General features: G+C 38.8%; 5 protein-coding genes across 6 annotated transcripts; 2 read left to right on the forward strand and 3 right to left on the reverse strand.

The window, feature by feature from the left end:
• Nucleotides 1-1,378: 1,378 nt before the first annotated feature.
• On the reverse strand, nucleotides 1,379-18,238 carry ttc17 (tetratricopeptide repeat domain 17). The gene is made up of 25 exons (XM_059348545.1): nucleotides 18,033-18,238; nucleotides 17,327-17,416; nucleotides 16,891-17,060; nucleotides 16,618-16,729; nucleotides 15,384-15,515; nucleotides 14,749-14,858; nucleotides 14,495-14,642; nucleotides 13,579-13,718; nucleotides 12,589-12,749; nucleotides 11,989-12,101; nucleotides 11,637-11,789; nucleotides 10,793-10,908; nucleotides 10,446-10,602; nucleotides 10,175-10,246; nucleotides 9,410-9,634; nucleotides 8,003-8,222; nucleotides 6,400-6,519; nucleotides 5,647-5,942; nucleotides 5,402-5,555; nucleotides 5,154-5,274; nucleotides 4,233-4,392; nucleotides 3,505-3,588; nucleotides 2,827-2,946; nucleotides 2,575-2,718; nucleotides 1,379-2,449 (listed from the first exon to the last, which is right to left on the reverse strand). The coding sequence occupies exons 1-25, from the start codon at nucleotides 18,201-18,203 to the stop codon at nucleotides 2,318-2,320; spliced, it is 3,621 nt and encodes a 1,206-aa protein (XP_059204528.1). The 5' UTR covers nucleotides 18,204-18,238; the 3' UTR covers nucleotides 1,379-2,317.
• Nucleotides 18,239-18,329: 91 nt separating this feature from the next.
• On the forward strand, nucleotides 18,330-23,234 carry traf6 (TNF receptor-associated factor 6). Of its 2 annotated transcripts, none has more exons than XM_059348566.1 (8): nucleotides 18,330-18,361; nucleotides 19,811-20,136; nucleotides 20,314-20,464; nucleotides 21,010-21,168; nucleotides 21,300-21,371; nucleotides 21,664-21,741; nucleotides 21,852-22,178; nucleotides 22,395-23,234. In XM_059348566.1, exons 2-8 carry the CDS (start codon nucleotides 19,811-19,813, stop codon nucleotides 22,998-23,000), a joined length of 1,719 nt encoding a protein of 572 aa, XP_059204549.1. In that variant the 5' UTR covers nucleotides 18,330-18,361; the 3' UTR covers nucleotides 23,001-23,234. The 2 variants fall into 2 exon arrangements, with proteins under 2 accessions (XP_059204549.1, XP_059204541.1); XM_059348558.1 differs by having other exon boundaries at nucleotides 18,340-18,460.
• Nucleotides 23,235-24,051: 817 nt separating this feature from the next.
• Nucleotides 24,052-49,814, reverse strand: trpm5 (transient receptor potential cation channel, subfamily M, member 5). Its single transcript, XM_059348530.1, has 26 exons — nucleotides 49,761-49,814; nucleotides 48,002-48,069; nucleotides 46,176-46,332; nucleotides 45,881-46,061; nucleotides 45,258-45,433; nucleotides 44,956-45,133; nucleotides 43,148-43,212; nucleotides 42,549-42,734; nucleotides 42,116-42,215; nucleotides 41,745-41,863; nucleotides 39,315-39,662; nucleotides 37,050-37,193; nucleotides 34,470-34,593; nucleotides 34,120-34,265; nucleotides 33,231-33,343; nucleotides 33,058-33,159; nucleotides 30,663-30,924; nucleotides 27,529-27,647; nucleotides 27,230-27,362; nucleotides 26,949-27,123; nucleotides 26,588-26,756; nucleotides 26,264-26,442; nucleotides 25,866-25,998; nucleotides 25,586-25,658; nucleotides 25,374-25,464; nucleotides 24,052-25,276 (listed from the first exon to the last, which is right to left on the reverse strand). Exons 1-26 carry the CDS (start codon nucleotides 49,785-49,787, stop codon nucleotides 25,128-25,130), a joined length of 3,717 nt encoding a protein of 1,238 aa, XP_059204513.1. The 5' UTR covers nucleotides 49,788-49,814; the 3' UTR covers nucleotides 24,052-25,127.
• Nucleotides 49,815-53,902: 4,088 nt separating this feature from the next.
• Nucleotides 53,903-55,061, forward strand: cdkn1ca (cyclin dependent kinase inhibitor 1Ca). Its single transcript, XM_059357926.1, has 2 exons — nucleotides 53,903-54,385; nucleotides 54,506-55,061. The coding sequence occupies exons 1-2, from the start codon at nucleotides 53,959-53,961 to the stop codon at nucleotides 54,604-54,606; spliced, it is 528 nt and encodes a 175-aa protein (XP_059213909.1). The 5' UTR covers nucleotides 53,903-53,958; the 3' UTR covers nucleotides 54,607-55,061.
• Nucleotides 55,062-57,917: 2,856 nt separating this feature from the next.
• Nucleotides 57,918-115,888, reverse strand: kcnq1.1 (potassium voltage-gated channel, KQT-like subfamily, member 1.1). The gene is made up of 17 exons (XM_059358419.1): nucleotides 115,307-115,888; nucleotides 104,875-104,965; nucleotides 94,949-95,075; nucleotides 94,362-94,440; nucleotides 92,664-92,760; nucleotides 83,935-84,075; nucleotides 80,583-80,693; nucleotides 79,561-79,656; nucleotides 79,266-79,382; nucleotides 77,577-77,715; nucleotides 70,692-70,748; nucleotides 67,329-67,446; nucleotides 63,963-64,038; nucleotides 61,710-61,804; nucleotides 61,519-61,565; nucleotides 61,357-61,418; nucleotides 57,918-59,826 (listed from the first exon to the last, which is right to left on the reverse strand). The coding sequence occupies exons 1-17, from the start codon at nucleotides 115,633-115,635 to the stop codon at nucleotides 59,560-59,562; spliced, it is 2,049 nt and encodes a 682-aa protein (XP_059214402.1). The 5' UTR covers nucleotides 115,636-115,888; the 3' UTR covers nucleotides 57,918-59,559.
• Between the last annotated feature and the right edge of the window lie 28,291 nt (nucleotides 115,889-144,179).

The raw sequence follows: 144,179 nt of genomic DNA on the forward strand, positions 1-144,179 counted from the left end.
CTATGGGAGTGGATCTTAAATTTAATTTAATCCTTTTTTACAAACCTACGACCACAAGTGCTAGATTGCTTTAGTAATGTGCACTCAGTCTCTGTAAGCTCCTCCACACTACAGTGTAAGCTTAAATTTTTAAAATCTGTTCTACTTTTAATATATTTATTTCAATAAGTTGATATTATTGTGTCTCTAAATAAAACATGCACCACTTCTTGTGCAGTGTAGCATCCAAAACCTTTATCAACTGGCTGCGATTGGTGACTGGTACCTCTTCAATTAAGCAGCTTGATTGAATTTTAAAACCCAAATCTATTTTGCATGAAGAAACATGTGATTTATCACAAACTTTGTGAATATTTAGGTTTTCCCTCTTACAGTGCAGGACAAACGGGATTTAATCAGTGGAATACCCTCTTTTTTTATTACAACACATCATAATCGGTTTACTGTTTTACTGAAGTAGGGGTTTATTTTTATTGCTAAAGTTACTGTATAAACATAATTTTTTGCCTGCATGCGTGCATGGTTTTTATGGTTTATGTGGTATGAAAATGATTTTATAGCTGCCGGGTCAAAAATGACCCAGAAGAGAACAAAACTTCTTGAAGAAATCTTAAAAACTTCTTGATTGATAGATAACCAGAGGTCCTGCAGTTGACATAAGGGGCAAAATTATCTACAGTTGAAGTCTGATGTTTCAAACCTAATTATTTGGGGAGAACCCAGGTCCTACTGGACATGAATTATGATGCCTCACCTGAAACCACATTGAAGTTTCTTACACTTCATGTGTAGTTTTCCTAGAAATATGAACAAAAGCAATGTTTTACATTTTATTATGTAAGGGGAAAAGTCATCGAATTTCAAGTTGAAAAAATATCATTAAGGAGGTTTTTCTATGTTGTCAAACATAGTGGTGGGTCATTTATGATCCCAAAGACAAAAACTTAAAATACAGGTCTATTTCAGGTTATCAAGAAAGTTATTGCAAGGTGTAAGCCGAAAACTCTTCAATGAAAGAATATTAAGCTGAATGTTTTTTGGTGTGATAACTGAGCTACTGAGTTTTGGATAAGATACTGCAACCTATCTGGACTGCATTATTATTTTAATTACAATATTTACTTTTAACCCGATATAGGCTGTTTTATGGGCTACCACAGAGAAAGGGAGAGATTGTGGATAAAAGGAGTATGCCTAAAAAACGGTTGGACAGTGCCACCATATGGCCAGTTTTAAAATGGTAACTAGAAAAAAGCTTGGTGTTGCAGGCATGTTTATGACACTCAAGCATTAATGTAGTGTGGCTGTAAAGTGTTAATGGTGAAATGCTTTGGTTTTATTTCCCAAAGAGACAAAGAACTGACTCGGAGAAATGAACTAAATCCACACACTTCCTTTAATACTGTACATTAAATACAGATTCCACTTTTTTTTTTTTTAATATAGATGGTCAATGGCAAATCCTTTTTCTGCCTTATGATTTTCATAAGTTAAGAAGCAAATGTAATAGCATATTTCAGTTTCTCTCTTTTGTATTTAAATTACCTCGGAGCAAAAATCAAAGTTTGTAGGTCCCATATAAATAGGAATGATATAGAAAAAGTGCAAAAACTGAGAATTCCCATCCATTTTATGAAGCAGAAATAGTGAGGGCATATATTGTTCAATTGGAACTCCTTTAACCTCTGAGTCGAGAGACACATTCCTCACCATCCTAGCAAAAGACTTAAGCAAATACTGTATAACATCCTTTCCCTTTAAAATTCCAATTAAGTTACATTAAAACATGGCGCCATCTCCAGGTGGCAGTATGTTACTGTCCACCTCCTCATACCAAAATGCTAAAATGTCTTCATGAAGGACAATTTGAGCTTTTTGCCCAATTAGCAAAGATTTAAATGAAACAATATTGCAGAAGAATTAAATGGAATTAGCAAACCTTATTTAATTTTATTCCCCCCTTTCCATTTTTGCAAGTCAAGCAAATCTAGAAAAAAAAAAAGAAGTCTGACAATCAAAACTTCTTGATGGTTAGATAACCAGAGGTCCTGCAGTTGACATAAGGGGCAAAATTATCTACAGTTGAAGTCTGATGTTTCAAACCTAATTCTTTGGGGAGAACCCAGGTCCTACTGGACATGAATTATGATGCCTCACCTGAAACCACATTGAAGTTTCTTACACTTTAATTTTGTGCTACTTATCTGCGGTATTCAGATGAGTGCGTGTCTGTTTCAGTGTTCATGTGTCTGTCTGAGTGTTTATCTGCTGTGTCCATGACTGCGGGATAATCCTGTGATCAGACTGGTTCAGTGGTTTAGGGCTGACGGCGTTCCCTCTTGGTGAGCAGGTAACACTGAATGGTTCTGAGTCGATCTTTGGCAGGGGCGAACTCAGGCTGCAGCTTCAGAGTGGACTCGTACCAACGCATGGCTTTCTCAAACTCCTCCTGTCGTCAAAAAATAAAAAACACGTCATCATAAGGACTTGACTTTCATTTGCAGTGGTTAAACTTGAGGAGCTGAGTAGTGGATGATGCAACTTGAATGCAAAAAATTTATCAAAAGAGTTTACCATTGCTATATAGACGTTGGCAAGGGTGAAGTGGTTCACGACAAAGTGTGGGGCGATTTCTACTGCCATGCGAGCGACTGTGAGAGCGTCCTCCCATAGCCGAGCGTTCTGGAAGATGTTGGCCAGGCTAATAAGGGGCACGTCCTGGTTCACATTCAGGAGGGGAAAAAGGATATAAATATAGATTATTTTCAATAGTTTAAAACAATCCTCCGTTGAGTATGAGGTGGGCTGGGTTGATGTCAAACTTGCCTTCATGTGATGGGGGGCGTAGTTGAGGGCCTGTCGCAGGCAGTCGATGGCTCTCTTGCCTTGACCTTTAACCCTCCAGTACAGTGCAGCCATGCTGGATAGTACCCATGATGTCTGATTCTAGAGTAAAGGAGTAGAGAGGGGGATGAATGTAAAATTCAAATCTACAGTAATTAGTTGAGTGTTGTAGTAGGGTGTTACAATGGCTAGGTGTTACTGCTAAATTATGCACAGCAATGACACTCACTTCAAATTACTAATCTTTTTTATCTTACAATTTAAGGTACAATCAATTCAGAAAAAAAACAATTTTTCAACTTCAATTCTTGGTAATTTGACCCTGAGAACCCTGTCTTTTAAGGCTGTAATTATATAATTTTCTGAAAAACCTATATTCAGTAAATATGAAGAGCAAGACAAACTGAGATAACAGAGCTATATGGGTTTCAGGACAAAGGGTTTTGCAATGGAGCAAATGAAGCTTCTGGTAAACAGATTCAGTTTTGTTGCTGAAAAGCTGCAGCAGAGTATAGCCGCTATGTAGCAGGGTACTGAGTATTGTAGAACGTAATGAAAAACACAGAAAATAACTATCTGTGATTTTCTTCGCAGTTGCACAGAAAACATGTTATTTTCAATAAAGGTTTGTCTTTAACTCGGAGATATGAGAGCCCTTACCTTCTCCAGCACTTTAGCGATGCGTGTTCCCACCTGCTCAAAGGACTGAGGAGAGAACTTATCTTTGCCGAGATTCTGCAGGACCTGGGGGTCAGGACAAGAGGAGATACATGTGAAACTATTTACTAAGACGTGGGGCTTTTGTGATTATTTAATAATAGCCTGACCTTATGACTTTTTTTTCCACAGAGTATAACAATGATTTACCACTTTAGACTTCTAGCATACATTATCTACCAGTTGCATGTTCTTTAAATGGAATCAGATCATTATTGTTGTGTTAAACTTTGGTTATTTATGTTTGCAAGTTCTTTGTAATGTACAGTCCTTTCACATATTCATTTTCACGAAGCTTCATATAATCCATTCTCTATGTAATAACACTTGTGGAAATAAAACTTTTGGTTGACAGTATTTCATATTTTAAAATTAAGTTTGACCAATAATCAACTTCTGTCATTCTGTTTGTTTATGTTTAACATTTTTACATATTGATTTTTTGACTTAAGTACTTGCCTTAATCTATATCTATATTTTAGTACTTTCTTATGCACCAATACATCGCAGCAAATTCCTTGTATGTGATAACCTACTTGGCAATAAAAGCAATTCTGATTCTGATTGTTGTGATAGAGGTAACACAACAACAAAGAGACAAGTAAAACCCCATGCTGTTTAGGTATAAAAAAGGTTATTTATATTAATCTAGGTCTTCTGCCTCAGTCTACCTCACGCAGTTGGCTCTCTCCCGTGTAGTGGATGGCGGCACGATTGGCCACTCCTGCCAGGTGGTCGAGGGTGTGCATACTGGCAGCTAGGTTGGCGTTGCATAAAGGTTCAGCAGCTGGCTCCTGGAGTGGAGTGGCAAAGTCTATGTGCTCTGTGATGCTGAAAAAAGGGACAGAAAAGGGAAAATCAAACACAAGACTAAAAACTATATTTACTGAATTTTGGTTGTTGATATACTGTGATGCAAGAACACCAGTGAGGCAGCAATGTTTTCCGTTGCTTTCCCGTCCCTGTTTTCTATTTCTAAACACTTGACAGGTATTTGCTCAAAACACTGCACATTTCGGAGATATTTTAAAAGCTTTGATGATAAAAAATGTAAAAAAGAACATATGAGACGGGCCCCCAGAATTTCACAGTAAAAAATCTCAAATTCTACAGTGGACTTTTTAAAATTCTACAGTGGATTTTTACTTTATTTTGATTTTGATTATTTTGATAGTTTATTTGCAAAAACTTTTCTCAAAGCAAAGCTACAGAAAAAAACATTAGTATGAGATACACATGAGAACTTGATGTAGCTATCCATGCATTTATTGCATTGTTTATATTTATTGAACTTTTCCCATTTAATATTAAGGAAATATCTAAAGATAGCGAGATGTGCGAAGTGCGTATACATTAGAATGTGCAATCCCCACTGACTCCGTTTTCCGTTGAGTTTAGTGAAGCATTTTCTGCATACAACTGTTAAAATCACACAAATATTCTGCTGTATATGTGTTTTGAATGGATATCTGTCAATTTAATTACAGGTATTACTCGGCATGGAGCATGGAAAAATATGCGATCGTGTAAATGTATATTACTTGTTACATGGAGTGCAAATGTGGCTGTGATCAGGAAAGTGGAAGTCTTACTCGATGTTCTTGGCAGAGACAGCCAACCAGGTGCTAGCCACAGTGGTAAGGTCTACCCTTCGTGTCCGCTGGCACTCCTCTGGCCCCGGCCAGCCAAGACTTGTGTAGTCCCTCCAGCGGCCTGCTCGAGAACACACAAAAAAAACCCACAGACATCTTTTAGCTGGGTTTAGTCCAGTACCTCAGTGCTTATTCTGTGTTCACGCTTGTGTAAAAAAAAAAAAAAAAGAAGAAGCTGTATGTGGTACCTGAAGGGCCAGGGGAGGGGATAGTCGGCCCACTTATCTCCAACACAGAGTGTCCTCCAGGCAGCAAGTCCCCGTTCTGGCTGTCATCAGAGCTGGCAAGACTCTCTGTCCCATCCACCTTAGCCTTCCTGACCCGCTTCACCTGGAAGGTAATCTAATGAACAAAAGGCATTTATATTCAGTCACATTAGTGCCCAAGATTTCACAGACTTGATGGATATCAAAGGATGGGCATGTCCACTTACCCACTCCGCTCCCTCGTCATCCTCACAGTTTCCAAAGCAGGGCCCACCACCAGCACGGGCGCCCATGACACGGTCGTTCTTTAGTACCCGGATACCTCGCAGGTCCCCTCGTTTGCCGCCAACATCCAGTGCTCCCTCAAAGGCTCCCATTAGATCCTCTTTCAGCTGCCACTCCTCCTCCCCCCCTTCCACTCCACCACCAAATGGGGTGGCCATTTTAGTTGTTCCTGAGGCAGAGGGAGAAGCCTGCTGCTGTCCAGCTGCTTCACCTGACCCATTGCTGTCCAAAATAACTTCTGTAGAGTGAGTGTGTGTGTGTGTGTGTGTGTGTGTGTGGAGGGGGGGGGTGGGTGTAACAGGTATAAATGCGGGAGAGAAGAGAGAATAAATAAGAGTGATGCTGAGCTACAGGACAGAAACACTATTGAGACTCTTATTACTTATACTTATTTTTCAGGGGCCAGCTGACATGCAAGACTGCTGTGGTCTATTTATCATTGTTATTTTGTCAGTCAACTCAAGATAATTAAACTATAACAGGACATTAAGTGAATAAAGTACATTCAACTCCAGGAATGCCCAAATACCAAACAGTGATCATGTTTGCAATCATTGAAATGTATTGTATCAAATAAGTAGCAATTAAGCTATTACATTAAGTATTTTATGTTCATGTTGGTTGCAGTATACAGTTCTTGACTGTACTATACTGTTAATATTGCCACTAGAGCTGTCAGTAATTCATATTCTTACTCTCAAAGAGCAAAGAGTCATCCATGGCAGAAATGGTTGGTGCATCCAGCTTTTCTTCACTGCCCTCCCATTCCTCCAGCTGTATACCAAGGTCCTTTTCAGCCAAACAGGCAGCTCCCTCTGGATCAAGTAAAGGAACATGTATTAACTAAACATTACCATGATAATAGACTCTTCTCACTCGAAATTATGTCATTATAAAGTTACTGAGACAGTCTGGATATTTACAGTAAATTTAGGTAACAACCTTCAGCTTTTAGTCAATACATTTTTTTTATTGCTACCCTATTACTGACCCATATAGTCAAACCAAAGCCAGACCATGAAGGCTTCTGAACTAGGTCTCTCCTGGACAAAAAGTGATGCATTTTATATTTAGAGACACAGCAACTGTGTTTGTTTTTTTAGAACAAACAAGTCAGTCCCTTTAGCATCTCTTCCTCTACACGCTGCTGACTCCATTCACTATCTCAATTTGCTCTAGCAAAGCTCTGATTATTTTTTTTACTTAGAATCTACAGTGATTGCCAGGAGACATTAGATCTATGTACTCCATTACTGGATGGAGCCTTGGGAGCCCAATGAAAACAGCTGTGTATGTGCAAAAGACAGCATGGATGGCAATCTTGCAACAATAAAGTATTTTTTATTTACTTCTGCAACATCTAACTTACTAGGACTTTGTTTCCTGCTGGACACAATTTGCCATGTAGATAACATGCCATGCATGATACCACCTAACAATGTAGTATTGGAAGAATGCTGTTATTGTTGCAGCCCTGTATGGCTCTCTTTGTTACACTGATGTGTTTTTCTGTTAGCTTGTCTACAGGCTACTTCTCAAGTACAGTAGTTAGCTACTAACCAAGACTTGATGCACAATGTTGTTTTCCACAAGTGGTAAAAAGACAGAAAGCCCAAATTATTCCCATTTGTTTGACTGTAGCAACAGGATCAAACAAGTGGGAGGAACTGCAGCAACAATAAAACGTACCATGAGAAAGGTTTGAGTATTTTTTTTTGTATATTTAAACTTCTGGCCTAACTTTAGGTGGGTGTGTTTTTTATAAGTGCTTGTGTGACCTCATGTACTCAGTGTGCTTTAAGGGAGCAATATTTAGCTTTGTAGAGTAAAATATAGACCCTTCTAATTTTGGCATCAGCTATTTTCTGCAGTGTAAATTATTGAGTGGCAAAATTTCTCCACTTCAAAGCACTTTTCTCTTCACTCCCACTGATATGAATAAAGAAGAAGGTGCAGTCTCTATTCACATCAGAAGCGCATCATACTACTTGTTCCTTGCAGCAACTCTTGCAGCTTCAAGGGACAACATGCGGGGTGGGGGTGTTCTGAATTTAACATTAAAAAACAAGTGCAAAACCTGTCCGCATCCACAGCGCATGAGTGCTAATTTAAGCCCATGGCTCATTTCCAGCTCAACACAGAAATATATATATTTTTCCCTCCTGTAAACCTTAAAGAAATTCAATTCAAAATAAGGTAGTGATCATTGTAATATGCAACTTTTGAAGGACAAAAACATTAACAGAAGGAGTAAAATAAGTGTGTGTGTGTGTGTGTGTGTGTGTTTGATTGACTTACGTGAACAGGGCTGTCGCTGTGAAAGATTGTACAGGAAGGGGTAAAACTGCAGACAGCGCAGCAGAGGTAGGCTGGTGCGACACTGTTCACAGCCAGCAAAGGATGAGAAGGAAGAGGAGGAGGAGAGGGCCGTCACCAGTATGTGGCGGAACAAGGCCAGAGCACCTGTCACATTGCCCTGGGCCAACTGCACGCTCACCAGGCTTAGCAGGGTGTGGGGCTGAGGAAGATAAGCAAAAGCAACATTAGATGTTGGCTAACATATGTGAAAAATAACACTCAGCTTCAACAGCTATGTGTTCCTCTATGTACATTGACTTGCCTCTAAATTTGCATGTACAATAATGCTTTTACAGTTCATCAATTGAGTTATGTGAGTCATATATTATATTATTATAATATAATAATTATATTATAATATATGACCATATTAACATTCCCTACTACACTTTACCAGCTTAAGTTCTTGCATATATTCTACCTGGGGTTCCTGGGTTGATATATTATCAACATGCATTGTACAGAAGCCAATTTTTCATCAATGCAGGTCCCTTTTTTAAAGGCTTGGTTTAACAAGATGTTCCCTATCGATTTCGGTCCATGCTGACTCAATAGCAACTTGCAGATCCTGCACTTTCTTGGCCACACTCTTGTGCTTTAAATCTTCCCAAGGTACTCTTTTGGGTTGAAGTGTGGAGAAATCTGCAGGCCACTGGAAGAGACTAAATTCATATTCATGTTCCTGGGATCACCTTGAGATGATAAGTGCTTTGTAACATGGCATAAAACACTGCCGGATCCCCAAAACGGACAAAGGGCACAGTGAGTGGCCATTAAAAGATGTGCTTAGTCAGCAAAGTTTAAAGCATGATGTGGCATAAGAAATGTTGCTCAACTGGTATTCAGGGCAGGGTGACTTTTTAGGACAACTTGTGTCGCTGATTTTGGAAGTACACTTCAGTACACTTTGTCCGAGACACCTGTCATAATAAAATAAATTTAATTAATCTTGTACATTCCTAAACAAATTATCCAGTAATTCTGTGTTATTACCATTCAAGCCAATAATGCCCTCCTTAGAACTTATGCAATAATAGTAATTTCAGCCTCAAGTCCAACTTTTGATTTGTCCCCCTGACTATGAGATCCAACTTTAATGTTGCTGATATTAAACTTAATCAGCTTTGCATGTTGTGTAAATACAGAACTGAAAAGTATTTCTTTGCACCAATACCAGTTTAAGTGTTATACTACTGAATATGACTGAGTATTTGAAGGTATTGTTTGTTTCATTGACCAAAATGTAACCGAATAAAGAGACCAAAATGTAAAATAAATGTATCACAATGTACATGTGCAGCTCCAGGACGGTAAAACCCAGCAGGTGATGTACCGACGTGCCTTTACCTCTGATGCATTAAGAGCCAGTGCTTGCTCCAGCAGGGTTTGTGCGTGGGTGGTCAAGCCGTGGTGTAGCAGCAGGTTAGCAGCATTGGTGAGGGACAAGTGGCGGTGGGAAGGTGGTGCTGAGCTCAACACTTGGCGCAGGCACTGCAGGGCATGGCTGCCATTGCCTTTGGCCCGCCAGAATAAAGCTGCCTCATTGTGGACCTGCCAGCGGGGTACAGTGGCCTATGTATACAAACAAACCACTGTTAGCTCTGAAAATGAATCACTTCGGATGGGTTCCACCTACTGCGGTTTGGTGTGATTTAAAGTGATTAGTCATTCATATTCAAATTCTCAAATTTAAGATTTAAATTGGAGACTTTTGCCTAACAAGACAAGGCTAGTTGGAATAATGTTAGCAATGCTTCACTAAAGGGTGGAGATGTCATGATGTCTATGATTTAAGCCTGTCACAGTATTGAACCAGGGCCTTCAGTATGTGGATCAAGTGGCCTTTGAAATATAACTTGTCAGAATTAGTAAGTTCAGCTGTTATTTCAACATATAGGTAAATATAAGCAGAGAACCTGACTTGGTGTGGGTCTGGATCAGGAATGTAAAAAAAAAAAGCAAAAAATGAGGTTGAGACATCTCTACTAAAAGGGTAATCATTATTAACAGAAAACATGTCATGTGCCACTTTCTACAGATTTAGACTTTCGAGCTTTTCACATAAGGTTCCTTATTGTGCTACAAGAGCAAAAGAGTGAGGATCCCTCCTACCTGTTTCATAGCTTGGGCTATTCTGGAGCCAATCTGCTCCAGCGTCCATCCTCCACTACGTAACTGCAGTATCTGTGATCACACATAGTAATAATTACAATGATTGGATATTATTCTGTAGTTCCACATATCGTAGACAACAATCATACACAGGCACAGACAGGCAAAGCAAGGGGATAGTATATCTGCAAACACACTGCACATCCATCTCCATCATTTTCAATTCAAATCACACACAAGGACACAAACAAATAATCAGACAGACAGATACCTGGGAGGCAGACGGATCTGGCAGTGTCTTTTCTTCCAGAGGCCAGTCTAATGAGGCAGGCAGGAGGGGTGGATATGGTTGGGGGACGGGACCACAGTTTGGCAGAGCTGCCGTCTGAGGAGGACTGCTGCTCCCATAGAGGAGAGTTGCCACTGGGCTGAATATACACAGTTTGGTAAATTTCTACTCTAGAGGCACAATCTGAATCTTTTCTCACTTGTTAAACCAGTATTCTTGCTTTGGTTTGTGCTACAGCTTTGAAGATCATTCTAATTTTAACTCAAGAGTGGAATGCAGTTACATTGCTTCTAAGTATCCACAAAACACCCTCAACCATGTGTACTAACCTGAGGCCCTGTGTTTCAGGTGGAAGGTAGTAGGTTGGCAGCAGGTGAGCAGGGGGAACACTTGGGTACTCCTGAGCGCAGCCGCTCCTTTGAGGCCACAACATCTTCTGTATGTCCTGCAGCAAAAACACACTTCTTCAATTGGATTGTTGAAAATTCCTTTCACTACACTTACATTTATTTCAGTCTGTAAATAATTACACAAACAATTTTGGGGAAAACAAAACGACAAAAATGAAAATTACTCCCAACGAGACAACACTAGAAAGCAATGCAAGAGCAGAAAGACTGAAAAGCTGTAAGCTTGTTGCACCAACTCTTTTTTACAAAGCTATCCAATTGACAAAGGAGGTAAACAGTATAAACAATACAGTTAAATGATTACACTATCACTCTTATACTAATACCAACATGCCATTCTGATCAAACATTTTTTATTTGTGCACTTAATTACCAAGTGCATATAGGGAAGCCAAATACATTTGTAGGCCAATAATTATTTCCTTCAGGAATTTTTTAATATTTGGTTCACAGTTGGTAATGCAACTTCAATCACTGATGTTTAAGTGCCCTGAAACTTTTTCTTAAATATATCTTGACTGTTCTCACATTGATATGCAAGACAAAATGTTGTCAAGCTCTTTTTTTTTTTTTTTTTAAGTGGCATAACTTTGTTTGGCAGGTCCGATGCCGTCTCTAATTTTGTTGAGTGTGCATTAGCATGCAGAGGTATCATTTGTCCTTTTGGTTTTGATTTGACGTTGTACCCTTCTGCCACTAAGGTGACCTGCAAAGAGTGAAGTCAAAAATAAGCAAAAAACAATCAAATGCATTTCTATCTTGCCTGTGTGTAATCCTGATGGCCGCCCCAGAGGGCAGCAGCAGGGTCCTGGTCTCCGGACACAGAGGGATGGAGTTGGGGGCTGGCTGCTGTCTGGTTAGAGTTGCGCTCTGACACAAGTGCCACGCTGGATGCCACTGACACCTCCTCCCCAAACTGTGAACAAAAAGAGAAACAGAAGGAACTGAGAAACAGAAAGCAAAGGAATATTGTTCACTGGAAATGTTGCCCTATTTGTTTGCTTTCAAAGATAAATATCCACTGACAGTTTATTTTGTGGCTTCCCTTTAAATTCTTTATGCAGAGAAAAAAAAGCTAATGATCACCAATGAATTGTAATATTTTAAAGACTCACTTGGACATAATGGACATGCTCAAACAGATCGCCACGGTGATAACGCACAGGCAGGTCAAAGGGACAATAGAGGCTGCGCTGCTGCTGACCCAGCCGACACATCTGATGGTTTCCTTAAACACATAAAACACACAATAATCAGGTGCTGCTCTACACTGCCAAATCAAGGCGTGTGTATGTAGTCATTTTTGCATAGCAATTACAGCTAGATTAATGTGACAACACATTAAACAACTCTCAAAATAAGACTGCTCATTCTTGCCTCTCATGAGTTCCATACAATCACATTAATCTCAGCTGTAAAGCATTGCTTCTTCTGTTCTGCCAACACAAGGTATTAAACTTTCTCCAAATTGATATGCATCCCATTACTGCAGTGTAGAACACTCCTTTTTATATAATTACCAATTTCTGCATTTATCGAGCATACAACATGCTAAAACACATGCAGCACAAGTCGACACAATCTTCCTCCACCACCTAGAGCAACTACCTTTCCTTCATTTAGGAATATGTGATAGTTTACCATAAATGCCTTGAACATCTTATGATAAAAGTTTTCTCAGTATAGTTCTCAGACCAGATTTCATGTCGTCTTACCAAGTTGGGCTTCCTTGGCCATCTGAGTTTCGTGGATAATATTGCGCAGGATCTGCTCTTCCTGCAGCAGCTTGTGTTTGTCCAGTGCCTCCTGCTGGCGAAGGTAGTGGTCATGCTGCTTCTGGTACTCCTTCAGTTCATTCAGTGTCCGCTGGAGGGATCTAAAAATATAGCAAAATGAGGAAGGAAAATACAGAACAAGCTGAAATGCATAGCAGGGAAACAAAACATATCACATGATCAATCTACATGTCTGATTTAAAAAAAATATATATAAAAACAAAAGGGTATCAGTTTGAACATCATAGACCGTCTCTGTACAGTTTCAATTAAATACATGTGACAAAGGATTAGCAAATCATCGATTTTGGTCTGGTTTGAATAATAAATAACATACCAGCTTTTTAGGAAGAAGGGTTAGCACACCACAAGGCCTATGTAAAAGCCTGAGTATCTGCACAAAGTCTACTATGCATTCATGCTACTGACTGTCTCAGCCCCTGTGACTTTATTTTAACTTACAAACTCTGACTTCCCCATAGAGTGCTCTAAGCTAAAAGAAAACTTTCCTACAGGGAAAATGTTTTGGTTTTACTGTAATCATAAAAATCCCCTGACGATACTCATTCTCACGAAATCCTAGGTCAACCAATGCTTGTTAAAAAGAATTATGGTGGGCAGTCCCAAGTACTCTAAACTGCTCAGCTGAAAGGCCCATTTACAAAGAAAAGTTGTGATCATAAATATACGTTCAGTTCTACCAGTCTCATTTTTCCCATGAATTTTAAACCGAACTTCAAAAAGAAAGAAAAGGATAATACTTTTCAGTTAATCTCAAATATGTGCTATACTGGTAAAGTGAAAGTTTGTTATTGTTGATACGTCAGAGTTGCGTGTATTGGGAAATGTTTGACAACGTCTAGATATCATAGTGAATATTTTACTCAACTGAACTACTTAAAGAATGTCTATGAACGAATGCTTGTCTACCTGTGCTGGGCTTCAAGGCGCTGCTCCAGCTTCTGCTGACAAAGCACAGCATGTTTCCTCCTCAAGGCTTGCTCGAAGCCAGGCTGGGCCTGCAGTGCCTGCTCGTAACAAAGCACTGAGTGGTTGTATTCCCCCAGCATCTGGGTAGACCGCAGAAGAAGAGAAACAGACCATGGATATAGCAGAGGTCAAACAGTGATTTGCTTCATAGAGAAATCATGTAGAAACATGTAGAAACATAATGTCTGTACAGAGTAGAGATACTGGTTTAAAACTCTGGGGACTCATAAGTGTTATGTAATTATGAGTTTAGAAAAATGCAGAAAATAGTAATATGTAGGTCCCTATACAGCAATACAAAACCTTGTTATTTATGAATTGCAATATGCCCTACCGTTAAATTTAGAGTATAGTATCTTCTGGATATATTACTTGTAAGAAAAGAAATAGCTGACTGCTGATTTCTGTCTCACCTATGTTACAGGAAACCTGAAACTTAACTACAGATGATAGCATAGCAAACATCCTTATGCAAACATTATTCTCATGTGAGCTACTGTAGCCATGGTAAGAAAGAAAGAACAGGGATGAAAGCTGTGTATTTCATCCTAAACACCTAATAATTTGCAGTGGTAGTTAAGGAGAGGTGGGAATCATAAAAAAGTTGGGGGAAAAAAGACATTGAAAGCAATTCTCGAAATACTACAAATGTCTGTAAACTATCTTGTTTTGTAAGGTTTTACTTTAAGACATGCACACATAACATAGAGCTTATGCAAGACAGTGTAAAACCAAATTAAGGAAGCAATAGCTGTGAACCTGCTAACCAAACAATTTGGTTAACCACATAGTAGATCTATAGTTTAAATAAACAAATGTCTCACTGCAGCGGAAGGTTGTTGTTTTTTTTACTTACAGCATAAATGTTGCCTAAGGTGTAGTGGCTGGTGAAGAGATCTGACGTAAGGTCGAGGGCAGCGTGGGCAAGAATAGCTGCATCTGCTGAGAAGTGGGCGCGGTGCAGGATGTTGGCCATGTTGACCAGAGCTACATCCTTGTGCTGCCTACAAGTACAATGCAAACACAGTATGAGAATGTGGGCACCTGTGAGCAGTCACATGCAATAAACAGTACACTATTGCAGCGGCTTGCTGACCAGCCTGACAGTACCTTGGGGAGAAATGCAGAGCACGCACCACACAGTCCACTGCCCTCTGAGGTTCGTTCTTCATACGCCAGTAAAATGACGCCATGTTGTACAGTACCCAGGATGATGAGTTCTGGGACATACAACCAGAAAGATTTGCACACAAAGACTTTTTTTAACTTATCAGAAGGACTAACTGCCACCTGTTATACTTCTATGGAATCTTTGTTTTTACCAACATAGTTTCGCTGCATTGAACAATGGACCTTAATCTCTTGCCTAATTGGACTGACTTGCTAGTACTCATGAATGTGTCTGGGCTTGTCCTGACAGTGAGGATTGCTTTAATATCTTGGTGTTATTAACATATATTTTAAACCACAGAGACTTTCAGATGCTTACTCAGAGGAAGGCAGACAAATACATGTGTATCCAAACACACACATGTACACACAATTCTAAAAATAGACGTCTGCCCTTCATTAACAAATATTATTCATTATCCTTGCTTAACCATTTCTAGACAAAAGGCTTTGTCTGAATATAAAGCAATTTTCCCATGCACATTCCATGCCTTTGTCCAATATCTGCAAAGGGGAGAACAACATTCTTTAATATTTGTAGTTTAGAGAAGTTAAGTTGTGCAGGCAGACCTTACCCTCTGTAAGCCTTGATGGATGCGATGGCCCACGTCATCAACACTGCGGCCCAGTTTATGAGACAATGAACTAAAAATGGGATCCTCCTTAGAAAGGAGTGGGGAGGTGAAGTTTGCCCTCTCCTGCACACCCTGGAATAGACAGAAGAGAAGAGTCAGTTTTTCTGGAGATTTAGGATGTTATCAGTCACACAAAGGTTATATCTCCATTGTGATTAAAGCAGAGGACATACTATCTCACCTGACTGCAGGGCTAACTAAAATTATCAGCTATTTTACAACTAGATAAACAGCTAACCTACTTCCAAAGCACATGAACTGGTGACCGCCCACTGGACTTAACTGAAAGTTAAGACAATAAATGGGTGACTGAATGTGATGTGGCAAAGTGACCTGGGTTTCCGACTTTGATCGTAACACAATATAAACTATATTTATTGTTACTCCACTATCCTTTAATCTTTGTTCAAGGGCCTCATTTATGAAATTATTGTTGGATTTGAATGCAACCTCAATATACAATCAAGCTGTTCTCAAAATCCAGAGACATGGATTACAGTGATTTGAATATCTCCACAGGGATCATTTTTATTGCTCACAGAATATAAATTCCACAATGGAAGATTTACAATAAATGTCATACAAACAACATTGTTGATGAAGTGCAACAAAACATTTGCATTTTGTGCAGAAAAAAAAAAGCTTCCCTCTGAACTCTTCTTCTCTTTAGTTCTGGATTATTAGGAAGTAATTTATCGACACTGCTTCCACTCTGGGCCTTTAGATTGCATTTCCCATTAAGCTCTTAGGGTCATTACTAGAGATAATTACAATTCTCACTACTGCATTTTATTTGATAAGGCTGGCTGGGCTCCCCTTTCTGAGAAACTTAATAAACTTCAGTCTACGTAAACCTGCAGTCTTTGTCAGAAAATGGCCAGTTTGTATCTTGTCTTTTGTGCTCTTGAACTCTGTCCATGTTTGCCTTGCTCTATTGACTGCTGTTGCTTCAGTTACCCAGTACATAGTTTGATAGCAAACTGATAAATAGGAAAAACCTGAAAAGCCACCGAATCAAAACACTTATATATATGCTTCAATGCCATATTTTATAAGCATCCTTATTTAACTGTGAGACAATTTTCTGGTTGTACATTATGGTGCTCATTATCATGAGTCAGTACCATTTCATTCCATTCTGAGCAAGCCATTGACAAGTTTGACCTCTACTTACCCTGAGATGTTGGAAAGCATGGATACTATAAGGTAGTTCAAACACTTTCGCACAGTCAGGCTTTTCTAGATCTGGGGGCAGAGCTGACCGGGAATCAACAAAGTCTTCAGGGCTATACGAGGAGAGAAGGAAAATCTCTTTAAGATGGCAATTTCACCGTAATCTTAGAGAGACACTAAATACAATTTAAATGATGCCTTAACCACTTCACATAAACACTGTAGAGATAAAAAAGAATATTGTTAATGACATGTTTTATTGAGTAGAGCTTACCTGATGTCTTTGCTTTCCAGGGAAATATAAGTGCCATCATACAGGTCCAGGTCTCCCAGGGGGACCTTAGCCATGACACAGTCTGCATCCTCTTTGTAGTGTCTCTGCTCCAACCCTGTGTCTCTGTCCTCATTCTCCTCAATATGAATCTTTTGGGCCACAAGCTGCTTCTGCTCAACAATAACCACGGGCAATCAGTCAGTGAGGACTAGTTTGCACAAGAAGAAGACTGTTGACTGAATGAGTAATGGTAAACACTGAATAAAGTACTGATACAGGTTACCTATGTTGCAAATGAAAGATAATGATACTTTCCCCCCACAAAATTGAAATACTGTCATATTTTCCTGGACAGGATAATCTGAAAGCAATAAACTGAGAAACACACTATGACAACATCTTTGCACATGACTCTGACAAAGTTAAACCCACACACCTCCAGCTTCTTGAGGTAGTTAACACGAGTCTCTTGCCTCATGAAGATCACAACGTCATGTGGATGCTTCAGATTCAAAGGTGAGTCAACCTGAAACAAAACCACCAAACAGAACAAGGTAAGAACTGGCATTTGTAAAATTATCCATGTCAGTCCCAATGAGGGTGAGACAGACTCGTCAGTGGGTTCATCTACAGATATGACAGTAGATTAATGTGTTTTTGAGTCATGTTGGAATATCCAGCTGTAATTTTTGATGCAGACAATGCAAAACCAGCATAATGAGCCCAACCGTCTGACACATAACAGTTAAACATTAACACGGTCTAAATGGAGGCAACGTTAGCAGTGTGCTAGATGTGAACGTTATCTACAAACTGTGTCCAACGCGGACGTTGACACGGGCCTGTGATATATTGGTCATCTTGCCCTCAAACACCTAACGTGAACGATAACGTCAGGTTTGAGGTAGGGTTAGCTAGTGAAAGCTAACCGACTTAGCCAAACAAAATAATTTTAACGCTACTTTCTCGGTGTATGTGGCCTTACCGGAGGTGGCAGACACGTAATGTTGATCTCACATTAACGACTAAAATTACATTGCCGAACATCATAACAATACGTTGCCATTAATCCTAACGAATTTAGCTCCACCAGCTAGCCACCTAACGTTAGCAGGTCAATGAGCTAGCGTTAACTGTCATACTTGTTGTTGAATCTTCCCATCCTCTGTGACAACCCAGTGGGTCGTAGCTCCTCCGGAGTCCACAAGAAGAATGCAAAGGAGGATGAAAAGCTTCCCCTGAAATGGTGTTTTTCGCGGATAGTTGACACGACAAGGCAAAGACTCAGGACAGATTTTCCTGAGGTCCGCCATTTTTCTGTCTCATTTTGCTCTGTGGTGGCAGCAGTGAGAGCCTCCGGCCAGACGGGGGCGCTACACGGCGAAAAATAAAGGTTACTCTTGATGACGTATGAAAAAGAAAACAGGAAATTCAGTGGAAACGAAAAGTTCGAGACGTTTACAAGTCAAAGGTGGGTCTTATATAAGAATATTAGCCGCTTTTTACACACACATGGTCAGTACTTTAACTGAGCTGAAGTTGACTGGTGTTTGCTGTCCCTGCTCTTTAGGTCAGTATCTTTTCTCTTTAATCGCTTTTTACTTCAATACTTTAGGTTTTAGGTTCAAAGTTGCAGTTCCGCATCCAGAGGCATGACTAACGTTACACCAACTGACAGCAGTATTTTATTGTGTGATATAATTATTTATGTGCGGAGTAATTTGATAATTTGCGGCTGCTTCTCAGTGTTAGTTACCCTATTAGTTTGGACCATGTTGAGTCACGCTAATTATGAAATGTAATGACTCTAATGACAAACGTTACTTCCCATGAGTTTATAGCGCCACTGACTAACGGGTAAAATACACGTACAGTGGACGTGTCGAGACATTAGCACTACAGTTTCGACACCACAGTATATTTTACACACTCGTAAGCCACTGGATAATACTATTAATTGTAATAATAATAATAATGGTTTCTACGTACACATGCAGCCATTCAGTTACTCTTTGTGTGTGTGTGTGTGTGTGTGTGTGTGTGTGTGTGTCTCAAGTCAAGTCAATTTTATTTATATAGCCCAAAATCACAAATCACAGATTTGCCTCAAAGGGCTTTACAGACTGTACATGGTACGACACCCTCTGTCCTTAGACCATCACATCGGCCAGGGAAAAACTCCTCAAAAAACCCTTTTAACAGGGGAAAAAGAAGAAGAAACCTCAGGGAGAACACCAGAGGAGGACCAGGACGCACAGACCTGCAATAGATGTTGTTGTACAGGGCAGATCAACAGAGTAGAAAAGAGTAGATAGAGGTTGAGGGGGGAGAGGGAGGGAGGACAGAGAGAGATGGTTGAGAGGGAGACAGAGAGAGAGGAGCAGGAGTTCTGGGAGGGCACAGCAGCAGGTGATGCGGTGAGTGTAGAGTCGACCGCAGGAGAGGAGCATTCCCATCTGGGGCCGAACAAGATCCACAGCAGTGAGACCAGCAGGAGTGATGCCGAGCAGGACCACAGCTCGACACCCTGTGAAAGAGAGAGCAAAACAAACTGCGAGTACTCTTGGAAAATAAAAGCTTGTGTCGTGTGTGTGTGTGTGTGTGTGTGTGTGTGTGTGTGTGTGTGTGTGTGTGTGTGTTAATGTAGAAAGCCTCAGTACATTTAGTTTGTAGAAATTAGCTTTGGTGAGCTCATGTAAAACAAAAACAAAACAGAAACCTCCCAAGGGCTCATATCCTCACCTCACTGAAACAGAACATGTTAGAAACAGAAAGCATGTTCTGTCTCTTGCAGAGCTTCCTTTAGTGCCGTTGAAGTATTGGCCTCCCTCTAATAGTAATGATATTTACATGCAGTAAAATTCTTAATCTCTTTTGCTACTTTAACCCTTTGATGCCCATTTTGTCTCCCTCTCTACAGATGGCTTGTTTTGACAGCAGTAAGGGGAGTTTGGAGGAGGACAGCTATGAAGGAGCTGTCGGGGGAGAGCTGTCTGGCTGTGCGCTGGCAATGCTGGAAAAGGAAAGGGAATCCCTTCTTAGCCCTTCAGAGAGCCCTGGCACCTTCATCAGCAGCACCTCCTCCAGTCTTCAGGCCGCTGTCCCTCTTCAGGGCTATGATGTGGAGTTTGACCCACCACTAGAGAGTAAATATGAGTGCCCTATCTGCCTTATGGCTTTGAGGAATGCCATTCAAACACCATGTGGTCATCGTTTCTGCAAGAACTGCATTGAGAAGTCTATTCGGTATGTTATTGTACACTTCTCTAAAAAAAAAAAAAAAGTGCTCTAGGCACATTGTGTGTCGAAATGATGCAATATTTTCACCGACACTAACTTTCCTGCTCAAATATAAAACACCATACAGAACCTGGTATTCTCATTGCACTGCCTAAATTATTACTTCTCTTCATCTTGCAACAGTGATACAGGACAGAGGTGCCCTGTGGATAATGAAAGGCTGTCAGCAGACCAGCTGTTTCCTGATAACTTTGCCAAACGGGAGATTCTGTCACTAACTGTTCGCTGTCCAAACTCTGGCTGTGTTGAGAAACTGGAGCTCCGACATTTAGAGGTGAGCGTTAAAGCATGACTGGCATCGTAAAATCTGAATGCAGCTCAACCAAGAACATGGAAACAGAAAGTAAAAAAATCCAGGATGTAAAATGACATTGGGTTGCATAGTAGATTTAAATGATTTTTAGATTTTTGTGATTAGTTATGTGTTCATTATACTGTATAAAACATAAATGAGAACAGAATATAATGTTGTGGTCATTTATGGTCATTCCCTCACTCCCTCACTACTTGTACTTTAACAAAAAAAAAAGAACAGCCTAAAAAGAGTAGTAAAAACAAACAACATGTCACATACTGGCAGCTCAGCTTGCCTCTTCCCCTGTCAACACAACCCTATTCAGCACAGACTCTTCCTTCTGACTGTTCCAATTTCCTCATTTCCTCATACTGTGCATCCCTTTTTCTGGCATATAAAGACATGCGTTAGGTTAAGTAAAGAATAGCGTCTTTCTCTGGTGAGGACGATTAAATTGTTGTACTTGCTGTCTTACTACAGAATACAATTAACTGCATTGTTTCATTGTCTTATTTTCCTCACAGAATCATTTGGCACAGTGTCAGTTTGCCACTGAGCCTTGCCCACAGTGCCAACAGGCTGTGAGAAAGAGCCACCTAGAGGAGCACACAACTGTTGAGTGCCAAAGGAGACCTGTGGCATGTTCAGATTGTGCGGCATACTTTGTTTATGAGGAGGGAGAGGTAATGTGGACTCACTTAAGTTATTGCTCCTCTGGCCTTTTCCAGAATAGCTCTGATAGGAAAATCACACAGCTGCATTGTGTTTCAGTGAGGATTAGTCTTCTTACAATCTGGTTTGATTGCTTCTTCAGCTTCATGAGCAGCAGTGTCCCTTTGCCAGTGTGAAGTGCCAGTACTGTGAGATGGATCTCGTCAGAGACCAGGTGAGTAATACACTACCTGCCATGAAAGAGACCTCTGAATTGTTAATATTTTAAGATAACGTCTGTCAACGAGAGAACTTCTCTTTCAGTTAAGCAATGGGGAACCATTCACACCCTGTGTAAATGTTTTTCTGTATGAGACAAGAAAATATTTTTTTTTATTGAGGAAATTAGGATTTCCTCTTTCATTTTGTTCAGAATTATACAGAAATAAATTACTTGTTGAAATGCTTTTTGAAATCCTGATTTGAATATATTAATATAAATTAAACTAAAGATGTTTTTGTTTCAGATGGAATCTCACTGTGATACAGACTGCCCCAAAGCACCCATTGCCTGTAACTTTAGCATATTTGGATGTAAGGAAAGGGTAAGTGATCAAATTTAAATCCTCTACATGCTATTAAAACAAAAATCCTTTATTTGCTACACAACTATTGGTCCTATCGGCGCTGAAGAAAAATTTGTTTGCCTCGCCAGATGCAGCGCCACAACCTCGCTCAGCACATGCAGGAGTTCACACAGATGCATATGCGCTACATGGCTGAGTTCCTGCGTGGCCTTAGCCTCAACGGCACCACACCCAAACCCCTGTGGAATCTGGGACCGTCTGTTTCCTCTGAGGATCAAGGAGCTGCAGCGTCAGTATCAGCCTGTAGTGGGCCCAGAGGAGCTGCAAGCTGCAGCACCAACTGCACCCCATCATGTCAGCCTAGTGAGGAGATGCAAAGGCTTAGGGAGATGGATAAGCGATTAGTACAGCAGGATCACCAGCTGCGTGAGGTCATCATCTTAAAAGATGCACAGGTAAAGGATGTCCTATGTCCTTGGTCACATTTCACTCACCACACTGGTAAAGGCGACCCAGAATGCATCCCGTATAGACACAGATGAAGCACTCATGCTCATATCACTGCTCTGCTAACCTACTTACTAACTATTAAAAGCTAACTTGCTTTTAATACGCCTCCTGTGTAAACACATGTAAGCTTTTGTCTTACTATTGTCCCCTCTCTTCCACAGGCTGGCCAACTTGCAGAGCTTAGGCGTAGAGTCTCAATGCTGGAGGAGACAGTGAAGGAGCTAGAGTCCCAGCAGTGTCACGGCATCTTCATCTGGCGTCTCAAAGGTTTCTCTGCCCACCTGAGGAACCAAGAAGCAGGCCTGCCAGTGGTTGAACACAGCCCTGGCTTCTACACAGGCCGTCCAGGCTACAAGCTGTGCCTGCGTCTACACCTTCAGACCCCCAATGCCCCGCGTTGCTCCAACTACATCTCCCTCTTTGTCCACACCATGCAAGGAGCTTTTGATGGGCAGCTGACCTGGCCGTTCCAGGGCACCATCCGACTTGCCATCCTAGATCAGGGCCCCGAGGGTCAGAACCACACGGAGGTGATGGAGACTAAACCAGACCTGCAAGCATTCCAGAAGCCCACCATCCAGCGCAATCCCAAAGGATTTGGCTACGTCACCTTTATGCACCTGCAGCAGCTGAGTCAAAGAGCCTTTGTTAAAGATGACACTCTGCTCATCCGTTGTGAGGTGACCCCACGTTTTGACAATATGCTTCACCGTGAGGGACCGTCTGTGCAGCCTAGAGGACCAGAAGCTTCAGTTTCAAGGGACTAATGTCAAACTCTATCTAATCTATTGAATCATCATCATGCTGAGATGTCGGCACAGTACATCTCCCAGTTTTTAAAGTCTCACCAACTAATTTTAATCAATGGACATCAGGAGGAGGAAAATGAATGTTCATACACATTTAAAATTTGGTCACTGCAAGTATGTTAGTATTTATTTGGTTACCAACTTGTTACCAAAATGTTAGTGTGTTTTTTAATAAATATATATTAAAACGTATTATATGTGAAATGGTTGTACTCACCCACAATGTACCAACATACAGCACGCCTCATAAGTTCAAAGTTGTAAATGCTCAATAATATTTAATCGGCTCAACGTCAATAGTTTATAGATGTGCACTTGCTGCCTGCATACTGAATATTCCTACAAGACTTTGCACCCTTGTTTGTTGCTGCTATGCAGTGTTTTTACAGATCTCCATTGGATTTTTTTTACTTCCAGCAGATACAAGGACCCTCATGTATGCACAGGGGCATGTGGGTGATGGGGCACGCATCTCAACGACTGCAAAGGGTGGCAACAAAATGAGTAGTGCATACAAGCCATAAACAATGAAGAAAATGGCAAATAGGTGAAACTAATCACCCAGGAAGTGCTCATCCAAATGAAAATAAAACATCTGGATTAGCAGTAACAGCATAGACAAGCAACAATATTTTTTCTGTGTATGCTTTAGGTGAACAACTTTCATTGGAATGGATGGGGTTGTTTCTTGGATTATGGTACTTTTTTATTTTAATACATCCATGGGGGAAACAATATGCTGATTAGTATCATGTCAACTGGAGAAGATGAAGCAGCACTCCAAGCAAAGAAACAAGTCCGGACATGTCCATCAAACAGAAGGAGGGGATTATATGACATGCCTTGTGTCATGGTATTACACTGGATATTTGGCGGCGGTAACATGGCGAGCAGCTTAGTAATGTTCAAGCAAAGGACAAAGAAGAAGACTACGAATGAATGTATGGATGGATATCTGCAAACAATGCTATATATTCGAAAGTCAGTTTTGATAAATGTTTGATGTTGCAGAAAATACATTTAACAGATTAGTTGAACCTCATTGATACTTACAGTGCATTTTGATGAAAAACACTGACTGTAAAACTCCACAGGGTACCTCTTAATTAAGGTAATTTTAAGCGATAGGAATAGCATTCATATGGATTCAAGATTCATTCTTCACTACTTAAGACTGTACTGTTCTTAGGGCATCACTGTGGTAAAAATCGGTAATAATTAACAGCAACTTTTTCAACATGAAGTGTCTTTTTAGTCGGCTCATCACCATTGCAGAATTTTTTGCATAATACATTCAAGCCACTGAGTTGCTCCTATTGCTTCTAGAGTTCATGGTGCCTTTTACTCACGTTCCTACCTAATGTGACCTCAAAAGATATTTCAAGAGTAGACATAAATCCAAAACCATGGGTCAATGTCTTTAAACCAATATGCTGCCTGTTAAGCCTTTACATAATGTTATTAATATATTGTATTTGTTTGTCTGTTTTATGTCTTCTCTGTAACATTGTGTAGTTGTGATGCCATTCAAAGTAATTTGATTGTGTAATAAATGAGTACTATAAATGTTAATTATTTAAAATACTTTTTTAAAATGAATTTCTGCATATGATACAATACTGATGAAAATAGCCCTAATTTAAAGCTAAGCTTACTTAAAGTTACAGCCATTGCAGCATTGAACATCTAAATTCTGTATATTGTTTTTATTTAAAAAACCAAGGAACCAAAATTGTGTACTGTTTGCATCACTAAAAGAAATAAAATATTTTCAATAAGATAACGAAAGAAAAGAAAAGCTAACAGAGTAGTCTTGTCCTATCCTGAAATTAATAAAATTAATCTTAATTTGAAAAAATTAATAGAAAGGAGTGAATATGTGTTTTAAGCTTTAGAACAAATTTCCCTGCAAACATACCCAGAAAAGCAGAAAAACATATTTCAATAACTTCAATTTATTAATTCAAGTTTAACCAAATAAGTTTTCCCTTTACCTGAATTACACTGTTAACATACCTCAAAATATTCTAAAAATCTGACATATGTTATCATAAATAGCTGTCTGTGTGAGTCCAGTTATCATTATCAGTTTTCTTCATCAATGTAAGGGAATTTTTTGTTAGCTCCATATCCTGAGGGACCTGGTCTGGCTTCAGCCCCTTCTGGTTTCACTTCTTTCTCTGGTTGACCTTGAGGTGCATCCGTGCAGCTCTCCTTGTCGCCTGTCAGAGACACTGAAATTTCATGTCATAACGATATTAAATCAGATCTAAATACATGCAGTATTGCAAGAGTACAATCACTTGTTCCTGTTTCTGATTTTTGACTCACTTGGAGCTTTTGGAGCTTCTTTCCCGCACTTCAGTGTGCTTTGAGCAAAACACTCTGCCATCCAGGACAACACCTCTCCACAATACCTGACCTAGAAAAAGCCAGAACAGCCTTTCAGATACCTCACAGCCGAGTGTTACACGAACAAGGAAAATGCAACTTGATTATTGGTCATACGGTGCTGTTGAGGTTGGGGTTTTTTTTTGATTTACCTGAGACTCCATGGATGCCAGTCGTTTCTCTTGGTCCTTGAACCCACCAACAATCCTCAGCAAGCTCTGAACCCTTGTTCACAAGCAAGAAACAGTTAGAATCATATTTAATGTTGCAATCATCCATTTTTACCACTAGGGGGCAGAAGAGCTTTAAAAGACCTACAGGCTTGTAGTGTGCAGTTATAAAAGCTCATTTGCTCAAAAGAAAAATATCTATTGCTCCTGCTCCTACTGTATTACGGTTTGCAGATTTTTTACAGAATTGCAAAATGATTACTTTGAGGAGGTGCTCTTGAGTCTCTCCTCACTGCTCTCCCAATGCTGGCGCTCCAGTTTGGCCAGATAGTTCTCTTTCTGCACCGACTCCCATGTTATGAGCCTCTGGTCTAGCCCCACCGGCAGCTCCCTCTCTGGTAACAAACACACACACACACACACACACACACACACACACACACACAAGGAGGCAGTCAGATAACCAATTAAGCAACAGGCAATTTCCATGGTTAGAACAGGTGAAGGGCAGAGATAAGCCCAGTTTGTTTTCAGTGTTTTATTTAGTTTTAATTTGGCCAGATAAGCCACCATGAACTGTTCCAGTATCTATTTAAAATAAATATTCCCCAAAGGGAATATGATCTAATATATATGTACATACAGAAATAACCTTCATACCGAGATGCTCCTGCTTGGATGCAGGCTGTTTCACCAGGCTGAGGAGGAGCTGAGAGAGGTGGCTGATGATGATAAATGGCGGGGCCAGTGCTGGACGGCTGTGGTATTCCACAATCAGGTTGTATCTCTGGAATTTCCAGAAGATGTCTGTGTTGCCCTGCACGACCTGGAATGTGTAGCTGCAAATGTTTTTTTTAAAAAAGCAAATAAAATCAGCATGTGTTCTTTGATTTTATCATGTAGAAAGAAGCCACTGGCGTCTGCCAACTCATGTCATCAGACAGACAAACATAAGGAGGGTTTTCTGGATTCCAAGCCTCTGACCTGAACATGGCAATGAGCAGATTTAGCAGCAGGACATTGGTGACAAGAAGGAAGATAACCAGCAACAGGATGACCAGCCAGTTGGCATAGATGTTGGGACATGGCGGCCGTAGGCCCATAATAATCTCCTCTGAGTCATTGGTGCAGTTGATTTCAGGCATGCGAGCAGCTGTGCGCCGTTTAATGAAAGAACAAGAAAATTAGATTAAAAAAACACAGAATTCAGGCCAACAAAAAGTATCACTAATATCATTCAGGCAACAGTCCCACTGCATGTTTTTTTTATGAATAAACACACATTTCAAAGTTGTAACCTTCCTAAACTGACTAAATCCAGAAATGAGCATGTAGTGTCATTTACCATCTATTTCCTCTAAAGGAATCTGGCCAAAAATGTGCAGGTAGGGGCGGTACAAGGCTCTACGAAACACCCAGTCAATCCTGGGGTCATTGGGGTGGAGAAGAGCCTGGGTGGCAACACCGTACGCAATCATCCACACACTCAGGAAGAAAAGGAAGAAGAACACGTCCTTCATCTGTAAAGGAGAAACATCTTTTTTTATTAGTTTTAGGAGAAACATCTATGACGATTAAAGTTTGAATGATCAGTCTATTTATAAAGCCATGTTTTATTTTGGTCACCATTCTTTCTACAATGATGATCTTGGGGCCGAGCTGCTTATGAATGGCGAAGATGTGGATCAAACGTAGAGTGAACACCATGAAGTCTATTGCCAGAACTGTCCGTCCTGCCTCATACGTGTTATCCGCCATCCTGCAAAATCAAAAGAAAAAAGTGTTTGTTTTTTTAGTCCTACCCCTTTCTTCACATTCAGTTATTAATTATCTCCCTGCTTTATTCCAGCTCTAGCCTAGACAATCATTAAATGAAATCTAGAGTGCTCTGTTATATTTCTTCAGTGTCATTTAATATCAATTACCTGCATGAAACCCCAACGACAAAGAGGGATATGGCAACCATGTCGCACTTGTTCCAGTTGTCCTCTACATAGAGCTTGAACTTCTTTAAGATGTTCATCTCTTCATCCGTGAAGAAGCTCTGTGTCACAAAAGAAGACGTAATTATTTGTAATCTTAAAATGGGAGTTAATGAAAAAATCATAGCCATTTTCCAGCAACATTATCTTTGATATGTGATGGGGCATTTATTTTGGTTGCAAGACGGACTTTTCTAATTCAAACATTATGTTTTTAAATGATATGTTTGATGAAAATACTGGGATAAATTACATAAATTAAATAATTATAATAATAAATACAAATAATTACAAATACTAATTATTTATTATTGATTTATTTTATTTTATCATTTATTATTATTGATTTACGTTATGTATTTATTGTTATTATTTATGTATTAATATTACAAATTACAACTATTATGTATGTATTATTTATTTTTATTTTTATGTTGATTATTAATTATTATTATTTATTTACTTATGTTTTTATTTATTAAATAAATTACATTTAGTTAAAAAATCAGTTTTTTAAATTTCGGTTCTAACTGTTTATAGGAAATGGGGCTTTAATAAAAAATGGCAATCTTTTTAAGCCACAAATATTTTCCTCATTTTCCTCAAGGGACAGTTCATCCCAGGATTTGTAGTGCTGTTCATCAATCTAGATTATTTTGGTGTGGGTTGTGAGTGTTTGTCGAGATGTCTGCCTTCTCTCAAAAACAATATGAACTATATGGCACCATCTGGTACCAAAACAATGTAGAATGATAAATTGCAGTCAGTAAGAGAAAGAATATGTAATTTGGGGTGAACTGTCCCTTTAACATGCCCTATGCCGGGTCAAATACTGGAATCTTATTCAGAAACACCTGCAGGGCTGAAAGGGAGCCCGCAGGTACACAGCCCTGCTGCTTGAGAAGCACCTGCAGTGTCCCAAATTCTCAATCCTGTAAAATGTCTCTTGCACTTAAGAGCGTACATTTGAGGTGTCTCATGTGGTTCAAACAGAGCACCTGTAAATGCATCAAGAAGCAGCACTTGGTCCCTGGATGGCACAGTTGGTTTGAGAACAAGCTCAGGGAAGTATGCTGTTTTCATAAAGTGATAGACTGCTGTGTAAGCCCTGACTGTCCTACCACAGGGCCAAACATGACGACCAAGTGTCCTTGTATTAAAGCACATTATATGCTTTTGTGTATTTTTTTCAGCAGTGGGGGTAAAGGGTTATTTGTCCCCTGGATGGTGTGTGCACGTAAATATCAACTTAGAAAGCATTAAAAAAATGACACTCGACTGCAAAACAAGCTTTAGAACCAGAGATTTCCACAGGATTTTATGAGACTATGGGATTCCCTATACTAACTAGGGAGGTCTGCGGGCATACTCCTCTGGAGAAATTTTTCACCCTAAAAGCCTAAATTAGGTGTCATCTCGTACATTCTAACCCCACTATTCCATCTTAATCATTGCATATTTTTTATGAAATATTGTAAAGGAGAATACAGGTTCTTCTATGTTTTATTTAAGACATCATATTTTGACAGTCTTCTTGGAAATTCTGAGATGGACTCTGTTAACACATCCATGTGCTCTTATTTTGAAAGCTACATGTGTTTGCTTTTATTTTGAAGGTGGGTCTAATACGTTCTTACCCTAACACTTAGTAAATACATGCACCGTGAAAACAAGTGGAGGCTGACTAGCAGGCCGCAGCTACTAAATGAATATAGCTGTGTACAATATTGCCGTTTCGGTTCAATGTAATTTTTGTGTCTTTTATAGCTTTCATTGCAACTTCCTAGGGACTACAGTTGAAAATTGGCCAAGATAGCTAAACTGGCACATTTACAGAAATGCCTATTGATGCCCACTGTCCCAGTAACTTTAAACTGTATCAATAAATAAATACCCAAAGCTAAATGCAAGACATAGCTATCTTAACCAGCTCTAAATCTACTTCTAGTAGATATTTTTAGTTCAGACCTTGTTAGTGTGTTTCCAATTCCCCAGCAAAATGTTATACTAAAGAGGGGAGTCAGGGAGTCTGGTCTTCCTTGGCAATTTATCTGCAGCACTGCTGATGGTGTCTGACCTTTTCAGGGCATAAGTGATTTGCAAATAGAGCGGGAAGTTTCTGTAAACTAGACATAAGGAGTAGAGGTAGAGACTCAGGGTAAACTAATTAAATGCCATATCAGATGTACTGGTGTTGCAGTTGCAGTGAAACATTTTGTATGACTAGCGATAAAACAGCTCTGGTCATCTAAAATGTCTCCTAGACTGACATTATACAAATTGTTTGGAATAATGCACTGCTAGCAACGAAAGAAAATCCTCCCCTGGCATGTGAACACCAATGAGGTCTGTTGATGTAATGAGACACTTTATATTGCTACCACAAACAACATATTGGCTTTCACAACTTTGTGAGAGTAAGCAGCCTCACATCAGCACATCTATCACATTTAAAAACCCCGTAAACCTACAGTCTTTGACCTTGTTCTATGACAAGTATTGTGAGAAAAGAGGCCCCCGTGGCATTGCCTTCCTTCAGGGAGAGGCGTGCACCCATGGACTTGGTAGCATGCCAGGGTCGCCTGTAGCAGTGTGGTTCTTTATTTGGAAATCTGTGCCTTAGTTCTGTTCAGCTCAGGGACTTTCTGAGATGCATGTTGAAAAAGCGAGCAGAGGGAACACGGTGAAGGCCTGTCTCATCTGGGGCTTTTGTGCCCAAGGGAGGCCGGCTCAGCGGGATCAGTGCAATAAGGGATCATGCTTGTCTGACCTGGCTCACCGTAGGAGGGAGTCATGCAGAAAGGTGAAAGGCTCATGAATCCTTAAGACCCCAGAGACACTGAAATTATTGTAGCGATTCACATCACCTCCTACTCAGATACGGCTGACTTTTCAGTCCTAAATGCTCTCATGCAAACACATCTAATAACAGCGTAAAATGGGTGTCACACTGCGTAGACAGATGTAGATCCCTACCAAAAAAATACAAAAAAGCAATCTGAGAAATTAAAATGTGCTTGAAAATGCGAAATAGGATTATAAAAAGCACCAATGAGATGGATGAGTTGACAAGTCACCTGTCGGATTTCCTCCAGCACCAAGGTGAAGACCCAGAAGTAGAGCATTATCTCTGGGGGTCCGGGGCCTAGGGGGGGCGGCGGGCGGAAGTCGAGCAGGAGCACGTAGGTGAAGAGGAAGAGGAAGGCGAAGTACATGATGACATTACCGAGAAACACGGTGACGGGAGCGCTCCAGAAGCGACGCCAGCGACGGAGCAGGTAACGCCACCAGACAGAGGCACAGCTCTGAGCAGCTGGATCTCCTCCAGGTGAAGAGTCCCTGGAAAACAAGGAGTGGGGAAGACACTCAGGTGGAAGTTTTACACACAGAACAAAACTAAAAAATAACAAAATATATACATCAGAACATGGAAATGTTTTTGATGTTTTAATTGATGCTTGATTACTAGTTGTTGCAGGATGTGACGCCATCACTAGGCGTGTTTCCATTAGGTACTTTTCCCAGTGAGCTGCTATGGGTGTGGCTAGCAAGGTTATTATAGTTAACGAAAACTAACGAAATAACAAAAACTAGAATTGAAAAAACATTTTTGTTAACTGAAATAAAAATAAAAACAAGAGTTTTTAAAAAACGATAACTAACTGAAGCTGTAATGTGAGGTTACAAAACTAACTAAAACTAACTAATATTATAGTGAAAATGGCCTTCGTTTTCGTCTTTGTCAACTTTTTTCATACATAATCCTGTGTTTCTATTAGAAAGAGGATTCTGTTAGTGAAATTGCAGGAACACATGGTAAATATGTTTATTGAGACTGGAATGTCTACACTTGAACCAAAATTCAAAACACCTGAAACTGTAAAAGTTAACAACCTCATTGGGGCTAAGATGCATAAGCCAAAGGAAATAAAGGCAAAATTTATTATGACCTCTGAATCTCACACCAAACACATAGCCCATTACAAAAGAACTAAAACTAATAAAAACTAAACTAAAACTAAGCATTTTCAAAAAATAAAAACTAAACTAAAACTAGCAAACTCACTCTAAAAACGAACTAAAACTGAATTTGAAAACAAAAATTCACAACGAAATTAAAACTAAAACTAATAAAAAATCCAAAACTATTCTAACCTTGGTGGCTAGGGAGAGAGGATCCGCCCAACTTCACTGGTTAGCGGCTCAGGTAGCTGCTCAGAAAGTACCTGCCTCGGGTAGGTACTCTCTGAGCTGATTGGATACTGTTGAGGCGGGATATGACTAGGCCTGTTACGATAACAAATTTTTTAGGACGATATATTTTCCCAGAAACTATCACGATAAACAAAAGTATCTTTGTATTGATGTTGTTTTACTTTTATAACAAAATTAGAGCATAATAAATACATCCTTTTCTACAACAATTAATTTTTAAATCTTGAGAATATTAAACATTGGAATTGAAATGTGGAAAATAAATATTAAAATATCCTACAAAAAAATATCCTAAACATAAATAAATAAACTACAACCAAAACAAATAAAATAGACTTTCAGGCTCTGTTAACAAATCATTGCAATGAGATAATCATTAAGTATCTATTTAATTATTAAAATAACATATAAACAGCTGGACTGGCTGCTTGAGAAATTTTTTTCCGGCAATTCGTACTGCCTGTCAAACATTTGCAGCATTACTGTAAACACAACACAAAAAGCACAAAAAGTCACGCATGTAAACGACAACATATTGAGTCCAGAAAACAACTATCGTGTCCATTTTTATGTATCGAACGATAAGTGGATATAGTAATTATCTTGACAGGCCTAGGTATGACGAGAGTAGAACTCGACACAACCACAACATAAAAGCGGCATATTAAAAAGAATTAAGCAGAGCAGACTGAGACGAGTATCGCAAACAAGAAACCATCTCCTCTCCTTTCATGTTGATGTCTCGACTGTTTGGACTTGCCGCGTCGGTCTGTTGTTAGCATTGTGTCACTGACGTCACGGTCAAAATTGTTGCTGAATAATCACAAAAGAGCCGTAGAACTATTTACGTCACATTGGAAGTCTGTTGGTTCGCCGCTACAAAAGTACCTGTATGGGAACAGAGGCCGAGGGGAACTAACTGGGTGTAGCCAAAACACTCAATGGCTTTCCAAAAAGTACTCAGTGGAAACACGGCTACTGTTAACATCATCTAATGCAAACATGTCTGGTGGGTTCTAGCAAGTGTTTTACTCATATTTATTATATATTCCAAGTAGAAATGAAGATTTGAATAAGTGAGGTGCATCTCTGACTTTTATACTTTAGTTGAATTCAAGCTGAGGTCAAGTGCAGCTCTATTGTCAGTCTACTAATGCAGAAAGAAATTATGAGAATAAGAATGAGAATAAGCAGACAAACCTCTACATTTTCATAATATTTATCAGCAATCTGAGTATTATTTTCTTGCAAACTCACAAGGGGTCATCGTCGTCAGTTAGCAGTAAAGCCTTTTCTGTATCCAGACTGTCCAGCTCCACAAACTGCTCACGGTTGTTGCGATTATCGAGTTCCTCGTCACTGAAAAACACATTTGAGTGTCAGTAAACACAACAAAAATGTTGGACATGGATAAGCATAAGATTGATCACCTGAACTTGATGAGGTTGGTCCAGATAAGTGGTGGACAGAAGAAAGACACCACAAGTTTGGAGATGGCTGTGTCTGTGGTCATCGCCCCCCACCAAATCTTGGTGAGCAGAGCCTACAGGACATTTTTCATCATTTAGGTTTTAATCAGACAGGGTTACACAGGGACAAACTTAAAATTCATACAAAGTTCACCACCAGAGGGCCTCATAGGCTGTTGAATATTTCTGCCTTGCAGTCTTGTGACAGAACCCATGGAATAATCATACAGGGAGTAATGCCAGCTGGTTAAAGGAAGAAAATGCTAATGTTCCCTTCTTATCAAACCATGATGTGTGAAACGTTTTCTCTCAACAGCGATGACTCACTTACATGAAAGGACAGCTGATGCTTAATCACGGGTTTGCCCAGCTTTTGTATGAAACCAGTAAAGCCCACATTCTCTTGAAACATTACGCAGCTTCCCATTTCAGAAGGATATATTTTTTTTCTAACTGTGTGCCTTAAATAAAATATGACTTTGCAGACTGGAGTTTTCTGCGTACTTACTTTCCCTGCTGACATTGAACACCAATTAACTCTCAATGATGACTTTGTACTGGCAAGGATGTCTTTTAAGGTCATACAGTATATTGAATGAAGTCCATTGACCAGGAAAATGATATGAAATAAGAATCTAATGGCAGGCAATGACCTGGAAAGTTTTTTTTAATAATAACTACAGGGCAACATTATGTTTCAGTAGAGAAGGCAGCAAAATGAACTCCATAACTCTCTTAATCAAATGCACAATACTTGGAAACTGCTGGGTGAAAGTAAAATGTTTCACAATAGCTGGAGGAATCAGTTACATTGCAGCCAAATGAGCATATGGATGTGTCTCCTTGTTACCTGAACTCCATCGTGGGCAAAGAAGGATTTGGCATCTGCCTCAGTGGCCAAGTTAAGGACTGTAGATTTGCTCCAGCAGTGTGTTCTTCTCACTAACAAAGCATAAGCCCTGTCTTCACTGTTGGAGTAACACTCTCCAAAGACATCTGCCACAAGAACAACAGTGGGTACAGTGTCAGCCATTCGGCTATATTTGAAGAATTTGCACATTCAGATTCAGATTTATTTTCCTTCCAGTAGGATGTGTTTTTGTTGTCTGGGGTCAGCGAGTGTACCTCTCGCCATGCTTTGACCTTCACTTTTTCTGATTACGCTGTCAGCTGTTGTCATCAAACTCTTTATGTACTCACCAAGGGCAAACTGCTCATACTTCGCCTCCTTCATACTACGTGCAGACTCAGCCTCAGATTCCAGTCGTGCCATCTCTTTCAGAATCTTACAACCCGCCAGCGCTGCCGCAACTGCCTCAGGGCCCTGAAGGATTAGAGAGAAAGCTGGATCCAAGAAATGGGTCTGAGCGAGGGATCTGAAAAATCTAGTTTAAAATTTTAAAAAGCTGCATGTACTGTGTGTGTGCATCAGGGTGCAAAATATATATTTCTACCTGCAAGTCCACCTACTGTTTCTAAAGGTTTCTGTCGCTTTAACACTAACAATCACATATGATGCTTAATTGAAGACTTAAATAAAATGTAAGCACTCCTGTGTTGCTCAACTGATTGCATTTTATGTTATAGAGCTCTTGCACCTGCATTTATCTGACGTGAACAAACCTTTAACGGCATCAGAAAACATTAAAATCTTAGGTATAGTTATCGATTCAGTCTGTCTGCACCTATGAACTGGTTTGGGTATGAAAGCAGCGTCTAACCCAATGTTTTAAATTGTGGTTATAGACTCGCCTCACCTTGGACATCACTAAAGTGGTGTTTTCATAGAACTGAGATGGAGAAAAACTAACCTCTTGCAATAACCATACTGGTGTATTTAGCCATTTACAATACGCCACACATATTTACTCACTATTTTTCAAAGCACAACATTGGTTTTCAAGATTTTTGAGGTGCTGGTAAACCGATTTTATCAGGTCCAGCTTCATGTTAAATGACCTGATATGTAATCATTTAAAGTAGTATCTACTGTCTCTCATTTGAGACAGCAAATAAACATATTTCCTGAAAACAATGAACTATCTAGAAAATGTGTTTGTTTGTTTTTTTTCAAAGAAAATCTTCTGAGATTGGATTGTCTATTGTGGTATTACAGTAGATTATGTTGATTGTATTATATTGTCGTTTTCCATGATCAACAGTAGAGGTGGGGGTAAATAAAATTGATACATCATAGTATCGCAATATTTTCCGTGGTAATATTATATCGATTCATGGCTGAAAAGCATCGATATTTAGCGTTACGATGGCCAGCGGCCCTTTTTTTTCGGAGGCCGTAGCTGGCTCACTTTTAGGAATATACTGGAGATACTGGTATTATATGGAACTAGAAGATCTATGTGCGTCAGGATATTGTGCCGGGAAGTTGTCCAAATAACACATAGTTAGGCTTTTTTATGTTTCTTTCAAAAAACTTCAGAGCAGTGAAGCTTAAAGTCGAGGAAAGTTTGATAAAATGCTGCAGTTGTTGTCGTCCATAAATGTTTGATTTCAGTTCAGTTCAGTTTGACTGAATACTATGTTGGTCAGTCTGTAAGTATGTCTCATTGTGAAGAAATAAAAAGACTGAAGTGAGATGAATAGACTGAGAATTATCTCTTATTTGACAAAACAATTCTTGATTGAACAGTTAAACAGTTAAATCGCAATATATTGTATCACCATATCGCAAAATGCTTAAGATCACGATAATATCGTACCATGACTCAAGTATCGGGATAAAATCGTACCGTGGGGCCTTTGGGGATTCACACCTCTAATCAACAGGTAATAGCAACATTTTTTGTAGCAGAATTCTTCATAGAACTAACGTGCAGATGAAGAGCAACATAATAAAAAAAACAGAGGGCCCCCCATTTGTAGCTACATTCAGTGGTGTGGACTGTAACCCTCTTTATTCAAATGATCAATATTTTTATACATCACGCTGTATAATGTTGCTCTTGGGTTCATTTATATGTACATATTAAATATGATATATTTTGCAGGCATAAGCTAGCCTGCAAGGATAATTGTGATGAGGCCTTCAACACGAGAGATACTTCAAACAATCAAATTATGAATGCAGATATCCCAGGCAGAGTGTGAGTGGTGGAAAGACTTGCAGTGGGGGTTGTACACACACTGAATGCAATTACCATAATTTCAGATAATGTTTGAAATAAGACGCAGGAAAAGGAGCACATGAGGGTGACCGCTTGTGAGATTACAATAATTGGTTCCCTTAGTTCGGGAAGGGCAATAAAGAAATGAAAGGTGCATTGAAAAGATGTTGAAAACAAAGAGCAATTATCATTGATTGGTGTCTTTTAAACTATTCATAAAGCATCAATCCCATGTGGGGATATATTTCTCATTAACTTCATCAGGACTTCAGAAACGCTGCACTAACTCACAGCTCGTTGAATGTACTGCCCCATGAAGCAGCATGACCTTCATTTGAATAATGTTCTTGCAGATAAGATAGCTTTTTAGTTCACCTGAGTTCATGATAAATATGCCGTTTGCTGGGCTCTTTTATCTGGAATGACATTTTCATATGGCAGGACTGACCTGCACCTGTGCTTTGCTGGCCCACATCACTCTTTTTCACTCTGAATCCAGAATACAAACTAGCAAAGTATAATTCAACTCACCTCAGTTTGGTTTGAATAGCTTTTGCCAATGCCAGGCACATTTAGACTTTTATTGATTGAGCCACACAGAGCTCAGACAGTACGAGCCGGAGCTGAGCTGACCAAAGAAGCTGACAAGACTGACCATAGCCCAGAAGTAGTTAGCCATCTGCTGTCGGTTCTGAAGGACAGCCCAGAGAAAGAGATCCCTCCAAGGATGTTCGCAGCGCTCCTCTAACTCGGCCAGATTCTTCTGGCTGTGGAACAATCGACCCTTCGCAGGCCTCTCCTGGAATACACACACAGAATTAATATGTATAGTAAACAGAGTAGCTTAACACAGTTTATAGAGACATGCAATTACTACATGAGTCATGCAATCTAATGCATAGTCTGTGGTTATTATTGCAAAATTAATTACTTCCTCTTCAAAGATTTTATTTGCTCTCTGGTTGCTTTGTCAACAACATACAGGTGTATCTCAATAAATCAGAATATCATGGAAAAGACCATTTCCAGTAGTTCAAGTCAAATAACCCCAACCAAGTACTGAGTCATATAGATGAAAATACTTTTCAGGGGCCAACATTTGCATATTAAACATACTATTTAAATTTGGTCTTTTGTAATATAAATTTTTTTTGAGACATTGAATTTTAGGTCTTCATTAAATGTAAGCCATAATCATAATAATAAAATATTTCATTCTGTGTCTAATGGATCTATATTATGTGTTATTTTCACTTTTCGAATTAAATTACTGACAAAAATAAACTTTTCTATGATATTCTGATTCATTGAGATGCACCTGTATTATAGGTAATATAGGTATTTCATTGTACAAACAGACAGACCTTCAGCAAAGACACAATTACATGTTGATCATGATCTGAGCTATAATTTTTTTCCGTATAGCATGATACAAACACCACGCATTCCACAACATCGAGATTGGTAAATCTCGGGTGTAACAGGACAATTGGTGTGCAATGATCCACATTTTCCTTTTGTAATTGTGGTGAAATTGAGGGCCACTGACCCAGGGGTCCCAAATGGGGGTCAGGGTATTTCCAGTGAGTCACAAGAAAAAATGGAGGGGTCGCATGTTGACTAACAGGATAGGGAGCAGGAAAACTATATAGCTCTGCCACATAAATCATTTTCAATTTTCCCTGGGGGTGGCCGAAAAATTGCAAAAGCCTAACTGTTTGGACATTAGGTTTTTCTCCTACTAGTGTAGAGGAGATTCACAGTTTTCAGAGGAACCTACCTTTATAGTTTGCTTGCTGTTTTCTAAGAGGTCAGTTTATCATTAAGTCTATACTGCCCTACAAAGCTTAACTGCAGTAACTACTCAAGGGGTAAAACTGAGAAAAACTGCTTTAAAGTTTTCTAACTGGCCAGCCAAATGGGTTATAGGTAGGTAAGTGATATGACACGTATTTCTACATGTTATGATGATGTAATTTTTATGCTAAAAAAAATGACGATTTATATGACCATTAACCCCAAAAATGTAGTTACTGCACTCTAGTTTTGCATTACTATTACAACCTTTTACAGCAATGCAAAACCAGAGTGCAGTTACTACAATGTTGTTGTCGTCTTTCAGCTTTTATATTTTGTTTTCAGTTAATAAGCATTTCCAAATTGATTTTGTGATAAGTGTATTTAAAAGTGTTTAACAACTCTATTCAAAGAGTTGTGTATTTTAGACTTAATGTAATAAAGTAATGTTTTATTTTAGTCTTAATATAATTTTATCTCCTTTTTTACTTGATCACCATCTAGATAATAATTTCCCTATCAAATAAACTTATGATTTCTAATATTCTTGTCTTCACTATTCAACACAGTGAAGAAATACAAGGCCACACTGCTTTTTTTTTTGTTTAAATTCGTATAATTATCCAAAGCAGACCGTGGTAAGTGCAATTACTGCGGACTGCTTTGGTTTTAAGTTGGATTTTTCATTATTTCTCTGAAAAAAGCAAAATTGAAATCTGAATTGAAAATTTAAAACTTTGTGACAAGATAAAACAGACAGCAAGGAGTTCACTTTTAGTTATAACTCAATTTTGACCAAAAATGTAGCTACTGCAGTTAGGCTTTGAAGGGCAGTATTGTCTATGTCATCGCATTTTTCAGATGTTTACCAGTATCAAATGAAACTACCTGAGAGAGTAAGAAGGGAAAACCACTTTCCACTCACAACTCATAGACAAATGCAAACTGTGACAAGGGGGCACAAATAGACATTGCTTCATTTCAAGGTGTCACAAGTCTAAAAAAGATGAGAACCACTGCAAGAAGCAATACAAGATGAAAGCTAATGCATCAACTGAAAGGATTTCTTTTTCATCGCAGTATATGTGATTTACTGGAACGTTGGAGACAGTATATCACTCACTGTGGGGATCTTTTGGTAAAAGCCTTTGCAGGAGTCATGGAGAAAGTCTTTAAGCACTTTGGCAACCTCGTAGAGCGTGAAGCGTGGTTTCCGCTCCCCTTGCTCAGGCGGATGGTGCCCAGGTGGACCAGGAGTCCTGGCTGCTCCAAGCAGAACCTGCTTCTCCTCGTACTTCTTGAGGAGCAGGTTGTGAAAGAGGCTCTTCTCTGACACGGACCAGTAAAGCTCCTGGAGACGACCGTAGGTGAGGAACTCGCCCAGGTTCACGCCAATGTCCACAAAGAGGCGCACAAAGTCAGGTTTGTCATTGATGAGTGCATCCATCATCACCTCTTCAAGATCGCATGCCTGTGAAGATCATGTGTCTTGGTTACAGTGACTCATACAGCAGCTGTTCTTCCTGTGAAAGGTTTTTGTCAGGTTCTTTTTTCCTTCACTTTAATTGAACCTGGCTTGCCACTCACTTTTGTGTGCAATCATTAGTCACTAGGTCCCTTTCATATTGAATGAATACAAATACTCATGAAAAAATATTTTAGCTGCTTGGTTCAAAGGATAGAAACTTGTCAGTTGGTTGATGAGTAATCTCTATTTAACAGATATCTGCATATAGATGGAGGATGTTGTGTCCTTTTTTTTTTTTACATTTGTGGTCCGATTGTCGAGTAGTTTTGACCAATCACATTTGAGCTGGTTTTGGTTGAATGCAGATGAATTGTGAACTGTTAATATGGAGAGCAAAAGAAACACTGATGATGATTTTGGTTTTTATCATCTTTTCTTTTTTTTTCACTGATATTGTAATATAATTTTTACCGATAATATAATACCTTATTACATTATTGGGAATTTATTACATTCTCAGGAAGTTGTTTTGTTGGTTTGTGGTTGTTTTCAAGAGGTAGTGATTTGTTGGAAATCTGTGAAGAGGTATGTTTAGGGAAGAGTTACCTATCCAGTGCTGCTCAGAAGCTTATCTGAGCTGGAATTCAATCAGTCAGGATATTTTATTACATAATAAGTGAAGTTATTACATTATTGTGTTTTATTACATTTTCGATCGAGTTAAGTACAAATTTGATTCAATTTTCAGGCGTTATTACATTATCACCTACAAGAAATATTGATGATTTTGGTCACAAGAAAACATAAAAAAACAATGACCAATGGAACAGGATGTTTAGGCCTGAAAACCCGTATCTATTATGTGGATATCTGCTAGCTGCACAGAAACCCCAGAAATATGGACGGCTGTTCCCAGAAGCTAAATCATCATCGGACTGATAGTGGATTAGGGTTACGAGATTTTTTGGTTGTTTGATTGCTTGATCTGTACAGTTATTTGAAGACAAATACATGCATTTGGCTCAGACTTAAATATCTCATAAACCTTTGCCAGCTCTTTACAGACATTTACTGTCCCCAGAGGATGAATCCTACAAACACTGATGATCTCCTGATTGTTCCTCTAGCGCCACCATCAGATTAACATAGTGGTTTTCAGTAGAGGTGGGGGAAAAAATCAATACAGCATAGTATTGCGGTATTTTGCATGGCAATACTATATTGATTCATGGCCGCGAAGTATCAATATTAAGTGTTCCGACAGCCCGCTGTTTATGCCGTTCCGAAGGCCGTAGCGGGCTAACTTTTGGGAATAAATGGAAATACTGGTATCACATGAAACTAGAAGATCTAAGGAATCTCTATGCACCATGTCAGGATATCGTGTCATGAAGTTGTCGAAATAACGCTGCAAAGTTAAGCTATTTTTTGATGTTTCATGGTGATTTTCAAAGCGCTCATGTGACCTCTGATGTCATGCTATCTCAATGACAATAGGCTCTCTGGGTTCCCTCTTTACAAGTTTCCTCTTTATATACATGGCTGCCTCCTAATTCAGAACTGTGAATTTTCTCTTATTTGACAAAACAATTCTCAATTAAATTGAAATTTGTGGACACAAAATGCAGTTAAACAGTTAAATTGCAAGATATTATATTGCAATACTCACCATATCGCAAAATGCTTAAATCGCAATATTGTGACACAAGTGTCGGGATAAAATCGTATTGTGGGGTGATTCCCACCTCTAGTTTTCAGTAAAATGTCCTATAGCTATTGCATGGATTTGTGTTATTTAGCAAATTAGTGGGCTAATACAATAAACTAATTCATTTTTATTGCGAGCATATTAGCATACTGTTAGCATTAGCTTACAGCACCACCGTGCCAAAGAAATAGCGTCACAGAACCACTGGTGGTAGACTCTTGTTTTCTTTTCATTTTTAAACTATGCTAAGTGTATTTGACTTATATTAATTTGACTTGACTGCTGATTGAACTGTAATGTTTTAACCACACTGAATTGAGACAAGTCTTATTACCTGAGTCTGACAAACCTCTTTTGAAAATTTCTATTGATCTCACCTTCCACTCCACATCTCCATTGAAGATGTCACTCTTGGCAATGTCCACCCTGTTCCAGGCCACAGCCAGCTTCAGTTCATCCAGGAAGTCTTGAGCTTGCTGACTTTGGCTCTTACAGGCTGATATACACACACACACGCACGCGCGCACACACACACACAAACACACACAAACACACACAAACACACACACACACACACACACACACACACACACAACTTACAAGATGTCAACAGGTTCACAACCTAAGTGCTTTAAGTGTCAAGAAATGTCTCTCTATGCAACTGTCATGTCACAAAACATGTCCAGTAATTGTACAGCCAGGAAAATTGCAAGTTTCTTGACAGCCTTTTTATCAGAAGATATTTTACCTTTGACCAGAGCTTTGAGAATGACGGTATCCAACTCAGAGCTCTCCTGTTCAGGGTCATGAACAGTGAGAAGATGTCCATGATCAAGTATCTTCTGAATCTGATTGGAAGATCGACAGTCAGTTATCAATAACACCTCATTTGAGTGAAGCAATGCACATTTTTTTCAACTGCTAATGCATTGTTTTCTAAAATAACAACCCTTTCACTGAGTATGTCAGCTTGAAAAAAAAGCACCATTAATATGTTTCCCTCCTCCTTCACATCCTTAATTAGGTCATCACGTACAAATTTTGACGGTATGGATGAAAATCCCACATTAGCTTTCCTCACAATCTTCCCCAGTGTGCCCCATTTTTCTGGCAACGTTTAAGTCTTGTGATGTGCATATCCGTGTATGTGCCTGCCTTCATGCTGTGCACATCGCTCTCACCAGCTTGACCCAGTTACTGATGTCTGTGCTGTGGTGGGCATTTGGAAAGGTGTCCAGCAGCAGCTCATGAACACTGTCCATATCCCAGCAGCCCCTATTCATCAGCGTGACGAGGATGTCAGCCACGCCTCCTGAGCCTGCCAGGATCAGCCATGGTGTCGAATTGCCAATGCCTTTGTACATCCTCTGCAGACAGGGACACAGTGTTCTGACTTGCAGGCAAACTCACAAACATCCTCGTTTTCACTCTATAACTCAGCAACTAAACATAAACAAAGAATTATATCGATCTGTGTTAGCTGTATTCCGTAATCTCGGTTGTGGCTCTATTTATGCAAATGCGGTGCCTTCCACAGGCTTTCTGGCCAAAGAGATTAGTTTTTGTGAAAACAGAAAGAATTTGTTTTGTCAGTCTGGCTTTGGCCCACGACTTCAAGAGGTGGCATAACCAAAATTTGATTTGGAGCCTAATTCTCAAGCCTAAGCTACTGTTCAAAGTCAAGTTGTGCACATTTGTATCTAGCTCTCAAAAGGGCTCTTTGTGGTCACGTCCCTGAAGTTCTCGAGTAACTAACACAGCATATTGAAATGAAACTTACCTTAAGGATCCTGGGCTCCCCATGGACCAAGAGACTGAGAACAGGGATCTCAAAACTGCCTGCGCCTGCAAGAACCAAAATGTGAATTTTTTTTATATTTTACGCATCTCAGAGTGTCTTAAATCTTTACCACTCTCATATCGTGACACACTGTTGTATGTGTGCATAAGCTTCTGTTATCAACTGCAAAACAAGTGATGTCTGACCAAAGAATATAGATATAAACACATTCTTTTTGTCTATTTTTCTAATTTAATTTATATATGCAATATTCTTTGAGCAATGCTCCATATCCAACTGCTGACTCTGTCTACATTATATATAATGTTCCTATTTTTTTATTTGTTTTGTTTGTTATTGTTAATACTTTTTTAAAATTTCTACTTGTTTTATTGTAAATTGTTAATACTTTATTATATGTTTTACTTCTTTTTGCTTGTTAATACCTCTCTTATATCTCTAGTTTATACTGCTGTTTTCTATTTATTGTTGTTTTGCTATCCACTTTGCTGCTGTAACTCTTGAAATTTTCCCGTTGTGGGACTAATAAAGGAAATCTTATACTTAATCTTATTCTTATGAGTTGTGAGAAGTTAAACCAGCAGAGATGTTCCCATTTTTAACAGTTTGGAGGCCTCAGGGGGGGAAAAAATCCATAGTTCACCAATTAAAAAAAATATGTAGAGAAAAGTTAAAAATAAATATAAATTGCATCCTTTAGCACCTCTCCTTATTTTCTGATAATTATTTCACATCTCATTATAACTCAGATGTTTCTCCCTAAATTGGGAACCAATATATTAATTGGTCCATACTATGAGCCAGGGATTTCCCAGAAAAAAATAAAAACATTATACAAAGTGACACAACAGGGGCAATAAGTAATAACTGTAACACAAGTTTTTGACCAATGCTGAAGTAATCATTTTGAAAATGGGTTCCTGTTTTGTTTGCATGTGATATACATTCCTGATTCCTTTCAGGCTACTCCTCTGATGCACAAAGAAACATAGCAGTGCCCCTGCAAAGGCGGATAAGGCTCCAAGCAAGCACATATGGCACCATTTATATGAAATGTATAATTTATATTATTAAAAATGGCTCGACAAATGTTTTATGAGAAGGGAAATGCACTAAACAAATCTTAATACCTCAATACACACAATTCATTTTGGTGAGTGTAAACACAACTTCTGTTTGTTTGTAGGAAAACTTCACAGATTGCCTTTGATTACACAGAAATCCTATAAAGTGGCAGCAGTTATCTAGCTCATTTATGGCTTCAAAGAAAAGCCCCTAATACTGGTGAGTCTGCAGTTTGTACTTAAATATTATATATACATATACTTCCCTTCGGCAGTACTCAAAAAAACAGAATATCAGTCGGAGATGTGCTGCCAAACACAGCTCTGAGCAGATGTATACAAACTTCACTACAGCACTTGTTTAATTTTGAGGCATATGATTGTACAGCAAGCCATATGAAGAGGTCATAAAATATGAAGCAGGGCTTTCTTTTAAGCTATCAATATATGAAGCAGCCACCTGTCCTACTAACATCCCGACGGTGAAATGATGCTTAATGCATTTATAATTTAACGCCATGAAAGGGACCATTTGTTGGAATGAGCACTCCTGCTTTTAACTATTTAAGTGCATTTTACTGTTTAAATTTTTTTATTTATATAAGTAAATGCAGGACTTTAAAATTAAATTAAGTCATTTCACATTATGGTATTGTTATTGCTGCTTAAGTAAAGGATTCCCATGCCATTTCTGGTTGCAAGCCGTGACCTAAAGGGCTTTACCTCCATAACCAGTGCGCTGAAGAGAGATGTGCTTGAGCAGCTTCACCCTCATTTCACTGGTGGCTCCTGGTCTGTTGGGATCCTCCTCCACCAGCACAAAGTGGGAGTGCTGGCTGTCCAGGGAATACACAGACCCGTGAGGCATGTCCTGTGGCTTGTATACTATCGGCTCATCCACCTTGAGAACATGAATAAAGGTATCCAGAAAGACAGAGAGCAGCATGGTGTGAAAGGTGTAAATATTTGCTCAGATGTTGCTCCTGTTTTTATTAGCTCTATATTGTCTGTGTATGAGCAGAAACCTTGGCATAGCGGCTGGCGAGGAGTGCCTCTCGGTTGTGGATCATGTTCCAGGGTGCGATGCCAATGGCCACTACACGAACTTTAGAGGAGGTGCTGGCCAACGAATGATCCCTCACCGCCTGGCCCAAGTGCTTGGTGATGCCAAAGCGAAGGCCATTAGTCAAAATCCATGCCCCTAGAGAACAGAGAAGCAGTCACATCTGTGTGTGTATGTGGAATAGAGAGTATTTTGTGCATTTGGTAGCAGGAAGTAGGGAAAATAAAAGCCTGTCTGTACTTTGTGAATACATCAATCCAATAAGTTGTGTCCTGGATTCCATATAAACAGCTGGCCTATAAATTATGCTAATTATGCCATTGCCTTATACAGTTAAAAAGCAATCTGTTAGTCCTCCTTTTAAGCATTAAAGGTCATGAAAATATTTTACTCATGTGATTAAAAAAGAAATTAAAAAAAAGACACAGTTTAATAAATATTCACACATCTACATAAAAGAGTTTTTTAGTGATGTGTTAATAGTAATTCTGCTACCAGCCAATAGAGGGCAACAAATAACCTATTCTCTGTCATTGGTTGTTGATTTCAAAAAGCCAGGGCCAGTGTTAGCCCCTTGATTATAACCTGTACTCTGTGCAGCCTTCACAAGTCCTTTTCTCAGAGTGTCCCTGAGCCAGGGCTTCATCTGAGCCACCTCATCTCCTCCCACCAGTGCCACCACCAGGTGTGGAGGAGCAAGGCCCCACTCCTCTGTCAGCATCTGGTAAATCTGCACTGGGTCTGTGTTGCTGGGCACCCTCACAAACTGTATATAAAGAGACAAGTTGATGCATCATAATTCTGCTTCAAAGATTTATTCTGCAAGCTCTCCCTGTGCTGTTACATAACTTTCAGTATTTGTTGTGTTATTTGGTTTCACCTTTCCTCTTGTCTTCGTAGGGCCAACAAAGTCAATGTCGCCCACTCTTCCGGCTGCCCAGTGACTCTTCTCCTTCTTCAGTCTTCCGGCGAGGCCTCTGGCTACATTCTCCAGAGTCTCATCCACTGTCGAGCAGCAGGAACAGCCCAGCAAGACACTGAGAGAAACACACATTAAATGTTATGTGTACTGTAATATACAGTCTCTTCTTCCAACACACAGCAGCAAAATCATTGCTGCTGTGGCAACATCTTTGATCTACTGCTCACCTGGAACATCCCTCTCACTATGTTCCTCATAAACATGCACCAAGACTGTTCCCACCTTCCTGCTCTCCCACAGTGAAGCAAGCATTTAAATAAGCCTGTGGGATTCCTGGATATCTTTAAGATTCACCTCTTTTCACTACAGCTCCTTAGTCTTAAAAGGTATAATCTCTCCTGAAACCATTAGCTCACTGCTTAATTTAACCAACTGCAATAAGTTGTAGTTTTGTCACACAGGAAAGTTATTGTGGTTTTTTTTTCGTTTGCTGTTTTGGGGTGTTATTTAGCAAGGGCTTTCAAAAGCAACTTGTCAGTGTTTGCAGAAGCCATGTGCTAAGGAAAAACCTATTAATGCCACCATGTTATCCTCTTCTGATCGTAATTCCTGAACAATAACGCATAGAATGATTGCATCAGCCACCCCCATTTCTATCTAAAATACTCTCTCTATATATATATAGAAATATATAATAATATATACAAATATAATCCAATTTCCATAACAGTTGGAAATTAATACATTTAAATGATGACAAAGACACTTTTTGATATGCTATATTTGATACATAATTGAACTTGAATTGAATAACTTGCTACTCAACACTATACTATAACCCTCACTTTCATCCTTGATTGAGTAAAGCCCTAATACACAGTTGCTCATGAAGTTGGAATAAAAATATTTTTATCTTTTTCCATGAAATGATTGTGACAATGTGATTTATTCTTGACAGATAAAGTGAATATCTTCTCAAAATTGTATTAATCAATCTCTTCCAAAGTAATTACTGGTTTATTTAAATAGGAATCAACAGAGGATTGTGTCTGAAAAGAAAATTATTCCAACTTAATGGGTAACTGTGTATTTTCAGACAAAGTCAAAGATTTCTACAATATCATTCTGCATATTATGTGAACTAGTGATGGCCAAATGAAGCTTCGTGAGCCATATCCTTAGCCTCTCTTTGTTCAACAAAAGGTTGGAAGCACACTAAATTGACAATCCTTGAGCCTTTTCTTTAAACCAAAAGTGCCATCGAGTGGGGTAAACAAATAAAACTAATGGTTCATGAAGCTTCATTTGGACATCACTACTGTTACTTCAGATCCAAATGCCTTTGCCTTATTGGCTGTATCCTGAGTGCTTTATGGTTTAGCTGCTTTGTCCATAATCTGCTGTATCCCAAATGCAGCACTTTTGCTTTTGCTCTTTAGTATTTCACAGAGAGCATTCAATTCTACAGCGAGGAAATGATGACCCGCTCTCATGAATAATTTAAATAGAAAACTATACATGGACTTAGTTAAGACTCCTTAGTCCAGTACTAATGTTTGCCTCCTGTAGCACCTCATCCATTTATGGCCTGCTAACCACAAGGCTGATCTGATTGCTTGCAAATTATCTGATAGTGATTTCTTTATTTTGAATACTGAACAGCGCTGTAATTTGTTTCAGATAAGAGCTTCTGCCAGTTGGCATGAATGCACTGTATACATCACTTTATGTGGAGGGAAAAGGCCTCTGTTGGTATTGTCTTCCACACACACACACACACACACCTATGCTCCTCTGACCACTCCAGTACATCCCCACATCGCAGACATCGTGTCTGTGGCTGCAGTGTCCCCTGTAAACAAATGAAAACACAGATATTATATCAATTTTCTTCTAAATCCATTATGACTCACTCGCCACTCCTTTCACAGACGGGAAGGCTCTTAGAAGTACTTGTGGTCAATGCAAAGTTGGCAGAATTTTCATCCTCGCCTCATATGCAAAGTGCTTCCTGCATGATGTCTGAACTAGAAATTCACAAAACACTGTCACTCAGGCACATGAATCCAAGAAAACTGGGCCACAATATTGTGGGCTTCCACCAGAATCTGAAAAACATAAAACCCCTCTGATATTATGTCAAATGACAATAATGTATTTAGGTTGTATTAAGCAGTCTGGAATGACATTATGACTCACTTTGTAAGTAGTTATTGTTTTACAATGAAAACAGCCACAGTCTGTTTATTTCTAAATTGTTATTTTCATAGATATAAATGACACTGAGTTCAGAAAGGAAACTCATTCATTATTGATAAGATTATCCGTTTGCCTGAGTAAACACAGACTTTTAACAGCCAGCCTTATATGCGTGGGCTGTTTGTGAAAGATGATTTGAACAAAAATGCAGCACAAGCACACATTTCTTTGACAAAAAGCAGTAGCCTCCATGGGTACCTCGAATTAAGGTAAGTGTCTTAATAGAATTGTGGTGCAATGGTTAACAAACAGACTGAGAAGCAATTTGCGTTTACCCATCTGTTTTAATGCAAGCAAGCACCTTGTTTTGGAGGCCTTTATTTGACTTCAGGTCTGTCTCTGGGAGGGAGAAGACTATTGGGTATGCAAACAGGATGATTTGCATGCAAAGGTACGGGCACAGACACCCTAACACACACACACACACACACACACACACACACACACACACACGCATGCACATTTCACATCTTGCTTGAAGTCTGGCATAATAAACATGCCTATTCTCCAGCAGCAGAGACGATGATCTAGGAAGACCTAATCTACATTTGTGCACATTAGCAGATGGCAAACACACAGCTATAGTATATATATATATATATATATATATATATATATATATATATATATATATATATATATATATATATAAACTGCAGACCCCAGCAATCTTCTTCAGACACATGAGGAATTCTCCTTTACATTTAACAGATGTATTCATGAGAAAAAAAAGCCACATACCGTTTTAAAATCAATATCTGTTTTTGAATCTCAACATTTTATGGCACTCAAAATTATTATCATGGGGGAAAAAATCAATCTTTTACTTTAGCACGAACCAAGAGAGGAAAGCTATTGCATATAAATAGTGTACTTTACGGTATAAGTATGCAGTTGGGTAACATAAGGATTTCTTGATTGAGTTAGGGGAGAAATGGATAAAATGTGTGTCGACATTTGTAATACTGAGATCAAACCTACAATTTGTACTTTGTATTCTAGTCAAACTCTTCAACTGTGTAATTACATCTTACAGTTATGGAATCATTTTAAAATGTTCCATTATACAACACATACATCTTGCATCGATTTTTCCATATTGCTTTATCACCCTTGACATACAATGTAGACATGACCCAAACATACTGTTTTATATGAAAACATTGGTCATCATGTTCGCTACATATTGTAATTTAAGAGAAATAATCTTTTCACTTGATCAAATATTGACTTACCTACAGTGTTAAATAGAAAGAAAACAGCAGCTCCAATGTAAATACTCACCAGAGGTGTTCCTTGTTTCTCCTGCATGGCTCAAATGATTGCACCTGCTCTCCTCCTGCTGCACCACACCTGTAAGGACTGAGGGCTTATCCTTTCAGGTGAGCTACCTCAGTCATCAGGAAGTGGTACAAAGGTGGGGCTCTCCCTCCGGCCTGTCCGACACACTGATGTGCACCATTGCTTTGCATGCTGGTTAACCAACTGAAAATTGCTCTCATCAGGACCACATGCTGTTGCTGCTGCTGCCTAATGAAAAGCTCTACACTCTAACACTTTACTTTAAAGTGGACAACTTTGTGTTAATTTCCTGCATAGTTTTGGCACGTTCACAGCTAAATAACTATACAAAGTTTTCTAAATAGCACAATTTAAACTCACATAAAAAAGTGTAATTCTTCCTATGAGATTTGAGCCTCACTCTGTCAATGTGACAGCTTTGCAATATTTAATATGAGCGCAATGGAGACAAATATGTAATATATATCAAAATAATTGTCAGAGAATTTCAGATTAGTATTGCACTCCATCATAATGTGTTGGTTTAAGTAGCACTGTGTAAGTGTTATGCTTGCAGTCTTTTCTAAGCCATCACAATAGTGCAGAAAATACATAGAGAAGCAGTAGCTTATCAGGGTTGTGGCTCATGTTGCAGAGCATGTAGTCACCACTATTTGCATTTCTAGCATAAAAGGGCCCTGTGAAGGTGTTGCCTATTTTAGAGAAGAGGGCTGGAAGGTCAACAGATTATTCAGCTCAATGTAGGTGGAGAATGCTAAGCACTTCTCCCTTATTCAAATGACAATGGTTAACTTATATGCTTTAATAATTCATTATTCAGTAAATGTTGTTCGAACAATTAATGGCTGTAGAAAAAGAACACCATCTGCGTTTAGATTGCTCCCCTATTAAGCCTGTAGTTTAGTATATGATTCTGAAGGTGCAGAAAATGCCACTGCCCCCTATGTTTTCCCAGGTAGCTATCATATAGACTCTATGTAGCTATTAAACTGAAAAGCTGCCTTGTTGATGTGGGAGTCAAGGAAGGCAGAAAAGGTAGAGTGATAGAAACCGAGCTAAGACTAGAGTAAACCTTGGCCGAGCATTCAGCTGATGGAGAGAGCTGCGTGCTTTGAGAAGAGTCCAAATGACGTTCAGTTGTTGGTATTGTTCCTATGAAGTCAGTAAGATGCATTTGTATAGCACTTTTCACATATATAAAATCACAAAGTGGTAAAAATTACACAATAAAAGCAATAAAAAGACGGATCCACAGCACAGGGCCTGAGAAGATTAAAAACAGAGGCAGCAGCAAATAGGGACAAACAAGTTATTAGCTATATTGATAAGTTCTCTAAATGCCTGTTTGAATAATAATTTTTAAAAAGTAACACAATCTGCTACTCATTAATACTATATTAATACTTTTATAGTAGCTTTTCATTCAGGTTCTACCTGTAAATATTACTGCTTAGACCTCACTTCCTGGTGGTCTAGTGGCTAGGATTCGGCACTCTCACCGCCGCAGCACTGCTTCGATTTCCGGTCAGGGAATAATGAATTATTTCCCGATTTACCCTCGATAAAGATAAGTTAAGTATCTAATTTTGTGCTTTGGGTGGTGTTACGGTTTTAACGAGTCACTCTGTTAACTGGCAACTTTTATCCGAATGAGTCACTGCGATCAAGCCAGCCTCCACTTACTTCTTTTTGCAGTACGTGTATTTACTTAGCCTGGCTAACACCAGACTAATCACAAATGAGATTAGTCTGGAAACCAGCCGTTCATTTCTCCGTAGAGGAGGTGTGGTTTACGATCCCCGGAGCCGTTTATTGGGCGCTTAGAATGTCTATCAAAAGCGTCTGTAGGTAGCTCTTAGCCAATCGTATCAGTTACACCAGATGACGTAGTAGAGCGACAGAAATTGATGTTTGTTGTGTGTGTGTCTGTGAGAGAGTGTTGCTTGCTGCTTTGCTTCTCCAGTTCTCACTTTCTGCAAGATTATTTATTTTCACGCTTTATTCCCCCCCATGTCATTCAGCCACACACATCCACTGATTTTATGGTCAACAAACAAGCTGCTGCGGGTCTCTCGGCGGCTCCGCTGTCCTCCGGCTCATAGCGAGATCACCGGCGTTATGGTAGCGGGGCTAATAGCACCGCTAATAGCCCTGCTACCGTAATGCCGGTGATCTCGCTATGAGCCGGGGGACAGCGGAGCCGCCGAGAGACCTTTCGCCTTTCAACTTTTGCTCTAAACTATTTAAAACACCATCTACAGCTAAAGAGAGTTTCGCGTCTGCTGCAGCCATGTTGGATCCGTAAGAAAACTACAAGCTTCCAAGTGCCGAGTAGTACGCGTCATCGTTTTGCTGTCCCTCCCCGCTCTGTGATTGGATCCCTAAAACAGGACTAAGAAACCTCTCTGGTTGCCAGACTGGATGGAGGTTCGAAATGAAATTCGAGCGCGCAAGGCAGTATGGGTATACCCAGGCTAGTATTTACTAGGCGTTGGGGTATGAACGTGTAAGAACGGCCTTCAAAATAAAAGCAATGTTCTGGTAAACTTCGACTGTATTTTTCCCAATCCCCCTCTAAAAATGGTGAGTCACTTATGAATACACGAATGGAAGCACATAAAAAATGCATAAACACGTAAACTAACTAACTAAATAAATTATCAAGGACAAAAAGCTCACGGTTCTTGACGATTGGTACTCTAGCATTTCAAGTGTAAGTAGCCTATTTAGGTGTTTGAGTAAAATCACGTTGATGAGCTATTCAAGCATTTTAAATGTATGAGGGTAAATTGCTGTTTCCCTAACTAAGACGATCACAGAAAGTCGCCAGATAGAGATAAACAGACAGGTTCCCTTTTTAATCCGTAACAACAGTAACCAAGGAGTGTAGAAGAAGGAGAAGACATGGGGTCAAATGACGTCATATTCTTGGGGTACAACACCTGCGCAGTAATCTGTGGCCTACACCTGCCGATCAAAACACGTCATTTAGCCACTCCTCCCTCTGCACTCCTTGGGCAATGCCCCTTGTTGAATACAAATAAATAAATGTATAGTAAACAGGTTCGTGTCTCCCTAAAGACTAAATTAAATAATAAACTCACGCTTATCTCCTGTTGTTTTCGTCTAACGCTAACTTTATCTCCAAAGTACAGTAAATATATTCTTAAATATTTTCGAGGGGGACTGAAATATAGTTGTTTATTTATGACAGCTAACGACAATAAAACTTGGAGTCCTTAGGGGGAACTACAGGGGCAAAAGGTAAAATGTTGTCTGTTGCCACTTTAACACAATTAAATTGCCCTGTATGGTGTATAACCTCCAACTTTTCCACTTGAGCTGCTCAGTGGCCAGCGAATAAGTATGTTAAACTGAGTGAGTAAAATCCTTCCTCAAGTTTCACAGCAAAAGTTTTTAAAAAATCAGTTTCATCAAGTACAAATTATAAAATAATTAACATAAAGTTTCTTAATTGTTTTAGGTTTCTAAAGCGATTGCAAAAATGAGAACCACTCTAATCTGCTGGGGAAACTCTTCATTCAATGAGTAAAAAAAAGCAATTAAAGCAGTGACGGTTTAATTACTGCAGTTTTGACCCATATGTAACTTAAACTAAATCTCCTCCTTACTTGAACTCCTTCTTGTTTTAGACCATAACTCATTTTGGCAAGAAGACATTGCAGGCAGGAAATAACGTCTGTAGTGGCCACTAATCACTGTTCCCTGGAGGCTAAACTGCACTGCTGCATTTCGTTGGCTTTTCATTCAGAAAAACATAATGACCACAAACAGAAATTTGATTAAAACAAATACTGATATGTTTTCGGTTGTTTTGCTCTTGGCTGCAGTCATGCAAATTCGAAGTAGGGCATACAGACGTTATCACAACATTAGGCTACACAAAGTATCCCAAATGGAAAGGGGATACTTTTATTGATGGTCTCAGTGGTCTTCAGCACACAATGAACGGATTACGCCTCCTCCCTTTATCCGCCAATTCAGGGGGATGCAGCCAATCAGCAGCCTCTGCTCATTGTGTACAAACAGAGCATCGTGCGCCCTGCAGCCTTTAAAATCGCCCTGCAGCAATAGATGACCAGAGCAGACCAGAGAGATACAGCAACAGCAGCTTCCTCTGAACTACAAGGAAACTTTTCCCACCAAAACCATCTGAAGGATGAATCCCATCAGGCGCAGAGAGTCGGTGTGCAGGAGTCTGTTTGGCCCGGTGGACCGCGAGCAGCTGCGCCGGGACTTGACGCAGAGGATGAAGGAGATCGCAGAGCAGGACAGCCGCCGCTGGAACTTTAACTTCCAGACAGAAACGCCACTTCCCGGCAGGTTTCAGTGGGAGGAGATCCCCGCAGACTGCGCCGCTGCTGCCTATCAGGAGTCCGCACAGGTGAAGGACGACATCTGTTCTCCACACACTGGTGAGGGAGAGGACAGGCTGAGCGACCGTGAGGAGAGCACAGGGGCCGACCAGGAGAACTGCTCCAGCATCTCCAACACGCACAAGCGTCCCGCAGAAGTGACGCCCGTCCGGAGAAAGAGGTCCCTCTCAAAACCTGCAGCCAAGCCCAGGAGCAACGCACGAATTACAGGTGAGGCAAACATCCATACATAACTTTGTTTGTTCATGCTGCAGGTGCACGCTTATTCTATTATAATGAGTAATATATTAAGTCATTAAACATGTTTTTCTTATTATTTTTTTCTGGCAGATTTCTTCGCAAAGAGAAGGAGGACAACAGAAACCAAGAGCATCCTGAATCCGTTCCACACAAGTTCCAGTGAAGCAGCTTTTTGCAAAACAATAAGGTGAACATGCTGCTGAAAATGGACTACTTATATTTTTGTGGACTGGACCACTGCACCAAAGGAGCTTATTTTATGTTATTTTAATTTTATTCCTCTTTATTTTATTTTATTGCCATTTTTATTAATTTGTGAACCCAGGTTAAATTATGCCATTTTCTGTTATTTATTTTATTTATGGCCTATATTTAATTTCTTTGCATTTTTCCATTCCACAAATATGTTTGTTTATTGATGTTTATTTCTCATTTTCGTCTGGGTTGTTGTTATGTGAGTAAGAACATTTAAACAGCTCAATGAAATTTTTGTTTCTGTATCTGTTTTTGTATCTTGTTGGTGTATTTCTGTAATATTTGCTGCTGGTGTAAAGCACTGTTATGTCCTTTGATATGTTCGCCTAAATTAACTGAGATTGTAAATGCCTACAAGTATTGTAAGTTTAATAAACTGTTTTATCAGTGAAACTAATTATGCTTCTGATTGAGTGATGATTATGTTTTCCTGCTGTCGCCTCGGAGAACCTTTCCTTTTTGAGATATAGCACATTAAAACATTTCATATACAGACAAAAACACAATAATCCGTTGTCTAAATTAATTTGGGGCTAAATGCAATTGTAATGACTTTGCATGCGCTACATCTAACTGTTTATTTAGTGGTGTAGCACATTCATAGCATTCTAATTTTGTGTCTTGAGTAAAATGTGACAAAACAGCTCAGAAATCTTAATCAGTTCTCCAAACAATGCCTTAAAATGCTTTAGTTCAGGACAATATTTCATTCCAAAGAACTGGAGCCTGCAGCACATACTGTAGATAGTTTAGGATGCAAAAACACTCATTTGTTATATACAAGATATTGTATGTTTACGGACAACAACATGTCTCTTTTGTGACGTTTCATTGTGACAGTTTGCCTGAAGCGAACATCTTTGGAAGAAATCCTACACTTTACAGAGTTTTCTAACCTCACTCTGTCAAACATCCTGTCAGCCTCTCCTTTATACGCTGAACACTGCAACTGTTTTTTTTTTCTTCGAGGAATGTTCATAGTTCCAGGTCTTAAAAGCACAAACAAACTGTCCCCATGATGTGAGTAACTTTATCTAAGAGCTGCTGAGGAAACTTCCTGGTATAAAAAAACCTGGAGCTCCGTGGGTCCCAGTGATTTGTGAACAGAAAGTCAGATTATTAGATTTCCAATATGAGTACAGAAAGTACATCTTTGGTTTTTATGCTGACTTTGAGGCAGCCACAGATGAGTAAGCTAATAAGGAGTGTGCCTCTAAAGTCGTAGAAAAATCAATTCGAGTTGCAAGTTTAGAAATTGAAAGAAGAAAAACGTTTTCGAGTAATTGCATTTTCTGGGTTGTATTATGAGATGTTTCATAATCACAATCATGAGGACTGTGCTGTCAAGCTTGAAATTATATCCGTTAATATGAGCTGTAACTGCCAAATTAGCCCATTAGAGAGGCCAAATCCCACAGAGGCGTATTCACTCCCACAGTGTTGAGATTTCAGCTCGAAAGCATTTCAAGAGGCCATCTGGCCTCGGAGCAGGACAATGGCCACAAAGCAGAGTGTGCCGTGTTTTTCACCTGCAAATCAGCCTTTAGAGCTCCGCGACCCCCCAGGTCCTTCCTTAACTTTTCTCTTTTCACCCGGTCCCTTTTCATAGTCAAAGCGGCCATTATCACCGACATGTGCCCAAACCAATCCCACTAATGTTTATTCTCACTATGGCTCATGTTAACTTAAAAGAAACTTCACATTTACAATTTTAAATGCCTAAATACCAAGGACAGACAATGTTAAGTGTGCCATTTCTGCATTAGGAACAGATGATGTTACATTCTGCTCCAATGGATTCATGTCCTGATTAACAGACAACAAATCAATAATCAAACTATCCCGTGGGTCCAATGGGGATCTCATGGGATCCCATTTACTCCACCCAATACCTTAATGAAATTCTCCTAAATATGCAAACCACAAGCTGCTCAGTACATTATCGGTGAATGAAGCTTTCATTAATGCTGTTATTGTGTAAATTAATACAGCGATGTTGCTGTCTTTGGGCTTAGCTTGTTCATACTTGGATACTTGATCAATACATGTTGAAAATGATACACTATGCACATTTTATAGCATTGAAAGTCCTAAAAACATTCAGATTTTCAACCCAAGTCTGGATACAAAAGGGAAGAAAATAAAGTGTGTGTTGGTAGGCTTTCAAGGACTTCTTCCTCTACCAGCACGGTGTAAATTAGTAATATGAAAAATAAAATATGCTATTTTGTGTGCCAAGGACTGTTTTTCTTTTCACTGTGATATCAAAAAGAGGTATCACTTTTATACATTGTGCTGAAGATGTACTGCGTCTCTTCACACACTGGAATAACACCTACGCTGTAAGTTTTGCTACTCAGGAAGGTAAAATATATTAATGTGCATGATTGTGGCAAATTGAGAGAAAATTAGACAAAGATAAATAAGAAGAACTGCAAGGAAGGCTTACATTAGGATCTGGAAGTCCTGGGCTTAATTAAGTTTCCTTAAGTTGATAAATTGGCCACCTCGAGTGCATGCATATTCAGAATGCACAGGTTTATAAACCTTGAAGTGAAATAAAACACTGAAAATCATTAAGCGTTGATTTGCATTTGTGTTTATGACTGTTGTAGTTCTTACACATTTCCTGGGGGGAGTCTTTTTAAAACCTCCACCCTCTCCCTGCAGTGAAACTCTGCCCTCCCCCACCACCTGGTCAGCACAATGGCCAACCACCCTCAGCACACTTTAGGAGGGTGGAGCCCATTGTTGTGGACACCAGAGGCAGATGGTCATTTGGGCCTTTTCTCCACATGGCCACTTGTGTGAAGGAATGCCTGGACACCCCATGGATGGCCAGCAAGGAAAAGGTCACCATCTGCTGCCCAAAGGTCACCTGTGTAAAGAGCATGGTTTTAGCCATGCTTTTGGCTATTTCCATAAGTCAGCGAGGACATGACATAGCACCCCACCTCACAACAACAAAGGAGATTGTGCTGCCGGCACAAAGAATTCACGGTTATCAAGGAAACAGTAGCTTGGATCTTTTAAACTCAAAAGTGAAGCATCTATTTGATTGATTTCTGAGGAGAAAAGAAGAGAAATTGCAAAACAATTTACTTTTTATAATGTGAAAAAAAACATAACTTTTGCATTCTGTAAAACCACCTCTGGCAAGAGGAAAAAATCTCAATGTAAACGGAAATATTTAGTTTATTTGTTTTCGCCAGAGATTCCCCTTCAGGTGCCAAACACAACACACAGACAGTTGGTAGTAATTATCACAATCTTTTATTCCTACAGAAGGATATTTCTAAACATTACAAACAAAAAAAACACCATTTGATTAAACTGGACCCTTTCAAGTGAAGTCTTGAAATGTAAGGCCTCTTCCCGTAAAGAGTTCAATAAATTTCATATTTTACAAGAATAGAGCATATTGGATCACAGTACATGGAGCCGTGGCTGTGGCAATGTCTTTGGCATTAACCTGAATAGATTTCAAGTAATAAAAAAGGCGACTAAGAATCCTACAGGGAGATCATTTCTGAAAGACTTTGCACTTCAAGGGTTATGCAACTAACGGGGATACGATATGCAGAGGTGTAGAAATGTCAATAATGATGCTGGTTCTCTTTCACATCAGCTTCTGATGAGACGGTTCATAGTGTCAACATTCAGCAGAAGCAGCAGCTGCCAGATAGCAGGAAAAAGGCCACGAGTAATAATAATGGAGGCAGTGAAGTCAGGAAGAAAAGGATTTACATTTTCCTATTATTTGGCGAACTGTGTAACAGATAAAAAGTTATAATGCGTTCTTTAAAGCTGATTATTTAACCCCCCACAAAAAAAAAAAATCATGCCATCTGCCTTTGCATATTCACATTATACTCCAACAGGCTAAGATTTTTCAGCTTTCTTTTCCATTTTAGTTGTTTAAAAATACTTTATTCTGATTTATTTACTTATGTAGTATAGCAAATGTATGTGACGATATGGAAGCCCTTTAAAATCTATATTCTTCAACAACAGAAACAAGAAAAAATCCAGGGAAAAAACAAATAAAGCAAATTTGACGAGGAGTGTCCATCTCACAAGCTTTACAGCTGTCTGTATCTCTGTGGCAGAGGGTCAAAGTGCAGGAATTAGTTACTGTAGTTAAACTTGTTTTTAGCTCTAATGTATAGTTACTGTAAGTTTAAAGTCTAAATAAAGGAATTTATGTGATATTTTACATTTTCAAAGGCATAATGTTATTTTGTTAAAACAGTTAAAAATGTAGTAAAACATGTTGAAAAGTCAGAATTAGCTCATAAAGCTTCAGTGTGTAGGATTTAGTGGCATCTATGGTTGCAGACTGCAATTATTTATTCTTAGGGATAGTACAGTGCACATTAATAACCAGTTAGGCTGTAAATCAGCCAGAGTTAGCCTGAAGGCACATTTTCATCAGTTGTCCCTGGCCAGATGTATGTAAGGCTACCTAAAAAATGACACAAAAATGACCAAAAACCAACAGAACATGTGGAAAACCTACATTGGCCTTCAGGTAAGGTAAAACAGTGAAATATATCTGTCTTTAGAGCCAGTGGAACTGTAGGAAAATGGTGGCACAATAGGCTCCATGGAAGAGAACCTGCTTCCCCTGTAGATATGAAGACCAACCATTCTTAGTTTCAGGTGATTATACAGTAATTAAAACATGACTTTGAGAATCATATTCCATTTCTGCCAATAAATTCCCCTAAGTCCTACACACTGGTCATTTAATGTTTGTCCTTTAACTGAGTTTTGACCAGTGAGTGGGTGGGTCAGTGGATGGGCAGTAAAAACTGCATTTGATCTGAATACATTCAATGAATTTGACTAAAAAGGAGAAAACCTTTGAGGCTGTTTGGTTCCTGATTTCAGCAGCTCTCCTCCTGACTGGCGGTGCTGCTGAGGGGGCGGCTGGGGCTGGCTGCGGTGTTGGCGGCAGTAGAAGAGAAGGATGAAGGTGATGAAGACAGCTGGTCGTAGCTTGGCAGGCTGTCCTGGCTGGGGAGGACATTAAAGGTCCTTCCAAGCTGCGGCCTCGGCTTGCGGCCACCTTCGCCCTCACCAACGTTCCTCTGGTCCAGCAGAAAGGTGAGGGACTCTGCGATGCGGTTTAGCGTCTGATCCATGTGCGATATCTATGACAGGTGAATCAAATATTGAAAAATGAAGGTAAAACAACATGCTGGCTCGAATCTGGATTCACTCATTATCATGATTAAATTAAACTAGAGAGTTCAGAGGAGAATGTTAAAATTCCTTCAGGGATATAGTGTTAACCTCCAATGAGTGCAGAATGATTATTTATTAATATTGCTGTACTGTGCATGCTCTATGATACAACGGCATATTAGGGCCAAGTATGAAAAAAAATATTTTGAGAAAATACTCACAAATTTACGAAATTAAAAGTGACAAATCTGCAAGAAAAAAGTCACAGATTTATTAGAAAATAGTGGCAAATCTACAAGAAAAAAGTAGCAGATTTATGTGGGGAAAAAAGTTGGAAAAATAGAGTTTTAGAGTCAAGGAACCCTGAACACACCACATACCCAGCCACCATAGCACGCGTTAAGACGCATCACATGAGAATGCCTGTGAGGAATGAAGGCTGGGAACAGTAAACCTGCTGCTGTGAAAAAAAGCTTAGAAGAACGTTCCCCTTCTTTCCGGGCAGCGTCTGTGGTGTGTTCCTTGACAAAGACAAAACACTATTTTTCCGTTTTTTTCCCCTCATAAATCTGCTTCTTTTTTCTTGCAAATTTGCCACTTTTAATCTCGTAAATCTGCAACTTTTTTTTGTAGATTTGCCACTTTAACTCTCTTAAATCTGCAACTTTTTCTCTCGTAGATTTGCCACTTTAATCTTGTAATTTTGTTATTTTTGTCTCGAAATATTACCCCCCTCCCCGGATCCTTTTTTTTTTCATACTTGGCCCTAATACGTCGTCGTACTATAATGCCCAATCAAACAACTAACATTTCAAGAGTTATTAAAAATTAGTATATAAGTATTCATTTCAAGTTAAATGTAGAATAGAACTTTAAATGTGAAAAGTATGAGCCTTGTAAGCCACATCAAGAATTTAAGTCATAATTTGCAAAGTAATACTAAAAAATATTGTTCTTAGTAGCAAATTTCCTTTTTGGACCAAAAGGAAAATATTTTTGTTTGGTTATTTTATGCATGAATGAAAAAGCAGGAATGCTTGCCATATTTGGGAAAAGTTGTGATTCAACATTTTTGTTTTTCTTTGTTTTGACACATCTTAAAAAAGAAATGAAAGAAAAGCAACATCAAGGTTTCTCTTTATGCACTGCAGAACTGGCACAAGCTGTTAATGTTTTATATTTGAATCAACAATAACAGGGCCACATGTCTATGCACAGATATTTTGATATAACAAAGCCGGTAAAACTTTTGTTGCATTCTCCAAAACTATTCCCAATTTGAGCTTCTTTTGATAAGTAAAAAATGCCGCTATATGGTCAACAGGGAAGCTTATTTCTTACATTTTCATTAAAGCTCAAATTATGAATACAATACAAACATGGCCGTGTAAATGTTTGACTTTGCTGTTTCCCAAACAAAGAGAAAAAATATCTGAAACGGGAAAAGGCGAGGGAATACTGCTCCAGTTTTTCCACTGAAGTTGCACAAATCCCACCTTGTCCTCCATCCTGTTGAGTCTGGATCCGATAGAGTTGGTGCCTTTGTCTTTGGCTCGGTCTTCAGAGGGAAGTAAATAATAAGACAGGGGGATTAGGAGTGTGGTTTGTTCCATAGTTACTGTAATATATTTTCAGAGAGCAGCGGAGTGATTCATTACCAGAGCCCATCTGGAACAAACTTATCTTCCCTAAAGACTGGTCCAGTCTGAGAGAAAAAATGGGAGGCTCAAGTCAGTCACACACCCTCTGTTCTTTCCCTCTTATTTCCCCACCCTCCTGTTTTTTTGCATGCCTACAAGAAAAAACGGAATCTAATCCAAATGACGCTCTCCTTAGTTAAGCTGTTTACCTTCTCTGCAGCTCCTTGATTCGCACCATGAGGTTGAGGTGACCCTGCGAGTACTGCTCGATCACGTCTCGCACATCATATGGCTTACGGGCTTGCTACAATAAGAAGCAATGTTTGACACCGTTGAATGAATAATGCATTTTCATCAGACATAAAACCTTTACAAGAAAAAGGGTTAGAACGCACACCCAAAGAGGTGCAAGTCCTTGGTTGATTAAACTAGAAAAAATATAACGAGAAGACAGGCCCCTAAATTGTAATTTATTAGATCATCTAAAAATCAGCAACATGTTTCAGCCTCTGGCTTCATCAGAGTGAAACATTTACCAGTCTAAACGTACACCCTGATAAAGCCAGAGGCCACAACATGATCCGATAAATTACACTCTCTGCAAGAGAGAAGTGTGGGGTCTTCTCATTATATTTTTTCAGGCATAAAAGTTTTTTTTTTCCCTTTAACAAATGCATTTTTAAAGGTGTTGCAGAGGTTTCATGTTGGTGGTGTTTGTCACGTCCCGATCTCTGCTGCTGAGCTCGGTGTATGTTTGCAGGGGTGGTGAGGTTAGGAGCTCAGACACCCACTATTGATTCTGTAAAAACAGTATTCTGTAATATATATACTAACATTTCAGTTGCATCTCACTTGACTGAAAAGGAAAGACACCTGTAAGCAGGTTCAAGTCAGCCTGGTCTCCTTAAAATTACATTTCTATGCAGCTAATCAGCATTGCCAATTACATTTCAAACATATTTTCTCCTTGAATATTTTTCTGTGGATGTCTGCAAGGTTTTGGAAGAGATTGGGGCAGATGGATGATCACACAAACACAACAATTTGTGTTGAATTTGTGATGTTCCTTCCAGAGCACCTTTAAAAAACTCCTGAAGACCCAGCTCTTCAGAGAGTATCTTCATAGCACCACACGACAATTCTACTCCTTAAAGAATTGTCACTAGCACTTATTGCTGCACTAATGGCTCTTATCACACTCCCTTTTCTGTAAGTTGCTTTGGATAAAAGCATCTGCTAAATTACAAAATGTAAAGGTAAATGTGAATGTAAGAATTTCAACTACAAGAGAGCTGCTCATGCTATTTATGTAACAAACAAACTATTTGGAAGTAGAACTTTATCAAGTTATAATTATTTTTTTGAACAATCAATTATTTCATTGAACAACACAAACACGAATTAAATATTACCAACCCCACCCATTCAAAAAATAAAATGACCCCCCCACCCCCAAAAAAATGAAAAGAGGCCCTCTCCCTCCAAAAAAGTCCCATTCAACATGTAAATGAATTGAACATGTGATGGAGGAATGCACAGTGCATGTCTGGGGCGTGGCCTCAGTGAGGGCATGGTCACAATAAGGGGCGTGGCCTCAGTAGCCCTGCAGTAAGCAGTGTGCTGTGTACATTGGATTGAGGAATAGCAGATATTCAAGTGTACATGCATGAAATCTGGTTGTTTTAGCCAATATTATGCTGAAATATATTTTCCCAACTTTATTTAAGTTGCCTGTTAAGGGCCAACCTTCAATTTTTTAAATTCTTGGTTTATTCCCCTTTATTCCCATAAATTGCTGTTAATTCCCATTGAATCCAATGGAAAGTTTCCAACTTAATGGAATTTTGGAACCCTAATTTTAACCCATATTAACAATGTTAGTGCCACGCTTTAAACTGTTGTTTTGTTTCAAATCACGTCAACCATGTATCTAAATCTGCGACTACCATCCAGGAGAAAATATATTTCCTTGGAAACATAATTGAGAATGCAGTTTTGTTGTATGTAAATGTAATTTTTAGGAGACAGGGTTGTTCAATTAGACCACTTACTGTTTGCAATAAGGCAATCAATTTCAGCTGTCAAAGCTCTGTTTTTCTGCTCTGTTATGCTGCTGCTGAATTGCTCATTTGCAAACTCTACTGTAACACGACTCCAAACACTCACTGTTAACACTGCTGCTGCTGCTATCATGATAATCCCCTCGATCCACCTGTGGGTCTGAATCTACATTCCCCCTGAGGACAAAGTTTATTATCGTCACTCCCCAGTCTCTGCTGCTGCTGAGCTCGCTATTTACTTGTAGGCAGAGTGAACTCAGAGCTCAGATGTTAAATAATAACTGTACATACAGTAGTGTGTCCTTGATAATGAATCCATTTCAGCTTAGTTGTTGTATTAAAGTGTTAACACTGAAAAACAGCCAGTGAGAAAAAGCTATTTGCTATAAGATAGTGTCTTACCTGGAAATTTCTCTTTGCCACGAAATAACGCATTCTCTGGATCACCCTGATGGCTTTCCGGTGCGGCTCTGTCATTCTGCGTGAAACAGTTTCATACGTAATGAAGGTTAGAGTATGGAGCAAATGACTACTGAAATTGCTTTTAAAAAAATAGAAGTAACAGAGAAAGCATGAGAAAACAGTGACCTTCTGAAACTCTAACCTCCAGGTAAGTCTTCTTAAAACATGAATTAGACTCGCTTCAGACCTCGCCTTTATATTTCCTGCATGAAATAGGTTGCACTGTGAAAAGATAGTTGTCGTGGCCTTTACAAATTTAGGGGAAATATTCAGTGCATGTCATGATGACTGTTCAGTCTACATGAAAAGCCTCTCCCTTTTGACTTCTTGTCTTCCTTTGAATGTGATCAAGGTGAGCTTCAGTACGAACAAAGGACGTCTGATTTTTACAGTCCGTGTGTTTCTCTGAAAACCATTAATAAAAAAAGCCCAGAATAATCGTCCTGCATTTAGCCTCCATTAGTATTTTGTTGGAATTATTAAGGAGCTATTACTCATCTGGGTTCATTACCATGGAAAAGCAGTAAATGAATATGTGAGGGTGAAAGCAGCTCTTTGTTAAGTCCAGAAAGACCAGAGGAACAAGGTCTGCGAGTCTCATAATGGGCTTTTCACTCGCAACACAATGGGCTGATTTTCAAAAGCAGCTTTCATAACATTTTGTCAAATTAGAACTATATCATGAAATGTAAATACTTTGCTCTGTGACCTATTATAGGAATCCATTTTCCTCAGCAAATGGTGGTTACATAAGTAAATCAGACAGTGAGGCAAACAGGTGGACACAGTTCCTTTCAGGACATTGTTTCTCTAATGACTCTATTGGAAGCATGCTTCTTATCTTCCCCAACATTAAAGAGATAGTTTGTATTTTTTCCAAAGTGGTTGTATGTGGTATTTATCCACAGTCAGTGTATAAGCTGCAGTAGATGGTGGTGGACAGGTTCCAGTTTGGAGATTGGAACATTGTCAATGACATCAGTATTACTGTGTCTTTGGGTGGATGGGTCAAACAAATCCTGGAGAACGGGATTCATGTCCCATGTGAAAACAAAAGTAAATGATTCAAACATCACTGAGCTTCATGCATCACGTTTTAACATATTGTAACTGTGTCCCACATCGGACACCGTTCGGCTCTCATATCCCCGATCGGACAAATCTGCAATGCCGCACTCCCATGTTTCACGGTCATTTCGAATAACATCGCCACCACTAGTGTAGGTATAATTGATTTATACATATTTAACAATCTACGTGTGAAATTGAGTTTATGTACATGGAGATTAACATGTCTAATTACAATACGAAAGAAATTCTGATGAGAGAAAGCAGTAAGAATGCTTGGGTGATTCTCAGGCGACAACCTTAAAAGTACATCTGGATTTTTACTGCACTGTATTTTATTGTGAAGGACAGAAGTATGGTCTGGGTGTGTTGATGTATCGGGCATTTCTCTGGATTATACCTTTAGAGTGATCAGAAGCCATGTGATTATGTTGAAAGATGTAGACTTGTTCCTATGAGTTGCTGTGTCCTTATTTTTTATTTTATTTTTTTATTTACTTCTACCCATTTATTTGCATTTTTGTGTTTGTGTGTCCGGATTTATTTATTTGTTTGTTTAATTTTAATTTTTAATTCTTTCTTTTCTGATAAATATTGCTGCCTTCTGCTCTTGCTTGGCTTTGTCTGTCCGAGCGCTTTCCTCAGATCATCCGATGCCAACCTTCTGACCCCCGTCATCAGGACCAAGCACTGCACTGTGGGGGACACAGCATTTGCCACTGCTGCTCCGACCCTCTGGGACTCCCTCCCCTCAAACATCCAAAATTCAGACCCCACTCAACTCAAAACCCACATTTTCAAGACAGCCAAAACCTGACTCCCACTGCCTAACCTGACCGGGCTATATAAATCCAATTAATTACTATCATTAAGACGTGTTATGTGATACCTGTAGCTGATTAATACAAATACACAAGATTCACTTCTGAGATTGCACATATCTTTTCTGTCAGGATCTCAATTTTGGTGAAGTTTCCTATTTGTAAAGCTTAGAGACCATTTTATTACCACCAGTGTAGAATATTAATCCTTTTTTTCCCTGCCGTTCTTTGACAGCTTCGAAAGTTCAGTTTCGAGTGCAACAGCTCCAACTTTTGCAGCAATTACTGAACGCTTGCTGGCCAGATGAAAATTGCATTATTCATATTTTCAACAAAATTGTGCTTCAGTGTATTCAATTAAAACCCCTGTAACAATCAAGGGGAGAGTATTTTTGCCTTGGCACGATGTGCCATCAGCGCATGAATGGAACAGCTTTTTGCACCTTTTGTTTCTCTCTTGCGGTCTGTCCAACTGCTTCATGAGATAGAAACAAACAATGCAACATGAAAAATGTTTCTGGGAGGCTGTAAGCTTTTACCTCCTACCTAACTAACTGCTACAATCCCAACTTTTTTAGTTTCACTTTAGAGATCATGTCTGCTGTGTTACTAGAGGTGTAATTTGTGGTTGTTTGGGACAAATGTGAGGTAGTTTTGTTTAAACTCTCAATACCTCTATCATCTTCAATTTACCAAAACATACTGCACGTTGTTGTCAATACCAAGGCGGACTATCGCACTTCAAGAATCAATGATGCATGTTAGATTCATAACAATGACTTAAGTGAGCTTTCTCTTCTGCTGTAACAATATGAACAATTTGGAATTCAATCTGCAATTCAGCTTAAAATCGAAGTCTTTTCACAAAGATTTGACAAACCTCGAAGCACGTTTTTAAGCTTTTGTTGACAAGGTGTTCTCTCGTCATGGATAAAACAAGCCCGTAGTATCTCATAATGGTTCAATTTAGCATGGGATTTGATGTGGCATTGCTCTATGTGAACAGCTGGTTATGTATTTTGGAGTCAGCAGAGCACGGAGTGATCTTTGCCAACAACGCTGCTGCATGCAGTTCCCACTCTGCATCATTACCCCACCGTTTAGAAAAGGAAGTCCCACGGGTCAAAAGTGTCCCACCATTTGTTTCACTTACTGTGCACATGCATTACTTTACAGTTACTTAACACTCATTTCCTCCGATCACTCTCCGTCTCTCACTGTGCAAGTGCCTCAGCAAGCACAAGTGCTTTTCCCTAATAGAGAATCATTTCATAGCAGAGACAGGAGCGCTCTGGGCTTTGACACGTTGCAAAGGTTAATTACAAAGAGCAAAGAATACATGCAAACGTTCTCTCACACGCTTATTGATATGCACTCACAGATAAACACAGCATCAATGCAAAAGTGGTGTACTCACTGTGACATGGAGGAGATAGGAGCCAGCTCACTGTATCGCTCTGCCTCCAGCTCCAGGTCATCTGCAAAGCTGCAGTTCCTCTGGAGGGGGACGTCCAGAAGGCCAGGGCTTCTTTTCACTGCGTGTTAACACGTATTAGACTTCAGTTATATATCTGTGCATCTGAATCAACATTCAGCAATGCTACTGATTAAGTTTTGTTGCTTTATAGCGTTGTACTCAGGTCAGGTTGAGGTTTGGTGATTCACAATGTAATTTATTTAATTGCTCTCTTTTGATCTCTTGCTGCACCAGTGGTGTGTATCATACAACGCCCATCAGGAAGAGAGAAAGAAATGAGCCTTTAGCTGCCGGGCTAAAGAAAAAAACATGTTAAATCAGCTTCTCTGGGGAAGACTTCGTCACTGTGGGAACATTATGACCCTGTGTGACTAATGACCCTGCCTGTACATTGCTCTGTTTAAGATTATAACAGAGCTATCATTTTCAGATAGGGGGAAAAAATCTTTACAGCCACCACATTCATCTGCTTAATACTAGGAAAAGGTGAAGTCGAGTGTTAATCGTTTTCTGTAGTTTTGTTTTATCTCCACCAAACCAATGTGGCCTAAGAGGAAAGGTACAGTATATTGTCTTTTTTGATGCTGGGCTGCCTCGTCTTATTCTTGGTTCAATGTGGCAATTTTAAAATTATTCTTGTTCTCTCTGTGTGCAGCACTTTCATTTGCAAAAACAAATAAAGGCCATTCTTAAAATGAATAAATCATCAACAGTTTGACTGATATTCCCTTGAGTGCATACTAAAAAAAGCCGTTTGAAAATTAACAAAACAACCCACACCTTCAGTTTGATTGATATTCCCTGGAGTGCAAGAAAAACTTAAAAAATAATCAAAAAACAGATGTCTGTTTTTTAACAAACAAACATATATATATATTTATTTTTTATATTTTTTAAATTTTTTTTAATTAGTACTATATTTGGTAATACCGTGTTTAGCTCAGTAGGGTGTTCCCAAGACTATATCAAAACCTAGTATGTGATATTTGGTCAATGCAATTATGGGCAATGTATTACAGGCATAGTTAAGATAGGTAGAGTCTATGATGTGAAATTGGTAGTTAGTATGCTTTGTCCCTTGAATACAAACAGGTAATAATGTGCTTAATAATGTAATAAACCCCTCGTCCGTCACTCACGCGTCTCACAGATCAATTAGGATCGGTGTGTAAAATGTTTAGCTACTCCTCGGCCTCCTTTACAGATAATGGTACATTAAGTGTTGTGTTGTGTTGTGTTGTGTTGTGTTGTGTTGTGTTGGAGGCGAGGCTTAGGGAATTGTAAGTGTCTCCGCACCATGGAGTCCTCATCGGTTATGGTAATCCATAACCAACATAGCCAGTGCGGGCCACTCACATGTTGCCCGCACTTGAACAATATCGCTTTTTTCGAATAAGAATGCCTTTTATTGTCATCAAACATTTGGGTGCGTGACAATAATAAGTCAGCTGCCTGAAAGATGCCTATATCGCATAAAACAACATACAACAATATCAATCACACTACAGACAGAGGGAACTAAGCACTATAACACATTAGTCATAAATAAAAAATATAGGGAAAAGAAGTTGGACTTGAATGATAATAAATTAAATGATAAATAAGGTATGAGTGTCATGTGTATATTGAGATTACGTTGCCACTCGGTGCTTGGGCTCCAATAATTACCTTTGAAATGAAATGAGTGAAGTAAAAGCACTGTCCTCATGAGCCAAATGACAATATGTTTGAAGATAGATGTGCACTGCCGACGTAGCTGAAAACAGTAGGTCACTCACTCACTCACTCACTCACTCACTCACTCACTCACTCACTCACTCACAGTCCCATGTGGATGACTCCTCTGGCGACCAGCCAGAAACACAAGAACTAGTCAGGCGTGGGAGTCAATTTTAGTTAAAATAAAAATGAAAAATAAATAAATAAATAAGCAAAAATATGTACAGAAAAAGTGTTATACTAAGTCTCAAAACAGATTTAACTAAAACCTGAAATCCATAACTTTGTGCATGCTGTCGCTATCTCCTGCAATGATGGAGTGGACTTGTTGTCAAAAGATTGTGTGGAAACTTGTTAATTATTTGAATCTGCATATGCAGTGTTTTGAAACTGCACCACAGGGGCATAAATATACACTGTGTAGTTGCATCGGGGCCACAGAGAGAGTGGGCCTTCCAAAAATGTGTCAGGCGGAGAACGGCTCCTCACAAATGATTCAGATTACCACCTCGGAAATAGATCTGTTTTCAAATAACTCATGTAAAATGGTGCCATTCGAAAGCCAACCCATCTCCATCATGATTTTCATATTTTTTGGGAAAATAGTGGCAATATATGACAAAATGATTATGTAAAAAAAACGATACAAATAGTCTATTACATTGAAAGTTTTTTTCTTTGCTGTTTTTCCATATACACATATGCAATGATGGTTGTTAGGTAATATGCATGTTGATGTTTTCTGATTTCAAGTCTTGATTTGATCATTTGACGAGAAGATAAAATATATATACGGTAGCTAGTTTGGGCACACAATCTGGACAAACTGACAAACTCAGCACATCTGCAAGCCCAGTAAGCATTCACGCCTTTCAAACATAAAAGCAGCAGTGATTTTATAAACAGTCGCCAGCCCACGGGCGAAACCCCTCTGAGCAGCAATGCAGCAGTTCAGCTGGCATCAGCATCGACGCTAAATGGTGTGTGTATGTGTGTGTGTGTGTGTGTGTATTTCATAACTAGTAACTAGTGTGTGCTTGGCTTCCGTTAAAATAGCGCGCACTGGGGTCTGTTATAGCTGCCTTACATCACTGCTGCAGCAGCTCGAGAAGTGTGATCCAGCTGGTCTGACAATAAATACATGATGTGAAATGCATCAGTTTTAAATGGACTTTGAAGAGAAGGGACATAATTGGTGCTGTCAACTGGGACAGAGGGATGTGACACGACAAGTCATGACAAGCAGATTGCTATTTCTCAATAACAGACTACAGGGAAGTGCTTTTAACACTCTGTGGGTTTGCGTGATAGCCAACAGACATAAGGAGCTTTAATTGATTTGTTGTTTGAAAAGAACAGCTTGAAATTCAAGTGACGAATGCTATTTGACTTCACATGATTGTATGTTCCCGTAAAATGTCTATTTGACTTTTTTAACACATGCAAACTTCAACATTACATGGCACATGAGTTCTCAAAATTTTTAAACTGTATCTGACTTTATACATGACCCATGTGATGCAACCATTTACTTCTGGAGAAACAAAGCAACCTAAAAACACTCATATCAAGACATGTTGTTACCTGGAGGCGGTGAGCTGAACTGAAGCGAAGACAGAGACGTCCAGGACTGCTGGCAATCTGAAGCACACATGAAACATGAGAAACACAAACATGATCAATGTTTTTCACCACAGGGCAAAAAAACAAACATGCAACAACAAAAATGTTCGGCACAAACTACGGCGATAAGGATGCAATTCTGTATTCATCACACAGCAAACAGCTGAATATATCGCAACAGGATCATGCACTAGTTAAAAAAAGATGCAGTGAGAGGAACTGAGAAGATACAAAGGAAAGAGCTGTAAAATGGACAGTAAGAGAGGACAGGAAGTGTGCTCAGGACATGTGCAGGATGTGGACACTAACAGCAGCTCACCACATGCTCCCAAAGTCTGGGACCTGGCTAAACCACATACATGGACAAAACATCGAGAGAGAGAAAAAAACAGACGAGCCAGAAAATAGGCAGTTAAATTGGATTAAAGTCTCAGAATTAGAGACTATACAGAACCATGAAAAAGTATAAGAAAGAGACTGAAAATGGCATCAACAGCAGAGTTGCATGGCGAAAATCAGTACTAACAAAGAACAACTGAGAGTGGTGACCCCCAGGCCTTTTGGGACACTGCTCTGTGGACTGACAAGTCAAAAGTGAAGCTTTTTGGAAGACATGGATCATGTTACATCTGTTGTAGAGATAATACGGCATTCCACAATGAGAGCATCACAGACATTGTGGTGGTGGTGGTGTGATGCTTTGGTGCTTCAGGAACTGGCAGTTTGCCATAATTAAAGGGAACATGATGTATTCTGCTCCCTACCAAAAAACTCTGAGGAAGAGTTTCCAGTCATAAGTCGGTGATCTGAAGCCAAAGTGCAACAGTGTGACGCTGCAAGACAGAGATTCACAAGAGCAAGTCCACAAAAATAAATGTAAGTGTTGGAGTAGCAAAGTCCTGACTTCAATCCAACTGAGATGCTGTGGCAAGATTTAAAGGGGCAGTTCATGCTTGAACCCTCCATTAGGGCTTAATTAAAGCAATTCTGCAGAAAATAGTGGGCCACAACTTGCTCGCTGTGATCTTAAAGAGTTTGGAAGCGTTTGGTTGCAGTTGCTGCTGCTTAAGATGGTCCAACTTGTTTTTAAGTTAAAAGGCACAATTGCGTTTTCACACGAATGATTCAGGTGCTGGATTCATTTTTTACTACAGAAAATCCTTTAAAAGGTGTATTTTGTGTTTACTCAGGTTGCCTTATATTCAATTTTGTTTGAAGATCTGAAACTATCAGCTGTGACAAAAAAATGCAAAAGTAGAAGAAATCAGAAAGGGAGAAAATACGTTTTCATGGCACTGTACACACACCGTGCTGAGAGGGGCTTCTGTCATCTGCCCTTGACTCATTGATATAAATGGGGTGGACGAAAAAATAGAAACACCTGTCAGTATAACATACTGCAAGTCAACATCAACACAAACTGCAGCCTCTGAAATGATCACAAAGTAGAATTACCACCTCAACATTGATCATTTCACCCCTAATAACGGTAGGATTTACTGCAGAACTTCTGTATTAGACTGAATTAGTTTTAGATACAGTATGTAAATGACCTTTAGCAAGGTTCCTTTTGGTTTATTTGTATAATATAGCTTGTTTGTCATGTTTGAACCATCGACTGTATAAAATGGTTTGTACAATGTTGTGATGCTTTTATTTTGAAAATGTGCCATCCAGTGTGAAACGGGTGCTTTTATTTTGAATGGTAGTGGCAGGAAATAAAAGGTAGAACGATAAAATGAGAAACGAATGGTTATTAATAACGAGTGCTTCGTAATTCATAAAAAGTTGACATAAAGTATCAAAAAGGCTTCTATAGTGCCTGGCTGACAGGTTTTTCCATTTCATAGCTCTTACGGTGAATTCACAAGGTGGTTTTTAATTCATGAAGCTACGGTTGTGAATAAACCTTGAACCATCAGTTAAAGAGTTGTCCGTCATTTAGCCAGGGATACTACACAGTAGGTGGAATAACAGTTTTAAAGAGGATTTATTGCATAACTTTTGAATTAGTATTAGGAACAGTAGGTGTAACTTAAAAATTGGCAACTGACTGTAAGTAGTACTTAGTGAATTATCATCAGTGCTTAAAATCAGCATGTGATTTTGACTATATCCAGTCTAATAACCATGTTAACTAAGTACAGGTAAAACATTTCAATATTATCTATCTTATTATGAAATTGAAAGACACAGTTAATATTTTCTAAAAAATCAATTCAGGACAATAATGTTCTCTGACTCTGTGAGCAGCTGAACACTTTGTATCCAGTCAATATAACCACACACCAGATGGCAATGTGACAATTTAGTTAAATGATTCATAGATAAAAGCAGCATGCTGTAGATGTTAGATGTGCAGTGCGACCTGTAGAATCCATTTTGCTTCAAATCAAAGATACTGATTTTCATTGAACATGAAGCAAACAGACATGCATACATCTTTACAACTGGGCAAATTAAATTCTGCTGTTGCACCGAGAACTGAGAGAAAGTAAAAGCGTTCCCACAGCTAAATGCAGAAATGCATCCAGGCAGCTTTCCAGGTTACCAGCTGGTGAAAAATAAAGCGGTTATATAACTAGATATATAACAAGTATGATCAAATAAGTGTACATATAATTGGCATGCTGCAAATTCCAATGTTCTGCTAAACAGAATAGTGTCCTTTCCTGTATGTAATTTTTCCATCTCTATTGAAAGAATGTCCTTTAATGCCCTCCACGTAGCACTGGTTATAATAATGATGATTCATTTTATTCATAGGAATCTTTTCAAATGGTACGGTTTGCAAAATTCATGTAAAATACTAAATGAGGAGAAAACATTAGGGGACACAATCAAGGATAAATTGAATAAACATGCAAAATGGAATTAGTGAAAAGAAATGAATAGAAAGATGATATTTAATTAGCGAGAGTTTGTTGCTCTGGGGAGGTAGGTGCAATGGAAACAGCCCAGTTGCTTTTATTCTATGTGAGAAGGACTGTCGGAAGGTTGCAGGCTGAGGATCTTTTATGCTCTTACTCACATCTGCAATGTCCTGTCTGTCTTTCTGTCTGTCCATCTGTCACTCTGTCTATTAAATCACATCCTATTTGATACTTCAAAAACGTGTTTGTGCTCTCTGAACAAACGAGGGATGTGACTAGATGCAGACAGGAATAAAGAATGAATTTACAAGATGAAACGAAAAGCATGTTGTTGTTATAGAATGACTAGAATGAGACGCGAGGGACAAACAATTTTCCATTTTCTGTCATTAGGTAAAGGATTGGAGACATCTGTATGGTAAATGAAAATCCTCCATCAATTTTATTTTGCTGTGTACACAAATCTTGTTGCCTTCTCATTCAATGTTTTTTTCTTTATTTTTCTTATATTGTCTACATTGTAGATTAATACAATACATTACATTAATACATGAATCTGACTGAGAGAGTAACAGAAGTGTGCAAAGCTGTGATCAAAGCGAGAGGATCTAAAATATAAAACATATTTTTGGTTTGGTTAACACTTTTTTTTAAAACTACATACTTCCATATGTGTTCTTTCTTAGTTTTGATGTCTTCAGTATGAATCTACAAAATAAAATAAATGAAGAAAACATTGAATGAGAAGGCGGATAACAAGATTTGTGTACACAGCAAAATAAAATTGATTGAAGCTTTTCATTTGCCATACAGATGTCTCCAAGCTTTTACCTAATGACAGAAAATGGGAAATTGTTTGTCCCTTGCGTCTCATTCTAGTCATTTTATAACAACAACATGCTTTTTGTTTCATCTTGTAATTTCATTCTTTATTCCTGCCTGCAACGAGTCACATCCCTCATTTGTTCAGAGAGCAGAAACAAGTTAAACTATCAAAAAAAACTATCAAATAGGATGTGATTTAATAGACAGAGGGACAGACTGACAGACAGAAAGACAGACAGAACATTGCAGATGTGAGTTAGAGCATAAAATATGTCCAATCTTTTGACTGGTACTGTATATTTTTGTAGGAGTGTCAAAATGCTCATATAGTAACAGGACTGAGTCTACAGCCAGACTGGCAGCTCTGTGAGGCTGAATTTTAGGCCGAGCTGTGCTTTAAGCTAAAAGTTAACACAAGTGACACTACTATAGCATCATGGAATGGTTAAAAGGAAATAAGGATTAGTGTAGGAGCCATGTCAGCTCCGGTGATGGGACACCTAACTTACCTGTTCAGTTGTATGGCGGGAGGTGAACAAAGAGGGTGAGTGAGGCTCTGATATTTTCTGTTGAACGTCTCTTTTGACCAAGTATTGCCTCAAGTTTTTCTGTTACATTTGTTTTAATTTTCCAATATAACAACTGCTTGTCAGTTCATTTTTTTTGTTCGTATAATAAAACAGTTCAAAGACGCATCACTGGACTTCGGTATGGATTTGCTGCAACGTGTCACAGTAAAGAGCCCACTTAGCATCTTAGCGGCTTTTTTAATGGACAGTAGTTGCTATATTTACTGTTTTCTGTGCACGTTCTGACACAGCTATGCCCCACTTAACTCGCTCATTTTTGGCTTTCTGTTAGTAAAATAGTGTGAGCAGTTTTGGTACAGCCTTGACTAAAGTTTCAAGCTTGCTGAGTCAGCATTATTGGATGTAATTTAAACACTGTGGATACCTGATTGGTCAGAGAGAACCATCACTAACATGACACGGGATATTCCAAACCTTTTTTATTCACTCGCCTCAGATTTAAAGAAATGGCAGCCTGTAGACAACACGCAGTGTGCTGTATAATTGCCAAAGTGCAGACATAGTTGCTGATAAAAAGATCCAGCAAGTATTTCATTAAAGGTGATTTCACCGCAGTTTCAACTGGCAGCGATCAGCTGATAATCCTACACGCCTACACTGAAACAGAGAAAAGCACCTGGCACCAGAAGTAAGTTGAGTCGAGTTAAGTCAAGCTGAACCATGCAATGAAATGGAGCATAAGTCCTCCATCTTGGTGCTTGCTAATGAGCACTTAATGCAGCTGAAGCTGAATAGAAAGTTATTAGATTTTAAGGTATTGGTCATACACCAAAGTATCGGACAATTTAAGATTTCTGCCTGATGACGGGCCCCAGAGGGAAAGTCAGAGGATCACCAAAGGCATTACACTCCCCATTACACCTGCTCTCCATTCCCTCATTATTTCCCCTGCATATATTCAAGCCCTCTCTCCTCAGTCATTTACCAGATAGTCTAATGTACTACACAGTCTGAGTGGTCTGGCCTTCATTTCTGTTTCTTGCCAGCCCATTCCCGGTTCCACCTGCCTGCCTCCCACCCTCGCTGACTGATCGCCGGTTGCCGATCTCTGCCTTAAACTTCTATTCAAGTAAACGATTGATTGCTTTGAGCCGCTCTGCCTGTGAGTCCTGCTTTTGAGTCCGCAGCTCAGTGTGCAGACGTGTTAACACACTGAAGGCGCAGACATTTGTAAAATGAACGTCAGCTGAGATTCTGTTAATTTTATTTTCATTCAACCAATATTCCACAATCGATTCTGCTTTTTTTTTTTTTTTTTTAAATAGAGCAACCAATTTAAAATGTATTGATAGAGACCTATGGAGTGCACGACACACGGCCTAACTCAAATGACTTTGGAAAGATGGGGTATGAAATTTGAATTGCTTCTTTTCACCACTCTCGGCTCCTCTCTATTGATCCAGTGGTGCGGTGTGTTGTGTGGAGTTTTGTAAGTTCAACAGTGAAGTGCTGGAGTTCATACTCATCAATGCAACCTCACGTTTTATTGCTGCAATGTGCTCATCCATCTTTAATGTCTGGACTTTGTCCTCTTTCCTCTCCTGTGGTTACAACCACACATCTGAAGCTAAAATCCAAATGTCCTTTGTACTGTATCATCATAGAGTGTGTGGTTTGCAGCCAGTGCAAGCTCTCTTTTCAGACGTGTGTGCATCGTGAGTGCCATCGTGAGAGTTTAGTCTGACTCATTAACTGGTTTGACATCTACCTCACATGCAAAATGTTTGCTATTTACCATAACATCCAATGTAGGTGTATTCTTACATATGTTCTGCTGCAAAGAATGTTTTTTTTGCAATGATTCAAGTGAACTGCAACACAACACAACACAAAGGGTAGACTGAATGAAATAATAAATAAAATAAAAATAAAATAATAAATAATGTTTTTCCATCCCTTCTTCCCTAACACAAGCACATGTTGCAAGACTTAACTCATGTCTGTGCAGGAGACAAGTGAAATATGTTTTTTAAAAGTCTCCCTGTGCTGATCTCTCAGGACTTGTGTACCTTCTTCCTGATTTTTTGTGGTTTGAAGACTCTCTGTATGTATTATTTTAGAATTTTCATGTTCCCTTTCAGCTTTGTAAGAGTTATGATAAGTTATGGCTGATGAAAATTCAGCAATCCCTGATTTTGGCATTTAAAAATAAAAGCTTTTAAGAAGAGTTTATGAGAAATGAAATGCGTTTTTCACAGTATTAGCGTAGAGTTTCTTCGCGGCTATTCTTCAGTACAAACGTCCACTAATACTGCAGGGATGACGAGTGCAAGCAGCACAGTGAGATGCTAGATGAAGAGCTGCAGGCTACTGTTAAAAATTCATGGGAAATGAAACGTTTTTTATCCACTCTTTTTTACAGCAGTTCCTCTGAAAACGAGTAAGTTAAAGACACACCTTTAAATAGGTAGCCCTAGTGCAACGGAGATGCAAATCCCTGCCGTGCCGGGCTGGTGTGCCAAGTCAAACCGAGTTAAGTCAAGAAAGCATGTGTACAGAAAAGGGGCTCGAGTGCATCAGAGATAAGCATATTGTACTGTTTGTCCCGTCTTTAGTACCTGTGCCCACAGTGCTGTAAATATCTGAGCTCAGCTCCTTCCCACTGTCAAACACAGAGTCGTAGGTGATGCTGGGAATTGTGGGAGAAGTTGGACCGTTGTCCTTGTCAGTGCTCTTCAACTTCCTTTTTATCTTCACCTGCCCAAGAAACGCAAACATCTCAGCTTAACAATAGTGTTCCCGTGCATTGCAAAACCATGTTCACCTTCTGTAAAGAGATAATGCAGAAGTATATACTTGTCAAGTTCAGCCTGTTGTATTCGTGCTCTGCAGTGATGTTAAGAATCTGACTTTTTATATAAATAGAGCCAATAACACAATAAAGGAGTCTTCAGTGAGATGCTGTGAAAAATGGAATAAAAAACCTCAGAAAGCAATAATTTGCAAATCCTTTTCAACCTACATTCAATCGAATACAGTAGAAAGACAAAAAATATCTATTGCTCAAACAGAAAAAATTAATATGACCAATTTTACTCATTTATTGTATATAATGTATAATGTAATTAAATATAGTCTTATTGTTATAATGTTATTGTATATAATGTGCCTACATTTTATTTTCCTTTTTTGTCTAAATTGTTAATATATTTAAAAGAAAACTACTTGTTTAAATTGTAAATTGTTAATATTTTTTTTATATATCTACTTGTTCAAATTGTAAATATTTAACACTTTAAAAAAAAATTCTACTTCTTTAAATTGTAAATTGTTAATACTTTTGTTATATTTCTACTTGTTTAAATTGTAAATTGTTAATACTTAAAAAAATTTGTTTTACTTTAATACCTTTCTTATATTTCTAGTTTATACTGCTTATTTACTTTTTTTACTCTATCTTGCAATCCACTTTGCTGCTGTAATACTGGAAATTTCCCCCATTGTGGCACTAATAATGGAAAATCTTATTTCATCTTATGTTTCACACAGCGTCCAAACATCTTGGGGTTGTATAAACATGGATTTGTTTCAGGGTCTCCATGCAGCAGCACAGAAATGACTGTTACAGCATCAGGTCAGTACAAGGACTTATTTTACATTTAACATATTTTATAAATTCTGTTGTGACATTTCACCATTAGAAGGTAAGACCCTGCAAAGTCTGGAGGGACCAGTTTTGACACATATACAACCTTTTAAAATGTATGCATTAGTGTGGGCATGGTGTGATACCCAAGTAGCAGTAACACTGAATAATCAATACCAATATTAACAGACTGCTGGCTGTCTTGGTTGCATATTTATATTTTTTTTTACTACTTCTCTTCTTTACTTTCTTGTAGTTTTCCCCACATAGATTTCAAACCAACTTAGACCCCTATCACAGTAATGATGATGTTGAGTCTATCAACCAGTTTGGTTTTTTAATCCTTCAAATCCTCACAACAATAAATTGTGCCGCACTTATAGTAACACCAGCTCCTTCAGTCTGCCTCACACTGGACAGTTAGGGATGGAGTTGCTGTCTTTTTGACTCTGATTTATTTCATTTCAAGAATTACAGCTGAACCATAAAATTAAATCAAACACCTCTCAAAAACACTTTCCCAAAACCTTAACATTATAAGGATTTACAGCATTGCAGTGCTGTTGCTTCATATTGCATTCGTTTTGCCCTGGTGTACCTACTAAACGGAAAACTGCGTATAAAAAGCAGTTAAAGTGAAATCTATGAAATGGTTACTAACCGATTTCTTGGGCTTGGGGGTGGACAGAGAGGAGGCGGGGATGTTGGATCTCTTTCTCAAAAACATCTTGAATGTGGCAGAATCAAAGTTCTCCACCGCAAAACATCTCCATGATGTCTGAAGGGGGCATGAAAAAAAGCAATATAGTGGTTGGACAGGACTAATTTCATGCCATGCAAGAAGGAAAATAAGGGTTACATGAAAGGATGGTCATAAGAATAAGACTGGGGCTCAGAGACAGTTCACTCCCCCCGGCTGTGTTGTGGTTATGTTTCAGTATTTTTTGGTCAAATACCTGAATGAGACAGGCAGCTGCAGGGATCTGTCTGTTGAAGTGTTTTTGTCTTTGCTTCTGCTGCACCTTCAGGGCGAAGCCTGAGCCCAAGATTCCCTGTGAACAACAGCACAGCAGAGTTACTGCTCATTAATTCAGTTTTAACGACGCACTAACAGGCAGCAGCATGACTCAAAAGACAGAAATAAACACATAGTTAAACAAAAATTAAGGAATAACGGGCTGTTTAATGCAGAAACATTTAAGCCCATTATTCACTTTGCTCATTATGAAAATGTAATAGATTAATTGTTAATCACTAAATTCTTTTCTCAACTAAAGATAAACTGAATTATTTATTGGTTACATATTCTTATATGTGATTCTTCCTTTTCTAAATTTCACATCATTGCAAGTTGAAAATCCTTTCAGCGCCAGCTATTTTAGACATTTTATACACTACACTATGAATATTGAAGACTAAGACTAATCCAATAATTGATGATTGAAACAAACTTTACATTCCTAATATCCTAATTATTTCATGCACATAACATTCAATCAAAAGTTACTGTTATTGTAAATCTGCATATCTCAACTTTGAGGTCCCGGGACCTGAGATTTAAACCAATTTAAACTAACAAAAACAAAAATGATTAAAATCTAATGTAATCCTGTGAGCTGCAGCAGGATAATTAAAGTTAAATGTAAAGCCATTATCAGGCTTGTCAAGGTCCTTACAGTGCTAAAGTCAAAACATAATGAGAGTTTGTACAAAGTTCTCAACACTTTTAGCTGTAATCCTTTCAAATCTTTGTAGTGGCTGGTGAAACATGTAACAGCCAGCTTTTAATTAAGGTTTTGTGGTTTACACATAATTCATAGCTCAACTAAAGCCTAAATTAGGCACTTTGTGTTTTCTTAATACATACTTAAAAGACCAAACTAATTACAAATTTAGTTTGAGTATGAGTTCATCCAACAGAGACAGTGCAGTTACGCTTGACAGATGCCCTGGTGCAGCATTTTCTCTTTCCACTTACTGCAGGCAGAGCAAAGAAGGAAATAGCAAAGACTGAGAAGCAGGATGCAATGGTCTTTCCAATCCAGGTTTGAGGCACTTTGTCTCCATATCCAATAGTAGTCACTGTAACCTGAAAAAAAACATGGGATTTAATACAAGAAGCTTTGTTCTGGAAGATTAATTCTGCAGAAACTGACACTGCTGTTAGGAACACTTGGTTAATTGGTAAACAGCTGTTGCAACTACAAACAACAAAACTGCCCATGCAATACAATTTTGGAGCAGACAAAAGATCAGTAGACTCGAGACTTTCTTCAGTTAAACTTAAGTCACAAAAAATGATTATATGTAGATAAATTGGTGTGAGACTTGACTTCCTAAAGGCTTTATTTTATTTGACAGGAGGCTAAAGGCTAGCTGCAGTATGTTGACATAGTTACAATGAAAATGCTAAAACGTTAATGTTTAGCAGGCATAATGTCGAACATGTTCACCTCCTTAATTTAGCATCTTTGCATGCTAATATTGGCTAATTGGCACTGAATACAAAGTGCAGGTGAAGATGATGGGAATGCTATTCATTTGGAAGGTATTCAAGCAAACGTATGACACAAATACAATTTTCGATCTGTTGATGGCAATAGAAGAAATATCAAGACAAAGTTACAAGTTACAATTAAGCCTGAGTGAAGCATGAATGTTTATGCAAACTTTCATGACAATCCATTTAATTGAACCTTCCTAAGTCCCACCCCTTTTTGTTCTGTGCTCCAATAACATTTGAGCCCAGTTGGCACCTGGCAGAATTTTGGTCAATTTTCCTAATACATTCTTATATTTACACTTCAAAATACTATGTGCTACATATTTTTTCAGTTGAAATTACATAAAAAAAAAGATGCATCTACATCACATTACATTTTATAAAGTCACATCTTAGCTAATGCTATCAAAACACTAACAAGCTAACTAACTAGCTAAGGTAAAGCTAGAGTCGAGAGGAGTAAGCCTAATGTCATGTTTGCTGGTTTAATGCTGACATATTTTTAAGATGAAATTAAATATTGCCAAAAAACATGAAGGCTTACCTTCCTTCTCTCTATTATTACCTTTGTAAGGTTGCATGCTGCTCCAAAGTAACTTGGTGTAAGTTAGTTATTTTTTAGGATATACACAACATCTAAGATCCTAAAGGCTAATACATACTCCACAAGAACAGAGAGATGTGTTTGTTTTTCTCAAGGTGACATTTTATACTTCACGAGAAACTCTGCAGAACTCCTGGGACGCTTCAAACTTTTGACCAATCACGCAATAGTTGTCGGACACCACACGAAAGAAAAGTTCTACCCAGATGATGTGTTGAGAACAAGCTGTGAGAACTCCCAAACCAGGGCTGCGAGAGAGAACAAATGCCTCTGTTCTTGGGGAGTATGTATTAGTCTTAATGGAAAAGGCTTTGCTGTCGGCTTCTTTAAACTACGTACCCTGATGCGCAGAAACTACCTACACTGTGGCACCACGCTAATTAGTACCTGTGCTACCATCCTAGCAACAGTAAGTTGTGGTGGTGGGAATTTGAATCAGTCAATTGTCGTTGAGATATTTCACTCCAAACCAAAGAAAATCATTAGGTTTCATCCTTAAGGGACCGTGGATGTCTGTGAATGTTTCTGTGAATTTTATGGCATTCAATCAAACAGATACTTCAGTTTAGACGGGGCCTTGTCCCTAGTATGGCTAATAAAATGCATTTAACTAAGTAAAAACACCTCTAACACAGCCTCATAAGGTACATTTAGGGGTCAGCAAGCCATATAAATGATTTGTGGCTTGAGCCCTGACTTGTTATGATCAGTCTACTTTAAGTATTTGCTGCAGAGCATGAGTCCGATGTTTTCCCTGACCCTCCAACTACCACTCTGACCTTTTCACCCCTCTGACTCATCTTCATGCGCCGACAGTACCCCATGAGTGTGTGAGAGTAAAAATCATAGTATATAATGTGTAAATATGGCAAACAAACCTTCATTTATATGAGAGAGCTGGTTATGACTGTGTGTGCGTACGTTTTTTAATATCAGAGTCCCTGAAGTTTCAAGAAGCAGAGTGGGTGGTGACTTATTGTCTGAAAATAAATTTTCATCCTGTATTCTCTGCACTACTTGTTTTGCTGCTTGTATTAGCGGCCCACTGGATGTGCCCCAGGGTTTTCACACAACTCCTACTGTATCAACAGTAGTACAGATAAAACAGTTCATGTTTGACCTTTCGCTTGCCAAATACTGGTTAAAAGAAGACAGTGTTTTTTTTTGCGGAATCTTACATTTGGCAAGATGGGAAAGTGATTACAATACAACAATATTTCAAGGATGAGTCAATTAAAGTTTATTTAAAACATAATATAACCAGTGTCAGTGTTAGTGTAAGTAATATAATAGTTCTCTAGAATCTGATCAAAATGTAATGATGTGTGATGATGGATGTAAAATTAATTACAGTGCTTAAACAATAAACTGAGATAAGAAAAACATATTTAATCACCAAAATTAACATTTTTAGCTGGTAATAAAAAATAGTTTGACATTTTGGAAAAGAATGCTTATTTGTCAGCTTGCTAAGCGTTAAATGAGACGATTGATACCACTCTCATGTCTGTCTGTTAATCATGAAGCTACAACTAGCACGATGTTAGCCTAGCCTAGCCTAGCCTAGCTTAGTCAAAATCACTGAAAGCAGGGGGAAACAGCAAGCCATACTCTTTCCTCAGCTCCCAGCTGAGAAATATCAGACACAATAAAAGTTGTTGTTTTCACATTATGATTTTTGTATGACTGAATGTTTAGCGGTGCTAAAATTCCCCTAGCTAAAACTTGATATTTGTCATGTGATTGGATTCAGAAGTCTTTTGTCAAGGGAACATATTACGCTCATATTTTTAAGGTTCCTACTGCATTTTCAGTTCCTGCCAGAACAAGTTTACATACTTTAATGTTCAAAAACACATTAATTTACCCATACAGTCTGTTTCAATACACCTTTATTACTCTTAATGTTCTGTTTTGTCCTCGTCTGCTCTGATTGGCAATATGGCAAAACTTTGCAGAGGAAGTTATAAAGCCGTGGGTGGGCACACTCAAATGTGAGGTGTTATATTCTATACACAGCCACATCTGTTTGCTGATTGCAGCCCACAAAAGATGTGACTGGGTTGTCTTATTTTACAGTTTGTGCATTGGTTTATAATAGACTATGCCTCTTTTAATAAATGCATTAAAATTTCTGGAATAAAAACACAGTTACTGAAACCTATCGTACCATTTATCACGCATGTATAATAGTCATTAGACCAGACACACACAGATTCTTACCACTCCCCACCACAGAGCATCCGCATAGTTTCCAAACTCAGAAGAGCCACTGCCATCGACTGCATCTTTCTCTGCCAGGTAGACAAAGTACGAGGAGAAGATCAGGCTCAGAAAGCCAATGTATAAGGTAGTGATCAGCTCCTGAAATACACATGCACAGATGCATGACACATTTCACACTCAATAGACAACAAATTAATCATTTCAAAGGAATGCAATACGATTATATGACATAATATTTGTGAATCTATATATAGCTTCTTACACAATCCCTCTTGATTGCTGCAATCTATCCATTATATCAAATTACCAGTTAACTGCCTGGATTCTAGCATGGCTGTGTTCGCTATTACTGTAGTATGACATATGGATGTGAATATTCATGTGAATGTGCTGTGAATATGATGATTAAAATCGTTTTTTCTGAGTATTCTGCCGTCTTCGTTGGCTTGATGATTAACTGAAAGCAGACTCACACTTTAAAATGCAGGAGCTACTTATCAGTGTGGTGGAAGAATGTTATACTTAAAGGTTAAGGCTGGCATTATTCTATATTTTTCCTATAGTCAACAAATCCCATAAAAAAATACCCGAACCAACAATATACGAGTCTATTTCTCAATCCTGTGGCTCTCAGCCCAGATTCTCCTACTGAAGGCATAAATCTTTAAAAATGGGTCAAAAAACATAATTTCATTGTTTTCGATGGCTCAGAAATCCCCCCAAACAGCTGAGCATTGTAGTTTTAGACAAATGCTACTCAAACAGGAGAAAAATAGCAGTAAACAGATTAATTAGCCTTTTCTTTTTAAACTATTTCCGGCCACAGATTAATACACATTGTGCTAAGTATCTATGTCAGCAGGACGGTGCATGTGGGATTAACTCAAAATAAACTACAGTGGCCTGTGTTCAATGTAAAGAACAAACATGTCACCCAGAGGCTCAATTATGTGTTTTTAAGTTTCGGACAACAATGGAGCTTGTTGGCACAAAGTTATATTAGGCTCCCTAGATAACCCAGTTGTTAGTAGAATCAATTCAGTATTGATTTTCTGCATTTCATGGGATTTGTTTACATAGTATTCATGGAAAAGCCTGGATAAAATAATTGTGACACACATCTAACACCCAGATCTTATCCATGTTTAATGTCTCCATGCATGTTGAATAATCTATTTGGTAAATATGGGGGGTTTACACACGATTGTAAATTAATAATAATAATATTAATAACACAGTCTATACCTAGTACAATAGTTCCACCAAGGCCTAAATTAGAGTATTAATTCAGCACCTCTGACACAGTATGAAGAGTGTCTGTTGTTGTTGTTGTTGTTGCTGCTGCTGCCTTTATAACTGGTGTCCATTGTAAGGACCATATGTTCCTTTTACCCGAGGGCCTCATTTGTTGAATTGTGTTTGTTTAAAATTAATATGCAAATTGAAAACACGTTTCATGCCTAGATGTGTTCCTTAAATTAACAACAACATCAGAGCAGACACACTCTCTGCAAAGCTGCATTCTTAATCGTACAACCTGTCATTTCGTGACTATTTCTCAGTGCCAGTTCTTTCAGCCTGAAATCATTTGGAAGACATTTTATTTGAAAGCAGTTTGGAGAAGTTTGAAATAAAATGATTTTTCTTGGTCGTGACAAAAAAACATTTTCATCAACAGATGTTTTGATGGCTGAAATGTCACGGCAACTGAATAAACGTCTAGAAAAAATGTCCGGAGTTTTAACACATGTCATTTACATGTCATTTAGCAGACGCTTTTGTCCAAAGCGATTTACAATAAGTGCATTCAACCTGAAGGTACTAGACTTAGACCACAGGAATCAAGTAAGTACATAACTTTAAGAGCCAACTGTCATCGCTAAAGGAGTGCTATATGTTAAAGACGACAAAAAGGATGAAATTGACTAAAAATGAGCAAAACTAACACAGACTTCTGATCTCAAGACTAAAACTAAACCTAAGAATTAAACACTACTTCATTTGTTATATTTTTATTCCTTATCTTACAACTGATGTGAGAGTAAAACGTTAATAGCGAAAAAATATCTGGTTATTTCGCTTGCAGGAACCATAACTGCAACCGAGTTTCAGTAATAGTCACTAATCACTAGAGTGTTGTTGATTGAATTCAGATGGGTACCAAATCATTATAATTTAGTTTGAAACCCAGACAGCTGATCTCTCCTGGTGCATTTAAAATAACTATGAAGCATCTTATTGCGGATTCAATAAGGAGCTGTCTGTGATTTGCTCAGGAGGTCTAATTGGGCTTGGCTCTTATCCTGTCTGACTGTAATTGGACCACTGCTTTGTGAAAGAGCTCTTTAAGTGAATGTTCTCTCTGCACTCACCTACTACGTAATTTAAACTGTGTTTAACCACTCGGAGTGCCAGAGCACTCACTGCACTAAATCGGACTGAATTCCTGATGAGTGAAATTCTTATTTGTGTCTCGGCCCAAAACTGTCACTCCCAGATTTTTTGGAGCGCCACGGAGGAGCAGCAGCAGCAAATTATTGCAAAAGCAATCTGGAAAATGGCTGTGTTAGCCCACCTTGAAATAACATAAATCTATCCATACACTACCCTACACAAACAGTACGCGTGGTCCATTGCTGCTCTGCGTCTGAGTCTGTGTTTTGTATGTTTTCTGAATGTGTGGGATGTTTCTGGGCATCAAACCTTCGCCATTGAATATGAGAGCCTGTAACACCTTCAACTAACATCACCGCTTGCAACTTTGAAATGCGCGATTCTTCGGAATAAAAGCTTTTTAACGCATTCAGGTACATCTTCCTTGGATCACTACTGGAGGTTTAGTAGATATGTTGCTGCTGCTGTGACCTGGGAAACACATTTGGGAAACATGTGCTTCCAATCTGCCAGCAAGCAAACGAGGAGCAACTGTGCAAATTGTGTTTACAAGCCACAAGCCCTAGAATGCTACTCAGCCTGGATTTAAATGCTGCGATAACACCAAGACTGGATACTGATTGAAGTGACTGAAACTCCATTGACTTTAAAAACTCCAGCTGTTAACACAGAAGGGCTGCAGTTTCATGTGTTTAGGTAAGAGAATGGCTGAGCTAAATATTCAGGTCTTGTGTTGACTTATTCACAACAGGCAGAATATCACCAAAGAACAAATATTGGAGGCACTGCACAGTGGTGTCCAGCTGGTTGATGGCCACTTCAGCTCTACTGTACTGCCTGTTTTATGATAGCACACTATATTTCCTTGTACTGGGCTGTGGAGGGCATTTGGGGGCCTAGCCATATAATTTATTTAGAGGCAAAAAAGTAATCCAAAGTACAACAACGAAACAAAGACAAAAAAAGAACATGAAAGCATCTCCTGTAGAGAAGCCTTGTCCTTTACATAAAAATCTCAGTTTACGAGGCCTTTAAAGCCCAATCAGGACTAATTATAACCTGTCCTTTCTCAAGGTCAATCTCATTCTGGCCTCTATCTCCCACAGCCTCCACCTCATTTTGAGTTTGTTTCACATGTAGGGGTGTCCTGATTCTTGCTGGGATAAAAGGGTTTTACAGAGGCCCTTCTTTAATGAGAAATTGTTGTAAAACATCAGCAATACAGTGCAAAAGTAAAAAAAGAGTAAGATTCCCTTATTAGTCCCACAATGGTGAAATTCAAACTCTGCATTTAAACCATCCTCTTTTTACACACTAGTGACACACCATGCTTAGGAGCAGGGGGAAGCACACATCAGTGCCCAGGGAGCTGTGTGAGGGGATTATGTGCCTTGCTTAAGGGTACTTCAGTCCTTAACCTGTCAGTCCTGGGATTCGAACCGGTGATCCCTCCGGTTACAAGCACGGTTCCTAACCTCTAGGCCACAGACTGCACATAGAATAGCAGAAATCTAAGTATTTTCTTCCAAAAATTAACACTCACAATAACTTTTGTATCATGTTGTTTCAATTAGGCCACGATAACAGATATTTTAGGACGATATATTGTCCCAGAAAATGTCACGATAAACAATATTATTGTTGATGTTGTTTTAAGACCATTTAATGCCACTGATATAATTATAATAATAGCATAATAATCCAAGTAAATAATATAAATAAAATAAAAACAGCTGTATGAGCCCCGCTTCCCACAGAGAGCAGCTAACTGACACAAGAGGGAAAGAAGCAGCGCGACTTGCTAAAATGTTTATGGCTGATGTAAACAAACACGCATGTAAGCGACAATATGTCAAGTCCACAAAAAACTATCGTGTCCATTTTATACACACGTGGACAAAATTGTTGGTACCCCTCGGTTAATAAAAGAAAAACTCACGATGGTCACAGAAATAACTTGATTCTGACAAAAGTAATAATAAATAAAAATTCTATGAAAATTCAGACATTTCTTTTGAACCGTGCTTCAACAGAATTATTTAAAAAAATAAAAAAACAGGCTTGGACAAAAATGATCTTAAATAAGATGCTTAAAATATTAAGTTAATGGTACCCTTAACTTAATATTTTGTTGCACAATCTTTTGATCCCTGTAACTGCCAATGAGACTTCTGCACCTCTCGGCAGGTATTTTGGCCCACTCCTCATGAGCAAACTGCTCCAGTTGTCTCAGGTTTGAAGGGTGCCTTTTCCAGACGGCATGTTTCAGCTCCTTCCAAAAATGCTTAATAGGATTTAGGTCGGGGCTCATAGAAGGCCACTTTAGAATGGTCCAATGTTTTCCTCTTAGCCATTCTTGGGTGTGCTGTGTTTTGGGTCATTATGCTGTTGCAAGACCCATGACCTGTGACTGAGACCAAGCTTTCTGACACTGGCCAGCACATTTCTCTCTAGAATCCCTTGATTGTCTTGAGATTTCCTTGTACCCTGTGCAGATTCAAGACATCCTATGCCAGATGCCGCAAAGCAGCCCCAGGCCAGAACATAACAGAGCCTCCACTATGTTTCACAGTAGGGACAGTGTTCCCTTCTTAACATGCTCATTTTTTCGTCTGTGAACATAGAGCTGATGTGCCTTGGCAAAAATTGCCATTTTTGTCTCATCTATCCATAGAACATTCTCCCAGAAGCTTTGTGGCTTGTCAACAAATTCCAGTCTGGCTTTTTTATGATTTGTTTTCAACAGTGGTGTCCTCCATGGTCGTCTCCCATCAAGTCCACTTCGGCTCAAACAACGACGGATGGTGCGATCTGACACTGATGTTCCTTGAGCTTGAAGTTCACCTTTAATCCCTTTATAAGTTTTTCTGGGCTCTTTTGTTACCATTCATATTATCCGTCTCTTTGATTTGTCATCAATTTTCCTCCTGCGGCCACGTCCAGGAAGGTTGGCTACAGTCCCATGGATCTTAAATTTCTGAATATTATGTGCAACTGTAGTCACATGAACATCAAGCTGCTTGGAGATGGTCTTATAGCCTTTACCTTTAACATGCTTGTATATATATATTTTTTAATCTCCTGAGACAACTCTTTCCTTCACTTCCTCTGGTCTATGTTGAGTGTGGTACACACCATGTCACCAAACAGCACAGTGACTACCTGTACCCCTATATATAGGCCCACTGACTGATTACAATATTGTAGAGACGTCTGATGCTAATAAGTGGACACACCTTGATTTAACATGTCCCTTTGGTCACATTATTTTCAGTCTTTTCTAGGGGTGCCATCATTTTTGTCCAAGCCTGTTTCATGAGTTTATTTTTAAAAATAATTCTGTTGAACCGCGGTTCAAAATCAATGTCGGATTTTCATTGGTTAATTTTCATAGAATTTTTATTTATTATTACTATTGTCAGATTCAAGTTATTTCTGTGACCATTGTGGGTTTTTCTTTCATTAACCAAGGGGTACCAACAATTTTGTCCACGTGTGTATATTGAGCGATAAGTTGATATAGTAATTATCGTGATAGGCCTATTTTCAATATCTTATACACATTCCTGGAGAAGTGAGACAGGCAGCTGTCAATAATGTGACACACCAGGAGTTTGAGCCAGGCTAAAAGCTGTTAATATGTCACTTTTATTAATTTTGTAATATTATTTTCCAGGAGACAAAATTACCAACTAGATCCACAATATGAATTCACTGTATCCTGTTGCAAACTGTTGCAAATGCTGAAAAAATTTATATTGAGCGCTGCTGACTGCTGTCAGTCATGTGATTCTGCTGCTGAGAATCCAGCAAGAAACTTGTTACATTTGAGTACTAAGGATATATCATTTGAAGGGTTGTCCCATCTCATCAAGGAAGATTTCAACCACTAGCAGAGTAACTCCACTTGCAGGGAGGAGGACTCAGTATGGGGTTAAAATAAATATCTCCCCTCTGCTTCCATAATTGGTAGTTGTGTGTGAAGGGTGCACCTTATTAAGGTCCATCCCAAACCAGGTAGTCTGGAGTGGAACTGGCAACTCAAACACTTAAATAGTCTACACCAGTGCTGCCTTGTTATCCTCCACTACCCTGAGTGCATGGGCAATGCAGGTGTTGGGTAATGGAGGAAACATTTTATGAATTTCAATTCTATCTTGCTACTAAAGTAATATTTTGGTCATGTACATAGCCTAAACTGCAGGATCTCAACCTGAGTTTCAATACATCTGAGGGGTTCACAAGATAATTCAGGCAATATTGAAGAAAAATGAATTTCTGCTTCATAAATTATATTAATTTCTCTGACTTTTGCCTCAGTTGCCTCTGAAATACTGGAGGTCACCTCTTGATGTTTTGAAAAAAGTAATTCAAATGAAGCAATCTGTAATGGAACAAAGGAAGGAAGAAACTTCTCACAAGTCACTCGCACAACCAAGGCCAAAAAGTTACAAAGAAAGAATAACAAAGACCTTAGCCCCTTTCATAGTGTCGTTTCATGCCGGTACATTTACAGCTCTGTAACGTCTTGCCTGCACTATGAACGTGCCTGAAGCGGGATGCTGGGATCAAGTGATCCGACCAATTTTACGCCTCCGGAGGTAGTCACAGAGGAGGAAAAATTGGTGGGACTGTTGAAAGCTGGACCACTATAAAGTAAGGTAAGGCGGAATATTTGAATTCATGCTTGACGTCTAATACACACCTCCCACTTGGTCCGACAGTCATCAAATCACTATTCAGCAGCTGCACAACTGTGGCCTCCACCGCTAACTGTGCACAGTGTCTGCCGCTTATTGTAATCAAACCAGCATGCTAACTGTACACAAAGTGTCCGATGCTTGTTGTAAACAAATGGAGGTCGCTAACTGAACACATGCTGCTGCAGCACATACACACTGAACTGCTACAGAGCTAACTGTGCAGCCTATTAGCACTGTGCTATGTGCAATGTTACTTTTGTCTCCTCCCACCTCGTTCTGTGACACTGGACTGCACTATGAATGGGCAGGAATATGAACGCTGGCACAGATCTTTCTGGCAATATAGCGGGAAATTTGCACGACCGCACTATGAAAGGGCCTTTTGTCTTTATCAAAATTACTCCCGTAAAGTTGACCTACATGCACCTTTAAATCAGTTAATTAAGTATGCACAGTTTATTTTATTTTACATGGTGATTGCGAGCAGGATTTTATGAGTTAGCAGGAAAACAATGGAGGCATACAGTGAAATTTATTAGACAACCTGTCATAAAAACGAGAAAACATAAATATTTTAGAAATCTTTCAAAAGCTTGTTTAAAACTAAAAATGTAATTGTTATTTATTTATTATTTAACAAACTGAATTCACCTTTTAATAGCCAGTTTTGAGCCAAAGTCAGAAATGAACCAAGCAGAACATTCAACCACTAAAACTAATTTTTCTGTTCGGAAATGCAAGTAAATAATTATAATTTGACATCTTAATCCAGAAATAATAATGAGCTTTACTATTTTTACATTTTTTTTGTAAAACAGTAATTTTGAAAATTCATGCATAATAATCATCATTATATTAGCATTAAAAATATAATTTAGGTTAAAGGGATTCTACATACTGGTGTATTAACCATTACAGAAACATAAAAAAATATTTTGTTAACTACTAATGCTGTTAATTTAGGCCAGCTGTGGCGCAAACCGCTGGTCTAATATATTTGTTAAGCACTGTATATTTCCTGGTTGCGACAAAAACATTGCAATGTTTCCCTTTTAAGTGTTGTTTCTTGCAAAGTGATTTCTTTTAGGAAACAGTAGAGGAAAGGACCTATTTCCCTGCACTCTTTCTTTACAGCTGAGGTCAATGTCTGCTGATGACCAGTCTTGGCCTGGAGCAACATGATCATGAGCCGCGGCCAATACACAGAGGCACAGCAGGCAGTGCTGGATGAACAACATCCCTGTCGCTCCGCTCACCTTCATCACTCTCTGTTTTTTACACAGACACTGAAGAGAACTGCAGGGGCCACTGGGGATAATCACAGCCACCTCTGTCTCTCAGCTGAATGATACTCTGGAGGGGCCACAGTCATCTCTAGCAAAAGAGCTATTGGCCATAACCTACTGCACAGAGTGGCTCTTTTCTTTTGGCTCTGCTGGATATTAATTTTTGCTGTAATATGAATTCCCATGTGGAGATTCTGCACTGTGTAGCAGTGAGAAATAATACATAACAAGGAGAGACTATAAATCCCCTGACAGAGAGCCTCCAGCCTATTAATAACAATCAGAAGCCCGGATCACTTTAGACCTGAAAATGTGATGTGATTTCAAAGCTGTGATTGTGTACCTGCCGGTGGATGAAGACGACGGAGCCGAGGAGACGCCAGGTTCCTCCCTGCCGATCCACGTGGAGCATTCGCAGGATCTGCAGGAAGCGAATCCCTCTGGAAAATAAGAAGAGTGTTTAAATGCTGATATTGTATTCAGAACAAACGCATGTAGGTATGTATGTGCACACATAATGAGGCCAAAAGTATGTGGACAGCAAGTAAAAATAATATGCTATATTTAATTATCCTAACATGGTTTTACCCCATAAAAGGTTAAAAAAAAAAAAAAACTTAAAAGCTGGGAATACATCAACGCTTTCTCCCTCATTAATGAATTATGGATCTAGCCTCCGTCTTGCCCACCAACGCTGCTTGTGATATGTTGACCGGTCTATTTTAATTGTCTGAAACATCAACAATATATAGCCAAACATGCCCAAGCCTCCAGACTTGAGTAATCTTTTGTGGTCTAAAATCAGCGACTAGGAGACGTGTCAGAACACAGAAAGTTCAATAAGCATATTTGTTGTCTGTTGGCTTGTAAGTAACAAATCTGCTCTGCACTATAGATTTCAGGGTTTTTTTAGTTTATTATTATTTTTTTTACAGTTTTTGATTGGCTTTCAAAGTGTTGATGTACCTAATCTAGCTTGCTTCATACATTTCAATTTCAGATTTTAAAGAAATGCACAGACATCTCCCCGTTCAGTAGAGGAATGTGAAAATACCTATCCTCTGATGTCAAACTTTAGCACAGATACAAGTCAGAATAGTCATGGTCAAACATCAGAAAAACACATTTTTTTAAGTGGAGGGAGACTTTAACATCTTATTCCAAAACCATGAAAATTAATCTGCTCCTCTAACAAGCTTCACTCTTCTGTGAGAGTTTACCACATGGAGCCTGACTGCAAGATTTCCTCCATTAGTGAGGTCACAGTTGGATAAGCCAAGGACAAGACAAGCTCTACAAAACCAGACTAGGAAAACCATTTCTGTGTGGGACCTGGCTTTGCACAGTGGGGCATTGTCATGTTGAAATAGGAATGGGTCCTTCCCGAACTGTTGCCACACAGTTAGAACAACACTATTGGCCTAAATATCATTATATTTTCTAGGGTTCCATCAATCAGAACTTAGTGGTTTAACCTAAACCATGACAGACACACCTTATCCACATTAGACCACATTAGGCCTATATTAGGCCTTCTGTATTTTTTCTTTATTATTATATATGTCATATACCACTTATACTATAATGTGTATATCTCTGCATATATCTAAATACATGTTTTAATTGATGTCCATAACATTACATGCAATAACCTATTTAACCTATTTAACATGCTAAAATATTTTCGTCTCCGATGTTCAATATCTGTAAAATGCAAAGTACTTTCAGGAAACAAACAAACATAAAAAATAATATATTAATAATGAATGCCAAATAGCAGAAATGTATGTATTTAATGTGTATAGAATGTATGTATGTATATCTTATTGTTTATATTCTTTATTCTGTTTTCCATATCTATTTGTCTGTATTTTGAGCTGCTTTGACAACTAAATTACCCTACTGTGGGATAAATAAAGTCATATCTTAACTCTTATCTTATCTAGTCCAAAACAGTGTCCACATATTTTGGCCAAATTGTTTCCTCCTGCACGCACACACACACACACACACACACACACACACACACACTGGCTCTTACCTTACAGCGGAGGTGGCAAAGACCTGGCCTTTGGAGCCCACTGACAGCACAATTATTGAGGCAACAACTACAATCAGATCTGTATTGATAGAGAATAAGGGGCTTTAATTATAAACATTGCATAATCATGCAAATCCTCAATATATAGAGGTTCAGTGTAACAACAGCAAGCTCTGTCCTCCACACAATGTTTGAAAAAAGTAAAAAAAGAAAGTGGACGGAAAGTATGCCATTAGGAAATTAGCACTGGTTTTCATTACAAAAATGATTCCATAAAATCAGTTGAGGTGAGAAGGGTTGCAAATAATATTAATGCTAATATTCATTGCTGCATATTTAAAAAAAATCACCTGGAGGTTCCAATTTTAAGAATAAAAAGCTGAAGGTAGAGAAAATGATTGCAGTGACAGTTTTAATTTCATGCCGGATTTGTCTGAGATATCTCATTTTGGGATGAAGCTCAGGATATATTACAGATATTGTTTAAATACTGTGTGTGGGTGAGGAGCAGTATGTCGGTTTGTGTGCGTGTGTATAGATGTGTGTGTGTGTGTGTGTGTGTGTATGTATGGGGGTTGTGTTCCCACCTATAATAGATATTGGCTTCCTGGCAAAGCGCAGTCGGCCGCAGATGCCAACATATTTACTGCGGCAGCCTGCTGACCAGAGGCGGACAAAATATTCCACACCGAAGAACACCACAAGGACGATCTCCTGTCAGAGAAATGAGGGAAACAGAGCAGACAAATGAGGGAGAAAGACAGGTGGAAAAAAAAACCATAACATCAGATGTTGTTGCAGGTTATTCAGTGCAACAACACCTGAACAGCTGCTCAGACTCGGAAAAGTGTGTTTTAAAACAGATATTGTTGAATTATAGATGTCATGGCTGCACAACTGTTCTCTCAATTTCCTCTTTTTTTTCTTAAGTGCAGCTTCTCACACAAACCCGTCACAACAATTCATTAAGGTTTATTGATTCTCTATTAGCTACTGCACCATTTGTCACTGTTTCATTTGTAGCACACCATTGATTCATTCTTTATTTCAGCTGCTGCATGTACTTGGAACTAATAGACGGAAAAAGTGATTTTGTAACCTTGACAAATAGTTCAACATATCCCCATGTTTGTACACTAACTTACAAAATATGTCTGTTCTGTATCAGGTTGTAACAGCTGCTGTTTTGAATACAAAACTGTTTGCAAATGCAAAGTTAATATTGTGAAACAGAACAATTTAATTAGGTTTTAACACTATAACTGCTTGGTTAAGTTTAGAAAAAATGGCATGGTTTGGGTTAAAATTGCTACTTCTGTTAGTAAATATATGACAGTTAAGTAGGTGAAATAGAGCATGGTGAAATGTAAAGAAGTTAATTTGCAAGTTAACTTACACAACTAACTTAAAATAATGTTGACTTTTGGTTTAAAATGAACAGCAGTCTGAGCCTGGGTCAAAATCCTGTTTTTTTGGGTTTTTTTACCACCCATCCACTTGTACTCCCTACGCGGACTTTATCGCTCTTTATACAATGGCGCCTAATATCCTTTCCACAGCGTAATTACTGTGACCACTAGAGGTCACCACCTAACGAACACAAATTTAGCTCTATAAGCTGTGTCTCCTGGCTCACGGTTATGGGGGTTATGTACAAATTACAGTGCATAACTTTTTGTAACTGTTCGAATGCTTTTTTTCATGATCCTCAACAGCATGCATCTGTTGGACTTGGCACAAACGTTATACTTCAGTAAACAGACTTAACGTCTGCACCATCAGAACTTGAGTGAGACGTTCCGTCTGTGTTGACAGGCTGGTCATGAAAGGACACGTTCTTGTTGTGCTTTAGGAACCTTCAATGTACAAAAATCACTGGCACTGAGCCACGACTATATAAGATCCTTCTGTCCTGTATTCATTCCTTTATTCTCCGTCCAAACATAGCAGAAGCCACCTACAGGACCTCTCAGTATTTCAGTCATATGTCATTTGTTTAATCCATACAAAAACTGTAACGTGGTTTAACAATGCACTTTGTGCCAGGCTATTTCTTGGCCCGGTGCAATTACTTCCTGGAGCCTCTGCTAATCTCCTGGCAACCTCATAGAAAAGACTCCAGGGAATAATCACACACCATAAAATCATGACATTTTTACACTTCAGTTTATATACTAATTGTTAAGCAGTGAATTTTAGAGGTGCTGTTAGGCTGATTTTTAACACCTTTAGACAGAGCCATGCTTGCAATTTTCCCATGTGTGCGTTGAACTAAGCTAACCAGCTGCTTGCAGAAATGATATTTACCACTTCACATCTGGATTACTTCCTTCTCTTTCTTCTTCTCATTATACTTAACTTGTAAGACAATAACTGAAACAAGCCACAACAGCATGTGTCCAATGCTAAACATGAAGCCCATACAATTAAAGCTTCTCAATTAAAGCTGCTCCATTTCAATTCCATGCAAGTTCCCTGCAGCGCTCCTCGAGGACAAATGGATTAAAAAAATCAATTACAGCACACAATTACACCAACACGTGGAAATTAATGAACTGGGGTGAATGTGAATGCAATAACCTCCACACGTCTCTTAATCACTGACAAGCATTTGGAAATGAAGCTGTCTGAAAGTGACTCAATGCCCTTTCATAGATTTTTAATGGTGACACGATCATTTTGCAGTGAATGATGGGAGGAACACACGGGCAGATTCAGGCAGAAGATGTGTCCCATTTTGTACAGCGAGAGACATTTTCAGCTCTAAATTATTGGAGGTGTTTTTCTTCATCAGAGCCAAAGATTAAAACGTCAGTGAATATAAAATAGCGCGACTTGTAAAGGAGAAATTGGATTAATAATATGTTAAATTGTGTTCTTGGAAGCGAATATGTAAAATGTTGTATTACTTAATTTATTCACAGAGGATTTCTACTTCAAGGTTGAAAAACAAATGGTCTATCCAAAAAACGCAATACATTAATAAACAGAAAGGAAACGGAAACAGGGAAAGAGGAGAATCAAAACAGTTTTTTCAGTTGAGCTGGACACTTCGATCTGACCTTAGAAACAGCAGCTCACAGACTGTACAACACAAATTTCCCCGGTTGTCATCAAACTCTATGTGGCTTAAAATTTCAGCTCGACGGTTCATTCTTTACCTCGAAAACAGAAAACAATATGATGTGATCGTAAAAAAAAGTCCAAGAACAATCAACAAAGTGAACCTTGAGTTTAGATTGTGTTGTCAACTGCTGTTTCCAAGATCGAGAATGATCAATCAAGCTCCACTTTTGAGCCAAAATGGAAGAGAAATCGAACAAGCGCTCAGAGTAATGAAATGTTAAAACACTGACAGTGTGACAAGTGCCATTTGGTTCTAAGGAAATGGGACATAAGCCGGGACATGAGTGGAACCGGTTGGTCTTTGGGCTCATAACGGAATAAATCCACATAAATGGATCGGAGCATATTTGTATCATGTCTAACAGATGGTACATAATTGCAGAAGGACAAAATATTAGGAAAAAGGAATAGGGAATCATGTAAAAAGATGATTTTTTTATTTATTTATTTGGATTCACAGACATTAAATTGGTAATTATCCTCTGTGTGTTCAGAGTGAAATTGGCTACAGAATATCTGTGCAGGAGGTGAGAATATATAATTTTTTTTAAAAGTGCACTATACTAAATACACAACATGAAGTCTTCAGTAAATAGATACATGCACAATAGAATAGAAATATAAATATGGAATGAAATGAGGAGGTCGTTGATATATTTCCTATCCTGTAAGGGGTCCTTGCTAAGGGGCTTTGATTCACAGATATTAAATTGGTAATTATCCTCTGTGTGTTCATAGTGAAATTGGTGAGGTGAAAATATAAAAAAAAAATATATATAAAACACAAATGCAACAATTCTTCACTAAATACAGATATGTACAATAGACATATAATAAAAATATGGAATGGAATATGGAAATAACTGAGGGGGGTCTCTGATATATTACCTATCTTGTAAGGGGTCCTTGCCAAAAAAAAAGGGACCCCTTGGTCTTTGGGCTCATACCTGAATAATCTAAATGGATCGGAGCATATTTGTATCATGTCTGAACATATGGTACGTAGTTGCAGAAGGACAAAATATTAGGAAAAAGGAACAGGGAATCATGTGAAAGATGATTATTTTTTTGGTTTTGATTCACAGATATTAAATTGGTAATTATCCTCTGTGTGTTCATAGTGAAACTGGCTACAGAATATCTGTGCAGGAGGTGAGAATATAAAAAAAGTGCACTATACTAAAATTACAACAATAATATAAAATACAAATGCAACCAGTCTTCAGTAAATAGAGATATGTACAATAGAATAGGAATAAAAATATGGAATGAAATATGGAAAGAATTAAGGGGGTCCCAGATATAATACCTATCTTGTAAGGGGTCCTTGCTAAAAAAAAAAAGGACCCCTAGGTCTTTGGGCTCATAACGGAATAATATTTGGATCATGTCTAAACACATGGTATGTAATTGCAGAAGGATAAAATATTATGAAAAATGAATAGGGAATCATATGAAAGATGATTTTTTTATTTGTTTTGATTCACAGATATTAAATTGGTAATTATCCTCTGTATGTTCAGAGTGAAATTGGCTACAGAATATCTGTGCAGGAGGTGAAAATAGATTTTTTTTTTCAATTATTAAGGCTTTGAAGTGTTAAAAAAAAACAAATTATTTATGGAAGTAGTTATGATTTTGTATTTGTTCTTTGAAAATCATTATTATTATGCTGCTGTGTTCTATCACTGCTTGTTAATTGATAGGGCGTCACGCTGCTGCAGGTGCTCTCTATCTATTAGGGTCTGTTTGGGTCCACTGCATTTTGGATCAAGACTAATTACCCTCGGGCCTCTTCGGATCAGAGCGCTATTTTTTTTTTCAAAATTAATTTGTGAAGTTTATTTTTCATGGGTCCATTATTTTTGGACCTTTATTGTGTTATAAAGTCAAAAAGTCAAAACCAAGTAGATTTTGGTTAATCGTGTTTTGTTGGTTAGAAATAAATCAGCACCAGTTGAGGAACAAAAGCCGATCTCATCGTCATCTATCTACCGTTTTCTCTTATCCTATCTCACAGTTCTAACATCCCTCACACCTCACATCCCCCTCTACTCTGCCTCCTCACCTCCCTCTCTCTCATTACAGAAACCACAAGGGAGACAATAAAACTAGGATACCTCATCTAGTCGTTGCCTCCACACTGAGTCACACTCCCTGAGTTCCTCTCCACAACATCTTTCGACCTAAACCCATCATCAATCCCCATTCAACCCTTTTTCTTCCCACTCTTCAATCTCCACAGCTGTCATCTCTCGCCCACAGTAGGGGTAGGCAACTGGACGAATACATTGTCTACTGGTAATTGACTGAGTACTTTACCGGTTGTTTTGGGGGCAATTTTGACCCTTTCAGTTTGCTAATTTAATGGTCTGGCTCTAAAAGAATGGTAACAACAGCTCCGGAGAGAGGTCTATGGGACCGGGAGACTACTCAATGAAGCTTGCAGTGGAGAAAAACCCCGTACTCTGTGCCAGAATACTTCCACATCTCACTTGCATGTTACAGATTTATTTTGAGCAAACCAGAGTTGGTAATTGTTGGAAGCACTAATCGTAGCAATAATATTTTGTTGCTGTCGAGCTTGCATGAGGTGTGCCTTATGATGATTTAACAAGGCGACTAAGCTTATTTAAGTTCAGTGAAACAGAGAAACTTGACTTCAGATGGTGTACATCAGTGGGTCTGTAGAGCTCTATTAGGGGGTCCTCATTATCCTGATTTTTTCATAGTCCTACAAATATTTTTTTTTTTAATGGAGAGATCATAGATTATAATTTTTAAAAATTCTAAAACTCGTAATCTCTTCACCAATGTCTTATATCTTTCTCTGTGCACAAAAACGTGATTATTCAAACTAAGAGACATACACGACTACATGAAGCTGGAAAAATCTCGTTTTCAGACACAATCCTCTGTTAATTGTGGTTTCATTTTCATTGTGATATGTTTGAAAGAGATTGATTAATACAGTTTTGTACACTTAGAATAAATCACATTGTCACAATCATTTCATGGAATGTAAAAAAAATGTTTTATTCCACAAGTGGCCGTATATATCAGAATCAGAAATTAGAAATACTTTATTGATCCCAGTGGGGAAATTGATTTTGTTACAGTTGCTCTCGTAAAACGAAAAATATATATAAAATAAGTATGTAAATAAAATAAAGCGGGCTATACTAAATATACAACAAATATAAAATACAAATGCAACAAGTCTTAAGTCTTCAGTAAATAGAGATATGTACAATAGAATAGAAACAAAAATATATAAATGCATTTGAAGTAAAGAGAGAAATGAGGGGGTCCCCTATATATTATATCTCTTGTAAGGGGTCCTTGCTAAAAAAATAAAATAAAAAAAAGACTGAATATCTCTGGTGTGCATGGTATAAATTTCTGTTTAATAGGGAAACAGGTGGTAGAATATTTCCATGTTGGACATTTTATAGTTTATTTATTAGCCTACAAAAGCTAAAAAAGCTGGTTTAATGTATCAAACTCGATACTTGAGCACATCTCAAAAGCTGCTGGGCTGATGATGGAACCCTGGTCCCCAACCATCCTTCATCCTCTCTTTCCAATAAAGCAATTTGCATTCATAACCTAAAAAAAAGGGGGGAAAAAAGGTTGTGTTGCCAGGATTTATTTCCAGAAGTGGCAATACTTTTTGAAAGTTTACACTCATTTTTGGATCCGTGAAGCAAACAAGGCCTTTTGGGAATGTGGATCCTTTGGGCAAACTGCCAAGCATCTGGCCCAACACACTATAGTACAAACACTGTCAGCAGGCTCTGCATCTCCAAGTACAGAACAGAGTGGTCTCTGTTAACCTTGAGTGTGCAGGAAGAAAGCAACAAGACAAAGAAGATGCTTCTGGGGTGGGGGAGGAGAGAATGAAAGGGTCAGAGCAAATCTCTAAACTAGAAAGCGCAAAGTACAAAACAGTCCCTTTGGGATGGAGGACGGAACAGATGAATGCTTGAGATTTGGGGAGGTTTAGTAGCAGGGCAAATATTAATTATTCATTATCTGCATTGAAGAGAAGAATAAGAAGATTAAATATCTCCTGGGTGAAGTTCGGGCGAAAAAACATTTGGCCATAAACTGTATACATTTCATGATTTTGTGGTATTTATTAACAAATTTCACCCCTTTTCTCATCCTGTCTAACTCACACACAGGGACCTGGATCTCTGTGAATCCAACAATGAACCTGTAGGATTTGAGATCGTGATGTGGCGGCTCATGAAACACCGTGACCATTTCATCCCATTATCCTCAGGCCAAGGTGAACTTGTCACATGTGGCACGCTCCAGGCCTCCAAAGAAAATCCTCAAGTCTTTTTTATCCTTTCTTGGGCTTTTCTTTTGTCTGAGCTTGAGTGAGTCACCCATCACCCAAACAGTTCCTGAGCTCAGCAGCTGGTGTCTCAGGGTTAAGTTTATCCCATTTAGTATTGACTTCAGAGGAGGAGCCTTCGCCCTCTTACGCCAGCAGGACGCCCTGAAATTGTTTGCAGGGAAAAAAATGCCCATGTAGTTTCAACAAAAGTGTCCCTAAATTGTTTTTGTGAGGCAGCGGTTGGGTCAATCAACCCATGAAATTGCTTTTCAAACAACAGAAACTGAGCTATGATAGTTGTTGTTTTCACCTTCACGATCATCATGTTGATTGTTGCATTACTACCTAAAAATATACACTCAAACATACACAAAGTAATTTAACTGTTTACTTTAAAATGTAACCTCAAGTTTATGCAACATTAGTGTTATTCAACATAACTTTATTATGGCTCAGTGTCTATCAACAGCATTGTTTTATGAGCATCGTTATCATTTATTTAAATGAGTTCTTCGACATGGAATGGGAACAAAACCATGAAAAGATCAGAATCGGGCCTGTTTGCAGATGCCAGCCAACAGAAACAGACAAAACAGAAGTGCTGAGCAGATGGTGAAAGTCAAAGGAAGGTTCAGATCAGGAGGCCGCAGAGGGAGAAAAGGCTACAGGCTGTATGTAAACAGCACAGTTATAAGGAAGCATTTAGATTAGATCAAGATTTTTTCCTTACATCTCAATCACTCTCGTGGTATCTGTCAGACACACGTGGTTCACGGATCACTGAGTGGGATCATTAAAGATACACTGTGGTGTTTCTTGCAAACAAACAGTGTTTGTTTACGTTCAATGCTTCTCGCCTGAACATATTCTGTGCATCCTTTAGGGCCTAACAAATACGTGGGATGCATGCTACCTCATAAAATATATATAGATGTGATTGTTTGATTCTTTTAATGTTTTGAAACCTGCATTATTTACGGGCTGGCTGTCTTTTTTATTTTCCTACACTGCAACCTTCAGTAGAGCATTGCTACCATCCACTGTAGAAACAGATAGTCTGTGTGGAATTGTATGAAAGCGAGGGATAAATCTGTTACCTGACTTTCATTTGGTAGGTATGAGCAGATTTTGCTATGCACCACAACATGAGGTAGGAACACAAGTTGTTTTGTCTGTATAAGTGCTACACTAATCCATATAATCTTTATGGGAGTCTTGGAGCTTGGTGGTAAAACAATTCTTCTCTTTTTTCAACTGTCCTTAGCTGTTGCGAGGATTACTTTCAGATTTCTCATGCAATCTTTGATTGCTTCACACTACATGAACACTATCCTGGTAGTGTCAATCTTTTAGGGAAAAGAGACCTGGAGAGTGAAAAAGGGAGAAAGCTATCATTTTAGTTGTGTGAGTCCATCCACCTTAACATAACCCTGGTCTGCTGGAGTATAAACTGCCACTCAACAGATCTGCAGCACAGATCTGCAGACTGCAGATTGAAAGAGCAGCATACAAATATGCCTCCTAAATGAACTAAGTTAACTTATTTTCCTGTTTGTGACGGAGCCAGCTAGGCCCATAAATAATCACATCCCCAAGCTTTCAGCACCAGCTATTAATTTCACTTAGCCACTCTCTGGTCTGACAGGTTTTAAAGTTTCCAGTTGTGAGCCCTCATTTTCGACAGCTTCTTATTGACCCCTCTCACCCCAAACCCTGCTCTTAGCTCTGACTTCTCCAGACTATCCATTGCAAAGAAAAGGTCATATCCGTGCAAGCAGCTTAAAATGACCAATATTGACTTTTGTTATTAGGCGGTAACTTTAAGTGGCCGTAGTATTTATGACAGAAGCAAAGAAGTCAACAATGTACTATTAAGAGTGACAAAGTCTGCATAGCAAGGAGGTCAGGGTGGATGAATGGGTCAAACAAACACAGGATTTTCACTCAGGAGACTGCTTTACCCTGTGAAGCCAAAACCGGGACGCCCCCCAAAAGTTGCCCCCCTGAGGTCCCTTTGCCGCATGTCCTCCCCTCTGTCTCCCCCTTTCTATCTGTCACTTTCAATAAAAGCAAAAATGCCCAAAAAATAATCTTTAAAAAAAATTGCTTTGGGGCCCAACCTAACCATGTCGTATAATTACACAACGACATGAGACAGTTTCCGTTTAGAAAATCATTGTCAAAAAGAACTATTTAGTCATTTGGTTATGAGAAATTGTTGGAGAGTGAGGAATGTCCCATTGGGATTACATCTCTAAGAAGGTAGAACTGATGAGAGATGTAGTACCAGACTCCAGTCTTGGACTTGAAAGCACCTTTGAAGTCTTGCGTTTGGCTTGGTCCCCTGTCTTGTTGGACTTGTAATTGTATTGGTCTTGGGTTATTAAGAACAAGACAAGTTGTTCCTGGCGGCTGATTTGAGATTAGTTGTACAGAACATTGCCTGATTGTCTGATTCTACCAACATAAATCAACTTGATTCTGCCATTAAAGGTTTTTCTGGGTGTGTGTTGGGGCTCCTTAAGAGATTAAGATTCCCTTATTAGTCCCACAATGAGGAAATTCAACCTCTGCATTTAACCCATCCTTTTTTACACACCAGTGAACGCTTATGAGTAGGCAGCACATTTCTGCATGCCCAGAGGCTGTGTCATCCTCTCTACAGATTGTAAAGTCCTGTGAGGCAAATTTGTGATTTGTGGTATCGGGCTTTATAAATAAAATTGAATGATCAGTTACATTATTTTAATGTTAGAAGATGGGTCAATCTTGTTCTGTCCATTTTAATGGCTACATGAGCATGGAGAGACACTATTGCCTAAATAGGTGTTGAACTGGTCTCAATATGGTCTGGGCTTGGCCTTGACTAGGCCTCGACCGCCTTTGGACTTGGTCTTGACTCTGACTAGACTGAACCAGGTCTTGGACTTGACTTGGATTCAAGCCCTGAATCTGACATTAAGAAAAATGAATGAAAAAGCAATGTTTTTATGCTAAATCCCACACGTTGCTTTTTAATTAAATGAAATCAACACTCACCACCCAGAAGAGCGTTGTGTGAGCCAGGGCCTGGTACTGCTCGATGGTAGATAAAACGCTGAGGATCAGACAGGCCAGAACGATGAGGAACCTGCAGGGAAATAAACCATATTAGAATATTGGTCTTGATTAAAGTGTCATGTTTGTTTCTATACTCTTATATAATCCAGTTAGATAATGATGTCCAACCGACTCTTGTTTACATAAAAACTCAATTTTCCTCAAACCAGAGCCTTACATAACTCGTCATCAGTCGAGTCGAGCAACACGAATCTCCTCGATCCACTTTCCACCTCGTATTCATGTCAACATTTCACACTTTGATTTAAACAGCAAAACTTCAGTCAACTTTGGTGTCTGGTTAGAGTCTCAGCTTTTTGAACAACTTTTTTTTTTTAAGTTTTAAGACAGCATAACATTACTTTATATTTTTGTCATGAAAAGTATCTGACTGAATTTAAGCAAACATTCAAGGACAGCTCTCTGGAGGAAATACTGTGAACCTTTTGAACTCCACCATATGAATGCAAAGCGCATGATAAACTTGTCAAATAATGAGCACACAGGTTTGCACAGACTAACACATACACACACGGTATCAGCAAACACTAAATTGCTCCTTAACATTCTCCTTATTCCCCCTCAAGGTCACAAGTGTTTCAACTGCAGCAACAATAAGACGTCTGTAACTCCTCAACCTACTTAATAGAAAGATATTTTATTTCTTTGAGATCAGGCTTCCAGCTGCTATGACACTACACCGAAAATATAATGAACACTCTATTATATGGCCTTGAGTTTCTGACTCTTCAGCAGAAACATTTCACGAACCGCTTTCGTTATTTGGCAAACGAGCAGCTTATATAACAAAGGCCTTCATATAGTACCTTGTAAAAATAAATCGTGGTGGTCATTTCTCACAGCTTTCCATAAAAGTCAAAGGGAGGGTTCCTCTTTAATGTGATGGTTGTGGAAGAAGATGGGAAAGAGGGCAGACTGCAATATAGCTGATGAGCCATTCTCAAACTCATAATCTTTTTCATACGTGTTTGAGCCCGCAGACCCCTGAACGGCATCACTTTTTTTTTCTGTTACTGCAGTATTGCCTCCACTATCAGAGTTGGAGTAATGTTTCACCCCATTTCATTATGTTTGTCTGTTAGCAGGATATCTGAGAAAATTAATAATGAATAATGAATGTGCATTAGACATTGTGAAACAGTTGGCATTGTGGCAAGGGCAAACTGATTAACTTTTCATTTCCGTTGGCAAGAGATGTGCTGGTGAATGGATTCACATGACACCAGCTGAACTCATTTACCAATCAGCTGACGGAACAAAAGTCTGCGATTGGCCCCGATCACAAAACATGGAGCCACTGGAAAGTTGGCTTTCTGTTTGCATGTAATTGTGCTGCCGGTATTTATTTCAAAACTTGGTACAGAAGCGGAAGAGAACAAAAGTCAAGCAGATGGAATAAAAATGAATTACTATAATATCTGACCTGGGAAGGGTTGATTGACAACTCTAAAACTTTGCCAAAAAATCTTTAAAGATCTCAAAAAACATACAATGACAGACTGTTTGCTCCTTATTTAAGCAAAATATCAATGAGAAGAAAATGTGGACATGATTGCCTAATGTGGGGGCTTGAAAACTGGCTCTAAAGTTCGAAATTAGAGCCAAACTGATTTATTGGTCTGCTGATTTAATTGACCAATATTTGCCTATTACAGACATATTGGTATCTTCTGGTATGGGCAAATGTGTTTTCTGATTTGCATTGACATGTAAACCTCAATAGACAAATATAATGCAGAAAACTAGTGGTGTCAACAATAATCGATTCGGCGATGCATCGCAATGCGGGGCATGCACGATTCAGCATCGATGCGGCAAAGTGCCATAATCGATTATGTTTATTTCCTGTCCTCCAGTGGAAAGTTGTGGGGGACAGGGTGGGAATTTCACACTCTGGCCTTGATGCCCTGTGAAAAAATGTTCAATTTACGGCCAAGGTGGCCTTTGCACCCCTGTCAAAGTTCCAGTAAACACAATGCTAACCCGACCCACTCCCTGTCCTTCGAGACCCGTGCGCATCAACACATGGCTCATTTGAATATTCAAATGAGCCATGTGTTGATGCACAGCACAGGTAAGCTAGCGGGACAAGCTGTTTTGATATGTTGTGACTGAAGTATGTGGTAGTATTTGACAGAACTTAACATTTACGTTTTTATAGAAAGTACTATTGATAGGTAATTACCAATGTATTTGCCTATTTAAAGTCGACTCCTTAACGTTACATTTTTGCGTCATGAAAACTAGCTATAGCTAGCTAGTTGAGATATCGCTAACGTCTTCCCTACCTCAGGGACAAGGGGTCGACATTTAGCTGATGTAAATTTCACCTCAGCAGGTTTCTTTTTTATGGCACGGAGGAGGCATTTCTCTTTCCTTACTCTTAGATGAACTCAGGCAGGAGATTCATTTTGCCATCTTTTCAAAATATATGCATTTGCCGTCTTTTCAAAACAGGTTAATTTGTCATTTTCTAAAAAGGTCCTTTCTAATACATTTAATATATTGTGCATTAATGTTTCTTGGTGAATGAGAATGTTAAGGTATTAATCTGAAAGGTAAACGGCCTTTATGCCCTGTCATGTGGCCTTTGTGCCCTTAAAATAAGTGTGAACAGGAAGGCCAAATGGCCTTGCCCCTAAAATGACGAAATTCCAAGCCTGGTGGGGGCAATTAGTCTGTCGCTAGTTTGGAGTTTAACATGGTTTTAAACTCCAACTCCCAACTACAACTCCAGTTTAAAACTGTGTTAAACTCCAAACTAGTGACAGAGCAGAGTGGATGATACACACATAGCAGCCAATAAAATCTATCGTTATTAGGCCTATCTGACTGCTTGTATTGCCTCATGACTGACGAAAAATGTCCCTTGTTGTGTGCAGTATAATTGTGATGCATCGCAATGCATCGTAGAATCGAATTGAATCGAATCGTTACCTGGTGAATCGTAAACGAATCGAATTGTGAGGGCAGTGCCAATGCACACCCCTACAGAAAACAATGCTCAGGGTCATTTGGAAAGAGTGTCATACACCTTGTATTTTATTTTAATTTATTTTAAATTCATAGGTCAGAAATTGACTGATACAAAACATACAATAATGTACAATAATGTTTATTTAGATTTTTAAAATTATTTTTATTCTTTATTTTCTCAGTGTCAATTTCAAATTGGTTGCCAATATAATAATAATTGATTATAATATAATTTATTATTATTATTATTATTATTATTTATGATCATGTATAGGTATGTAAAATGCTATTCTTTAATGAATTTAAATGTTTAAGAAAGCAGACTTATGAGTGCCTTTTCATAGACATATTCCTGTAAAATTGGTGCACAATCCACATAGAACAGGAATATTTTAGCTAAAAAAAATCACAAAATCGGCCACCATATTGGTAATCTGTGATATTATTCCCTCTATAATCAGTATTTTAGTATTGGTCAGAGTGAACTTTTTTCTTTTGTCATTTTTTTGTTAAAAAGAAAACAGAATAGAGGTGACAGGCAATGAGGACAAAGACAGCCCAAGGACATTGCAGTTACAAAGCCAAGTGTTACTGTGTAATTGGTTCTGGAGCACAGAAGAAGCCCAATATGGAACTGGCATATTTCACAATTCTGCAGAGTGCTGCTGGAAGTATTTGCTCTGCTGTCTTGTCATATGGTTGATACTGCAAACTATTGTTCAGAAAACAGCCCTAAAGACTCGCTGTCTTGTTCCTATATGAGCGCACTTGATGGAAACTATGTGTAGAGGGAGTTATAGTTTCCAGGCAGTGTTTGCACCACGGAGGCTCTTATCACCACACACTACAGCCTGAGTTTATTGAAGACTGGCCAGGAATCCAAATACCCCCCTTTTAACTAACACATACACACACAGACACACACGGGCTTGAACGTGCACGCCACACGTCAACACAGATAAAAGAGCGAGGAGAGACCTGCTCGGGGAAGATGGACTGGTGTGTAACACCTCTAACAAAGCAGCTGGTTTTGTCTGAAAGAGCAGAGGAAAGAAGAAGCAAAATTCTTCTGTAATTTGGTACCTGCGTCTTTTCGGTAATGACATCCACAGCCTGCTGCTTGAGCAAATGCAAACCAATTTGTCTATTAAGAAGAGCGGGGCACATCGGGCATAAACAACAAAAAAGTTAAGACGCAGAGTAATTTATAAAATCTTATGTTCAAATGTGACAGTGGCAGTTGAAAAGAGGATCAAAAGAAATACAAATGAACATCAAACTTTCGAAGCCAAACACTCGGGTATGCTAATGGCTGTAATTTGTCAGCGGAGCTCTGCTTAAATTATTTCAGTGCGTTTGAAATGCCAGTAAACATACACACTCAGTATGCTGAGCATACACTTCTTCTTCACTTTGAATTCATCCGAGACGATTTGACTCGTCAGTCCTCCTCTACTAACTGCACCATCATATTTCACTTCCTTTACCTCCAGTGGGCTTGATGTAGCAACAGACAAAATAAAAACATTGGCTCAGCTACATAGGCACCACTGAACTCTAAACAAAAGCTCAAAGCATTGCTCCTATCTATTATTGATGGACAGATTCACTTGCAGTGTGCTGTGCAGCGAGTGCAGAGACAAAGCAGGGGACAGGATCAGAGTTAGTCGTGACGCTGCTGACCATGTCACCGGCTGTTACCATCAAATACCCTGCTGGGAACAACAATCATACTTTATTTGTATCATCGTGCTTTACTGTGATAAAAGACAAAACATAAATCAAACAAAAGCAACACAAAACAAAACAGGGGTTTAGATGAATACACTGTGATAAAAGATAAAGTAAAATTTAAAGTCACCTTTAAAGTCTGTAATTTGGACAGCAAATAAAAAGCTTGTGTTTGGGAATTTGGCTAGTATGGGGTTAACCGCTCAGAGATATAAGGCAGTCACAAACAAGTGACCTTGTCTGTGTGCTCCATTAAGAACCTGAGCTCCGGTGTTTGGTAAAAAGAGAGGAAAAGATAAAAGCATAGAAGCCTTTTCTCAAGTTATAAAAAATACAGGAGGGGATTTAGCACTAATTTAAAGGAAATAACAACACACACACTTTTAGCTGGTTTGTTAAATGATTAAATTGTCAGAATTGAGTTCCTCTAGTTTGATACTGTTTGACAGAATATCTGGTTCAATTTAATGGAGCAGTCTGAACACTTTCTGATTTGTGTTTTCTCTTAACTCTCCTGATCGTCTCATCTACAAGCAGCATGTGGGATGGATACATGCTGCTCCATACCGAAAAACGGCATTAACTATGAGACTGTAACACGCTGCAGACAGACACCCAGGGAAGGCAGGAGATACACTTTAATTGCAGAAAGCTAAAAATATACCATGCTCCTTTCCAGAGATATGAACTATTAGTTTCCTTTTAACATAACAAAACAGCGTGAGTCCCTGCAAGCTTAGTGTATCACCACACACACAAACACACACACACACACACACTGACAAACATATGCATGTGCAAACACGCACAAACACAAGGGTACCTCTGATAAGGACTCGGGTCATTCTGACGTTCGAGTTCTGGGTCAGTGATAAGGCCGTGCTTGTTCTTAACTTCCTTTCTCACACTCAAACATTTGCAAAACAAGGTACTGAATTGACCCCAAAAACCTGCTGGACTGTGAGACATCCCAGCAACATGCTCTTACAACAAACACCTGCTTGTTTTAATGATCTGAGGGAGTTTTTGTCTTTCCCATCAAACTGAATAATGAGATGTAACTAAAAACTTAAACTTTGAGTACACTGCTTACACTTTCGAGACATTTTTTTATTTATCATACTGTAGGTAGGCCTCTGCGATTATATGATCGCGATAAATTTCAGGTCGATCAGCTGTGAGCATATTTCCTCGATCAAACATGTCGGAAATGTGCGTGCCAACAGCCAATCAGAGTCTACCTTTTTCTGCTCCACACAATTTGTAAATTGTCGGAGAGGTAAACAGAAAGACCGTCAGGAGCTAAATGTGGAGCTGAGGGCAGCGAAATAGATGTCAGCCATGACTTGGAGCAATAAACCAGAGAGGTACAGGCAAATGTTGGGAAAGAGAAATCATAATCTATCCGCCGCTGTATCGAGAGAAAACTAACATTCACAGCATAGTGATTCACACACAGGTATGGTGCATTCAATGGTGCGTTCAAGAGCGTGGGACATATGAAAACTTACAGAGAAACATGTTATTCCTGAACAAGTTAACGAAACATTAACAGCGTGGGCTCTCTAACAACAACAAATCTGTTTAATCATTTGAAGAAGTACCACCCAAGTGATTATGCGGAAATCATGAAAATGCGAGCAGAGTCTGCATAGCCTGCCACTGCTGCCAGCACACGTAGCATTAGCAGTTCAGCCACTACAGGCGGAACTTATCTGTAGTTTCTTTAGCTTTCAGTACAGATGCTTTAAAACTGGCACTTTAAAAACAATATAAAAAATTGTGATAGCAATCAAGTGGTAAATCGTAAATGAGGTGCACTTATATAGCGCTTTTATCCAAAGCGCTTTACACTACACACTACACTCATTCACCCTTTCACACACACATTCATACTGGTGGCCGAGGCTACCAGGGCACACTGGTGCCACCTGCCACCATTGGGGATTCATTCACACACCGATGAACGCAGCATCGGGAGCAATTTATGGTTCAGTATCTTGCTCAAGGATATGGACGAATGACTCTACCAACTGAGCCACAGCCCAAGATCGGATAATATGAAAAAATATATTGTGATCATTTTTTTTGCCATATCGCCCAGCCCTAACTGTAGGTTTCTAAAGGTTTGATTTTCATGCCTGGATCTGGTTGTTCGGCTTCTTGCCATCTTTGTCAGCACAGACGCGATCACATTACACTTCTGTCCTGCAAACATTGTCTCTAGGGATGCACGATATATACAGTATCAGGTTGATGAATTATTGGCAAATAATGGGACATTTATATTATGCATTATTCTGATAACAATATACAAAGCCAAATTGCTTTCATTGACTTAACAAGTGCAGCATCTACACACTGAGATACAGCGAGGTGGTGTGCATCTTTGAAGTTGGTTTGCGGCTGGACAACAAACGCATATGTAAATTGACACGTCTGATTTGACAGATTATGTCGGTGAAAATTTGAAGAGTCAGAACTGTTCTTTGTTGTGTTAACAATATTGATGGATGGAATATTAAATCATTCATCTCTGCTCGGTATATCTCAGCCTTTCTTTCCCTCAGGCGTGCAAAATCTACAGGTTATTTATACAGGAAATGTGAAAAATGTAGGTTATCTGAGCTTGTCAGAGGCAGGTAATTATCGGTTGAGAAAAATCAATATCATGCATTTCTGATGATCTCTCAGCATGCCAATCAAATTCAAGGATGCATTTCTTCGTTTTCTGCAATGTCGTTGCTTCAATTTTACCATGTGCATAGTCAGCAAAGAAAAAAAAGTCATGATTGCACCATCAACATGTTTTCATAAAGTCTGCAACATCAGACCACAAAGTGCAGCAACTTCGCTCAATCTTTATTACAAAAACAGGAAATATCCCATCATATGATCCTATCAGGAAACCAGAAGGCATGACCCATCCTCCTCTTAGGCTACGTTTACACGAGGACGGTCTGAACAGAAGACGCAAAAGTGGCGTCACGTCTTCACTTTTTATTCCTCGTTTAGACGAGCATTTTCGGGAGGAAATCTGCGTGCACACGGTGACGCAAAAGTGTGTGAAATTCGATTGTATGCATGCCAGGCGGCATCACTTAAAGCGATAAGAGCATCTTTGGGCATGCAGAAGTTTTCACGCCACACATTTTCATCAGCTACTCCTTCCACAAAGTTATCCACCATCATTAGATCTCCCAGGTCTCGTTCACAGCCGTCTGGCTCACCTCCGACGAATTGCTGCATCCAAAATGTGATAGAGGTTATTACAGATCCTTCTCTGTTCACTAATGCTATCTCTACATATCCTGTACATTTGGTGGAAAGACTCCTGTAAGTTTATTAGAGCTGCCAGAGCAGCTTGAAGGTCTGACGCATGGAAATAATCCCACGTTTGTTTATTTCCCTGTACTGGAGCATGTATGTGATGTAAACACATACGTGACGTGAGCAGATCTGAGCAGAGTTTTGCGTCTTGGCAGTGTAGACGGACACGATACGGCGGAGCGTATTTAACTTTTCCACTTTGGAGGGTGGTTTCAGATTTTTGCGTCTTTAAGCCCCCAAAACGCCGTCACCGTCTAAACGAAAAGCACTTCCGATAAAATATTTTGTCGTTTTTACCCGCAAGCGTCCTCGTGTAAACGGGGCCTCAGGAACAGCAGTTTTACCCGGGGCATGTTTTATTATCCAAAAGTGTTGGAAAACAAGAAAAATCCCAATAAAAATTGTTTATATTTCATGATTAACTCCACTACTAACCATCTCAATCAATGCAATGGTGTTCTTTACCTCTCACAGATCATGGCTCAATTAAGATAGTTCACTCATTTTTCATAAAAATGCATGTTAAAACTTTTTTATGTACACTGGAAAGACCTATAGTTTTCACATGATATTGAGTTATTGAAATTTTTATTTTATATTTTTTTCTTCTATGGAGTGAGTCGATAAATGAACACAAGTCACCTCTTCTGCTCAGGGTCAGATTGACCATTGAACAATATCTATGTAATATAAACATGCAAATATGGGAAATGAACCATTTTCATTTTGTATGTTGATTGCACTTCTTATCCAAGCAGAAGAAGTTTCATCCCAAAAAAATACTTTAAGTAAGTGTGAGTAGTAAGTCTGATGTGAAACCAGAAGTTTCAAATCTGAACAAATTGCCATCTGAATGGAGCAAACAAACAAATATGAGGTCTGTCAGCCTCAAAACACACTTGTTTCATCTTTAACATCTTATTCAAACAGTTGTCCACATTATCACCAGCCAGAAGAAGTGAAATTTGCCACCAACTCTGTGGCTTCTGCAAAAAATATTGATTTTGTATTTTAAGCAGCACTTTGTGGTGTTTACTGTCATTTCATGCAGTGCGAGATTTCTTGGAATCAGCATGTGGTCATTGCAGGAAGGTTACGGCACCTCATCTTGCAATAACAGTCTGATAAAATAAAATGTGACGTTTAAAAGAGGATTTTCCAGTGATCGTATCAGCCACCAGCTTCCTTTTTATTGTTACATTGTGCAGTTATTCTTGTAAATGTGTTTGAGTTGCACTGTGTTGGCTCATGCTCCCTTTGAGTCACTGAGACTCTAACCTGCTCCGACAGGCTGCGTTCCCCCTGCGTCCCCTCCGACACTGCAGGGTCACAGGGTGGCAGCGCCAGACAGGCCTGCTACCTCCTCCTCAGCGCGCACACACACACACTGCCAAGTTTAGCTGCCTGCTATCAGTGCCAGCAAGTGGGGACAGACAGCACACATGGGGGTGAGCTGGAAGATCATATCCCACATTCCTAAACCTCGGAGCACTCCAGTCTGGATCTACTGGACTGTCAGTTTCCCGGATGTGGGTGATACCAGGAACAGCGAAATGTATCTCCTGGCATTACATTAGTGGTGTATAGTGAGCTGTTCAGCATGAGTAACACCTCACTTCACCAAAAAAGACACATCTTCAAGCTACCTGACAAAAAACGTCACATCGATTCTGAGTGGTTAACCATAATGTGACACCTTCATGATATTGGAGCTTTAGCAGATAAAATCCATCCCACACTGGATTACTCTAAGATTCATGTTCATTACTAGCTGTATTATTTAGGTTTCATTTTAATTAAACCAGGTAGTCTCGCATACCTATCACACTGTCAGGAAGGAGAAAAAAGAGCTAAAATATCTCCTGACAGGTTGAAAAGTTCTGTTATTATAGACTCACTGAATGCAAAGCAGGGACCCATTTATGTTGTTGTACTCTGACGGTTCAGGTAAATTAAATGTTCAGTGGTGCTGAGGAAAGTAGTCTCCCAAATGAAAGATCTCTATAATATTCCTTTTTAGCACTCCTGTGAGAACACATTTTCTCTTATATGTGATGAATTATATGGTCTTTTTTTTAATCTACTATGGCTAAATTTAAATATCCGTATAATATTCCTAGAGGGACATGTGGTTGTGCTGTGATATCTGTGCAGCATCTTTTCTAAAATTCACTGGATTAACAGTTCTTTGTAGTGAGGGCTTCCAAGGCTCTACATGCGCAATTAACTCCCTGTTTAATTAGGATCTTAGAGTTGCAATTATACCCTTGAATACCCCATGGATCCGGATGGTTATGAAAATAAAAACACTCACACTGTGAAGTGATACACGAAGCATTTCCAGCCAGACGGCCTTTCCAGAAAGTTATACACGCGTCCTTGGATGTAGGCGCGGGTGAGCACCGGACGGACCCCGGTGCTGTACACCGACATCCGCACAGACATCCGGGGGTGAGATAAGTACGGGTGGAGGTGAACAGTTGGCACGTTGATGCCATCCTCGGGCATTTTGTCTCTTTCTGAAAACGTGTCGTTGCTTACAGGTGTCCCCGGTTCAGGCGCGCTAAACGTGGTTTCCGACAGCTCCAAATCCGGTGGTCTCTTTCCACGTGCCACACCAGAGGACCTCCGCGAATTGGACATTGTCGCTTCCCGTTATTCTTCTGTCGCAACTTTTTTCTGTTGTTTTTCGGTCACTGCCTCAAACGGATAAATGTTCGCCCATGTGCGCTCACCTTCTGTTGTGCGCCTGATGTCACCAGGGCGCAAAAAGCTGAAGCATAAACTGAGTTATTAACGCTCTAGATCACCCGGACGGTGTTTCTTTAATTGTACTTTACAGCTCTCTGGGTTGTTGAGGTTATGGGCGAGTCTCAGCCCTGAATGAATATCCCCTACCTCTCTCAGAGCACTTATCAGCCTGGAGAGCTGTGGGCGCCAGGCGGTGCGCTATGAGTCGCCAGCTGTTCAGACATTTGACTGTTTTGCAAAACTGCCGAAAAGCAATCTGCGGCTGATGAACTTCATTCTGAGATCTGTGGGAGATATGCACCACACAATAAACTGTTTCCCTCCCTCGGTAATTACTTTTCACACAAAATGCAGGAAAAACTAATCTGTAAACCTGTAAACACCAGAGTCACGTGGTTGATGTTCTGCATATATTTACCAAAAGTCTAACAAGTCAAATAGATTTGATGATGTATTGATGTGAAATTGCATCCCCCTTACAGGCGTTTATGCACCTGTGATTTTTTAGATGCAAAATACTAAATGAGCATTAAAAGCACTTCTATACCTCAAGGTTATAGAAGACAAGTAACAGGATTACACAAAATATGACTAAATGTATCTCATTAAAGTAAGTTAAAGCTAGTGGTATTCTGAATATAGTTACTGTCTTTAAAAATACATTACTTGAAGGGATTAGTACTTTATTACTTTCGGGTAAAGGTTATGTTTTTGATTTGGTTTGTTTGATTGTTTGTTTGTCAGCAGGATTATGGAAAAATGACTGAACCGATTTTCATGAATCTTGGCGGAAGCATGTAGCATGAGCCAAGGAAACCCCATTTAAATTTTGGAACAGATCAAAATCAGATTAACAAAGCAAATCATTGTTTACCTTTGTTAACACTGCAATATAGGGCATGACCTTGGGAGCGGTCTGCGGTTTGTTTTTGTTTTATTTGCAAATCCATGAGGCACATAGTTCCCATTTATAAATATTAATTCAACAGTATGACAACTTGTCTGCATGCAGTTCACCTTAAGGGCATGAGTTCTGTAATCTGCAGGGGAATGTGTTTGAAAAGTAACCCTGCCAAGAGTGGTTCAATACTGTAAAAATCTTGTGCGTCACACTTGTGTAATCTTACACTTAAAGTAACTAAAGGCACTGCCCCAAACCCACTTGTAAACACAGACCCCATCACCAAGAGGAAAACAGAAATTGGGGCCAGCTCTCATTTGATTACCAGATCTGTTAAAATCAGTCCTACAGAATATATCAATTATGATGAGTTACAAGCACAATATGTTGTTATTTGTGTTGCTCTATGCATGTACGTGTCAAAATGACAGATTTAGGCTTTAATGTTCTCTAATAATCTAAATATCTTCAACTTATCTTCATAAACTGGTTTGTATTGTATCTCGTGAAAGTGTGTATGCACAACCGTTTACATGGCATCTTGTGAAATATGAACATTGAATTTGTAAACACATGGTTAACATTGTGAAATCAAGCCGACTGATAAAGTTTAGGCAACAAAACAACTTGGTTATGGTTAAGAAAAAGATCATGGTTTCGGTTAAAATAACGAATTTCCTGCGTAACTAGACACAGACATAGAACATGATAACTCTACTTCTGGAAGTTAATTTACAAGTAAATTTAAAATGACAACACTGACTTTCAGATTTAAACAGGACATTAACTAACAGGGATCTAAACAATTCCTCTTCATCCTAATATTGCACTGTCTCACTTCCTCCTTTCCTCCAAAGAGGGTAAAAACAGAAGAAGTCTGAAACAGAAGCTGCAATGTTGGAGGGTTACAGCAGTTCAGCCGCTCAGGTGCTCTTTGAGAGCCCTCGGCCTGACAACACCAGGTTGTTGTGATGATCCTGTAACACCGAGTGAGTCTTTTGACAAGTGCAGACCAGGTTTTACTGTGTGGTACCCTCCTAATATGACACCATTTAACCCAGTGACTCCTCTTTTTAGCCTCCTTGCTTTTCTCCCATCCCGTCAGCAAAATGTTCAAAGTCCAGTCACAATAACTACTGCCACTAGAGGTCACGTCTAACAACAAGCTTCAATGTAGTCTACTTTTATGATAAAAGAATCGTCCTCAGTGCATAAAATCAACTTTTTTTTTAGAAGTTGGCCTCCTTATTTAAAAAAAATACAGACATGTATGTCCATACCTTTTGGATGTTTAATGTCTTTTTCAATTTCTGGCCATAATTCATATGTGTATAACTCTATGACTTTAAAAGATGGGCAGAGGTATTGATAAAAAAAAAAAAAACATGCTTTATGGTATGTGATGACTGAATCTCAACACCCAGTTACAATTTGGTGACATTTTGATGATTATTTCCGGATACACATGTGGTAGGGCAGACACTAGAGGTGGGGGGAAAAATCGATACAGCATAGTATCGCGATATTTTGCGTGGCGATATAATATTGATTCATGGCCGCCAAGTATCGATACTTTTTTGTCATAATTAATGGAAAAAATGAAGTGAATTCTTTGGTGCTTAAAATGAAATCAATTGCTTTTTTGATCCACTAGATGGTGATGTTGAGTATTATTCTGGTGAGGTCAGTAGAGGTGATGGTCAGCGTGACAGAAGAAGTTGGTACAACAAAGATGGCGGCACCGGAGGTAATTAATAAGGAGAGCCCCGTCCGCGTTAATGTCAAGTGTGTGGATTTATTTTGGATTTTTTTTTAACAAGGAAGGGACGAATGAGATAGAAATGGACGAATACAACGGACTTGCGGGCTCATCTAACTCGGCACCATCCTGAGATCGCATTAACTGATGACGCCAAAGCTAACGAGAAACCAGCTGACAAAACTGCCTCTCAATTCAGAACGCGCAAAGGAAATAACACAATCCATTGCTTGCTTCATGTGCAAAGACTCGAGGCCATACAACGTTGTGGAAACGATGGTTTTAGCTACATGCTAAAGACACTGGAACCAGGTATGTGACTCCGTCGCAACGTTATTTCACAGACACAGCCGTATCAAAGCTATACACAGCAGTAAAGCTTGAAGTTGAGGAAAGTTTGGGAACAGCAGATATACTTGCGATAACTTGTGTTGCGTGGACGTCGCGGGCAGTAGATTCATATGTGACTATAACGGCTCATTGTGTGACAGATGACTGGAAGTGTCTGTCTCACGTTCTTTAGACTCGAGCAGAACATGAAAGTCACACCGGAGCAAACGTTGCACTGCATGTTTGATATCAGTTCAGTTCAGTTTGACTGAATACTTTGTTGGTCAGTCTGTGGGTTTGACTCTCATTGTGGACTGTCTTATTTGACAAAACAATTATTGATTTAATTTAATTTTGTGGACACAAAATGCAGTTAAATAAGTAATTTTAAACAGTAAAATCGCAATATATTGTATCGCAATACTCACCATATCGCGAAATGCTTAAAATCGCAATAATATCGTATCGTGACTCAAGTATCGCGATATCGTGGGGCCTCTGGTGATTCCCACCTCTAGCAGACACTGTCCATTTTTTTTTGGAGAAGGTTACATTTTTAGTTTTGGGAAGGTTCCAAACACCAAAAACATAATTTTGCAGAAACATTTTTTCATTCACCCATCCTCCCATCCTTCCTTTACTATATGGGTGTTTATAATCTGCACTCCCATGCTCACAATAGTGAATTATATTAATTTTGAGTGCATTACTTTTTGAAAGTATGACTACAAACAGTGAATGAAAGCAGCCAGAAATATTTGAGTATTTTCTATGCAAAGAATGATTTGTTTACAAAAATCGTTTGGCAGCAGTCAGTGTGGAACCACTGTGAAATAAAGTAACAAAAGACTCATTCAAGGTTGATTCCAGGCCTTCAGCAGGTGCTGTCACCTGCAGCGTAGATTCACACACAGATCTGTCTTTTATACTATAATGAGTATCATAAGTGTAATTAGCAATGCATTTGCAAATTGTAGTCAGCTCCTATTTAGAAGAGATGAATCTCTAAAGAAAGTGTGATGATTGGCAGAGTTCATTTGTGCAGAAGTGCATAGAATGGCCTCCCATTGTTTGAGATGACATACAGAGTGTGAGTCGTTTTTCCTCATTAAACTGTCAGTTGGGAGTCAGTTAGAAGTGACACTCATTGTGAGAAAGTCTGTGACATGTTTGGAAGCTATACCCAGTTTTCCTCTACATACTTGTCACCAACAGCTCAGATGTATAACTGCTGAGACTGTACATATTATTAGATGGAGCAGCTCTGCATTGGGTAGGGTTGAAAAGGGGTGGGACATTTTCAGGAAATTTCTAGAAACTTTGCTCAATGAGACTGAACTAATCATGTGTTGGTATTAGGGTTGCAAAGAGGTGGAACATTTCTGGTAGATTTTTGGTAAATTTCCAGAAACTTTCAATGGGAAGTTAAGCTGGGGAATATTCAAAATAAAAAAAACATGACCTTTCAACAGATTTATTTGTAAATTTAAAAAAAAATCCCCAAAAAGTCCCATTCAAAATGTTAAATGAAAAGAGTCCCTCTCCCTCAGGAGCCCTGCAGTAAGCAGTGTGCTGTGTGCATCATAGACTGTATAAAATGGTGTGCATGTGATTGAGGAATAGCAGATATTCAAGTGTACTTGCATGAAATGTGGTTGTTTTAGTCTAGATTATGCAGAAGAAATATATTTTCCCAACTATATATAAGTTCCTTGTTAAGGGCAAACCTTCAAGTCTGTAGATTCCCCGCTTATTCACATAAATTCCTGTTAATTCCTATAAATTCCCATTAACTCCCATGGCAAGTTTCCAACTTTGAATTCCCGGAATTCTGCAACCCTATACAAAAACCTACAGGTTTTAACTTTCCATTCAGTTTTCACCTAAAATGTCTTTCTTTCCACTATAAGCTCAAAACAAACAAGAAAAACACACATACGCATGAAGGATAAAATATAGATCATATTAACATTTTTACACACATAAGCTGGAGTAAAACAACATGTTACAGCTTGAAACTGGTGCCTGTTCCCTGACCTCTGTGTGATGTATTACAGTTTGGAAGTAACTTCGTCAACCTTGGTGTTAGTGTAATCCAGAGGAACTCTGGGGACACATGGAGCTTAGCTTGACAAGGTTACCCTGTGGATTTTATTTTGCTGTGACCTTGGCCACGCTCGTCCAAGGAGGAGGGAAACAAGTCCGCCAGAGTGGATTTTAATAGGAGTCGAGTGGCGTTCATGTGATGACAGGATCTGTTGCCAGGTAGATATTAAACACAACTCAAACTGGTTCTTTGCTGTTATATGACACTCACTGCATTTGAGTTATTGTTATTAATAGAGACAGGGAAGTTATCTTGAAGGTCACCCATGCTCATATATTTGATTGTGTGAAGGAAATAAAACATTTAATATAATTTAATATTTAATGAGCAACCATCTTGATGATCGATGAATCATTCATGTCAGTTTTTGTAAGCTTAAATGTCAAAGACTTACCAGTAGAAGCTTCTAAATGTAAACACTGGTTGGTTTTCTATGTCTTCTACGGTTGTTAACTGAATATCTTTTTATATCTATTTTTTTTTGTTTTCTGCACTTTTTTTCCGATAATCTAGTGGGTTCTAAAGTGGTAAAGAAAGACAATAAAGTGACCAGTTTGTATATAAATTACCCAGCCCTTGTTGCCTTGAATTCTTTTGAAAAAACATTTTTCCTGATATGCCTCTATGGTGAAGGTATCTGAAAATTAAATCCTTGATGACATCTGGTTTTCTAGCTAAAACTGTGTGTTTGGGAAGTACTGAGCATGTGACTGGATAAATAAGACTTGGATTATACTGCACAAGTTTGTAAATGGATGTTTTAAAATAGAGTTTTACTGTTGTTAAAGTCGGCCTCCATTTACTTCAATTCATCAAGGATTTGCTACGTTTTCAAAGATTCGCTGCTCACGGTGAAGCCATGCGAGAAAAACAATTTTCTTCAAGAATTCAAGTACACAGGGAGAATAATTGAGACACAAATGGTCACTTTAAGGGTGAAGTAATTCTTCAACCTCAAGGAAATTAAATTGGCATTTTCCTCTGTTTTCTTGTAGACCAAATTAATTGGTTAATCAAGAAAATAATTATTAGATTAATAGATATTGACGCATATAGATGGATATAATTTTTATTGCACCCCTATTGGTGCTATACACATACTTACATGGATTTACTGGCAAAATAGGGATAATTATAGTGAAGTATTTTTGAGAAAATAGTATTAGACTCCACATGCATTATTTATGTTTCTCTAAATAAGGAAACTTCTCGGAAAAGACAAATTCAAAACAAAGATGTGCTGTATTTTAATCTTTTTGATCAGTCAGAACAGATATCATATGCCCATTTGACACTTCTACAATAACTGTATAACATTCATGTTGCATCATCCTTTACTCATTCTCCCACCAGCGAATAATATTATGCATTTTAACCCATGTCCAACAAGTAATTTAGAAGACTGACTTCACCTAAAAAGGGAAAGGCCTCTTACTGCGGTTGACACCAGAGGGCAGACAGAAAGCTATTGGAGTCTGGTTTCATTCAATGCAATAAGGTTAAAGAAATGTAAAGCTCATCTTCCTCTGCGAGGGCATATAAGGCAGCAGTTTTTATCAACCCTTGCTTACCCAGGCTGATCCGAATGAAAATATGAGATTCTTTTGACACAATGCATAATCTACTCTGCAAGTGGAGACAAACAATAACATTGTATATTAATTTATTGATGATCTCAAAGCAAAGAAAATGTTGGAGTGAAGATACAAAGATAGCATCCTCAAATCTGCAACTGGAATATCAACAGTTTGCTTGTCATAGATGCTTTGAACTCATACGCAGTTACATAAGGTTGAAATATTTCTGCAGGGTACTCCACAGACAGCCTTTCCAAACAGGCTCTGTCCAAGCGTTCAGGGCAGTCAGTAGAAATTAGTCATGGGATCTCAGACTATATTGTCCTCCATATTTATGAGTAATATACACACATAAAGGGATGGCGAGTGATCCCTCGATGGCCGTATAAACAAATTATCGGTGACTAAGCCTATTCATGTACAGACATGGCTAATCAAGCCACAGCATATAATGTGTAAAGATGGGTTTTTGCATTTTGTGATACAACCCAATTAATGATGATGAAGAGTCGGCTGCATGTGCGTCACTGCGTTCAGGCTGTTGTACATATATTCACTGTGGCCCAATTCAGGGCCTGCATGCTTTGAAGTCTGCGTTTCTAGACCAGATATGACAAGGCTGTCCCCTTCCAAGGGCTCCTCTGAATGCAGCCTGAGAAATGGGCCCCGCTTTCGCCTGAATCTGAAGGACACAATTGGTGTATCCTTTGTGACCCTCATTCTACGTGCTGATACTTGAGGCTAAAGCACACTGCAGACTGCAAAACAAAGAGCCAACTGTCATCGACTCCCTGTTGAAAACGCTCTTGGTGAACAACTCTGTCTGGCGTTGACTGGAAAAATAAAACTATTTCAGGGGTTATTTTGCTTTGTGTTAATATGCATTGATACGACTAGGCAAATACACCCTAAGCCTGAAATAAAATATTAAAAGAAAAATGCAATTGCAAACATCTGCACTGTCATTATTACTGAATATATTCCACAACAAGTATCACCCAGACTGATTCAGACAAGCAAATACACCTAAAAAGCACGACTCAGCACACAGAGAAGAAGTCCAAAGACTTTACTTGTAAAAATAGCAAAATTCACAGGAGATGCAGGCAGAGGGACAGAAATGCAAGACAGAAAGTCCAAAAAATACAGAAATCTAAGTCAATAGTCTTGAGTCAACATGGGGGATCTGCTGGAACGTGTACTAGTCAGACAGACAAGATGAACTGGCACAGAAAAAGGGGCAAAAAGACACAAAAAAATAGGCTGGGTAATAATAGACAGGTGACAATAATCAGGGAGGGGGCAGGTAAATGGTAAATGGACTGCTCTTATATAGCATTTTTCTACCACTCAATGTGCTTTACACTACACATGGCGCTCATTCACCCATTCATATGGGTGGCCCAGGCTACCCTGAAAGGTGCCACAGGTCACCATCAGGAAGTCATTCACATTGCAGCAATTTGGAGCAATTTGGGGTTCAATATCTTGCCAAAGGATACTTCGACATTTAGGCCGCTATGGTCGAACCACTCTACCAACTGTGCTACAGCCGCTCATAATCACACAGAAATAATAGGAAACGGCAGGAAGTGAAGGGATCTGAAACGATGTAACAAAAAAACGGGAAACAGAAATGACTGAAACTACAAAAAAAAAAACACGACCTTACGGAGATGTAACACCAATCACTTGCACTATCTGGTGGACTTAATTCACAAAGCTGGAACAAATCATATATAACAAATGTATTGTTGAAGCAGTTGAGTTGAATTCAAAATGCCTCCACTGCTCTAGCCCCAGTTAAAATATTTGCAGAAATGTGCAAAAAGTATTGTAATTCACACATATGGTGCTGTTTGTTTGCAGCCTGGAAACATAAGAACACAGAAATGAATTATACACTCGTAGTGTGTTAGATTTGTGTCCACAGCATGATGTTATGTCCCGAGGGATTTGGTTTTGTTTACATACAAGATCACCACAGTGAATTCCTCTAAATTTACTGTAATTGAAATTGTTTCCACATCCTCTCACAGCTCTGAATTTTAAAATAGGTCTGTTTCAGTTGGTTGGAGCAATAATTGACCAATCGGAGCGTTAAATGTAGGATGAAGTGATCTTCCTTCATGGCAAGCTAGCTAAATAGCTACTGCCAGGGATAACAGCAACAGTAAAATGACCATAAAAATGGTGTATATGACACTGAAACAGCAGTAGAGGTTGTTGTACTAGGACTTGCAGAAATAAGTCTCCTAAGTTTGACAGTTTCTTGAACCATCTTAAAAAACAAACTCTCTTTTTCCAACAAGAAACAGGCTAACATGCTTACAATGTCAGGCTGAATGAATGAACCCTCAGCAGTGCTGTGCAGAGACATTTTGATAAAGAGCCACTGGAAAAAAGATCTAAATGATGTGCCAAACCTAAAAACTTGATCTCAGATATAGTACTCTGCATTCTCTATAGTCAAATATATTCTAAACTAATTAAATCTGAAAATAAAGTGTGAAAGCAGTGTGGGTTTTTTTTTAAATACCATATGATGCGCATATCATACATGACTTATTTATCTTTTGAGCATACAGAATATAAACAGTATTAAAGCTCAGAGGTACAGATCAGCACTGAAGACTGAAGAGACTGAACACAAAAAGCAAATTTAAAAGTAGAAACCTCAAAAAGTTTCAATGCATGAATTAAATAATAGCTAATAACTCATTACATAGCACATTTTAATTAAAATCCAGGATGAGCACAGTCCTCAGAGCTCACTGCAGGCCTGCACAGACTCACTGAGCTCACACAAACCAACAGGTGACTGAACAACCACGGAATGCAGACTCTGTTCCTGCTCACTGTAACATCAGCAACAACACAACAGCTTTAACCGAGCACAGCACATAACGTCACCTCCATAACATCACCACTACACAGCGACCAGTTCATACAGGTGAGCGGCACTGTGAGCCCGAACTGTTCAGCAGCAGAAACAGCAGGAGGACCGATATTATGTGACGCAATGACGCTGCTTCACGCTGACACTGTAAATAAAACGTGATAATCAATCACACAAAACTCACCAGCTGAACGTTCCCGCGAGGTGTCTGCAGCGTCCTGCATCACAGCCGCACGTGAGCAGAACGGAGGGCACGTCACATGATGACGTATCACCTGCCGCAGGTCGTCATTTGACGTGAAAACAGGTCATTTAATTTATAGCGAAATTATTCTTAATTGTTTAAATCTTCTTCTTGATAAGTACCACAGGCAGGAATAAAAAATTAAATTAAATTAAATTAAATTAAATTAAATTAAATTAAATTAAATTAAATTTGACTTGATAAAAGTGTATTTCGGATATGGTGAATTGAAACAAATATTTAATATTTACCATAACTGTGCCCTACCAATTTTTCATAGAATGAATCACCCGAAACACTATTACTCATCACCCCTTGATTTATTGAACGTACTTCAAGGAACAGATTCAACAAAGAGCTATAAATATTCCACAGAAATCTTGGTCCATCCTGCAGATATTTCAATCTGTTGTAACTCAGCCCTGAGGTTCTCTGGTGGGTTGAAATCTAGCAACTGTGGAGGCCACTGGAGTAAACATAAGTCACTGTCGGGTTGCATTTTCCTCACAGAAGTATTCATATGGAAAAGGGTAAACTGTGGCTATGAGGCTCCTGGTTAGCAACAATGCTAACTTATGCTGTTGTGTGTACTAGCGTGAGTCATTTGAAGAATCTGGTCCTTGTGATTACTCTATTTTTCATAGTTTTGGGGCTGTATGAGGTACCTGTGTATAGTGAGTGTGTTGCTTGTCTTGCAGAGCCAGACCTGCGTCCACAGCACTGTGTCAGTGCTGGAGGAAGGCCCTGGCTGCACCCAGTGTCACTCTGGGATAAGGGGGAAAAAACCCTGCAGCTAGTTTGTATTTCTTTAAATTAATCACAGTCGTCTTGGGTGATGTCCAGGATGCAGTGACTGTGCCCTTGCAAAACAGATAGCAGGAACAGCAGAAGAGAAGGAGAACGCTATCTGTCAATGCCAGGCTTATCCTAACAGTCTACAACCCTGACTCAGAAAAAGTTAGGAGGCTGTGCAAATTGTAAACAAAACAGAACACAGACTGTATATTTACTAAAAGTTTATCAGTTTGAACATAAAATATAGCCTTCTGTCTTTGTACAGTTTTCAATTGACAATATGTCACAAAGGGAGCTACACAGCTGCACAGCAAGAGGGTCACAGGTTTGAATCCGACTTGCAGCTCATCTGTGAGGAGTTTGCATGTTCTCCCAGTGTCAGTGTGGGTTCACTTCCTGCCACAGTCCAAAGATTAAATTAGTGACTCTAAATTGCCCGTAGGAGTGAATGAGGGCGTGAATGGTTGTCTGTCTCTATGTGTCAGCCCTGTGATAGTCTGACGACCTGTCCAGGGTGTACCCCGCCTCTAGCCCAATGTCAGCTGGGATCGTCTCCAACCCCCCATGACCCGAGTTTGGATAAGTGGTAAAGGATGATGAATTCATATGTCACAAAGGGTTATCACATTTTTTGCATTCAACTTCCCAACTTTTTTGCAATCAGAGTTGTACATTCGGTGGGCAAAACTTGTGTATAACACCTACAGTCAGTGGTGAGATGTAACTCAGTACATTTACTCAAGTACTGTACAAAGGTACAATTTTGAGCTATTTGTACTTTACTTGAGTATCTCCATTGTATCTAACTTTATACTTCTACTCCACTTTTAGGCAAATATTTAACAAGATTTAACATAAAAATGATCAATTTAAAGTGATTAGACCTCTTGTATGTTTAAATGAAACCTCATAACAGTATATTAAGTAGTAGTAGTATTTCTTTTTCCTATATTTTTATATATTTATAATGTGTTATAGTGCTTAGTTCCTACTGTCTGTTGAAGCGTAAGCGTAAGCACCTTTAAGTGGCAGGTACCAATTTTCATCATGCACCCAAACATTTGATGACAATAAAAGCATTCTTATCTTATAAGTAGTTCAAATTAGCCCGATCTTTGCAAATTAAGATGCTGCTAACATAAATGCATCAATACAAAAAAAATCTAATAATGTATTTAGAATATATAAAACAATCTGAGTGGGTCCATTCTGCATAATGATACTTTTACTTTTGTAGTACATTTTGATGTTGTTACTTTTGTACTAAGTAAGTAATTTTTGAATGCAGGACTTTTACTTGTATGGAGTAATTTCGCGGTGTGATATTAGTAATTTTACTAAAGTAATGCATCTGAATACTTGGGGGCAGCAGCAAAATGTATTTTAATCACCTCACTAAAATAATGATATCAGTTTATGTGTAGGCTATATTTAGAGTATTTTCACTGTTGTTATATCAATCTATGGTCTCTTTAATGCTGTCAGACTCCTTTGAGAGTAGTTAATTTTACTTTGCAGGAGACAGCAGTTGCTTGTTTGTCGTTGCCTCCATCAGTTAGTTTCTTCCCGTTACTGTGTGACTTTGGTGAACATGAACTAACTTTTTCAAATGCCAAATTCACAGAAGTATCCCTCTAATGACCCATTTCATCCTAAAAATGCACGACATATCACTACACGTAGCCACAGAAAACTTCTTGTTTATATGCCAGCTAAATACACTTCACCTTCTATTGTTTTTATCCAGTTCGAACCACTGCATACTCTAAACAACTTTCAAATTAGTGCATAAAATGCGTCTGAGGCACAGCAGAGGGGAGGAGTGCCAGCTGTGCAGGAAGTCAGGCTCAAGAGAAAACACACCAAGGGTGGCTGGTGGACAGGTGGGAAATGTCAGCATCTGAAAAAGAGACATAAACATACACAACAAAGGGAGGCAGGGGATGAGACTGAAGCATGAGCAGCTGTGATAAACAACTTGTAACTGTGTTATGGGAGCTAAAGAGATTATCGCTACCTCTGGTGTTACGTGTACAGATAACATTTGGCATGTGTGCATGCACAATGTATTTCAGGTTGTTTTTGTGTTGCTTTACAGTGACCTTTAACATTATTCTAATACTTTGAAACTACAGATTTACTTCCTTTGAAAGATTTCCAATTTAAACTATGAATTAGGCAAATGCTGTACTTGTTTATGTATGGCTTCGGGCAATATGTTTTTATTGCATCATTCTCCTGTGCAGCACTTGTGCATGTTTTGCATATGTAAATTTTAAATGTACAGCCATTTCAGCCAGAACCACCGCAAAGTAGATTTTAGTCCCCAGAGACTCTCCCAGTGAAATAAAGCTTTTAAAAGTTACTTGTAATATTTATAGCTCTCACTAAGTTTGTGTGCATGTTGTTTGGTCATTAATTCAAACCACATACAACTGCAAAGTGCTAAGCATATGTAAAATAGGATGCGCGGCAGACATACCTTTCCTGACTTACAAAACATCTGAATACTTTTTAAGGGCAGGAACTTGCAGCGCGGGAACAATAAATATTGATTTACAGGCCTTCAAGCCCATTATATGGATATTTCCAGTCCCCTAAATAGCCGTTATAGAAACTAATGATACCTTTGATTCCTTTAACTGTACCTTTAAGGGACTGGAAATGTACAAGCAGTTAACATGTCGATAAAGAACACCACCATCCATGCAATCTAGAGAACCAGATTCTATCTTTGTGTGTGATTTAGCTGGATTGAGTAAAGGTATAATTTAAACATTCTGCCCTTGAAATCAAACCTACAGAACAGCCTGTATCTCTCACACAGCTGGAGACTTGCTGGTGGTAAACCCATAGTCCACGCTGATATGTTGTCTCATCTAGTTAGCATGCTGTGTCTCAGACAGCAGATTACCACATTTTTTTCCAACCCTCTGAAACGCACAAAGGGGAGCAGTTTCTGTTCAAAATAGTAACTCAACTTGCTTGTTGTGTTGGCCCGGCTCCATGGTAGCCCCTTCAGGCAAAGATTTGAGCACTTAACACTACTCTGCGCTACAGGTTATTTCTGAATCAGTTTCCTTGTCACTCAAATGCCAAGAGTTAAGTGTAATTGCTGCTGTTGTGTCCTCAGGGTGCTTGTGCTCCCCATGCCGTTGTGTGGCCTGGAGAGAGGCAGCCAAGGCAGCCTGCATTTATGATACTGTCAGCAAAGAGACGGAAGCTGTGAAGCATATTGTTAAAGCTGATTTGACTTTGTGTAGGGCTGCACGTACGTATTGAACTTGACACATGGTATTGAAATATCGTTGCCAGGCAGTGGCAATTTTGCTCAGCTTAAAGGATAAAGCTGGGGATATTCTATATGTTTCTTATAGTTAACAAATCTCCAAGGACAAGACCAACAATAGATGGATTTTATAAGCAAGCATTGCCTGTATAACTTGATCCACAAAGACAAAAAAACATATAAAGAGTCACACTGTTGCACGTTTTCATGTTCCTTTTTTATGATGAACATGTGTAAAGCCCCACATTTTCCTATACATGCTGCTGTAAATACTCCAAATGTGTAATAATCCACAGCCGAAAATAGTCCCCAACAAATTAACTATTCACTCCAGGAAAACACTACAGTGTATGTCCTAGAAAAGGGGAATAAAAGTACTGAGAGGTGGACTGAATCATTGTTGCTTTGGGTTTTTCATGGGCGCTGATGACTAAGAAAAATATAATGGTAATGCCAGATGATGAACATCATAAAAAGCGATCCTTTCATGCAAAACAACAAAATTGCCTCTGTAAATGCAGCTTACCTCAACAGAAGTTCTCCATGACAGCAAACACATCTCTAGTTTTCCTGGCAGTGCAGAGTAGATTTGTAAAGTCAGTGTACAGATTAAAAACATAAAATCTGTCCAAAATCTCCCAAAAGGAGGCTTTAAAAGCAATGAAGACTGTAAATCCTAATGACAGGTTAGATCACAGAGACAATATATATACAGCATTGTGCAAAAGTCTTAGGCAGGTGTGAAAATATGCCTAGAAGGCAAAGGGTGGTCACACCAAATGGATTTGATTTGAATTTTTCTTCTGTTTACTCACTTTGCATTGTGATAATTGATGAAAAAAAAGTCACCAATTAAAAACTTTTGCACAGTACTGTAAATTCATTGTTATACTGCCTGTTTGACAGCTGCAGATTTCCAGCAACTGCATCTCTCTTTACTAGAACAAAATTGCAAAATATAAGATGAGATGAGATGAGATAAGATATGACTTTATTCATTCTGCAGTGGGGAAATTTAGTTGTCATAGCAGCTAAAGATACAGACACATAGATATAGAAGACAGAATAAGAATATAAAACATAAGACATATACATACATTTTATACATACAATTCTGCTATTTGGCATTTATTATTAATATGTATTTTTTGGTTTGTTTGTTTGTTTGTTTGTCCTGAAAGTACTTTGCATTTTACGGATATTGCACATTAGAGAAAATATATTTTAACATGTTAAATAGGTTATAAGGTTGTATGTATTAGTAGTAGTATAAACATCAATGAATAACTATATTTAGATATATGCAGAAATTCGGTTGTCTCTAAAAACAAACAGTTAAATTGATCTGTGTCATTAATGTGCAGTTGAACACTCGCTTATTACAGCCTGTTTCATATGTATGTTTCATCCCTTTAAACTTAAACTGGCCATAAACCTTGAGAATTCCTCCTCTGTCACCACTGATCGACTGTATTGTAAAAGTGGCACCCTGCAGTAATGATAATATCACACAGCTGCAGTACAGAATACTGTCATTGTCTATTTTTTTTTCAAGCAAGCTCTATATTTAGTTTGAGCCTTATGTTGAGAAAACCGTTTCATGAAATCTGAACCCACAGAAATGTATAAGAAAACATGGAGGTGGGAAATACAAAGGGTTATTATATATATATTCATATACTCAGGTTTACATAAGGGACCATTATGTTTCCAGTCTAGGTATCTATTCTAAGGGAATATAATAGTCCCATTCACTGCTGGCTTACATTCTTGTTATCTAGATCTAGCCTGTCCATCTGGATGTCCCACCATGCAATGTATTATATCTCTGTCTATTGTATTCATCAAAACAACAAACAAAACAAGCATTTATGCAACACTCACAATACCACAGTGACTGATCAACATTGTGCGATGCGACGCAGCCAATAAAGAACAGTGTCTGGGGAATCCGGGCAGCGTACAAGCTCATGATCAGAAGGAGGGAAAAGTGTAAGGAAGATATCGGAGCCACATCGGTTCGAGCACCAGAAGTGATCAGTCAAATAATAAAATCTAATCTAAAACTAAGAAGCAGTTATTATCAGTAATATAACCAGTGTCACATTACCTACTTACTGGGGAGCAGTCAGGATTAATCAGATCAAAATGACATAAAAGCATTAGTCTGTGTCTTTAAAAGACACACACTGATCTAGTTATTGCCAGTTTTCCAGCATGATGGAATGATCTGCATCTTGATAAGCCTTTGCAGTGTTTTGGCCAAAGCTTAATTGTGAATGAGTGCACCACTGGGGCTCAGAAGCGAAGAAATATGACATTGAAAGTACAATAAGAACACAACACATGGATTGTGCTATTGCTCTGCATTATGCACAGGGTAACCATGGCGCTGCAGCATTATTTAAGTTCTAGGGAATAGAAAAGATGTCACACTCTGCTAGAGGTGTGGTATTATCAACTCACTGTTCTGCAGAGAGGCATATTAGATTCACACTATATTAGCTTAAGGAAGGACTGGATTTGTCTTGTTTTCTCTAATTTATTTACATCTTACGGTTGGTAGTAATTGTGCTGTTTATGCTCCTCAGAAAAAACCTTTACACACATCCTCTGGGATCACAAGCATCAAATTTTATGGAAATAGCTTATGGGCTATAAGGTCCTAGACCGAATGATTGAGAGATGGATGGATAGATGTTTAACATTACCAACTCTGATGCTGTGATACTTGCTTGGCTAAACTGACAGTTTGACTAAATATCAGGCTGAAAAGCTGGAAAGTGTGCACCTGTGAGTGCACCACAAATTGATGTCACTGTGAACTGATGCACCCTGGAGTATTCCTCTAAATCACTGCAGCACAATGAGGAGTTAAACTGCTGGAGGTCAGAAAAGACACATTTTTAGCAGCGATTAAGTTCGATTAAGCTCTTTAATTAACATGAATTGAGAACCAGTTGCATCATCTTGGCAATTATGTGATAATATCAAATTATTGTCTCAACTCAACATATCCTAATTCTACAGTTTGAGTGTGACATCTTACCAAAAAAATGAAACGCAACAGTTTGTAGGACATCTTAGGAAATGTGACCGCACTATTTATTGGCCACTGTTGGGTGCGGAACACATTCATAACAAAAAACTATTTACTACGTATGTAAAGATGTGTGTGTTGTAATCTGAACTTATCTGTTATTTGTCGTGGTAGCTGGTTCGGCCATGCATGCTAAGTTAATAGTTTATGTTAAGCATGCGATTATTAGGGGTATTTACTAGAATTAGACAACATTTTGTTACATTGTTACATCCTGCTCTTTTTGCCTAACCCTAAAGAAGTGGTTTTAGTGACTAAACTTAACTGCTTTACATTATTAACAATGTGTTTATGATGTTGAAAACAACATTTGTGACGTAAGATGCAACAGTGGGCGTCAGGTGTTGCTTGTCACGTCACACTGCAAAAATTTTCCTTGGAAATTATACAAATGCATTCATGAGAATACATTGTTAGGAGACAATAGCACTTAGTTAAGTTTATAAAAAGGTCAGGGTTTGACTTAAACTCAAAATACTTGCTCAACTTCTAACTGCTTGATGTACGTCTGACGAAGATGATGTAGAATGTGACTTAGTTAAGAAAAAGTTAATTTACAAGTAAACTTACATAAGAACTCAAAAAATGTTGACTTGTGTTTTCACAGGGGAGCTGAGCAGCAGTTTCCCAGGTAAAAGTTCTGTGTTTTTGTCCTCTGGTGTCCTGCCTTTGTGGACTTTATTTCTCCTTATACTAAGTCATCTTACTTCCTCCTTTGCTACTGTTATCCTTACTAAGGCCACTAGAGGTCGCCACCTATAAATTAAAATATGGTGTGGAATAAGCTGCACCTCCTGCCTCAGGATTATGTGGGTTATCTACGAATCATAGTGTATAGCTTTTCGTAGGTATAAGAGAATGATAACATTTTGTTAATTTTGGCCTTAATGCACATCTTTACCTGGTTAGAGAAACAAAACAAAAGACAACAGGGACTCAAACAAGAGAGTTGGTCCAGGAAATCCCCAAAATAAAACAAATTACACGATCAATTGAATGCAGTTTGGTCTGCTAAGTAGAATGACAGGAACATCCCTATGATGAGGTTGATTCTGCAAACATTTCCTGAATTTCCAGCACTTGTCAGTGGTTAGAAAGATTAAGCATTGCATATTTTTGGTTTGCAATTATATGTAATTTCCTGGCAATGATGCACCGTGTTTCCACTTGAATTTGCTGGCCCAGATGACTGAGGTCAACAAGGATACATTCTCTGGATGTAAGAGATGCAATATGCGGCATCGAAATTAAGATATTTTTCTGATAAATGTGTTTGCAGACATCATGTCCACTCTCAGTGTGACACAGATTCATTTCACTGGGCTGTTTGCAGGACTGAAAATGAGGGGAACAATGCCTCAATTGCTTGGCAGAGAAATTTGTAAGACTCTGGGCCTCAGCCTTGTGTAAGCCCAGTCAACATGCTCAGCACTCTGAGATGTGCATTGTGTGGGTTTTTTGTCTTGTCTTGTGCTATGGAGCAGAAGTAGTCCCTTCCTATTCTGACATCACACAGTATTGTCCTGTCTGAGACGGGAGATGAGCAACTGCGGGAAGGAAAGTGAGAGCCAGGGAGAAGAAGAGCAGGATGACAACAAAGAAATGGGGGAGTGATGTATAATGAATCGTGTAAAATAGAACACAAAAATGAACCGAGACATTTTTTAAAGAGAGGAGACAGGGAGAAGGCAAGAGCGGCGATTGTTTGAACGAGATAGCTACGGGGAGAAATTGCAGCAACTATAACAGCTCTGAACACAGGGATGTGGACTCACAAGCAGGACTCACAGGCAGTGCAATTGAAAGCAATCAATCGTTTACTTGGTGTGAGTTCAAAACAGAGAGACAACAGGTAATCAGTCAGCGAGGGCAAACTTAGCAGGCATGAGGCAAGCAGGAGAAACTGGAAACAGGTTGTGGTCAGAAAAGATGGCTGGCAGGAAACAGGGATGAAGGCTGGAAAGCTAAGAATGGATAATACATTAGACGATCTGGACAACAACTGGGGACAGAAGGCTGGAGGGGATGAGGAGAGGTGTACTGGTGGGTGAGGGATCAAGTGACTGGCAGGAACACACTGAGGGCAACTACAGAGTGGGTGGAAAATAGTATCTGAAATGACGGATGTGAATGACTGAAAAACAAGAAAAAAAGAGCAAAAATCTGCAAAAGAAGTAGGTGTTGTTACAATAAGAAAACAAAGAAGTGACTGAAGTGACTCATTGTGTTTTCATTGAGATTCCTTTAGTCAAAACTGCTAAACTAATTGGATCAAGTCTATAAGTGGATCACAAGCCAAACCTTGACGAAATCTCCGATAATCCGAGGTGCTGCTGTGTCTGTCTTGAATATTTCCAAGCCTCTGGGAATCCAAAATGTTCAATGCTTGCACCATTCAATCCTCATGACAGTGTTTTGGTTTTAGATGCTGCCTGAAAAAAACCCAGGACCAACAATCTGGAAACAAAAATCAGTCCAACTCATGGTGAGGCCTAAAGGCGACAAGAGGATTTTGAGGATGTGATACAATTAAATAGACAGTAGCTGAGGAGGTGGGGAGGGATGATACAAAGTCATTCGCTGTGGTTTTAATGGATGTCAGAGAAGTGAGAGCTCTATATTTATATTTTGAAACAAGTGTTGTGTATTCTTTATTCATTGAACCAAGCACATGGCAAGTGGGGATGAGCAAACATGTCGGAGAAGGTTCAGCTGAGGCATAGAGACGGCACAGTTATCTGAGGCTCCAGAACTGGGGAGCTTCACTCTGCAGACACATACACAGGGGTGAAGAAAATAACACAAACACCTGCACAGAATAATTCAATCACTAGATCCTTAGTCATGTATTTACATATTTATGTGTTCCATTTGATGAAATTAAACTACTCACTGGATTAAAACGACTGTACTCACATGTCCAGGAGTCAAGTGAGGTGAATCTCATCCAAAATTAAACCAATCCATTACTGCTTTGATGTTCTACTCCTTATTACACACTTTTAACATGAAATTGTATGACGGACATGGTCCAAAGCTTTTGATCCAGTTTGCAGACTTTGCAGACTTGCCTTCAGGCACTACCTCTTGTTGTAAATAAGAAAATACAGGTACTTATATTCTAAGCAAATATAATTCCCTATTTAAAAAATAACCCTAAGACTATTGTATGAACTTCAATTGTATCTCATAATTTAATAATTGGTGCTCTTGGTTTAATATTTTGCACATACTATTTATAATTTGTGCTCTAAATGAAACATCATTATAAATATTTTTGCTTTGTCTACTCTTCTAGAGGGAGGGAAACACATCTGGCAGGCTGCATTCAATCATCAGCCGTACATTTGGAAAAAAAAAAAAAGATGAACAAAAAGTTTTTTTTTAATCAAATGACAGCTGTAGTGTCACATTTTTATGGTGAAAAAAAGAGACATGTAGGATGACAAAGGATGACAAAGATAACACAATATTGTGTTTAACAGCCAAACCTTGAAGTGTAACCACAAGACCAATTACACGATGGTTCTAATGTACGGAGATGAACTATTTAATTGAACACATAACTGTCACCTTTTATGTAGAACATATTTAACATGATGTGAACTGTGAACTTAACGTGTTAATTATGTGTTAATAAGGCGTTAATATATGCAAATTATTTAATAATTCATACAAATTACAACTTCCTGGCTATAGTGGGCTGATTTTAACACACATACAGTGAAAATATTTGGTATCATATATAACTAGAAGACCTAAGAAACACATTGATATTTTGCCATGTTGATCAGACAGGGGGCTAAATAACGCACCAACGTTAATCTCTGTTAAGAAAAAACAGTCATGGTCATCTTCAGAGGGGTCCCTTGACTTCTGACCTCAAGATGACTAAATGATCCATCTCCCCTTTACAGACAAATATCCATTGTTACAGTCTTAAGACAAAAAAAATGTGATTAATTGTTATCAATAAGAGCACATTTTGTAATTTATAAGTCAATGTATTTAATCGATTACAGCTGCTGATAACATAAACAATTCAACAAATACAAGTATGTGTTTAACTGGTTCTAACATTGCTCCAAAGTCCACTTCTTGTGAATCCATATTTAAAACCACTCTGCACCACTGACTCCTTAAAAATGTCCCCAATTTTCAGACTTGTAGTGCCCTTAAGAATGTGCCATTATGTCCACATAATGAAGGGTCATGAGTTAACATTTACATATAACCCCGCATGAAGGTTTCTGTGAGGATTAAAGGCAGTCATTCTTTTGTCAGCTGTCACTGGCTATTTAAGAAACTATAACTGGCTCCTTTTGGAAGTGGCTTGCCTCAGAGTTGAAAAGGTCAGTCAATGTAAATTAAAAATTGTGCTCAAATTTGTGCGGGTAAAGACTTATAATTTTATTCGTTTTGTCCTCTCTGCGACTGCATTATGTGATAAAACATGTCCTACCAAGAAGAGACTTCCTTTGGGAATAATGTGTACTCATTTTACTTTAATGTGTTCTCATTTTGTCCGAGGATGAGTACAGTTACAAATCAAAATAGAGATATAATCAATAAAATTATTTAGCTGTGCCTTTTACCATTACGGCCATGTTCCTGTTATTATTAAGGCTTTTTATTTTTTAACACAGAAGTGTAAATCAGCAGTATTGGGGCACCTTGGTAGCTCAGCACGTACCATTTAGGAGTCCTGACGACAGCTGCCTGGGTTAAGTCCTTCCCAGGGCTCTATGCTGCATCTTATCCCTTCTCTCTCCCCCTTTCACTATCAAACTAAAGCAGAAATGCAAAGAAAGAAAGAAAGAAAGAAAACCCACAGTATTCCTTTACTTTTAATGCAGGAGACAAACAAGCATTGTTTCAAAGTGACTCACGAATAGTGGAGTCATACTAAGATATTCCATTTGAATAAATTTAGATTTATACTTCTCAAGTCATTACTTAAATACTTAATGGGTTTTAAAAGACAGAAGAAATGACAGGTTGGAAAATTACTGTGTCTGTAATTTTATGTACACATGTCTATATTTCTTCATCCTTTCTTATGAGAATAATTTCCCTCGAAAGAAAGAAAAGACTGGATAAAAAAGAGGGCCCTGCCTTACATAGGGATCAGTAGGCTATATGATGGAGCATGTATAAGTGCTTTAATCTTGATACTCAAAACTGTTGTTCTAAGTTGAGTTATTTGAGTATACCAATATATATATAAAAAAAGAAAAAATAAGAAGCTTAATCTAATATTGAAGAATACAACATTTATTTAGTTTTTAATGTTGTTTTATCATGTAAAATAAACATTAAAAATGAACATTTTGGAAACCATGCAAAGCTACAGTAGATTTGCATGTATTTATTTATTTATTTATTTATTTACGTCAGCCTATACCTAGCTAAAACTAATGCAACAACCCTGCAAGAAATCCTACTACCACACAGATTGTAGTGTTTATTTTAACAGTTTTTGAGTATTTTTGGTTGATGGTTTTTGGTTATGGTAATTGTGATGGCTGTAATTCAGAATCAGAATAAAGATTATTGACATGATGAACATTAAATGTGGTTATATATAAGGAATTTGACTCAAAACCATAGACTGTATAAAATAAACTGAAAACAAAAAGAGGTTAATGGAAAAAAGTAAATAAACAAACCGAAGAATTAGGAATGTATGGTGCATATAACATAATTCACATGTTATATGCTACTACTGACAGTGATATCTATCCAGATGGACAATAAATGTGACGAGAAGGACAAAATATTAGAAACATCTTCAGTCCTGGCTGCCAGAATCTAGTGAGGATTAGGCAACAAAACAGTAAGAGAAACATAATTTCATTAAACTAACATTTCATAACTCTTTATATCTTCAGTAACTTCTCCCAAGTGATGTGCAAAAAAAAAAAAAAAAAAACTCTCAGTACTGACCTTCTGTACGGGAATGATTGGGGCCAGGTAGGAAAAAAATTAATGAGAGGAGGATTTTTTTTTCATTATGCAGTTCAAGGAAAAAGAATGACAAGAATCAAATTGAAATACGATTTGGAGAATGAAGTCAAAATGATGACAATTGAGTCAACTTTTTGTGTTTGGTAAATTTGTAAAGATATTCACAGATTTATTGTTCTTGTGTCAATGAGTCATCAGAGGAACGTTGTTTTCAGAGTTAGGTAGACTGCAAGCTACAACCTGATTTTCATCATAAAATGAGCAATAAATAGAATATTTAAGGGTGTAGTAGCCTAGTACCTACTAAAATCCCCCAACACATGAGCTCTTATTGGTTTTAGCTACTACAACTATTGTTTTGGGGAAAATCTCCTCCTTTTATGTAATTTATGTGAATTTTTTATACATATACTAGACGTATTGAGGAAAATCAGCTTCTAGCCTACTTTACCAAACTCATAAAGTTGACTTTATTTTCGACATTTCTACTTTTTTTTTCTCAACATCGTATTTCAACTTTATTCTCGTCATTTTTACTTTTTTTCCTCGAAGTATGTAACACATTTTCCCCCCTCCTCTCATTATTTCCCCCCCACTAATCCTGTTTCGTGTTCCATTTCCGGTAATGACTTTTAACTTAAGTTAATTACAAAATAAAAGCATCGGAGTATTACTGCAATAAAATACTGCATTAGCTCAAACTGAAGCCTGTAGCTACCCTCATTTTATACTCAGTTTATAGTAGCCTACCACTTCATCTCCAAATTGTTTATGTACTGTTAAACTGACTGGAACTTTTCTTACCTTCTTATCACTGATCGGCTGCGGCTTCACAGGTGACGCAGCTCGTGTCAACACACCTGAGCGCGTGCCGAATTCCCTAAACAAGCTAACTGTGTCGCTTCAGGATGATTTGCGGAGGTTTGCGTGTCGTTTCCTCTTGTGAATTCTGGACTTATGCTTTCTTTGTCGATCTCATATGCCACTTCAAACCTCAGTTGACGTTTTCCTGTGCACTTTTGGAAGAACTGGATTTTTCCCAGAGACTTTTTTAAAATCTTCACAGAGACGCTGGGAGTCCTTGCTTCGCTACACCCAGGTCGGAAAGCTATTTGGTCCTTTTACTCGCATGTCATAGTAGTTTGGATATTATGACGCTACTGAGACTACTTGCTGTTTTAATGCTGTCTAATAATGCTAATACTGGCTGCATATGTCTGCTGTTTTCGAGGCTTCTTATCTGCAGTGGCCTTAATTGGGAATTCATGCTCTGCTTTGTTGTGGATGGGGCACATAAGTTATGATGCTCTCATTGTGTTTATTCATGTTGTAGTAAAATATGGGCCTCAGGGATACACACATGACTGCTGTCCTGCACAGGGTCTGTTTCTCTCTCTTCTCTCTCTCACATCATAAAGTTAGATGGGCTAGTAATTCAGATTTTTTCTCCCCACACACACTTCTTATTCAGCTTCACTTTAGAGGAATGTTTCAACTCGCAGCAATGCGTTTACGTGACATCTTGCTTTACTGTTCCTCCTATCATAATTACATCTACACTGCTGAGCTGCTGCTCTTGGCTCTGCTGCACCCTTTGTCAAACCTGCAGCTTATATCCATGTACTGATGGTCATCTGCTGCTTATCAACACTCCATAGCGTTAAGTACAGCTGTCTACTCTAAGCCCTGATGTTGTGATTTTGATATGCTTAAGTGAATAATCATCAGCTGCAGAGCTGTGGATTTACAGCCATACATTTATCCATCTCTTAGTATATATTCACAGCAATAGTTGGACGTTGTTTTGTTTATTATCATCATGCACTTCCCAGTCTCTGCGCTGTGCTGCTGAGCTTGGTGTTTGCTCGTCAGACGACATGCCAAACATCAACTCTACTTATTTTGCATTCCCACAACAAATCCGCTCTGGGAGTTGGCTGACAGAACTAATGCAAGTTATGGCCATTCAGAGTCCCCCCCCCCCCCCCCCCCAAAAAAAAAGAGAAAAAAAAGTTAGTGGTTAGAGGAGGCTGTGCATGTTGAACAGCATTGAAACTTCTGAAAATTACTTTTTATGTACACTTCTAATTACTGCAGTTCCGATGATAATGTCTATTTTATGTTAACCAGCACAAATTGTTCATAGAAGTTCTAAAGAAGGGGTTTTGAGTTCTGGCCTCACAGATGGAGCCATTAAGTGATTTTGGGGGCTGCAATTCTTCTGTAAAATTAACTAAAAAATGAATTTCTCTTACTCCTTTTGAATTGATCAGTCATGTATTTTCATTCTAACATATCCGGCCTTGAAATGAGGATTTCTGAGGACAATAAATGCATGATTGAATGAACAAGGGAGCCTTGTAAAACAGAGGTTTTTTAGCTGGTTTGAGTGGGATGAATGTCTGGCTGAGTGTTACAGTGGCTGAGAGCCATGTATGGAAATGTATAGCATGCTTTGCTGATTTGCCTGCTGTGTGTGTCTGAGCTGTTTCAATGCAACAAATTGGTCAAGTGGCAGCTAATCAGCGCAGTTATTACAGTAATCAACGCTGCATGCAGGCAGGCATGAGTGAATTGTGCACGCTATTGATCGATTGATTGAGTTCACTTTGCTAAAGGGCGTGAACACATTATGTCCTCTTACTTGAGCAACTCTTCTTTCCTCTCCCACAGCTCAGAAAGTGAGATTGTGTTATACATAATAGAAACTTCTGTTTTTTGCATCATTTTGAAGTAGACAGTGTGTTTACTTGAGGCAAGAACTATTTTTGATGTCCGTGTCTTGCCTAATCTCCATATCTAAAATTCTGTTAGAAGAATGCTTTAGCGGCACACACATCCAATAGCCTACACATATTTTCAAAGGAGTGAAAAGACTTATGTAGTTTGGTCAAATACAAAGAAAATTGTCAGCATTTTTTTCTATTCCCTAACTGTATTTGATAACCACATTTTCATAACTGACATGTTTGAATACAAATATGAATAAATAAAATAAAATCATGCTTTTGGGAGAAGAAGACTATCTCTCGCCTCTCATTAAAATGACCCTGGCAGTTAATTCTCTGCAGACACTAATCTGACTACCGTTTAACTGTGTCGTGCTTTTTCACTGTTAAATCTAATGTGACAACATCTTATGACTGTACCTAAATGTAAGAATTTCTCTGCACTCCTGACGAATGCGCTCCCGCTCCTCTGAGTTGACTTCAGTTTTCTGGGTGCCATGAAATGAGATGTGAAGATGATATACCGTATGAGATGAAACCCCTGACAGGGACAGGGACAGGACCGAAGTAACCAAAGACACCCTCCCCCCTCTTCCTGCTTGACAGCCATGCAGTGGCATAGTGGGTCTTGAAATACAGTACAGCCAGCTTTATTTTCAGGAGGCTTGGCTCATGCTGCCAAGTCCCTATATTTTCACCTGAAAATCGTGAAACCACAATAATCCAGTAACACTGGGATGCTTCCTGAGTGCTGTTATGGAGAGATTGGAAATAAATCATAGAGGTGGCAACAAAATGAGGGAATGCAAGAACTCTGCATAGAGACTCATGCTCCCCGAAGACTTTAATATTATAGAATTACTGCGTAAGATTAGAGTAAAATAGAGGGCAGTGAAGTGGAGCTGAAAGAATTAGTTGGTTAATAGATTTCCCAATCAACAGAAAAATAACACTTTTGATGATTGATTTATAATTTTAATAATCTTCTAAGACGAAAAAACAACCTTGTTCCCTCGTCTCAGTTGTGCTGCTTTTGTGATAATTAACTGAATATTTTGAGGTTTTGTAATCAGACAAAACGTGACATGAAGATCAAACCTTTGGCTTTAATAAATTGTGGTTATTTTTCTGACATTATAGACCAAACAATTAGCTGAAAATATTCTCTAGATTAATCATAATGAAAATAAATGTAAGTTACAGCCCTGCAGTAAAAGTGTGTACATTAAAATCCCTTTAAAAGACAGAAGGGAGTCTTTAAATAAAGATTTTGTATATATCCACCACGAGTGACCGTGAAATGACAGCCGGCTGAGTTATTTCAATTATATCTACGACGTGCTGTGATTCTGTCAGCTGTTGTGTAAGTTGATGAGACTTAAGATCCCACAAGAGCCAGCAGAGTGTCTAAGATAATGAAAGCAATTTTACTGTACGTTGAGGCTAGAAATAGTGACATCATGCATTATTTTAATCTTAATCTTGACGTGATAATTATTCACAAACTTACAGAGAAAAGACAGTAACAGATACATTGTGAAATGCAATTATCGCATGCATATTTATGTTGTTTTGAGTGTTTTTGATGCTGAAGGTGAAGCTTATATAAAGGATGCTATGTAAATGGTGATATATTGATTTGTTACCATCAATCCACATCATTGTCGCTCTTCCCGCCTCCGGTTTGTGTATATAACTCATCTCCATGTTGTGCAGTCAAGTATAACTGCAGCTCTGCTCCCTCTGACAGATTATGATCTACTGTTATATTGTGATGAAAAGAGCAATGCTTAGATTTCAAGTTGATGACATGCTGGAGGGCCTGCACAGTGGCTGTTCAGCATTTTCCCTGCAGTGATTCTTCTTTTATCTCAGCAGAAACAGGACAAATTCATTAGGGCTGTTGCCTGTACAGTGGTTTCTACATGACTCCTGCTCACAGCGAGCTAATGAGTGTGAACAAAAGAAGTGTGATATATAGGACTGTAAGGAAGAGGCAGTGTTGTCTGAGGGTTGTACTAGAGGAAAGGTCACTTCACACTGTGATCCTTTCCAGCACAAATATGCCCAGTGAATGATTTGTGGTTATGGACAATCATGCATGCTTTTAGAGGATCCCGGTGGCATTAAAGGATCAGTTGCAGTGTCAACAAATTTGACTTGTGAGAGCGCAAAATGAATGCAATGAAAACAGTGGTAATTGAATGGACTGCCAGGTAGCAAAAAGTCACATCAGCTTTTGAAAACTGCCAATTGTAATGTTCCTGAGTAAATCAGAGGCACGGTTGCAGCAACAGACACAGGAGACGAGGAGCAGTTTAAAAAATGCAGAGTCTTTGCTTGTAAACCAGGCAGTTTTACAAAAGAAGGTCAGTCCGGAACAAGCAAACAAATCCAGGCAGGGAACAGGCAGAAATCCAGAAACCAAGTAGCAGAGCAAAGTCAAAAACCACGGAGACTAACACTGGGGAAAAAAGCTGCAGAGCGATGTACACATGAGGGAGAACAAAAACAATCTGGCAAAAGAGAAAGTGAACACAAAGGAGTGTACAGGGTTGACACAGGGCAAAAACCAGGGGCAGGTGAGGAACAGGCTTGGATGATGGAAAAACCGAGGGCAGGTGAACGAGCACAGGTGTGGATAATCAGGGGCAAAGAAGAGACCCAACAGCGGGAACTGAAACGGCAGGAGTTGTTAGTTTCTCAAAATCCAGGGTGTCCATAAAGTCTCTTTACAAT

Source organism: Centropristis striata, chromosome 2, assembly GCF_030273125.1.
Source record: "Centropristis striata isolate RG_2023a ecotype Rhode Island chromosome 2, C.striata_1.0, whole genome shotgun sequence".
Taxonomy (NCBI): domain Eukaryota; kingdom Metazoa; phylum Chordata; class Actinopteri; order Perciformes; family Serranidae; genus Centropristis; species Centropristis striata.

Bases quoted from the DNA above. Each gene is read 5' to 3' on its own strand.
- traf6 (XM_059348566.1), top strand. From the start codon at position 19,811: ATGGCTTGTTTTGACAGCAGTAAGGGGAGTTTGGAGGAGGACAGCTAT. The intron at 21,169-21,299 runs GTAATGTGGACT...TTGCTTCTTCAG, and splicing joins TTGTTTATGAGGAGGGAGAG to CTTCATGAGCAGCAGTGTCC. The intron at 21,742-21,851 runs GTAAGTGATCAA...TTGCCTCGCCAG, and splicing joins TATTTGGATGTAAGGAAAGG to ATGCAGCGCCACAACCTCGC.
- cdkn1ca (XM_059357926.1), top strand. From the start codon at position 53,959: ATGAATCCCATCAGGCGCAGAGAGTCGGTGTGCAGGAGTCTGTTTGGC. The intron at 54,386-54,505 runs GTGAGGCAAACA...TTTTTCTGGCAG, and splicing joins GAGCAACGCACGAATTACAG to ATTTCTTCGCAAAGAGAAGG.
- kcnq1.1 (XM_059358419.1), bottom strand. From the start codon at position 115,635: ATGTCCAATTCGCGGAGGTCCTCTGGTGTGGCACGTGGAAAGAGACCA. The intron at 61,419-61,518 runs GTAATGAATCAC...TTCCCTCTGAAG, and splicing joins TTTGTTCCAGATGGGCTCTG to ACCGAGCCAAAGACAAAGGC. The intron at 59,827-61,356 runs GTGGGATTTGTG...CACCTGTCATAG, and splicing joins TCAACAGGATGGAGGACAAG to ATATCGCACATGGATCAGAC.
- trpm5 (XM_059348530.1), bottom strand. From the start codon at position 49,787: ATGCAGGAGAAACAAGGAACACCTCTG. The intron at 46,062-46,175 runs GTGAAACCAAAT...CTTTATATACAG, and splicing joins CTACGAAGACAAGAGGAAAG to TTTGTGAGGGTGCCCAGCAA. The intron at 45,134-45,257 runs GTTTCTGCTCAT...CATGTTCTCAAG, and splicing joins TCGCCAGCCGCTATGCCAAG to GTGGATGAGCCGATAGTATA.
- ttc17 (XM_059348545.1), bottom strand. From the start codon at position 18,203: ATGGCGGACCTCAGGAAAATCTGTCCTGAGTCTTTGCCTTGTCGTGTC. The intron at 11,790-11,988 runs GTGAGTCTTTAA...TTTTGTTCACAG, and splicing joins AGCATGTCCATTATGTCCAA to TTTGGGGAGGAGGTGTCAGT. The intron at 10,247-10,445 runs GTATCTGTCTGT...GTGTGATCACAG, and splicing joins CAGATCCGTCTGCCTCCCAG to ATACTGCAGTTACGTAGTGG.